The sequence below is a fragment of the Perca fluviatilis genome, chromosome 9, assembly GCF_010015445.1.
Source record: "Perca fluviatilis chromosome 9, GENO_Pfluv_1.0, whole genome shotgun sequence".
In the NCBI taxonomy this organism is placed as follows: Eukaryota; Metazoa; Chordata; class Actinopteri; order Perciformes; family Percidae; genus Perca; species Perca fluviatilis.
Window position 1 is genome coordinate 2,859,885 of NC_053120.1, and position 144,179 is coordinate 3,004,063.

The 144,179-nt window shown below is 42.0% G+C and overlaps 4 protein-coding genes and 1 long non-coding RNA gene across 9 annotated transcripts in view; 1 reads left to right on the top strand and 4 right to left on the bottom strand.

Moving 5' to 3' along the window:
- Positions 1–6,086, bottom strand: part of LOC120565444 — a 6,151-nt gene extending 65 nt beyond the window's left edge. Inside the window, exons 1-3 of the long non-coding RNA XR_005640246.1 lie at positions 5,943–6,086; positions 1,100–1,273; positions 1–126 (exon numbers count right to left, since the gene is read on the bottom strand). The exon at positions 1–126 is cut by the window's left edge and continues 65 nt beyond it. This is a non-coding gene — a long non-coding RNA (uncharacterized LOC120565444). The remainder of the gene's footprint in view (positions 127–1,099; positions 1,274–5,942) is intronic.
- Positions 6,087–34,898: 28,812 nt separating this feature from the next.
- LOC120565592 (caspase recruitment domain-containing protein 8-like) lies at positions 34,899–38,190 on the bottom strand. The gene is made up of 5 exons (XM_039811495.1): positions 38,138–38,190; positions 37,286–37,503; positions 36,706–36,971; positions 36,011–36,152; positions 34,899–35,230 (listed from the first exon to the last, which is right to left on the bottom strand). The coding sequence occupies exons 1-5, from the start codon at positions 38,188–38,190 to the stop codon at positions 34,899–34,901; spliced, it is 1,011 nt and encodes a 336-aa protein (XP_039667429.1).
- A 473-nt stretch (positions 38,191–38,663) lies between these two features.
- On the bottom strand, positions 38,664–93,438 carry LOC120565420 (NACHT, LRR and PYD domains-containing protein 12-like). Of its 3 annotated transcripts, XM_039811221.1 has the most exons (10): positions 93,333–93,438; positions 93,017–93,163; positions 58,504–58,650; positions 58,068–58,165; positions 55,440–57,213; positions 47,364–47,537; positions 43,639–43,812; positions 39,972–40,145; positions 39,108–39,154; positions 38,664–38,806 (listed from the first exon to the last, which is right to left on the bottom strand). In XM_039811221.1, the coding sequence occupies exons 1-10, from the start codon at positions 93,353–93,355 to the stop codon at positions 38,664–38,666; spliced, it is 2,901 nt and encodes a 966-aa protein (XP_039667155.1). In that variant the 5' UTR covers positions 93,356–93,438. The 3 variants fall into 3 exon arrangements, with proteins under 3 accessions (XP_039667155.1, XP_039667156.1, XP_039667157.1); XM_039811222.1 differs by lacking the exons at positions 38,664–38,806; positions 39,108–39,154; positions 39,972–40,145; ... (3 more) ...; positions 58,068–58,165; positions 58,504–58,650 and adding exons at positions 73,242–73,585; positions 74,380–74,553; positions 76,585–76,758; ... (2 more) ...; positions 90,074–91,847; positions 92,082–92,179 and having other exon boundaries at positions 93,333–93,370; XM_039811223.1 differs by lacking the exons at positions 38,664–38,806; positions 39,108–39,154; positions 39,972–40,145; ... (3 more) ...; positions 58,068–58,165; positions 58,504–58,650 and adding exons at positions 73,242–73,585; positions 74,380–74,553; positions 76,585–76,758; ... (1 more) ...; positions 90,074–91,847; positions 92,082–92,179 and having other exon boundaries at positions 93,333–93,370.
- Positions 93,439–106,107: 12,669 nt separating this feature from the next.
- LOC120565433 (survival motor neuron protein-like) lies at positions 106,108–129,296 on the bottom strand. 3 transcript variants are annotated; one of them, XR_005640241.1, is made up of 9 exons: positions 129,152–129,296; positions 128,897–128,965; positions 124,153–124,365; positions 123,596–123,784; positions 119,854–120,039; positions 113,118–113,273; positions 111,460–111,603; positions 108,136–108,236; positions 106,108–106,563 (listed from the first exon to the last, which is right to left on the bottom strand). XR_005640241.1 is itself a non-coding variant. In XM_039811241.1 (9 exons), exons 1-8 carry the CDS (start codon positions 129,197–129,199, stop codon positions 108,201–108,203), a joined length of 1,041 nt encoding a protein of 346 aa, XP_039667175.1. In that variant the 5' UTR covers positions 129,200–129,296; the 3' UTR covers positions 106,108–106,563; position 108,200. The 3 variants fall into 3 exon arrangements, 1 of the variants encoding a protein (XP_039667175.1); XM_039811241.1 differs by having other exon boundaries at positions 108,200–108,236; XR_005640242.1 differs by lacking the exons at positions 128,897–128,965; positions 129,152–129,296 and adding an exon at positions 124,799–124,925.
- Positions 129,297–139,735: 10,439 nt separating this feature from the next.
- LOC120565438 (growth arrest and DNA damage-inducible protein GADD45 beta-like) lies at positions 139,736–142,655 on the top strand. Its single transcript, XM_039811247.1, has 4 exons — positions 139,736–140,035; positions 140,699–140,800; positions 141,085–141,322; positions 141,892–142,655. Exons 1-4 carry the CDS (start codon positions 139,992–139,994, stop codon positions 142,003–142,005), a joined length of 498 nt encoding a protein of 165 aa, XP_039667181.1. The 5' UTR covers positions 139,736–139,991; the 3' UTR covers positions 142,006–142,655.
- The last annotated feature ends 1,524 nt before the right edge of the window (positions 142,656–144,179 follow it).

Here is a 144,179-nt window from a genome sequence, read left to right on the forward strand (position 1 = left end):
AGCAGCAGCAGAGCAGTCCAGATACACTGATGATACTCTGTCAGATCCAGAGGAACACACAGGGATGATGGACTCCACATACTGTCTCAACACATCCTCCTTTCTGATCACTAAGACGACTTCCATCTGGTGAGAGAAGAACAACAGAGGAGATAAATGAGTGTTTCCAGAGACTCTGTTCATCAGCTGTCAGTCAGTGAAGCAGCACATCCAGTATAAAGAGCAGCAGAGACTTCAGTCCTGTTCAGACAACAAGTGGACTGGCTGTGTAGAGCAGCCTGCTTCCTTTCCGCTCTCATGTTAACGTGTTGGAGTGAAGCTCACAGACCTGCAGAGACTTTTGGGCATCAAGTCTGTTGACTGACGATTTCACTGAAGTAAACAGTGGAAATAAACTGCTGAGGTCCTGAACGCATCATTACTGAAAAAACAGAGGCGATCACTGCTCACTTTAATGATGATTTACTGCTGTTGGGTTCAGAGCTGTTAAAAACCATCTGAATGTTTCATCTTTTAAATATTACATGATAAATATGTAAATATGGAGTCAGTTATGAAAATATTCAGACAAAACAAATGATAGGACAGATATATGATGTTAGAGACTGAACAGTAAAACATCAGCTGATTATTGGACTTCAGCAGAGCTTCTGCTCTGTATGAAGCCCACATAGTTACTAAATGTAATGCTGGTTCTATGTAATAAGAGCCAGGGATTTGCAGGCTTCGGTCAGACTGATCTCAGAGCTGTGACAAAGATGAACTGATCAGTTGTTTAGTGTTGAAATGAGAAAACAAACAGATCAGATTTGATGGTTGGACAGTTTGATGTCTCTATGCATGCGGAAATGCCGTCAGCTGTAATCCAGATTTATTTCCTGCAGACATGAACACAACAACAGTGGTCTACAAATCAACTCAAAACACATGGTCACAACAAGCTTCTGTCTCATCTGATTGGCTCTCTGTCCTCTCTTCTCACAGCTTCACTGAGAATGTTGGAGGTTTACAGGAAATACAGGATCTTTGCTTTGATACTAACTGTATTTAGTTCAATACTGCTGAGACCAGCATGGACTGACTCCAACCCTCTACTTACTCCAGAGTCTCCAGTCGATAGTTTTGACTCTTCACAAGATCACACAGATGCTTCTCATCTGAATCTTTCAGGTTGTCTTCCGACAGGTCCAGCTCTCTCAGATGGGAGGGGTTGAAAGTCAGAGCTGAGGCCAGAGAAGCACAGCCAATCTCTGACAAACTGCAGGAGTCCAATCTGAAAATAGAATGATGAAGATCAAAATCAATTTATAATCCAATCAATACTATACATTGAGACTTTAAATAGCTGCTTTCGGAAATATGCTTGTTTTGTTTTCATCTGTGTCTGTTTGTGTGTCAAAGAATTTTTTTCTACTTTAGCAAGTAAACTATCAATTTAAAACCAATATTAGTTCAGATTATCTTCTGTATAAAGATGTGACCATTTACCAACAATTATGAACATTAATTTACTTTAATAATTAACAGTGGATATTTTCTACAGTTTCTTTAGCAAACACTAGTTTTGATGCTGATGGCATTGATAACGGTCAACGGTGCTGTCACTAACGTTACTACAACCTGTTTCTTGCAGATAGTCGAATTACTGAGAATACGGTTTTTAAAAAGTAATATATGAAGTGAAGCAAATGATGACCGCTGCAGGGCAGCTAACAAACTTTAGCTGTCGGCATGAAGGAAACAAGAACGAGCTTACCAATGATAACGTAAGCCTTTTGGCTAGGTGGATGTGGATTTTAAAGTCACATTAAAACTATTTCCCATCCTTCTTCAGATTTCCATCCGCAGCCTGTCACCCCCGTACTAATGTTACTCAGTACATAGCATTAGCTCCTTATCTTAAGGCCTCAGAATGCCTTGTGTTTCTCACTCCCACTACCCACTTCACATGTGGGTAGGTCAAGGTGAGAAGAGGGAGATAAGCCCATGTGAGCACAATACATTAACTGACCTCAGAGTCTCCAGTCTACAGTTAGGACTCTGCAGTCTTGCACACAGACATTCCACTCCTGAATCCTTCAGTTCATTGTAACCCATATCCAGCTCTTTCAGATGGGAGAGGTTAGACTTCAGAAATGAGGCCATGACTTCAGTCAGTCTCATAGAGCATACAGGCAGAAATTCTGTGATGACATAATAAAAAGATTTGAAATATAATCAAATCTGACACGTTTATACTAAAACAGGCTATCATTTTGATCAAAAAGCAAATTCACAAGGGTATGATGTTATGGGATTAGTTTTGTGACTTTAATTCCAAGCAAAACTTCTCAAGTATCAAACAAAAAACACTAACTCAAGCCAAAAAACTGTCACCTCAAAGGTAAAACTTAAAACTTGCAAACAAAACATTTGTGTAGTTGTAAACTATTGGTCTTTTATTTGTTTGATATTATGTCCTTTTGTTTACAGTTCCCTCTGCTTCTTTCTCAATGATCAGTCTTTTGCTCTCTCCATCACGTTTGCAGTCATGCTCTTAGCTTTCTCGTTTGCGCTCCCTGACTTTTTGCTTGCGATTCTGACACAAACATCTCGCGTGGGCGGGTCTTACAGTGGTGCGTCCCCATTGGCTAATGAGAGTTAAGGGGAAAGTTTGAGTGACAGCTCAGCCTCAGTGCAGGTAAACTAACGTTAGAGACTCAGAGTCTGGTCTGGAGGACACACAAGCCACTCCACAGCGGATTCCTACAAGATTAATAAAGTGTAAGTATTATTAATATATATATTATCTGTGATCTACATTGCAAGCATGGTTACTAGACATTTGTTGTTTCGTTGTGTTAAGTGACTAGCTAGCTAGCTAGTAAAGTTCAGAGGATGTTTACATATACTATATGTATACAGATGAGACCATTTAACAACAACAATTATAAACATTAAATTTACTTTAACAACCAACAGTGGACATTTTCTACAGTTTCTTTGACAAAAGTCTTGTGACTGCAGACTAAATTTATTACAAGAAAAATGAAAATATAAACAAAACCAACATTTATAACTTCATGGATTAAGATAGTTTGTACATAAATTAGGTTCAGTTGTTAATTAAATCAGAGCTGAGACTAGAGATGCACAGCTGATATCTGAGTAACTGCAGTTCCACAATCTGAATAAAGAGTAAATGATGTAACCTCAGAAGACCGGTTTGAAATCATCCAAATCAATAATCTGTTCAGAGATGAAGAAGGTTCAGAATGTAGAAGTTCAGAAGATGGAGATTCTAAACACCTGAACCCAACAGGATGACATCTCTTTGTGACAGGACAACACATTCTCACTCCCATCACGTCAACAATAGCCGCTTGGTCAGGTGCCTGGCACTGGTGTCACTATTTGAAGCTCTGGCTTTGGACGTTGTTTAACTGACATGAGGCACAGGAATGGGACAGTTAGGTTTAGGAAAAGATCATGGGTGACCAAGCGTCAGTATTTTATGAGTTGGAAGTGGGAACGGGTTGGACAGGAAGCATCGTACACATGTTAATGTGTCGTTGGTCACAGATCAGACACGACTAAACATACGTTAAACACTTGCATTTGGAAATATGCTTCACGCTCTCCCAGTGGTCCTGTTTGGGAGTTTTAACATTATTATAAATCTATAAGTTCTGTATAATAATAATAATAATAATAATAATAATAATAATAATAATAATAATATAGTGTTTTGAAGGTTTTATATAAAACGACCTTCTTGAAAAGGCCTTGGATGTCTTGAAGATCTTTTAATTATTTATATATAATAGTGTCTCTGTCATGTGTCTCAGTTTGAGTTCAGACTGAATTTGTTCAAACTGTTCAGACTGACACAAACATTCAAAATTTCATTTATTTTTATATTCAAATAATATTTGAATTTTTAATGCTAAAATGCAGCCTGTTATTAATATGCACTACACAGGCTTATGCATAGTCAATGCCACTATTAGCATAATACATAATAATACATTTTATTTGGCGGACGCTTTTCTAAATACACAAGGACATCTTACATGTTAAAGGGCATACAAGAAGGAAATAGATTAAAATACATTAATCCTCATACATTTTACAAAATAGACATCTGAAAATGCTAAAAATGTCAGAAAAACAGTAAAAAAGTGTCAGGAGGGTTTCTATGGCGATTTAGTACTATGAAGATTTAAAGATTAAAAGCTTTCTTAAAAGGGTAGGTCTTTAAAAAAATTGTAAATGAATTTCCTGTGTCTGCCTGTCGAATGTGGGAGGGGAGGGCATTCAGGAGTCTCGGTGCAGAGCAGCTGTAGGCCCTGGCCCCCATCAGGCCCCCATCAGGCCCCCATGGTGGAGAGGCGGAATGTTGGTGACAAGGAGGCCAGTCGAGGAAGAGCGGAGGGAGCGAGCAGGGACATAGCCTGGTAGGAGGTCAGAAATGTAACTAGGTGCGAGATTATGGAGTGCTTTGTAGATGATGAGGAGGGTCTTAAATTCAATACGGAAGTGCAACATGTGGTTGTTGTTACACATTCTGTCCACTAGAGGGACTTCCAAGATCAGCCTGGCTTTGTAGGAAAACTACGTCATGGTGCATTGCTTTTCTGCAAAAGCTTTGTTTACATACATTTTCCACCACGAGTACACAGCTACAAACATCAATCAACAGAAATGTCTATAATGAAACATTATGTAACAAGTGTATTGAAACGGGTCTGTTGTAAAGGCTAACTGTGCTCGATTAGCACAATGACATGTTAGAAAGCACAGTCGAAATGATTTGTCATAAACTAAGTAACAATAGGGTTAATCACAATACTCATGGCATTGATAACGGTCAACGGTGCGGTCCCTAACGTTACTACAACCCGTTTCTTGCAGATTGTCACATTACTGAGAATACAGCTGTTAGATAATATATGAAGTGGAAGCCAACACTGAATGCTGTAGGGCAGCTAACATAAACTTTAGCCGTCTCCCTGAAGGAAACAAGAACAAGCTTACTAATGATAACATAAGCATTTGGCTCGGTAGATGTGGATTTTAAAGTCACTTTAAAACTATTTCTCATCCTTCTTCAGATTTCAAACCACAGCCCATCACTCCCCCCTGTACCAACGTTACTCTGTATGTAACGTTAGCTCCTCAGCTTAAGACCTCACAATAGACTCATTGGAGATGAGCCAGGTCTGCGCAGAATCGATCACCGGCGATCGCCGCCCAATGTATGCCCGTTAGATTTGTGTCCGATTTGATCTGACATCATTCACACATGGGCAACGCTAACCTCATGAGATCAAGGCGGCCGCAGGTTTAAGATGCACACAGCGCAGTTGCTTTTCACCGACTGTAAGACCCAGGGGCATGCTGGGAAACGCCGGCCTCTCAGCTGATCTAACAGCTGATTGGTTCACAATCGACTCAAAATGACATTTTATATAAAGTTTTTATTGATTTTGAAGTGGAGGGATTTGAACTGCTATTTGTCTGATTTAAAAGGTTTATTCTGTACAAACCACACGTGTAGCAGGTAGTTACGTTTAGAAGTCAGAGAGACTAAATCTGTTCAGATTATGTTAATTAAAATCAACAGATCGCATGTAGAGCATTTTGACAGCTATTCTGTCAAAAACTGGAGACCATGTACAAGCTTATATATGGGTCGGATAACATTTTATTTGGGAGCACAGTGTTTGTCACATCCTGTTCAGTCTGAAGGGTGCTGGAAATGGTTGGAAACTGTCCGACTTGACCGCACCTTTTGTCACCGCCCCCTGTTGCTGTTGCCTGCTCTCGTCCACTTTAGAGGCGAGGCGCATTTCATCTTGAATGAGCCTACTGCCTTGTATTTCTCACTCCCACTAAAAATGTGGGTAGGTCAAGGAGAGAAGAGGCAGATAAGCATACGTGAGTACAATACATAAACTGACCTCAGTCTCCAGTCTACAGTTTGGACTCTGCAGTCCAGCACACAGATACTCCACGTCTGAATCCAGCAGGTCGTTGTCACCCAGGTCCAGCTCTCTCAGATGGGAGGGGTTGGACTTCAGAGCTGAGGCCATGACTTCAGTCAGTCTCAGACAGTTCACAACCACAAAGTCTGTGATGGCAGATAATAAAAACATTTAAAATATGATAAAATCTGACACTTTTATCCTAAAAACAGGCAATCACATTTTGATCAAAAAAGCAAATTCACAAGGGTCTGATCTTTGATTCAGAGATGTTGAGGTGAGAGGTCACAGGACCCCTTTCAAAATATCCATGCCATACGGACAGATCTAAAAAAAAAAAAAAAAAAAACATCCCTATTCCTTTACAATAATTTTTTGGTAACTTGTTTCTCTCTTTTTTTAAGCCACCTTTTATTGGCTCGAGCTTAATAGCCTCCAGTCATCCTGGGCAAAAAAAAAAAAAAAAAAAAAAAGGATTGGGGAAAATTGAATTAAGACTCCTGCTTAATTTATAGTATAACTACAATATCACTTCTTCTGATCTTGAGGAAGATAAAATCCCACCACTGAAGTGAACCTACTGAGCTCTCCTTCACTGGCATAATGAACCTGGAGGTCGCCAGCAGCTGACTGATCAGCTGATGTCACAGTAAATCAAGACTAATTTAAAAAAAACAAAAAACAAATGTGGGCTATCATTTTCTCTTCCCATCATATACATACTGCACCCATTATTAAAGTCTCAATGTTTACATCAAGAATTGACCCCAAAGCAGTTACATTAAAGGGTAACCACCGTTTTTTTTTTCAACCTGGTCCAGTTTTGGTCCAGTATTGAATGAGATCGCAATGATGGGCTGGCGCGAATCAAGCTACAATGTAACCTTATGGGGCAATTGTGGAGCCTTGGTTTTTGTTCAATAAAAGTGATTCCAAGTTGTTGAAATCATTTAAATATTGAGCCATTGCTTTGAAAATCTTTTAGATACCAGGAGCCTTTGGTTTCTGTAGCCTACTTCTTAACAAAAGAATATATAATCTATTGATAATCTCTTTGCTGTGCTGCTCTCAACATCCAAACGGTCCAATCCTTCTGGGAGAAACTCGTATGTTCTGACTATCTACAGTCTGGCAGGATTACCTCACACTGGGTCTACTATCGTAGATATTTTATTTCATAAGTTTATCTATGGGTCTACTATGGCAGGAGACCGTAAATAATGGATCTCACGGGGAACCAGATGTAAACTAACTGGAATCATAAGAGATAACAGACGTAATGTGCAAATAATATTTAATGAGTCAATTTTATATTTACAAATATTGTTTTTAAGTGACTCCAAGCTTTGTTGCCTTTAAAAATGAATTAATCTAATCATCTAGTTTCTTTTCTTGCATTCTCTTATATGTATTTATTAATGTATACAGCTATATTTATGTTTTTATATACAGTATTTAATAGTAGTCTGTATCTGTTCACACACGAACCCTTACATATATACACAGATGTGCACTCACCCACCACACCCCATATCTCGCCTTCGCCGCTTTGTACCCCCAGTCAGGCGGGCGGGTCTGTGACCAGCGTCTTGTTCGGCTGCAGGACCAGATGGCTGCTTGCCTGTGCTGGACTACCTTCACCCAAACACTCCACTCCCCCATTGCGTGTCTTGTGTGCTCTTATATTGGTCATGTGCTTATATTGCTGAGGTGTTTTTTTCCTGTTCCCAAACTGTATCCCTATCAGGGGCATAGTCTGGGAGTTGCCTTTTTCTCCTCCCCTATCATCATGTCATGCTGTATTTTCATAATACCCTGTCTTCCTGGCCTGTCTACCCCATTGTCACATTGTATGTTTGTATATGTATGGTCAGGGTGATGGGTTTGTACCTTGTAAAGCGCTTTGTGATTTGTATCTGTGAAATGCGCTCTATAAATACATTTTACTTACTTCCTCTCCTAAAACATGTTTCAGGGTGAATTTTCCACACATGACTCAACATGAGAACACAAATGCACGTGAAGAATCCAATGCATGTAGAAATGATTTACAGTATGGAACTTCATTTTTAAAGATTTTAAAGTTGCTCTATGCCGCCATCTTGTGGTCACATTTGATATTACATCTGCATTACATACTTGAAACTGCAAACTGAATACTGAGTGGTTAAACACATGGATCCACACATTTCATTTACACATCATATAAAACTTTCTGCATATTCAATGAATGAATGAATGAATGAATATTTACCCACCGTGCACCTGTTTTCTTCTGTTTTGCTGTTTACAAAATTTTAATTATCACGTGACATTCTTAGGCAACTTTTTCTAATTTATCACCTCTAGTTTTACATTTTTGGAAATCATGGTCAATAATCCTGATTTCTATGAAATAACACAACATTTGAGTAAAGAAAGCAGTAATACTGAATTATTTTGACAAGGTGACAGAAATCATCAAAAAAAAAAAAAAAAGAATTCCACAGCTTCCAGTCCGACATCCAAACACAACATTCTCCATATTGCACAAAACAAAGAAATAAAACCTACAACCGTGCAACCTATAAACTGTCCAACTAGAGCCAAACATCAAAGTTTCACATCACCTCTCTGGATTGTCAACCCGTTCTCATTCCGAACTCGTAAAATAAGTACGTTTGGTCAGTGTCCTTCAGCGTCTGATGCGACGAAAAAGGCACCCTTCGGCGTATTTGTGTAACGTACTGGGGAGAGCCGCAGTTGGATGAGACTTAGCAAGTGGTATGTAAGGGGAAATTGCTGGGTAAGGGTGGTGGATGGGTAAAACACCGGACTTTCACTCAGGAGACTTGGGTTCGCGCCCCGTGTGTGGCGCTTTGTTTCCCCGTCTCCGGCGTGTGTTTCCCGGCTTTTGAGGCGTCCTTTCCCCGTTGTTTTTCTTTTGTTTCCCCGGTCTATGGTGTTTTGTTTCCCCGTCTACGGCATGTGTTTCCCGGCTTTTGAGGCGTCCTTTCCCCGTTGTTTTTCTCCGAAAAAGGGACGGCAATAGCGGCGACCAAGCACGTTTACATGAGACGCTAAAGGAGACTTTTAACGTCAAATAAGAACGAGAAAGGCTCCTACCGAACGTCCTTATTTTACGAGTTGGGTGTGAGAATGTGTTGGGATTGTAGCCCCCCTCAGACTGACCTCCATGCTTAGGTGGCCAGAGGTTTATATATGTTAAGCCCCTCCCACAAACCACTCTTCATTGCTTCAATTATCTCTCAATTATGTTAACATTTAGACATTTATAATTTCACTGATAGTTTCTACCATAAACACATAACACACTCTTGAACAAATCATTTTCCACTCAACTTTAAAAAAGAAACAAAAACACACATTTCCATCTAGAAAATCTCCCCTCCCCTATGACCCAGATACATGGTATCTCCCACCATCAGCACACCTGAGTGGGACTGCTGTAGGCTGCTCTATATGAAGCAGCACTTTGCTTCAGCGCTGGTTCAGACCCAGGGACTGGAGAGAGCGTTTTAAATAATGGTTAAGTAACATGGTTTGTTGTAAAATACAAATGACTTAAATTAATAAACTGAACTGACTAAACAAATGTAATGTGGTGTTTAGTCCTACAGTGTTTTCCTGAATGATATGTATAAAAGTATGACTTCAAATTAATAGTCTGGGTGCTTGGTGACCTGAGTAGGTTTACCATGTGCCATCCAAAAAGGACAGGGCCTATGTCATGTGTACTTTTTTTTTCAGTTACATTTCCCCTCAACATCTTCGTTACTCATTTGCAATAAAGGTTTCCGTACGTTGGAGTGAAAGATTCCTCCTAAAAAATAAAATGATAATTCTGTTTTGTGTCTTTGTTGATGTCGACTTGGTTTGATGTTTTAAAAAAAAGGTTTAAAACCCTGAAAATTTTCTTAAATTTAAAGGAACAATAAATTTTAAAAAATTCTTAAATTAAGTAAACATCAGATAGAAGACTTTTACTCACGTAATATTGTAAAAGGTGACTTTGACTTTGATCAAAGTCTTTTTCTGGTAACATACTTGTACTTTTAATCAAATATTGCTTTAAAGTACGTTATATGAGATTGCTGACATGCAGAGTTTGATGTTGCAACGTATTTTTCTTTCAGTATTGAGAGCTGAGTCTCGTTTATCTGATTCATCTCCTCATCTTCACTGTTGTTTTTTATCTTTCTGAATTTCCTCAGAAGAGATTAGAAGTGCAGTGAAAGTCTCACATGGAACCAAACCAGCGTCTGTCAGGTCTAGGACCAGCAGGCTCCGACCCAGAAGGTCAGTGTGTGGAGGTGAGGAGGCAGGGAGCAGGTTTACAAGGTTTATTAAAATAAAAAGGCTTACAATGAAAAGTGTCCTGAGGCAGGCAGGCAGGCAAAAGGAAAAAAAAACATCCAAAAACTTCTCGAAAGACTGAAGACTCTGAAAACAAAAGCCTGAGAAGGAAGAGACTCAGGGAACGAGACCTGAGGCCTGTACTACGAAGCAAGATCAACATGGCCTGGATTTCTTTCAGTAATCCGGCTTCACTAACCCTAACAACTGCGGTCCTGGATAACCGGTGTCACAAAGGTGGTTATCAGCTAGTTCAATCAACCCAGGTTTGTCCAATCTAGAGACGCGCACGTTCACATAAAAGAGGCAGTGTTTGCGCACCACAACCAATCGCAAACATCTACCAGAGCCGCATGTTTTATATAAGAAGAGCAAATTATAATTCTCCATAAATATGAAGAACCCAGACACAGTTTTACAGGGAAAACGCAATACAGTCGTTGCTTCCTAAAACAGGAGCTGGCAAAAAAAATATTGCCGACGCTGTAGATGCGTAAATTACTCTTATCAATATCACTTCCCCATCAGTCAGGACCAAGATCTGACCATAATTACACTTGTGCTTTATATGTAATTCTCTCCCATTAAAATATATATATATTTCATAAATATACCCATCAGGGAATGTTAATGGGGTTGTCGGTTTCTAAATGTTTTAAAGGGAAACTTCACAGATTTAGCATTAAGCTTTGTATCAGTAGAAACCTGGTAGTATTTTTGAATGACCGTGCTTCCCTCCCTCATGTCCCCTGTTTGCCTGCACGGAGACCAGCGGTGGTCTCGATGCCTCTGGCCGGTAAAGTGACCTCATCAGCGGGGAGCGTTGAACGAGTGTGCCGGTGGAAAGCTAACGCTAGCCGGCCACCTGTTCACCAATCCTGCTTGCAAGTGTCCGCTCATTAAACAAACTGGACTACATCCAACTTCAACGAAACTCCCAACGTGAGTTCAGAGACTGCTGTGCTGTGTTTTTGTTGTTGTGGAAATATTGCTGTGTACTATATATCTATGGCTGTGGACAATCCAGCCTGCTGCTCTGTCACCAGGTAAGACTACTAGGAGGGTGGCCGTGACGTGCCGACGTGTAAGGTGAGCGTATTGTGTCACTTCCGGTGTTCCCGTGTTACAAACGCTAGTTTGCTGCTCCGGCAAAAACTTACTGAACTCTGCTTCACTGTTTAAATTAGCAGCTATTTGCCTGGATTGCATTTGAATTACAATTGTTTTACTCAAGCACTTATACTTAGCTTCACTTACAGCGACTGACTCGCTGAATTTACAATTGTTAAAACACTGTTAGCTACTTTAGCTTAGCCATTAGCAATGGCTAATTCCTCTCTCTCTCCTGCTCTCTCTTGCTCTGTGTGTCAAATGTTTAGCTATTCCCTGCCTCCTTTAGTGATAACGATACATGTAATAAATGTAGTATATTCGCTGTTTTGGAGGCAAGGCTTAGTGAATTTGAGTCACGGGCTCCGCACCATGGAATCAGGATCGTATGCTTCCGTAGCTAGCCAGCACCATGTAGTTAATGCGGCAAGGCACATACTGTAGCTTCTGTAGCTTCTGCTAGCTGTCCCCCGGCAGACCCCGAACCCGGGCGAAAGTGGGTGACTGTCCGAGGGAAGCGTGGCGTTAGATCTAGACCAGGGAGTGCACATGATGAAGGTCGCTCTAAACGGAGCGTCTTCGCCTCTCTAACAGTTTCTCCCTACTCAGCGATACACCGGGGAAGCCAGTTCTGGTTATTGGGAGCTCTATACTACGCGATATGTTGAAGCCAGCGCCCCGGCGGCAGTAGGCCTACCTACGGTCATATGTGTGCCCCCGGGGCTGGAGCGGGCGAAAAACAGAAACCATCTAAAGCTGCTGGGCAAAAAGAACCGTAAATACAGTAAGATCATACTTCACGTAGGTGGTAATGGTGTAAATCGGAGATCACTAAAATGAATGTTGAGTCACTTTGTGCATACGCAAAGACAATGTCGGACTCAGTAGTTTTCTCTGGACCCCTGCCAAACCTGACCAATGATGAAATGTACAGCCGATGCGTCATCCTTCCCACTGGTTGTCGGGGTGGTGCCCAGCTAATGATGTGGGCTATGTGAATAACTGGAGGGCGTTCTGGGGAAAGCCTGGTCTGATTGAGAGAGACGGCATTCATCCCACCTGGGACGGTGCCGCCTCATATCAAAAATCTGAACGAGTTTATCAGACACAAACCATGACAACCCAAGTTTGATATTAGTAATCAGAGGTGCAGTGCTACGCCCCCCTCTGTGCTTCCGTTGGAGCAGTCGCCCACTCATAGTCTAATAAGCACGGTGTCTGTCCCCCGGCTCAGATCGGTTAAATCAAAGGTAAACGAAAGATGCGCTATACTTAACAACCTAATTGGAATTAAAACTACTGCAATAGAACAAAATAGGAAAATTAGATGTGGACTATTAAATATTAGATCTCTGTCTTCTAAAGCAGTACTGGTAAACGCGAGTTGATATCAGACAATAAAATTGATTTATTTTGTCTTACTGAAACCTGGCTGGGCCATGAAGACTATGTTAGTCTAAATGAAGCCACTCCTCCCAGCCATATTAATACTCAAATTCCTAGAGGCTCCGGCCGAGGAGGGGGAGTTGCAGCCATCTTTGATGCAAGCCTGCTAATTACTCCTAAACCTAAATTACATTATAACTCATTTGAAAGTCTTGTTCTTAATCTTCAACATCCAAAATGGAAAACATTACAGCCAATTATATTCGTTGTTATTTACAGGGCTCCAGGTCCGTATTCTGAATTTTTATCTGAATTCTCAGAGTTTTTATCATGTTTAGTCCTTAAATCAGACCAAGTACTTCTTGTAGGTGATTTTAATATCCATGTGGACGTTGACAATGATAGCCTTAGTACTGCTTTCAACTCATTACTGGATTCAATCGGTTTCAGTCAGAGTGTGCACAAGGCTTACGCACTGTTTTAACCACACCCTCGACCTTGTGCTGGCATATGGTATTGAAATTGAGGATTTAATAATATTTTCGCAGAATTCGGTATTATCAGATCATTCTTTAATCACTTTCAATTCTTACTACCTGATTATATTAAATTAGATAAAAGCTCCTACACCAGATGCTTATCTGACAGTGCTATAGCTAAATTTAAAGAAGATATTCCAACAGCATTCGACTCTATGTCATGCCTTAACATAACAGAGGACCTGTATGTTAACCTCAGTCCCTCTCAAATTGATGCATTTGTAGACGGTGTTACGACATGCCTACGGACGACCTTAGACTCCGTGCCCCCCGAAAAAGAAGATGATGAAGCAAAGGAAACTAGCACCTTGGTATAACTCCCAAACTCGCAATTAAAACAAATCTCGCGAAACCTCGAATCGTAAGTGCGCGTTCCACCAAGGTGGAAGAATCTCGTTTGGATTGGCAAGAAAGTCTCAAAACCTATAGGAAGGCCCTAAGAAAGGCGCAGATCAGACTATTACTCATCACTAATAGAAGAAAACAAGAACAACCCAAGGTTTTTTTTCAGCACTGTCGCCAGGCTGACAGATAGCCACAGCTCTACTGAGCCATCTATTCCTCTAGCTCTGAGTAGTGATGACTTCATGAGCTTCTTCAATGATAAAATTACAACAATTAGAGATAAAATTCATCACCTTTTACACTCAACTTCTAACGGTTCACCTTTAAACGCAGAGTCGTTAGAAATAAAGAATCTAGTCTCGCATATACTTAGACTGCTTTTATCCTATAGATCTTCAACAATTATTGTTAAAGATATCCTCAGCTAGCCATCTACCTGTCTCTTGGACCCCATCCCAACGAGACTACTCAAAGAAGCATTACCTGTGGTTAACACCTCATTACTAGATATGATCAATATGTCTCTATTAACAGGTTATGTACCACAGTCATTTAAAGTAGCTGTGATAAAACCTCTTCTGAAAAAAACCCACCCTGGATCCTGAGGTCTTAGCAAACTATAGACCTATATCTAACCTTCCTTTTCTATCCAAGATCCTTGAGAAGGTGGTTGCTAATCAGTTATGTGATTTTCTACATAGCAACAGTTTATTTGATGACTTTCAATCAGGATTTAGAAAGAATCATAGCACAGAGACGGCACTGGTGAAAATTACTAACGACCTTTTAACTGCTGCAGACAAAGGTCTTGTCTCCATTCTTGTTTTACTAGATCTTAGTGCTGCATTTGACACAATTGACCATTCAATCCTGTTACAGAGATTGGAACACTTGGTTGGCATTAAAGGAATTGCTCTGAGTTGGTTTAGGTCCTATTTCTCTGATCGATCTCAATTTGTGAATGTTAATGATAAATCCTCCGCACGCGCTAAAGTTAGCCATGGGGTTCCTCAAGGCTCAGTGCTTGGACCAATTCTATTCTCCTTATATATGCTTCCTCTAGGCAATATTATTAGAAAACACTCAATTAACTTTCACTGTTATGCGGATGACACCCAATTATACTTGTCAATCAAACCAGACGAAACCAGTCAGCTAGCAAAATTTCAAGAGTGCATTAAGGATATAAAATCCTGGATGACCTATAATTTTCTGATGTTAAACCCTAACAAAACTGAAGTTATTGTGCTGGGCCCTAAACACCTCCGAACTTCATTATCTAGAGATATAGCTACTCTGGATGGTGTTGCCCTGGCCTCCAGCACCACTGTTAGAAATTTAGGAGTTATCTTTGATCAGGATATATCCTTTAATGCCAATCTAAAACAAACCTCCAGAACAGCCTTTTTTCATCTCGTAACATTGCCAAAATTAGGAATATCCTGTCTCAAAACGCCGCTGAAAAACTAGTCCATGCATTTGTTACTTCCAGGCTGGACTATTGTAATTCCCTACTGTCAGGTTGCTCAAATAAGTCTCTTAAGACTCTCCAGCTGATCCAGAATGCTGCAGCCGTGTTCTCACAAGAACTAAGAAAAGAGATCATATTTCTCCTGTATTAGCTTCTCTGCATTGGCTTCCTGTTGAATCCAGGATTGAGTTTAAAGTCCTTCTCTTGACCTACAAAGCTCTAAATGGTCTAGCACCATCATATCTAGAAGAGCTCCTAATACCCTATTGTCCTACTAGAGCACTGCGCTCCCAGAATGCAGAGTTACTGGTGGTACCTAGAGTCTCTAAAAGTAGAATGGGAGCCAGAGCCTTCAGTTATCAGGCTCCTCTCCTATGGAACCAGCTCCCGATCTGGGGGTCGGGGGCAGAAACTGTCACCTCATTCAAGAATGAACTTAAAACTCTCCTATTTGATAAAGCTTATAGTTAGGGAGTGAGGAGTTGCAGTGTTCACCTAACTGGCCCAACTGCTTCTCTTCATAATTGTTAGATTAATAATACATAACAAAGTAGAGGGAGGCAGGCCAGCCAAGCCAGATCCGGCAGGGGGAGAGTTCTAAGCCCGAAAAAGCTACCTCTCCTTATGACCTGTCTCTCTTAGTTACCTGTTATAGTTAGCGCTGTTATAGTCCTAGACTGCCGGGGACTTCCTTCCTTTGACACACTGAGCTGCTCTCTCCTCTCCCCTTTCTATTACTGTTTCTATTACTGTTACTATTACTATTACTATTTGTGTGCAGCCCGTCCCAGAAATGCTTGTTACTAATCCTAGCTTCGGGGAGTTTACTCCCCGGAGTCCTTATGCTTTTTTCCCCAGCGTATTTCCTTGGAGAACGTTGGCACCAAGATCCTGGTTGCAGCTGTCGCCGTGGTCCTGCTGCACTCCTGCTGAGCTCAGCGATGCCCTGCAATGTCATGCTGCGTCCTGCTGAACCCTGCAGCTTCCCGCTACATCCAGTCACTGTTCCATTATTAATGTGACTACTATCGCCACTGTTCATCACACCCCCAACCGGCTCGTCAGACACCGCCTACCAAGAGCCTGGGTCTGTCCGAGGTTTCTTCCCAAGAGGGAGCTTTTCCTCGCCACTGTCGCACTGCTTGCTCTTGAGGGAATTACTGGAATTGTTGGAATTGTTGGGGCTTTGTAAATTATAGAGTGTGGTCTAGACCTACTCTATCTGTAAAGTGTCTCGAGATAACTTATGTTATGATTTGATACTATAAATAAAATTGAATTGAATTGAATTGAATTACTAGTGGAGGTGGGCTGTGTTACCCCGGACTGCCTGTTGCAGAAATGGGGTGATTTGTATCCAACTAACTGCTAACTGCTGGTGGAGTTTGTGACTGTAAAATGCCGACAATTCTAGCTACATCCCACGCAAATGTACGCTGTGTTTATACTCGATGTTTATACCCCAGCCCACCAAGAGCTAATGCTAGTAGCTATGTGTTAGCCTTCTTTTATTACATGGCTTGGTTGAATTCTAATGTAGAATGCGGTCTGTTATTTCTTGATAACAGACCGCTGCTAAGGATAACACACCGTTGCCATGCAAAAGCAGAGCGTTGCCATGGACGCAGTTTTGTTCACTCTGGAGGACAGCTATCAATCAATCCGCTGAAAGAAGTCTGGATAATGTATCAGCTGTGGCCAAAAAAAAGCATGTTTTAAATGTGTAACACCACTTGAGCCACGGTGAAACGTTTTTTCGTGTATATGGTTGAAATGACAATAAAACCCACTTGTTGAGTTGATCGTCTCACTGTCTGTCTGTAAAGGGTAGGCGTGGCTTGGGAGTGGCCTCATACAGCAGCAAAGCAAGTGCATTCTGGGATTTGGTGTCTTTCATCCATATGAGCCAAAAACACATTTTCTGGCTATCTCGGCCTAGAAGGCACCAATTTCAATTTTCTTTTCACATTTTGTGAAAAGAAACATTTAGAAACTACATTAGTGACCCAATTTAAAGATATATTCAGCTTTCCAGCGGTGAAATTTCCCTTTAACTTTTATATGCGCACCCCTCTCTCTCTCTTTCTCTCTCCCGCTCTCTCCGCCAGAGGCCCGTTCCAGAAAGCAGGTTTAGTGAAAACTCTGAGTTGGTTAACCCTGAGATGAGGGAAACTCTGGGTTTTCCGTTCCAGAAAGAGAGGTAACTTAACCTCGGAGTCAGTTACTATGGTAACTGAGTCTGTGAACCTAACCTGGTTGGGAGCAGGTTTTCTTCAAGAAACCTCAAGTTTCTCTCGGTCTCCTCCCTCTCAGAGGAATTAATTTCCTCATTCATTCAGTCTGTATCAGGCGCATTTTAATGCAGTTTGTTATCTGCATGAATAAAAAGACGTAGCCTATTGGTTTATGTTAGGCAGACTATAAAACGTGTCATGTCCTTTTGTTGACGATTCCGTTGATGAAAAAGCTGTATTAATTCACAGAGTTTACATGGGTATTGAGTCCCGACTATAGATGTATTTTCATTTCCACATAACCGATTTGAGTGGTATTTTTTAATCACAGTCCATTAGATATGTAGATACCTTATCTGTCCTCATATCACTAACATCAACCATCGTGGACAGGTCCATTAGATTGTTTTTTGCGATGATACCCGGATCACTTTCTCCAGAGAAGAGTTCTTTAACATCAGGGGAACAACGCCAGAGGATTTATTTCCTACTTTTCTTCTCCCTTCACTGGAAATTTTGGACATTCTAGTCAAAGGTGCGCTCACCTTTGCTCACGCAGCGAAACGCCGGAGGAGAGGGAAACGGGCTGGTGCGCTTGGGCGCGCTCCGCCAGCGAGGGATACGCACACCGTTACCGGGCATATTTCTCTCTAACGTGCGCTCACTGCCCAACAAACTGGAGGAATTACAACTGCTGTTGGTTGGAAACAGGGACTTTTCTTCATCTGCTGTTTTGTGCTTCACGGAGACGTGGCTCTGTGGATTAATACCGGACTCTGCGCTGCAGCTGGCAGGCTTCCAACTCTACAGAGCGGACAGAGACACGGACCTCTCCGGCAAAACTAAAGGTGGAGGAATCTGTTTCTACATCAATAGCGATTGGTGCAACGACATGACAGTGATCCAGCAGTATTGTTCTCCTGACCTGGAATCTTACATCATAAACTGTAAGCCTTTTTATTCACCCCGTGAGTTCCATTCATTCATTCTGGTCGGTGTTTACATCCCGCCGCAGGCCAACGTGCAGGTCGCACAGCGCATGCTTGCCGATCAGATTCTATGTGTGGAGCGGACCAACCCGGACTCCCTAGTTATTGTCCTTGGTGACTTTAACAAAGGAAACCTCACTCATGTACTACCTAAATACAGACAGCATATTAAATGCCCGACCAGAGAGGAGAACATTCTGGATCACTGTTACACCACAGTCAGGGATGCTTATCACGCCGTCCCCCGTGCTGCACTGGGACTCTCTGACCACGTCATGTTTCACTTGATCCCCTCCTACAGGCAGAAACTAAAGCTCTGCAAACCTGTAGTGAGGACATCAAGGAAGTGGACCAGACTAGCTGTGGAGGATCTCCAGACATGCTTGGACTCTACTGACTGGGATATGTTCAGGACTGCTACCAACAGTCTGGATGAGTACACAGAGGCTGTGACGTCATACATCAGCTTCTGTGAGGACTGCTGTGTTCCATCATGCACCAGGGTGAGTTTCAACAATGACAAACCCTGGTTCACAGCCAAACTCAGAAGGCTAAGGTTGGACAAGGCAGAGGCGTTCAGGAGTGGAGAAAAAAACAGACTTAAAGTAGCAAAGTACAAGTTTAGCAAGGCGGTGAAAGAGGCTAAACAACAGTACTCTGAGAAACTCCAAAACCAGTTCTCAGCAAACAACTCTGCTTCTGTCTGGAGAGGGCTAAGCCTAAAGTCTCCCACTCCACCAACGACCGACGCCTAGCCAACGAACTTAATGAGTTCTACTGTCGCTTTGAAGGACAAAGGGTCGGTCCTGTAACCATCCCCCTCAACACCTCCCAACAAAGGGTCTTCCCTGATTCCATCCCCCGCGACACCTCCCAACAGCTACAGCTACAGTGCATCACCTCCACCTCCACCTCCCCCACCTTAGAGGTCTCCCCCTCCACCTCCCCACCCACCTCAGAGATGACTCTCTCCATCAATGAGGAAGACGTCAACAGACTGTTCAGGAGACAGAACCCCAGGAAAGCTGCTGAACCGGATGCTGTCTCCCCATCCAGCTTGAAGCACTGTGCTGACCAGCTGTCTCCAGTGTTCACAGACATTTTAACACCTCACTGGAGACATGCCACGTGCCAGCCTGCTTCAAGTCCTCAACAATCATCCCCATTCCCAAGAAGCCAAGGACCACAGGACTTAATGACTTCAGACCCGTCGCCCTGACATCTGTGGTTATGAAGTCCTTTGAGCGCCTTGTGCTTTCACACCTCAAAGCCATCACCGACCCCCTCCTGGACCCCCTGCAGTTTGCCTACAGAGCCAATAGGTCTGTAGATGATGCAGTAAACCTGGCCCTCCACTACATCCTCCGGCACCTGGACTCCACAGGAAACTACACCAGGATCCTGTTTGTGGACTTCAGCTCTGCCTTTAACACCATCATCCCGGCTCTGCTCCAGGAGAAACTCTCCCCGCTTGGTGTGCCTGACTCCACCTGCAGGTGGATCACTGACTTCCTGTCTGACAGGAAGCAGCATGTGAAGCTGGGGAAAGACATCTCCGACTCACAGACCATCAGCACCGGATCCCCTCAGGGCTGTGTTCTTTCTCCTCTACTCTTCTCCCTGTACACCAACAGCTGCACTTCCAGTCACCAGTCTGTCAAGCTTCTGAAGTTCGCGGACGACACCTCCCTCATCGGACTCATCTCTGATGGTGACGAGTCTGCTTACAGGTCGGAGGCTGACCACCTGGTGACCTGGTGCAAGCAAAACAACCTAGAGCTCAACGCTCTAAAGACAGTGGAGATGGTTGTGGACTTCAGGAAGAATTCAGCCCCACCTGCCCCTATCACACTCAGTGACTCAGTGTCTTTCCACTTCCTGGGTACCACAATCTCCCAGGACCTCAAGTGGGAGCTGAACATCAGCTCCCTCGTCAAGAAAGCACAACAGAGGATGTACTTCCTGCGGCAGCTGAAGAAATTCAACCTGCCAAAGACAATGATGGTGCACTTCTACACAGCCATCATTGAGTCCATCCTCACATCCTCCATCACCATCTGGTTCGCTGCTGCCACTGCCAAGGACAAGGGCAGACTGCAGCGTGTCATTCGGTCTGCTGAGAAGGTGATTGGCTGCAATCTCCCACCGCTCCAGGACCTTTACGCCACCAGGACTCTGAAGCGTGCTGGAAAGATTGTGGCTGACCCCTCCCACCCCGGACACAAACTCTTTGAGCCACTCCCCTCTGGCAGGAGGCTGAGGTCCATCCGGACCAAAACCTCACGTCACAAGGACAGCTTTTTCCCCTCCGCCACTAGCCTTATAAACAAGGCCCGGAAACCACCCTGACTCTCTCCACACTCACCTCTGGCTCTACTTGCCACTGTACTTAATCTGCTCTTTTTATCTTAATTGTTACTCTTATTTTATTACATCCTGTGTGTGTATATATACACATATATTTATACATTTATACTTATATTGTCTGTTCTGTTAACCTGTTTGTTAAACTTATTTTAGATAATGTGTGACATGCACCTACGACACCAAAACAAATTCCTTGTATGTGTAAAATATGTACTTGGCAATAAAGCTTTTCTGATTCTGTTTCTGATTCTGATATGTAGATAACTTATCCGTCCTCATATCACTAACATCAGCCATCGTGGACAGGCTTTAACATCCCAGCAGATTCTTTGTGTCGCATTACGTTTTTTGCAAACGGCAGTTTTCTTTACAACAGTGATGCGGATCATACTGTAATAGTAAAGCCACTGTATGTAGAGCAATCAGAAAAGTGAGACTCACTCTGAAACGTTTTTTAAATGTTTTTGTAGTGTTCCCTGGACACAAACCAGTGAGAGCCATTAAAAAGAAAAATTATTATACTTATAGTTCTGTTAATGATCATGGTGCTGCAGCCTCAGAATGGGATTAGTATAGTTTACTGTTTCGCCCACAGGATTGCACCTGAATGAAATTATAATACAATTCCAGTTTTCACCAGTAATATTATAAGTTTACTGTGATTAAATATGAAATTAATGCGTACGCATTGACTCAAGCAGCAATTTTCTCCCACACAAATTCTCTCTCTTTTGCAGCATTAGCCCATTGACATAGCCACTGTCTTGCTTTTTTAACGAAATACATGTTCAAACTCGCTGTTTGTGCGCATGAGTATTTCCGCTGACCAGTTTGTTTGTGGTTGTTACCATGGTGAATTGTAGAATCATGGCTCCATTCATACTGCCTTTTGTGCACGCGCGTAACCCTGAGTGAACATACTCCGAGTTGATTGAACCAACTCAAATCAGCTGTTCTGGAACCGAAAACTCAGAGTTTCCCATCTCGGGGTAAATCAACTCAGGCATCAGGTTTAGACTCAGAGTTTGTTAAACCTCCTACCTGGAACGGACCCCAGATCTTCTAAAGAACGGTGACGCCGTTATCAATCGAGTATTGATTGGTCAGTAGGCGGTGCTTTTACACCGGTTGATCTCTTATCTCAAACTTAACCTGCTCCCGACCAGGTTAGGTGTTCAACATGAGTTACCATGGCAATTGAACCTGATAACAACTGATCCACATTCGTGATACAGAAAACCCTGGGTAGAACCTTAATTTAGCTCGTTAACGCCAAATCCTGCTTTGTAGTCCAGAGGGGTATTGCACAAAACCAGGATAAGGGATTAAGCTGTGATATTCAGGTTATCCTGGATGAATTTAGCTTTGACTTGGTTGCACAAAAGCAGGTTGAATTAAGCCCAGCCAAGTAACCATGGCGATGTATTCTTTACAGCTAGCCTGGTCCAGAGCAGGCTAACAGCCAGGCTAAGATTAATCCTGGAGTCTGATGTGTTAAATCAGCTGCCGCTCTGATCCGAAATAAACGTGTTTAACAGTTATTCCGTTGTCTTCTGAATGTGTTCTGCTTCATTTTATTAACATGCATTAGGCTACTTGTCACTATTGCTGTCACAAGTTTGATTTAAATCCTACTACTGCAGTTGTTGAGATGGTAATGGTAAAAAGTGGGACGATACGGAGGAAATGGGCTTCCTCCACTGCTGTCCCCGTGAAATGTGCCCCGTGCAACGCGGGGGCAGGGGGATCCTCCCACACCGTGCAGCGGACTCTAAAAGCGGACTTTTAGCATCAATAACGACGACAATGGGACCTGATCAAATGTCCTTTTTACCAGATGGGAGTGAGAATGTGTTGGAACGCCACAAAGCTTCTTAATTATTTTATTTTGGTGGGCTGTCACTCGTCACCTTGGAGCTTGGGAGTGAGAAAAAAAAACATGAATAATAACAGGCTACACTGTTTTACAGATATGCTGCTTGTGTGTGATGTCAAGTACTTTTCTAGTTTTTGTCCAGTCATGCTTGTTCTGTATGAACATAAATTGTAGAAAGATATTTAGAATTAGACATAGCTTATGGAGATCTGTGCATATGGTTGTAAAACATATTCGCGATATGAATAAGCTTTGAAATTAAGCCTAGTCCATTTCCCAGGAACAAGTTTTTTTATATATATAGTGCTTTACAGGCTACCTAAAAGACACTTTACACTAAAACCAGCACATTTAGGCGCATAAAACAGATACAGCAATAAAACCAACACATAAAAACGCATATTAAAGCAATTTAAAACGTGGGAGTAGAGATTTTTTTAATCCATTATTATATATATATATATATATATATATATATATATATATATATATATATATATATATATATTGTTTGCGGGGCTTTTTCCGTTTGAAAACAGCCGTATTTCCCTTTTTGCATATTATATAGTATATATAATATATTATATGTTTCACCTCCTCGTAAATTTCCATTAGAAGCTGCTGCTCAACGGTTGAAACATATGCTGCACACGTCTTTTCCATTTCTGCATCAGTTAATCTGTGATCGATACCGTGGTCTATTTAAGAAAGCCATGAACGTGCACTTATCCCAGCTATGTACACCTGGCTGACATAGCTTCACCTACTTATCCTGGCTCGGCAAACGTGCAACCGATTGAGCCGCGATGAGTGGATCACACTAAGTCAAGCTGCGCTTTTTCATTTATCCTGGATTTCTTTATTCTACTTTTGTGCAATAGGCCCCAGGCCTCAGGAGAAAGGACGATGAACTGTCAACAGACAAAGAAAGCACAGAGACTAAATCCACAAGGTAATGAGGGTAGTAAAGAGAGACAGGTGACATGATGAACAGGTGGAACACATCAGGGCGGGGCAGCCAATCACAGAGGAGGGAAAACACAAGACAGGAAGTAGAACCTCACATGACGAGAGAAACAGACTTTACAAAGTACAACAGGAAACTGAAGAATGAAAACATACACACGAATGGAACAGGGTCAAACACACACAGGGATAGAACAAGAACAAAACAGAGAACAGGGAATGAAATGACCACAATAGAAGAGGAAAAACTACAACTGAGAATTACAAGGTGACAGCGTGCATCAATAAAGAGTTTCCTTTGTGTCGGACAAACAAAGTGTTTAAAATCAGACATTCGGTGAAACTTCAGTTTGGTCTTCAGTTTGTAGAAAGAACTTTTGGTACGAATTATAGGAAAAACTTTACCATATAAAGTCAAATAAAGATGAATTCACAAGTAATTTATTATATGAAACTTTATTATTCTTCACACCAGTAGCGTAGCCAGAAAAAAGACTCTGGCTGTGATTAAAAAAAACTGGCTATGCCACATTGATTGTCAGATTAATGTTCACCTCTACAAATATATTCCAATAGGCCTTCATATTAACTCTCCACTCTGTTCAAATGGAGGAAGTTACATTTTAAAATCAACAACTGCAAGTCAACAACAGTAGCCCAAGCTTAGAAAAACATTTCATATTAAGACTATAAAAAATAATTCCGCATCTATATTTTTACGTGTGCCAACTGCCACTGTGGGTGGCACTGGCACACCTCTTGCTACGCCAATGCTTCACATGTATTCTTGCTGGAAAAAAACTTCCATTTTCTTTCATATATGATGTTCAGCTTTTCACTAACTAAAAGACTCTCAGGTTACTTTCACATATTTTAAGTTTTTAAGTATTATAGGAAAGTATCATAGATCAGAGACTTCAGCGGTAGCAGCTGGTTGGCAGCATGGATGTCCTGGATACAACATTAATGTCCTAGTTTGTTATTGATGAACAAAGCAGGGGTCTGTTTCACGAAACCAAGATAAGGGATTAAGCCGGGATTTCCCAGTTATCCTGGATGAATTAAGCCTTGATTTGGTTTCACAAAAGCGGAGGCACATAAATCACCATGGAGATTTATTCTGTACAGCTAGCCTGCTCCTGACCAGGCTAACAGCCAGGATTTATTTAATCCTGGAGCCTTTTCTGATCACCCAGCACTGGTTTTACCCTATTGTTATTATCAGCCTGGATTAAAATACAACAGGTGCATATTGCTGTTTATTTAAGTACTGTTATTATTTAAAGTTGTGACCATTATTTTTTTATTTATAATTATTCATGTGACAGTCATTGTTACTGTTATATTGCTGTATGAAGACTGCTGTTCATATTGTTGTTAGAAGTTTGATGAATATATTATGGCAGTTGTTGAGATAATTAGAAAAGGCTGATAACATTTCATTTTTAAATGAAGTCTGTAACTAAGGGCAACACATAACATGCTGTACATTTCTGTAGTTGACCAATGCACCTTGAATTATTTTAGTTGATAAATTTTTTTAATTCTTTAACAATAAGGATCATGTTTGTTCTACTTCCATGTGCATTGTATTTGGCATTCTTAGCACACAATTTATGTTGTCCAGTAAACTGGGAATATAATTTGTGAGGATTGTACAATTACAATCCTCCCAAATGATAGTCTTAGTTCACTGGACCAGTAACTATCTAGTGATGTAGGCTACTGTACATTCATGTAACAACAGGGAGAGGACACCTCAATGGTTTTTGACCTTATATTTGGGGGGAAATAACTGATGAATATACTCTGTTACATTCATGTTTACAGTGTGCATGGAATTTATCACTTAATTATCTTCATAGTTTCTAGATTTTAGAGAGATTTTAATTTCTTCAGTGTCTTTATTTTCTATGTCCATATATACAGGGAGCAAGGCATATAATATGTAGAGAAGGAAACTCGGCCTCTATAAAAAAAAAAATGAAACGCGAGAAAAAGCGTGGCAGATAATAACGGACAGACTAAATGATAGTCTAAAAATATGCATTTATGAAATACTGCTCTTAACTGAAACCATTCAATGAGTCACTGTCATTTGCAAAAACGAACAGTTGTACACTTTGCATTAAAAGCGAGTAGTGGAAGTTAATATGACTTAGGAAACTTATATTTTAGCCCATGCGAGAGAGGGAGGAACAGAGTGAAAGAGATATTTACGCATCATATTCTGGCGTTGTAGAAAATTGATCGTCATGGTAAATTCCCTGAGTAACATTATCTTCTGTTTACTTTTAAGGCAAAGAGTACAACTGTTAATTTGTGAAAATGATTAGTAGCCTAATCCTTGAATGGAATGATTATGACGGCTTCAATTCAGAGCAGTGGTCCGTTAATGTATATATTTAGGCTACAATTACGCATTTAGTCGGTCCGTCATCGTCTTCCTCGCTTTCTCTCGCTTTTTCATTACGCGGCTGTGTTTCTTTTCTTTTTATACAAATAATGTGTTTCACGTCGTCATACTTCCACAAGAAGCTGCTGCTCACTCTGTATAAAGTATGTACAATGCATATTCTCCATTGTGGCATCAGTAAATCTGTGATCGACCTTTCGGTCTTTTGAGGAAAGCCGTGGACGCGCATCTATCTGAATTACTGTAGCCTGGCTCGACCTAGTCGCTCCTCCTCAGCCTGGCACGGCCTTCGTGAAACGCACCATGCCAGGATGCACAGATTAGACTAGGTCAAGCCTCGCTTTATCACTTATCCTGGATTTATATATTCTGCTTTTGTGAAACAAGCCCCAGGTAATGAAACAAAAAGGAGGACAAAAACGTTGAAAAGAATTGTGGGAAAAACAATGACACATATACAGAATCTCACAAAAGTGAGTACACCCCTCACATTTTAGTAAATATTTCGTTATATCTTTTGATGGGTCAACACAGAACAAATTACACTTTGCTACAATGTAAAGTATTAAAGGTCCCATAACATGGTGCTCTTTGGATGCTTTTATATAGACCTTAGTGGTCCCCTAATACTGTATCTGAAGTCTTTTTTATATAGACCTTAGTGGTCCCCTAATACTGTATCTGAAGTCTCTTTTATATAGACCTTAGTGGTCCCCTAATACTGTATCTGCAGTCTCTTTTATATAGGTCTTAGTGGTCCCCTAATACTGTATCTGAAGTCTCTTTTATATAGACCTTAGTGGTCCCCTAATACTGTATCTGAAGTCTCTTTTATATAGACCTTAGTGGTCCCCTAATACTGTATCTGAAGTATCTTTTATATAGACCTTAGTGGTCCCCTAATACTGTATCTGAGGTCTCTTTTATATAGACCTTAGTGGTCCCCTAATACTGTATCTGAAGTCTCTTTTATATAGATTTTAGTGGTCCCCTAATACTGTATCTGAAGTCTCTTTTATATAGACCTTAGTGGTCCTCTAATACTGTATCTGAAGTCTCTTTCCCAAAATTCAGCCTTTGTGCAGAATTACAGCCCAGTCCCACAATGAGCTTTCTTTAGGATGTGCCATTTCTGTGTCTGTAGCTATTGAGGAGGAGAGAGGGGGGCAAGGTGGAGGGTGGGGGTGTGGCCTTGACCAACTGCCACTTTGCTCATTTGAAAGCCATGATGTCTCCCTCTCATGGGTGGGCCAAATTCTCTGGGCGGGCAAAGCAGAGAAAGGGGAGGTAACCTTGCTCCTTATGACCTCATAAGGAGAAGATTCCAGATCGGTCCATCTGAGCTTTCATTTTCTCAAAGGCAGAGCAGGATACCCAGGGTTCGGTTTACACCTATCACCATTTCTAGCCACTGGGGGACCATAGGCAGGCTGGGGGGAACTCATATTAATGTTAAAAAACCTCATAAAGTGACATTTTCATGCCATGGGACCTTTAAGTGCACAGCTTGTATAACAGTGTAAATGTGCTGTCCCCTCAAAATAACTCAACATACAGCCATTAATGTCTAAACCGCTGGCAACAAAAGTGAGTACACCCCTATGTTAAATTCCCATAGGGGCAGGCAGATGTTTATTTTATTTTTTCATGGATCCAGGATACTATGCATCCTGATAAAGTTCCCTTGGCCTGTAAAAAAGGCCATGCCTTGAACATGCATTTCTATTATGTATCCATTGTGTCTGATCACGCGCTCTGCATGTGTGCCCAAACTGACGACACCCCCTGAACGCAGCAGTGAGTGAGAAGCACGGAGGAGCAGACATCCACTGGACTTGAGTTTAGACTGCGGCGATTTTTAACGAACAGTTTCTTTCTCGTGTGTGCGTCTATGGAAATGTAAGTTTAATTGTTGTGTTAGGTAACACACAGTCAGTGTTTATTAGCTGTCAATGTATTTAGGTTTCTGTTAGCTTAAAAGAGCTAATAGGTATTATTATTTTCTGTGCTGTGCACTGAATATTTTTGTTGTTTTATTCTGTTTAAATGCTTGTTATAATTCTTATGACTGTCTCTGCATCTCCTTCTATCATACATGGGCTTTGGAATTAAAATAGCCCCACCTCATCACATGCCCTTCACCATACCTAGAGATTGGCATGTGGTACTTTCCATAAAATCATCTCTCAATGCAAATCAAACCAGCTATTAGGCTAACCGACATAAAAACCATGCCAATCTCTAGGTATGGTGAAGGGTATGTGATGATGTGGGGGTATGGTTAAGGGTATGTGATGATGGGGGGCCAAGGGAACTTTATCAGGACTCATAGTATCCTGGATCCATGAAATAACTGGCCTTTAAAAATAAACATCTGCCTGTCTCTATGGGAATTTAACATAGGGGTGGACGGACTTTAGTTGCCAGCGGTTTAGACATTAATGGCTGTGTGTTGAGTTATTTTGAGGGGACAGCACGCTTACACTGTTATACAAGCTGGACACTTAATACTTTACATTGTAGCAAAGTGTAATTTTTTCAGTGTTGTCCCATTAAAATATATAATGAAATATTTACTAAAATGTGAGGGGTGTACTCACTTTTGTGAGATACTATATATAATGACAAAAAACTTGGTAAAACGTGACAAAAGAAATCCATGGAAAGTGATAAAAGTGTTGAAAAAGACTCACAAAACAGTTGGAAAAAAAGTTTTCATTTAAAATAAAATTATTTTGACCAAGAAAAGTAAAAAGTTGCATCGTCGACGGGAAGACAACACAAGGGGTTAATGTCCTAGTTTGTTATTGATGAACAAACCAGGTAAATAAACAAAAAGGAGGAGGAGAAGAAAACAGCGCAGAAGAAGCCAGAGAAGTTAAAGAGCCAAAGAGTCTGGATGACTCCAGACTGGATGATGAAATGGACAGACAGGAAGTAAAGACTAAACGGAGTAACTTCCTGTTTGGGTTCTGGCAGTGTTTAAACACTGCTTCATCTAGAAGGGAATGTCCCGGCTACTCATTTGGTTCAGACTCCTTTGAAAACATATCAATAATAAAATGGCCCAATCCCAAAGTGAGCCCTGAGGACTAAGGACTAAGGACTCACAGACTTAAGTGATCTCAGGTACTAAGTGAGCGAGTGTGTGAGGCCACATGGGCTCGGATAGGTATAAATGGGATTGGGACGGCGCTTCACGAGATCACATGTTACCTTGGCGACGTTTAATAACAAAGATGTTGCTAACACTTGCCGGTTTGGGAATTGTCCTTTTAAGTTTGTTGCTTTTCACACGGCCGAGGCCCAGGAGACGGTTGCCTGAATCCAAACTATTGTTTTACAAGCTGGACAACAGGTTGGTCCGTTCCGTGGTCGCGTGTCGTGCTGTTGTTTACCTTCGTAATTTCCGGATTTCCGTGCTCGTCTCCGCGGTGAACGTCACAACGCTTTGAACTGTGGGTAATTCCCTTTGGTGAAGTCTGCATGGATGCAGACTCACGGAAAGGGCTCGGTAAGTGTGTACTCAAACCCTCACGCCCTTTGAAATTCCACATTGGGACAACCCTAAGCCCTTACGAATTTCGCGAGAACGCGCACTAAAGTCCGTGAGTCTGTGAGTCCGGACTTTGGGATTGGGCCACTGACATTATACTAAACGTGGATAGCTGCGTCCCATACAAACGTTTCAGTGCTGTTGTATATTGTGTCCAAACAGCCTGAAACTGGCCCGGGTCACATGACATGGGTCAGAGCACTGGTTCTCACACTGGTTTCCAGAATTTTCGTCCTTTGAATGGGGTTTTTAAGCAGAGTACAGGAGGGTACTTGGCTTAACCAGCGTCAATCATTTTTTATTTATATAAAGAGGAACATTACAGGGATGTCAGCAATAGATTTACTAAACAACTGCCTGAGAAAATATTTTAATAATAAACAAGGGCGACGAAAACTTGGAGAAAGATGTTAGAAAGAAGGAAGTAAGTAAGGCAACAATAGGTCAACAAAAATGACAAAAACAATTTTAAAAAAGCAACAAAAAGTTTGAAAAAAGAGACAAACATGGAAAAAAAATGACAGTAGAAAAAAGGGAAGGACATACAGCAAGAATAGGTAAAATAGGTGTTATAAACTTATTATATCTTGGTCTATATGATCTATCGTCTGTGTATGTATGTATGTATATATACAGTATATATATAGAGTTAGTTGATCTTTTCTTGATTTTGTTGTGGATGCGTGTATCTGTGTGTGTCTGTGTGTATGTGTGTGTGTGTGTGTTCCAGATGTTTTATTTTAAATCTAAAGATGATGTGATGTTGTATATTATATGTGAATGAATATGAATTGTCTTTAATGCATTTGTAATAGTTGTATCTTGCAGTGTTGTCAGTGTTATAAACTTGTTATTATATCTTGGTCTACATCTATAATCTATCGTCTGTGTAATAAACATTATTAATAAACTATAAAACTTGTTCTGATTGTGATTTCTGATTAATTATTATAAGCAAGATATCTCTGGGTCTGTAAAATGTTTCTTATGTTAACTTTCAGTAAGTAAAGTTTATTTCTACAGCACATTTAAACAAACATTAATCTGACCAAAGTGCTGAATAAAAGAACATCCATCCATCTTCGTCCGCTTATCCGGTGTTGGGTCGTGGGGGGAGCAGATCCAGCAGGGGACCCCAAACTTCCCTTTCCCGAGCCACATTAACCAGCTGCGACTGGGAGTAGTGATGGTCAAATGAAGCTTTGCGAACCAGTGTCTTTACTTTCTGAGCTCACTAGATGGTGTTCTCGGTTCAACAAAGGGTTTGAAAACCCATTGAATTGCTATTCATTTAACCTTTTTCTTTGAACAGAGAGCGCCATCTAGTGAGCTCAGAAAGTAAAGACACTGGTTCGCAAAGCTTCATTTGACCATCACTAACTGGGGGATCCCGAGGTGTTCCCAGGCCAGGTTGGAGATATAATCCCTCCACCTAGTCCTGGGTCTTCCCCGAGGCCTCCTCCCAGCTGGACGTGCCTGGAACACCTCCCTAGGGAGGCACCCAGGGGGCATCCTTACCAGATGCCCGAACCACCTCAACTGGCTCCTCTCGACGCGAAGGAGCAGCAGCTCTACTTTGAGCTCCTCACGGATGACTGAGCTTCTCACCCTATCTCTAAGGGAGACGCCAGCCACCCTCTTTTTGAAAAGGGGAACCATCACCCCAGTCTGCCACTCCTTTGGCACTGTCCCAGACTTCCATGCAATGTTGAAGAGGCGTGTCAACCAGGACAGCCCCTCCATACCCAGAGCCTTGAGCATTTCTGGACGAATCTCATCAATCGCAGGGGCTTTGCCACTGTGGAGTTGTTTGACTACATCAGTGACTTCCACCTGGGAAATTGACAATGATCCCCCATCATCCAGATCTGCCTCTAACATAGAGGGCGTATTAGTCGGATTCAGGAGTTCCTCAAAGTGCTCCTTCCACCGCCCTATTACCTCCTCAGGTGAGGTCAACAGTGTCCCACCCTTACTGTACACAGCTTGGATGGTTCCCCGCTTCCCCCTCCTGAGGTGGCGAACAGTTTTCCAGAAGCACCTTGGTGCCGACCGAAAGTCCTTCTCCTTGTCTTCTCCCACACCCGCTGCTTTGCCTCATTCACGGCAGAGGCTGCACCTTCGGGCCCTTCGCTACCCTGCAACTGCCTCCGGAGTCCTCTGGGATAACATATCTCGGAAGGACTCCTCCTTCAGTCGGACGGCTTCCCTGACCACCGGTGTCCACCACAGTGTTCATGGGTTACCTACCCTTGAGGCACCTAAGACCCTTTGGTGCATATGCACAAACAACAGTCAGAGATTTCCCCCCCACAACCCGTAGGGAGGCGACCCTCTCGTCCACTGAGCTAAACTCCAACGTAGCGGCGCTCAGCCGGGGGCTTGTGAGTATCCCCACACCCGCCCAGCGCCTCACACCCTGGCCAACTCCGGAGAAGAAAAGAGTCCAACCCCTATCCAGGAATATGGTTCCAGAACCGAGACTGTGAGGTAAGCCCCACCAGATCTAATCGGTAGTGCTCCACCTCCCGCACCAGTTCCGGCTCCTTCCCCCACAGAGAGGTGACATTACACGCCCCCAGAGCCAGCGTCTGCTGCCCGGGTCTGGTCCGTCGAGGCCCCTTACCTTCAATGCCACCCATGTGGCAGCGCACCCGACCCCAGCGGTTCCTCCCACAGGTGGTGGGCCCATGGAATGGAGAGATGGGGGCCATGTAGCTTTTTTCAGGCTGTGTCCGGCCGGGCTCCGTGGCAAACCCGGCCACCAGACGCTTGCTGACGAGCCCGCCATCTGGGCCTGGCTCCAGACGGAGGCCCCGGGCTTCCTCCGGGCAGGGTCTCGGTCACTCATAGGGTTTTTGAACCATTCTTTGTCTGGCCCCTCACCTGAGACCACTTTGCCTTGGGAGACCCTACCAGGAGCACAAAGCTCCAGACAACACAGCCCTTAGGTTCACAGAGACACACAAACCTCTCCACCACGATAAGGTGATGGTTCCCGGAGAGGGAATAAAAGAACATTAGAATGTAAATATCATAACCCAAAAAGAAGATCCTAACACCAACAACAAGCAGCAGTTCCCAAACCCAGAATGATAGATATGATGATATTTGTCAGTTTGCAAATGATCTGTATCTTTGTTTTATTATAAAGTTAATGAAATAAAAAGTGTTCTACTTTGTCTCAGCTACAGCTCTGAGTCTCTCCCTCTGCTCCCGTTTACCTCACCACTGAGTCTCACTTTATGTCCCGCCCACAACACTATCTGGTTGGTAGATGTTAGACGGGTAACAGCCAATCAGCACTCACCACTGAGTCTCACTTCATGTCCCGCCCACAACACTATCTGGTTGGAAGATGTTAGACGAGTAACAGCTAATCAACACTCACCATGACATGCAGCAGCCTCAAGCAGAACCGTCTCCCTCTCCGGGGGAGTTGGTCTCTCTCCGGGAGAGTCCCCCTAAATCTAGAGCGCTCTTTTAATGAGTCATTTATGAAACTCTGAAACAATTATTCCTAACCTAAACAAGAAGAAACAGACCATAATAAGTTAAAGTTCAAGTGTAGTGTCATTTACATTTAAAAGTCCAAAGTAAAGAGAGAATGCAATGAAATGTGCATTGCCCTGGCCCTCTCTTCTCATAAAAACTATCAATATAATTTGAATAAAATTTAATAAAATGACCTGAACACACACACACACACACACACACACACACACACACACACACACACTTTATTATCAGGTAGCTTTGTCTCTGTGATGTTTTGCATATAACAAACAGTGCAACAGTAAGGAGACATGATATAAAACATAAAAGAAATATGAAAAGATATATCTGTTTTTAAGTGTAGGAGCTATGTTTGATACAGGATTGTTGGTCCACTGAAACATTCAACATCAAAAACAGCCAATATTTAGTCAACCTGAACAGCTGTTCATTTCCTCTGACCCCCCCTGAAGATTTCTGTCACCAAGAGAAACTTTGGTCCAGAGCCAAAAGTACTCCAGCCTTAAAAAAAGCCACACTGCATTCAGCAGAATTTGTTTCTCTTTTGATTATTTTTCTAAAGTAACGATGACATGAGGCTGTACAAAGGTCAAAGAGATTTAAAGGATGTGACCAATGACCAACCTAGGGCTGGGCGATAAAACGATAACGATATGTATCGCGATAGACACGTAATCAATATCAATAGAAAATGCGTTCGATAAAACGTTCGATAACTTGTTTTTCTTCTTCGGAAGAAACCAGAAGTTGCGAAGCAAGTTTGGTTGCATGAACAAAGGCACTCACTCTCTGGTAACCTAGCAACGTAGGGAGTGACACTCTAACAGCCAATCATGTAACAGTATCAAGTTTGGTTGCGCCACATCGCTGTCTCGTGTTGGATTCTACCATTCTACAATAACAGAACCGGCGGCGTGGAGCGATAAGTGGAAAGTGAGTGCCGCAGCGAGCGAGGAAATTGTTGATAAAACAGGAAAAGTCAGTATGGCAGTTTTGGGGATTTTATAAGTTATTTTATTGTGCTACACCGCACAAGCAGCAGACCGCCATGGAGAGGTACTCTGCATCAGCGCCTTACTAAACGCTACAAAGAAATAACGGAGGCAGACGTGCTGAGCACTGTCCAGAAGCCAGGTTACCAACCTAGCACTAAACCTGCAGAAAATAGTTCTTCTCAGGTTTCAGGTTTCTCTATGTTTATATTTAACACTTTGCACCATTTTATTACACCTTATTAAGCAATTCTTACTTATTCTTTCTTCACTGTGATTTTAGACTTATGTTTACATTTTAATTATTTGAGTGGTTTCCATGGTTGTGTTGACATTTCTGCTTTTATAACTGAGGGGATTATAATCAGAGGAAGGTTAAGTTTAAAATAAAAATGTTTAAATTTAATATATTTTTCTCCTGGTCCTTATTTTAAATAGGTCATAAAAAATATCAATAATTATCGATATCGACCGATATGAAACACTTATATCGTGATACAGTTTTCAGCCATATCGCCCAGCCCTAGACCAACCAGTATTTCTTTAAACAACAGTTCAATATTCACTCAGAAATATTTCTCAGCTGGTTTTCTGATGTTCTGATTCTGCATCTTGTTTGTCCATCAGTGAAGTTCTGTCTCCATCTAGTGGCTGAAACTAAGAACAGAACTCTGCTCTTTACTGGACTCAATCACTTTCAGAGTTAAAGTCCACTTATTAAAAACAGACTTAAATAGCTTTTCATTTAAAAGAAACAATGTGTACCAGTCAGTTATTGTAGAGATCCATCCCAACTCTCCACAGTTTGGTTCTTCACATTAATCTCAGCCCTCTGGAAAGGACTGGATCCACCTCACAGAGAGCAGAGATCAGAACTGAGCTGGCTGCTCTTCCTTTTCTTCTCACCGTGTCCATCACGTCTCGGGCTTTGTCTGCTCTGCCTGTTCTGACTGACTGCATTTCACCATCAGTTATAACACTACGCTCAAGGAGTTGATCCAGAAGCTGGTTCAGAACTGGATCAGACACTCGCTGTACAAACTGTCTCCGAACTAGCAACAGCCTGTCTTCTGGGGGATCACTGTCCTCTGCTGGGACGCTGTCCTCTGCTGGGACATTCCTCTGTGGATTTAGCACAGTTGGACCTGGAAGACAACCAAGGAAAATACTTTGTCAGTTTGTGTTATCATTTAAGAAATAATCTGACATTTATATTTTATATTTCATGTTTTTTTATGATGGCGCCCCTTAGGTTTGTATCAATCCTAATATCAAAAAGTTGATATAGCGTTAGTTCAGATTAACTTAGTCTCGCATTACCAGACCTTCCTCCACAGCTCTGCGGAGGAAGGTCAGGCTAGTCCACACAGCATTCCTGGATGGGAGAACAACGTGCTCTGGTTTATTGGCATTTCTTTAAACCAATCACAATCGTCATGGGCGGAGTTAAGGGCCGGACGGAGCCACGGTGCCTCTGCTAAATAGTCTCAGGAAGGAACTTGTTTTGGTGGAACATGTGGACGTTCAAAAGTAGTTTTAGTCGTGTGACAGAAAACTCTGATTGGACAGATAGTCTAGCTAGCTGTCTGGATTTACCCTGCAGAGATCTGAGGAGCAGTTAACCATAGTCCTCATAAATCCACCGGAGGTTAGAACACCAACACTGAGAAAGAGGAAGGGGACAGACATCCGGCAGAATGTCCAGCGGCACCGGAGCAATACCGGAAGTGGAACGTCGTGGATATAGACTAAGATTAATTTATCATGTGATGCGGAATGTGACGTAGCTCCGTTTGTTTCCTTTTATTATATGGGACATGAACCCCGGTCTCCTGGGTGAAAGTCCTTGACTTTCTTAAATCCAACCCCTCTTAACTGGGACATCCACCAGGTGGAGTGCTGCTGCAGGAGGGTGAAGTCTTTACCTTTCAAAGACACGTCACGTCTCCAGACTTCTCTCCTCTCTCGGTCCTGGACCATCAAAGTCACCTTCTTTGTGATCGTCTCCAGGAAAACTTCAAATGTTGGATGGTAATTTGGTCCATAGTCTGAGCTAAATGTTTCATGCTGAAACCCAGTAGCAACATGTCATTTTTCAAACTGTTACAAATATTTATCTGGCTGATTATGGATATGTTTTCAACATGATAAGTCTGTGTATAACCAGTAGAAGTGATTAAACTCACCTCAGGCTGTATTTTAAAGCCCTCAGGTTCACAGTGGACACTGTAACTTTGATCAATGCTGAGTTGACATTTGGAAGAGATCTTAATGTGTTTAGCACCTCTTTGTTTCTTCTCAACCTTCAGTAACAGCACATTTTTATTAGTTTAGTTTCAGATAGTTATTATAGAGCATGTTTACAAAAAAACTATATAGTTCATGTTGTTTATTACATTTCTATTGGCATTGCAGTAGAAATTGAAAGAGGTCTTTCAAATTAAATACGTGACTTTCAATTTGCACTCATTTCACATCCTCCAACCAACTGAGTTTAGGCAGATGGTGAGCACATATGACAAATAGCTTTACCTCAAGTTCAACTTTATATGTCCCTGAAGCAAGTATAAACACAATAAAGACACATACATACATAAAAGGTATACACACAGTCATCTACCTCATCTAGAAGAACGTTGCGGGGCAGCAGTAAAACATCTAGGACTCGAGGCCCCGTGTCCAGAGGTCGGAGGAACAGCAGAACTTGGGCCTCTATTGCCAGTGAGATGTTCAGAAATCTTCTAACGAAATCCCAGATCAGGCCAAAGGCAGAGAGGTGAGGGACCTTCAAGATCACATGAGTGTCTGTAATCTTCAGCGGCTCCAAGATGCTCATCCCATCATCAGTGATGTGGACGACAGACAACAGGCCATCAACAAGCAGCGCTGGGAAAGAAAAGACCTGTTAAACTTTTGTTTTATTGATAAAAGGTTAATCTACCATTTATTTAGTTATACTTGAGTTCAGAGACTTCAAATTAATCCATAGTCATTAACTCTGGAGCACCCCGAGGATGGGCAAGTTTGATTCTATTCTGTACCTTATTATTTATTTTTTTCCTGTTCCACATGTGATCTGTCTGTCTGGAAGTCTTGTGAATGAACTCCACTACTCCTTTACTTTAAGTACTACACATGAATACACATCTTTGCAGTAGTATTACTTAATTCTTTAACATTGAAGACAGTAATGTCTTTACCATCCTTTGTTTCACAGTGTGGAAGGTGGAGCTGACAGACTGCAGCATTCTCTGAACACTTGATGTCAAACAGCGGCCCTCCAGCCATCCAGCCAGCTGATTGGAGGAGGCTCTCATCCCATTGGACAGTGTTATACAGCAGCTCCGCCTCCTGAGTCGTAACAAACACCAGTCCAGTCAAAGCACACTGGAACACACCTGGACCAGGACACCTGAACCTGTCGGACACAGAAGGGCCAATCACAAACAAGCTCTCCCTCTGTGGGTCAAATGATGTGTTGAGTTAAACCGTGCAGACGCTCTGCGTTTTTATTCATCTTGTACGTCAACTTTAACACATATCAGTCTTCCTTCCTGTGTGGTCACAACCTGCGATCCATCCGACCGTCCGACAGACTGATCATTGATTCTTCAGCTGATTGATCAGCTGTTGTGAACTTCTCACAAAAACCAGTCTATCAGAATTCACCCAGGTTCTAAAATACGTTTGGAGCAACAGATTTGGGGCTAAAGTCAGGCTTAATCTGCCCGGCAACACAAACAAATAACAGATGTGATCACTGCATTGCTCAAAAAGTTGGGGATCAAACTGACTTTCTGGACAAGAGAGTGAAGCAGCAGCTGCAGGAGTAAGAAGTGTATGAGCTTTAAAAGTGAAGAGTAAGCACTGAAAGCAGTTGAAATGACAGGTGAAGTGTGTTTGTGTGTGGTAAGTGGGGTTCTGGAGTACACTGATTCACTAAAAAGAGGTAAACTCAACTGAGAAGGCTGGACATTACATTAAAGTGTAACTGCTGAAAGGAGTTGACTCAGTTTAAGGTTGAAGTATTCTGCATTGTATGATTGGGTTACCTGTATGAAGTCTTTCCAGACTCAGTCAGCAGCTCAGGTGTGAAATGGAACATTTCCTGAAATAATAAAATGAACAAAAAGAGTTGATAAGAAACTGGCCCCCCAACTCTCACAGTTCTGTCTAGGTGACCGGATCTTCACTGCTTCACTTTCTACTCTACGTGCACTATTTACTCTGTATCCATCACTTCACTTTCTACTCTACGTGCACTATTTACTCTGTATCCATCACTTCACTTTCTACTCTACGTGCACTATTTACTTTGTATCCATCACTTCACTTTCTGTCAGAATGACTGAATAATTATTATTAGGTGAAATTATTATGCACAAATGAAGCCTGCAGGACTCTGTTTGACAGCAGCCAGTGGTTGCAGAGATGAGGAAGAAGAAATGCATTTGAATGAGTTCATGATGAAGAGGAAGAGAAGAGAGAGAGGAGAAGGTAGAAGTAAAGGAATATTAAACCCTGGAGGGGTTAAAACTGAGGAACCCCAGTCTGATCACTGACAAATTAATAAAAATGTTAAAGTGAAACACTGACATTTGTATCTGGAGCCTCTCCACACACAAGCTGCTGCTGCTTCAACCTCTCTGGATCATCAGGAGACAGCTGGTCCTCTCTTCTGTCCTCAGACACATCAAGGTTTGTCTTTGATGTAGACGGCTCTGGGGGAGAGAACAAGACACAGCAGATGTCAAACTCACTTTTGGAAATCCTGGTGACCCACATTAATAAACCTCTAACAGCAACGTCCTGTTCAAGGTGATCAGAGCCCTTTGTAGCCATTTTTTAGTTTATACAATAACATTTACACAGACATGACAGATTCCATACAGAGAAGAACAAAACAACAGATCTGCTGTGGTTACTGGATTGAACCAGCGCCTTAAAGCACACAGCAGCTAATCTTCCAGTTATGCTCCTGCTTTAACAGCGTTATTATGTTTCTTTGAGATATTTACTCACCTCCTTCATGTCTGTCAGGTGCAGCCTTGTATACTCTGTTATTCACCCTGAAGGGATAAACATGAATAAAGCAGTTATCTTTAAACTAAATCCTCATCAGATGAACCTTTAACACTCAATGAACTTCAACTGATTTTAACACTACAGTAGAAGTACTAATTTAGCAGAAAATGTGTCTTTCTTCTTGCTTTTCTCTGCTCTGTGAAGTTAAGTTAGGGAGTAATCTAACTGTCGTTAGCCATGGTATGTGCCTCTGTAGCAGCCTACAGTATTTCACTATTTTTAGACACCTTTACTCTCATAGCTGTTTGCAACGTTCATTTTAAAGACAGCGTTACCTGACCTTGAATTTGGTCGGGGTACTTGTGCTTTTTCGGTAATTCCCACATACCTGACTTTGTAATTTCAGACGTGGGGGTAACATTCTGGGATTTCATCTGCAAATACACTGACTGACAGCTCGTAACAACAACCAGAGGGTGAGGGAGGGGGCGTGATTATCTAAGCTGCACACTGGCTGGGACAGGGATTCCTGACCTGCACTTTCTGTCCATGATGACTCATAAAAACTACTCATACCACAGAAACAGTGTGATAGAAAATTGTAGTGGTTTTTAAACTGTGACTTTTTCGTACATTGGTACACCTTAAAACCGGTAACTGGCCCATATCTAGTCCAAAACTGTTAAAGGCCATCTGAATCAGCAGAGCTTCTGCTGAAGTCTGATTGGCTGACTGTCCTCGTTCTCCTCTCACAGCTTCATTGAGAAAGTTTACAGGAAATACTGGATCTTTGCTTTGATAATAACTGTTTAGTTCAATACTGCTGATACCAGCATGGACTGACTCCAACCTTCTACTTACTCCAGAGTCTCCAGTCTACAGTGTGGACTCTCTACAAGATCACACAACAGCTTCACGCCTGAAACCTGCAGCGTGTTGTATCTCAGGTCCAGCTGTTTCAGATGGGAGGGGTTGGACTTCAGAGCTGAGACCAGAGAAGCACAGCTGATTTCTGACAAACTGCAGAACTCCAATCTGAATAAAGAATATATGATGAAAATTAAGATAAAAATGAAGATAAAAATGCATTTCTAATCCAATCAATACTATATTGATCCTTTAAATAGCTGCAATTGAAAATATGCTTTGGTCTCTCTGTGTTCATCTATATTATGGGTCCTTTGTTTTCATTTCAATAATCTGTTCAGAGATGAAGAAAGTTCAGAATGTAGAAGTTCAGAAGATGGAGATTCCAAACACCTGAACCCAACAGGATGACATATCTTTGCGACAGGACAACACATTCTCACTCCCATCACGTCAGAAAGCAACGCTTGGTCAGGTGCCTTTGGTGTTTGTTATTTATGCAAAAAGTCTCCTTTAGTGTCATATTTAGAGATGCTTGGCAGGAACCCTTGGCCTCACTATTTGAAGCTCTGGGTTGGGTCGTACATTTAACTGACATGGGGCACAAGAACGGGACAGTTAGGTTTTGGAAAAGATCATGGGTGACCAAATGTCAGTATTTTGGAGTGACAACTGGTTGGACAGGAAGCATTGTACACATGTTAAAGTGTTGCTGGTCACAGATCAGACACTAATTAACATACTTTAAACACCTGCATTTGGAAATATGCTTCACTCTCTCTTTGGTCCTGTATGGAAGTTTTAAAGTGTCTGTGACAGAGAGACTTCAGTTATTATGAATCTATAAGTTCAGTAAAATACAGTGTTTTGAAGGATTTATATAAAAGACCTTCTTGACAAGGCCCTGGACGTCTTGAAGATATTTTAATAATGTATATCTAGATGTCTCTTGCATGTGTCTCAGTTTGAGTTAAGTTGACAGAAAACAGAAGAGAGTTTAAAGCTTCAACAATTTGCCCAAAATAACTTGGATGCATGAATGTGCTTCACAAGTAAAAGTAATGATTACTTTGATTTAACTTTGGGTGTTTTATTCAATTTTAAATCATTTTAATTCTTTTTTTTAATGGTTTCAAAACAGTTTCCTGACTAAACTTCGACATAAACCAGTTTGTGATCCATTCACCATCGTCTGATCTTAACTGTTAGTCAAAATAATTCACAATTTCTGCTTTTTTAAACAAAAAAATAGTTATGTCATTTAAATTAGGTATTTAGACCATGACTTTTTTTAAGCGTTAAAAACATGACAAAAACTTTGAAAAACAATGGAAAAAGGTTGATCATGGCTGATGGAAAGACAAGACGAGGGATAATAAACATAAATCTTCTGGGACTGAAGATGTACTACAAGAAACATGAACAAAAGAACATTTACAACTTCATAGGTGTAAGTTATGTTTGTACATAAATTAGTGTCAGTTGTTAATTAAACATTTTAGATATATAATAGTAACAGAGCCAGTGAACTGACCTCAGAGTCTCCAGTCTACAGTGTGGACTCTCTAGAAAACCACACAGCAGCTTCACTCCTGAATCCTGAAGGTCGTTTTCACTCAGGTTCAGCTCTCTCAGATGGGAGGGGTTGGACTTCAGAGCTGAGGCCAGAGAAGCACAGCTGATCTCTGACAAACTGCAGCGCACCAATCTGAATGAAGAATAAATGACGATGATAAAAATACATTTTTAATCCAATCAAAACTATATTGATCCATTAAAACAGCTGCATTTGGAAATATGCTTTGGTCTCTTTGTTATCATCTTTGTGTGTGAGTTTGTGTGTGTGTGTGTTTCGTTGTGTGTGTGTGTGTGTGTTTCTCTGTGTCTGTGTCTGTGTGTCTGTGTGTGTGCTGTGAAGTATCAATATCAATGATCACACTTTATTTGTGAAAACACTTTGAAATTAACAGAAACCAAAGAAATATTTCTACTTCACCAAGTAAACTTTATCCAATTAAAACCAATATTAGTTCAGAGGATCTTCTGTGTACAGATGTGACCATTTACCAACAATTCTAAACATTCATTTACTTTAACAGCTAACAGTGGACAGTCTGTTTAACAAACACGAGTCTTTTGTGACTGCAGACAAAATTGAATACAAGGAACATGAAAATATGAAGAAAAAAAACATTTACAAATTCATGGATTAAGTTACGTTTGTACATAAATTAGGTTCAGTTGTTAATTAATCATAGCTGAGACCAGAGAAGCACAGCAGATATCTGACAAACTTCAGTTCCACAATCTCCATCGAGTAAATTATGTAACCTTAGAAGAGAATCCTCCTGTTTGAAATGATCCAAATCAATAATCTGAAGAGATGAAGAAGGTTCAGAATGTAGAAGTTCAGAAGATGGAGTTTCCAAACACCTGAACCAAACAGGATGACATCTCTTTGTGACAGGACAACACATTCTCAATCCCATCACATCAGAAAGAGACGCTTGGTCCTGTGCCTTTGGCATTTGTTATTGATGCAAAAAGTCTTCTTTAGCGTGATATTTTGACACGCTGGCCAGGAACCCTTGGTGTCACTATTTGAAGCTCTGGGTCGGGACGTACCTATCATGGGTGACCAAACGTCACTATTTTACGAGTTGGGAGTGAGAAGGGGTTGGACAGAAGCATCATAGACATGTTAAAGTGACGCTGGTCACAGATCAGACACGACTAAACATACTTTAAACACCTGCATTTGAAAATATGCTTCACTCTCTCTCTCTCTCTCTCTGGTCCTGCATCGGAGTTTGTGTGTCTGTGACAGAGACTTCAGTTATTATAAATCTATAATTTCTGTAAAATCCAGTGTTTCTTATGTAAAAGACTTTCTTGAAAATACCTTGGACTTCTTGAAGATCTTTTAATTATTTATATGTGAATGTCTCTCTCATGTCTCTCAGTTTGAGTTCAGACCAAATTTGTTCAAACTGTTCAGACTGAACCACTTTAAAGTTGTTGTGATTAGTGCTCAGAGAAACCCAGAAAACAAGTGAACTGAAGGGAATTTAAAACTTCAACAAATTGTCCACAAATAACACGGATGCATGAATGTGTTTCACAGGTAAAATGAATAATTACTTTGATTTAACTTTTGGTGTTTTACTCAATTAAAGCATTTGATTTTTTATTTAAATGGTTATAAAACAGTATCCTGACTAAACTTTGACATAAACCATTCTGTGATCCGCTCATCATCCTCTCATATTAACTATTAGTCAAAATAATTCACAATTTCTGTTTTTTCTAAACAAAAAACATAGTTACGTCACATAAATTAGGTATATAGACCATGGCTTTGTTTTTAAACCATTAAAAACTTGACAAAATCCTTCAAAAGCAATGGAAAAAGGGCCAAAAACGTTGAGGAAAATAGCACAAAAAAAAGGTTCATTTTGAATTTTGGTTGATGGGAAGACAACACAAGGGTTAATAAACACTAGTCTTCTTCTGGGACTGCAGACTAAATGTACTACAAGAAACATGAAAATATGAACAATTTACAACTTCATAGATGTAAGTTATATTTGTGAATTAAAGTAGTTTTAGTTGTTAATTAAATCTATTAGATCTTTAATAGTAACACAGTCAGTGAACTGACCTCAGAGTCTCCAGTCTACAGTGTGGACTCTCCAGAAAACCACACAGCAACTTTACTCCTGAATCCTGCAGCTCGTTGTCACTCAGGTTCAGCTCTCTCAGATGGGAGGGGTTGGACTTCAGAGCTGAGGCCAGAGAAGCACAGCTGATCTCTGACAAACGGCAGCGCCCCAATCTGAATGAAGAATTAATTAATTAAAATGATGAAAATCCGTTACTAATTCAATCAATAAGATATTGATCCTTCAAACAGCTGCATTTGGAAATATCCTTTGGTCTCTTTATGTTCATCTACATGAGTGTGTGTATGTTATGTATGTGTGTGTATGTGTGTGTGTGTGTGTTCTGAAGGATATCAATGATCAGACATTTGAAATTAATAGAAACCAAAGAAGTATTTCTACTTCACTAAGTCAAATTTATCCATTTAAAACCAATATTAGTTCAGAGGATCTTCTGTATACAGATGTGACCATTTACCAACAATTCTAAGATCTTTTAATTAATTATATATAGATGTCTCTCTCATGTGTCTCAGTTTGAGTGCAGACTATTTAAAAGTTCTGTTATGGATTTAAATTTGGGAGTTATTACAGCTCTCATTCTTACTCTAATAAAATTCAAATTTCATTTATTTTTATATTCAAATAATATTTGAATATTTAATGCTAAAACACAGCCTGTTATTAATATGTACTACACTACTCAGGCTTATGCATCGTCAATGCCACTATAAGCATGCATTCTGTCCACTAGAGGGACTTCCAACATCAGCCTGTCCTTGAAGGAGACCTAAGTCATGGTGCATTGCTTTTCTGGCATGCTGCTTTGTTCACATTCATTTTCCACCACGAGTACACAGCGACAAACACAAATCAACAGAGAAGTCTGTAATGAAACATTATCTAACAAGTGTATTGAAGAGGCTCTGTTCTAAAGGCTAACAGTGCTTGGTTAGCACAATGACATCATGTTAGAAAGCACAGCTTATACTATTTGTCATAAACTAAGTGACAAGCGTGTTATCAATGCCATTAGCATCGTGGCTAACAGTCAATGGTGCAATCACTAATGATACTACAACCTTTTCTTGCATTGTCATGTTACTGAGAATACAACTGTTAGAAGGTTGTTATGTGGGCAGCTGTTCTCCCCGTTTTCTGTGTGCCTCTCTCCCCTAGTTTTGTCCCCACTTTGTCAGTGGTGTGTGTATTTGTGTTTGTCCCCACTGTGTGTTGGGTGTCTGTATGGTTGTTTGACTACTCTCCTGGAAGTAGGTCAAGGGGCGTGGCTGGGGATCTACCTCTCTGCACAGCTGCTGGCAATCCCACTGACATTTACCTGCACAGCTGCTTCCAATTCCACTCAGCAAACCTGCAGTATATATTCCTGGGCTTGGCTCTCCTCTGCACCAGCTTGTTGCGCCAACCAGTGTGGTAACTAGGCTCCCAAGTTAAAATCAGTCTGCTAGTTTTTGTCTTTGAGTTGTTACTTTGTGTTTGTTTTTTTTTGCTAACGTCCTTTTGTTTGTTCCTGCTCAGAACTACACCGCAAGAACTGCTGCTGTGGTTAGTGGTGGGCAGATCGAGGCTTCGTGAAACAATGAAACAGTTGAAGCAAAAGTGCCATATTGTGTCGAGGCTTCGAAACAATCCGACACCCGTCTCAGTGATGACACCTAGTGGTAACTGGCAGGTGTTGATCTGAAACAACCTTGACAACGAGCCATTAAAAAAAATATGTGAAGCTTGTAGGCTCCTCACTGTGCATAATGTTATTTTGGTCATGAAATTAATGAATTAATAAAAGAAATCAAGCCAAAATGTCTCACTTTTTTATAGCTTTATATTCCAAAATATTAATTTCTCTGCTGTGGAAGGACTTAGCCTAGCCTACTTCTTTTTAACAGATAATGTCTCCAGCCTTTGAAAAAATCCTCTCACAAGGGACACTTGTTGCTGGCATGCAAAGATATTTTTTAGCAGGGACATACAAATGAGAAAAGATTACTGCTCTCTCTTTCCAGTAAGTTAGGGGATCATGAGTTCTGGGCAAAAACGCATAGTTGAGGTATTTTTTCTCTTCCACTGTGGCATCAGCTGTAGCATTGTGTATCATCTTGGTTTCACGGATACGATCACCAAAACGTTCCTATAAACTGTCCTGTGTTTCTGCTGGTGTTGATGTTGATTATGATGGGCCTGATGTTGACATTTGTGGCTCTGAATGAAAATTAAAACGGAGCTTCCATTTTTATCTATCTATCTATCTATCTATCTATCTATCTATCTATCTATCTATCTTAATCTATCTATGTAGCTATATATGTATCTATCTATTAATGTGTCACTGTATGTAGGCTATACTCTGTCTGTCTCTAGCCTATCAGTCAATGTGTAAATTTAAATGTAATCCTAAATATAACTAAACAAATCGCACTATAAATGTCACTATATCACCAAAAATCCGCTATCTCAAAATCAAACTACTCTCACAAAACCCCAAGAGATTGTGTGGTCTGTTCCAGACCCTGTCAATCAAACTCTGATTCGGTGGACCATGCCACCTGTCAAAACACTTGTGAAACACTCCGATGCTTCATTTAGCCGTAGTCACGTGACATGGGTGTTTTGAATCACGCTTCGGATCGTGTTTCGAAACATCTGAGCTTTGGGATCTCAACAAAGCTTCGGAACGTCAGTTTCGCGTCAGCCATCCCTAGCTGTGGTGTGCCTTGCTGCCAGCTCAATCCACTCCTTCACTCCAACCATCTCGTTTGGATTACTGCATGACAGTTGTGGACATTCCTCTGCCTGCCTGCCTGCCTCAGCCTCTATCCAGCCCAGAGCCGACCTACCCTGCATTTGCTTTCCTTGGACACCCAAAGAACTGAATATTCATTAAATATAATTTTTGTTAATCATACTCCTAGTCTGTGTTTGTTTCTCCGTTTGCTGGGTCAGTACCATAGCCTAACAAAGGTAATATATGAAGTGGAAGCTAAAGCTGGTAGCTGTAGGGCAGCTAAGATAAACTTTAGCTGTCTCCCTGAAGGAAACAAGAACGAGCTAACTAATGATAACATAAGCATTTGGCTAAGTGGATGTGGATTTTAAAGTCAGGTTAATACTATTTCCCATCCTTCTTCCGATTTCCAGCTGTCACTCCCCCCTGTACTAACGTAACTCGGTGCGTAGCGTTAGCTACTTATCTTAACGGTGCTCTAAGCGATGTTACGCTAGAACATTTTTTTGTCACATACATCTCCTCACTATCCCCTAGCTGCCTGTCCCTTGAACACACTGTGAAAAAACGCGGTCTCTGTGGACAGCCCAGGCTCCACAAACGCCAACAAAAACAAACTGCGCCAACCTGCACCACCAAACATTACAATCAGTGTTCCAGCCAATAACCAAGAAGAAGGATTTGGGGTTGGGGGTTTAGTGTGCGTGCACATTAAGGGTGGGTGTAGGGAGTGGAGGAGACAGAAGTGTGAAGCCCTCTTCACGCTTCTCTCTCCTCCACTCCCTAGTTAGCTAGAGGACAGTAGTACTAGACAATGACAACAACTAACATTAGAATTATATTCTCTTGAATTTTGATATGGCCGACACATGATCAAAGACACAACATTCTGATGAAGAAATAGAAAAGAAGAGGGAAAAGGAGAATGAATGCGCAAAGTCCGCAAAGATAATCACATGTGAGCACAATACATGAACTGACCTCAGAGTGTCTAGTCTACAGTTTGGACTCTGCAGTCCAGCACACAGATGCTCCATTCCTGAATCCAGCAGGTGTTTCCCATTTAGGTCCAGCTCTCTCAGATGGGAGGGGTTGTTCTTCAGAGCTGAGACCACGACTTCACAGTCACTCTCAGTGAGGTAATAGCCAGAAAATCTGTAATGACATATAATAAAAACATTTAAAATATAATCAAATCAGACACTTTTATCCTGAAATGTGTGACATACACCAACACCACCATAACAAATTTCTTATATATGCAAAAACATACTTGGCAATAAAGCCCTTTCTGATTCAGATTCTAAAAACAGATCACATTTTGATCAAAAAGCACATTCACAAAACTTTGATTCAGATATGTTGAGGTGACAGGTCACGGGACCCCTTTAAAAATGCACATGCAATACACAGAGATCCATCCTAGATTTGTTTAATCGATACTGTATCATTCAAATGAAAAAAAGATCTATTCCCTAACATTAATAATAACATTTATAATAATGTTTTGGTAAGTAGTTTTTCTCCTTTTTAAGCCACTTTTTATTTGCTCAAGCTTAATGGCCTCCAGTCATCCCGGGCCAAAGAAAAAAAAGGATTGGGGACAATGAAATTAAGACTTCTGCTTAATGTATAGTATAACTACAATATAACTTATTCTCTGAGCTTGAGGAAGATAAAATCCCACCACTGAAGTGAACCTGCTGAGCTCTCCTTCACTGGCAGAATGAACCTGGAGGTCGTCTCAGCAGCTGACTGTGTGATCAGCTGATGTCTCAGTAAATCAGGAGATAAATACACACATTCAATGAAAAAACACAGCGCTAATGTGTGCTGCTATTTTCTCTGCCCATCTTGTTTTTAGTGTTACTGAAATGGAAAAGAAACACGTCAGACAGTTTGAATTTTATGGTGACCAGAAATGGGATGAGCTTTAAAAAAAACTTAGTATCTTTGGAATAAACCAGTTATAGACCAGTCCATTCAAACACTACCAGAGAGAGAGAGACCTTCCTTACTGTTTATAAATCAAACTCATCACTTATGCAGAAAAATCATATCAAAAGATGCTTTTGTTGGAAACTACACAATGTAAAGTTGCAGCATTTATATAAGGAGGATGGAGATGTTTTGTTGGCCTCCCATCACATCCTCTCTCAAATCAAACAATAATTATAGATATTAGGGCTGGGTATTGCGGTAGCACTTTACATTACACCACGGTAATGAGATGGTAATAGTGGGGTAACATTGTGATAATAAAGAGGTAATATATAGGTAATAACATGTACTTACCAAACTAATAACTGGGTAATAAATCACAGTAATAACATGTAATACTGGGGTAATAAGGTGATAAGAAGACAGATGTAATAACATGTAACTACCAATGTCATAACTAGGAAAGGGTTCGATGATAACCATATATATCTGGGTAATGGTGATATAGTTATATTAATATTGTAATAACATGATAATAATGGGGTAATATATGTTGATGTTTTCACAGTATTATAGGCTACTATCAGCGTAATACCTTCCAAATTAGATAAAACAAGTCTATTTCATTTCATGGTAATATTAGAATAACAGAGGTGTAGAGATTACCTGGGAATGCTTCTGATAGTTTCTGTGTAACAACCATGAATCAGTGCTGCAAAATGCAAAACTGCCTGTTTCTATTTTATTACATGGTAATTTTAGAATAACAGTGGTGTAGAGATTACCTGGAAATGTTTCTGGTAGTTTCCAGGTAATCTCTGCATCTCTGTTATTCTAATATTACCATGAAATGTGTCTTGTACTGCATGCATGTAACCCTGTGCAATCTGACCAGCAGCTAAACACCTTCCACCATCAAGCACTTGAGACTGGGATCGTCATAACTCAGTTTATTTGAATTAGAAAGGGTGAAACTGGGAACTGAAACACAATTACCAGTTACTTACATATCGATGAGTCACAAACATTATATAATAATAATTGTAAAAATAGTATAACTACACGTCACTGTAATGCGGTAGTATATACAGTAGCTAACATGTAAGCTGAAATAAAGGAAATACGTATTGTTATACAGTGTAAGTAGTATAACATATTGTTTATCTAAATAAACTTAAATATATTTACATGTAGCACAACCCAAGATAATAGTTTGGTTTGTGTTATCATCTCTCCATACAATCCGCTTCAATCCTCGATGTTCCATGCCTTTAGTAGCATTCTTGGTATGTGAAATAGATGCTGACATACGGTTCTGATATCTTTGTTAATTATTGTCGGAAAGTTTTAAGTGCAATATGTATATTTTTGATGATGATTGATAGCTCATATTAGACTGACGGTATGCTTCAGTAAGCTAGTGATGGTCAAATGAAGCTTCGCGAACCAGTGTCTTTACTTTCTGAGCTCACTGGATGGCGCTCTCTGTTCAACAAAGGGTTTGAAAACCCATTGAATTGCTATTCATTTAACCTTTTTCTTTGAACAGAGAGTGCCATCTAGTGAGCTCAGAAAGTAAAGACACTGGTTCGCGAAGCTTCATTTGACCATCACTAGAGTAAGCTAGTTTGCCACTATTATATTGGGTTGTGCTACATTTAAGTATATTTTAGTTTATTTAGATAAACCATTTTCAATGGTGTTTTTTGCCTCCAACTGCGCCTTCCAGGCAGCTAACGCTAAACTTAACCCTAAACATAACCATTGCCGTGATGCCTGGAAGACGCCGTTGGGGGCAAAAAACACCAAACACCATAAAAGATATAGGTTATACTACTTACACTGTATAACAATACATTATGTATTTCCTTTATTTCAGCTTACATGTGAGATACTGTATGTACTACTGCATTACAGTGACGTGTAGTTATATTATTTTTACAATTATCATTGTATAATGTTTGTGACTCATCGATATGTAAGTAACTGGTAATTGTGTTTCATGTCCCAGTTTCACCCTTTCTAAGTCAAATAAACTGAGTTACGATGATCTCAGTCTCCAGTGCTTGATGGTGGAAGGTGTTAAGCTGCTGGTCAGATTGCACAGGGTTATATGCATGCAGTACAAGTTGGTAATATTAGAATAACCGAGATACAGAGATTACCTGGAAACTACCAGAAGCATTTTCAGGTAATCTCTGCAGTTTTGGATGATTTGTTTAATCTAATATTACCATGTAATAAAATAGAAACAGGCAGTTTTGCACCACTGATTCATGGTTGTTACACAAAAACTAACAAACATGTTTCCAGGTAAGAAGTCACAAGATTAAACATATCATTTGTTAAGTATTACCTTGAAACAAAAGGGAAATATTTGGAACTTAAAGGGTGGATGAATTTCAGCATTATAATATGGTAATCACCAATTATAAACTCAAGAAGTTTAATCTAATTTGGAAGGTATTACGCTGATAGTAGCCTATAATACTGAGAAAACATCAACATATATTACCCCATTATTATCAGTTTATTACAATATTAATATAACTATATTACCATTACCCAGATATACATATGGTTACCATTGAAACCTTTCCTAGTTATTACATTGGTAATTGCATGTTATTACATCTGTTACTTTCTTATCACCTTATTACCTCAGTACTACATCTTATTACTGTGATATATTACCCAGTTATTACTTTGGTAATTAACTATACATTACCTCTTTATTATCACATCTGTGCAATAACCGCTGAGATGCTAAAATCAGGCGGTGAAAGTATTGTCGAGTGGCTTACCCACATATTCAATGAGGTGTGGGAGACCGAGAGGCTTCCCAGCGACTGGACCAGAGGAATCATCCTGCCCTTCTGGAAACGTAAGGGTGACAGACTAGTCTTCGGTAACCACAGAGGCATTACCCTACTATCCATCCCTGGCAAGCTCTTTACCAGGATCTTGCTCACTCGTGCTCTTCCAGCCATCAGAAGCAGCCGCCGTCCCCAGCAGGCTGGCTTTATGCCTAACAGATCTACAACAGATCAAATCTCTGCTATTCGATTGCTGATAGAGAAGACCTATGAATTCCGTAAAGATCGTCATCTTTACATCGGGTTCGTAGATCTGAAGGCGGCTTTTGACACCGTCTGCCACACTGCACTGTGGAGTATCCTACACGCCCTTGGAGCACCACCCAAGATCGTTGCCCTGCTCAAGCTGCTTTATAGCAACGCTCAGAGCTGTGTCCGCATCAACGGCAGAGACTCAGACTGGTTTCCCATCTCCAGTGGCGTTCGCCAGGGCTGTGTGGCTGCTCCCGATCTCTTTAACTGCATCATTGACCATCTGATGTCTAGGGTTTGTGAGCAGGTCCCCGGACGGTCCCTCAGCAGTTACCACCTGACTGATCTGGAGTACGCTGACGATACCATCCTGCTCAGCGATGCCTACAGCCAGCTAAGAGACGCTCTGGCCATATACAGCTAAGAGCGGAGAAGCTTGGCCTCCAGGTGAGCTGGACGAAAACCAAGTTCATGTATGTCGGTGACAGTCCACATCCACCATCCATGCGGCTTGGCAATGACATTGTGGAGCCTGTCAAGAACTTTGCGTATCTGGGATCCATAGTGACAGATAACGGGGACCTAACAACAGAGATCACCCCGCAGAAGAGCCCTGGCTGCGTCAGCACACGCGGTCTCTCCGGAAACCACTCTGGCGACACCAGACCATCTCACGCAAGACAAAGCTCCGGATTTACAACTCAGCAGTACTTTCCATCCTGCTTTATGGTTCGGAGACGTGGCCCTTAAATAAGACACTGGCTGCAAGACTATATGGCTTTGATAGCAGGGCTCTCAGAACTCTCGAGAACATCAGGTGGCCCCAGCGGGTTTCCAATCAAGTGCTTAGAGCCCACACGTGCCAGCCCAGAGCATCCTGCCTGGCTGCACAACGTCGCACCCGCTGGTTCGGCCATGTCCTCTGCCTCCCTCCTGACCATCCGACGAGAGTCATTCTCCAATTTGATCCGGGGGCCGCAGGCTGGAGACGACCGCGAGGTAAACCCCGCACACGATGGCTTGACGTCCTTGCGGGTGACCTCCAACAACATGGAGTTGCGGTGGAACATGCGGAGCAGCTGGCACAAGACCGTCAGCTTTGGAAACAACTGGTTCATCTGGTCGGCTCAACGCACAGGGACGGGATACCCCCCCTACCCATCGCAGGAGCCAGATAGGTACCTCATTATTACCATCTTATTACCGTGGTGTAATGTAAAGTGCTACTGGTGTTACCTCTGATTTCCTGATAGATTTGATTCCGATTCAGAAATTCAATGTTGATTTGTGATATTTCAGTTGCAGAACTTATTTAGTTGGATATGAAAGAGATGATGCAGTTGGATTTTCCCTCTAACCTGCTGCATAGAGACAGAGTGCATCACGTCATACTCTGAAAGCCACGCCCAGCAGAGGGGAAAAAACTCTCTGCTCTCCTTTGGCTTGTATTGTGTGAAGGTTTCCTCCTAGTCATTTTCATCTGCTAGCAAATCCCTAAAAGCTGCAGTGTGGTGATGTGACCTACTAACAATGGGCCACATTCACCAACCGTTCTTACGAAGAAATGTGTTCTTAAACCCTTCTTACGCACTTTTTACGAAGATTCTGGCATTCACTAATGTTTTCTTCACTTGGATTTGTTCTTAGCTAAGAACAAAATCTACAAACACTGAAAAGCACTCTTACGCACATTTGAGTGATGACAATTTGCTCCAAATGATTGGTTACTGCATTTTATTCAATTCTACAGTTGTTTACAATGATAGTATTGTACTGTAATGTATTTCTGATCATTTGTTGAAAAAAAAAATCATATTATGCAAAAAAACACTAACACTGCAATTTACATCAGCAATTAAACTGATTAAAATCCTGCGTTATTTGGTGATTGATTGCTATTTATAGGGCCAAAATGCAGTGGTAAAATGTAACAAAGTACAAATTCTTCGTAACTGTACTTAAGTACATTTTTCACATATCTGTACTTTACTTAAGTAGAATCAATAGTGCATAACCTACTTTTGACTTTTACTTTGTTACATTTTGCAGCAATTATCTATACTTTCTACTCCACTACATTTCTACAATGTTCTGTTACATTTTCTGATGAGTTTCCCCCCTGCCCCCCTGCCTGTTTGTCTCACCAGTGAAGTTTGGTTGCCGTAGATACTGTATATATGGGGCACCGCTGATCCAAGCCGGCTCTGGTGCTGCAGAGCCCGGGCGTAGCGCTGCTGACCCTCGGTAATACAGCCCCCGGTAAAAGTGAAAATGAAAACGTTTGTTTTTATTATTCCCGTTTTTAAATCATAGTTGCATCTCTACAGCGTTGTTTACTGGCTGGACCTCTTCACATCTCCCCATTTGCGCTGCTTCACACACTTTATTTGCTTACTTGCATGGTTAAAGAAAATAAAATACATCCATGAATAAAACCAACCGCATTCCGATTCTAACAACATATTTCCGTTTTATGCTGGTTAGGATAGGAACTTCTTTTAAAAGCCAGGCCTTGTTTGTGGTAGTGGAAACCTTATACTTTTACTAAAGTAAATATGTCTCTTGTTATTTGCACTTTTATTTAAGTACTGAGATTCAGTACTTCCTCCACCGCCGCTCCGACAATCTCCGAAAACCTGTCTCCCAGGAGGTGCACAGGAAGTGTCATGTCCTTATATGGGAATTTGCGGGGCGTTTTTTTATGCTAATTAGGAACAACTGGCACGCGCTTTCAGTTACGAAGACGTGGGATTCATCAATCCTAAGAACACAGGTGCGAACAAATCTGCTGTTTAAGAACACGTCATGAATCCGACGTAGACTTTTCTTAGGAACCTTCTTAAGAACATATTTAAGAGAAAACTTAGGAAGATATTGGTGAATGAGGCCCAATGTAAATAACCCAGAACTTTATTACAAGTTAAACATCCAAATGTCAGGCTAACTATATGTCTGTAAGTTAAACTAACACACGTAAAGTCACACATAATGTTAGTTTAGGGTCTCCCCATTCTCTCCGATTATTATTCACGTCTGTATTCACTTTGTAACAGTAAAAGCTAAAAGTTTTGGCTCGGCAGCTTTTAAAAAAAGAAGTTTTGGGATCATTACATTGTTGCTGGTTCATATCAGCACACAGCAGCTTTTAGGAATGTTTCTGTTGTTTTCTAGTAGACAGAATAAAGAGGAGGAAACCTTCACACAATACAAGTCAACGGAGAGCATGTTTTCCCTTTCTGTGGGAGCCAGACTTAAATACCTCTGTCTTCATTATTAAAGGCTCAATGTTTACATTAAAGCAGCTACATTAATGTACTTTTCATTCAACATGAACACAATGAAATGCAGCTCTACAGACTCTACAGGCAGAGTATAGAGACATTTCATTCAGTTTTTTGGAACGTTATCTAACCTTCCCGACAGCTAGAATGACATAGTTGATACCAATGGATTCCTTAGGTCTTCTAGTGTCATATGATACAGACAGAAACCCATTTTGTCTATCGATATTGGATCATTCAAATGAAAATCAATCTAATTGTAAAAATTATTTAAACCAGTCCTGATAGATATTGTATAAAATGTTAAAATTAACAGAAACAACCAAAAAATAAAATAGTTCAGAAACTGCTCATAAAATATGATAAAAATAACTAAATGAAAGTTATTATGAAAAAGCTTAAACTTCATGTGATTTTAGTTCAGCAGATCACAAATAATATATGTCTGTTTGTGTATAAAATAGACCCATTATAGAAACACACTGCTGACTCTGTATACTCTGTAAAAAGGCTGTCTGTTGTGATTAAATGATAACAGAAGATACTTTAGCTACAAACACAAAGATCATCATTGTCTCATTCTCACAGCGTTTGACACAACAATGACATTTGCAGTGTAACATGTAGAAGTTTTTATAATTAGCAGGTTTATCTTTTATAGTGTGTAAGTTTTATATTGTTCATGTGTGTAAAGTCTGTATGTTTACTCTAATACTGATGGCCTCAGCTTGACACTGATTAAAAATGATAATCACATCTGGACTTACCGAGCCTTTCTGCAGTTCCTCACAGCTGGAATCAGTCTCTGTCGTCCCTCCCGTGTTGTGTTGTACTTGTCCAGGTCCAACTCATCCAGAACCTCTTTTGACATCTGCATCATGTAGGCCAGAGCTGAGCAGTGGATCTCAGAGAGTTCCTTTCCTGATCTTTTCTCTGACTTCAGGAACTCTTGGATCTCCTGATGGACTGAGTGGTCGTTCATCTCCATCAGACAGTGGAAGATGTTGATGCTTCTGTCAGGAGAGATCCCATACCGGTTCATCTCCTTCAGGTTGTTGATGGCTCTCTGGATGATTTCTGGACTGTTGTCTGTCTGACCCAGCAGGCCTCCTAAGAGTCTCTGGTTGGACTCCAGAGAGAGGCCATGAAGGAAGCGGACAAACAGGTCCAGGTGGCCATTTTTACTTTTAAGGGATTTCTTCATGGCTCTCTTCAGGAATACATCCAGGGTTGAACTAATGTAGTCTTCTCCCAGGAAGTCCTCCAGTACCTGTGTGATCCTGCTGGTGTAACAGTGGAACAGGTAGACTGCAGCCAGAAACTCCTGAACGCTCAGATGAACGAAGCAGTAGACTGTTTTCTGGAAGATCACACTCTCTCTTTTGAAGATCTCTGTACAAACTCCTGAGTACAGCGAGGCCTCTGTGACATCCAGACCACAGCGCTCCAGGTCTTCTTGGTAGAACAGGATGTTTCCTTTCTCCAGCTGTTCAAACGCCAGCCTCCCCAGCTTCAGAAGAACTTCCCTGTCAGCCTCCGTCAGCTCCTGTGGACTCGTCTCATGTCCCTCAGCATACTTGAGCTTCTTCCTCTTTGTCTGAACTAGCAGGAAGTGTGAGTATATGTCAGTCAGGGTCTTGGGCATCTCTCCTCTCTGGTCTGTAGTCAACATGTGGTCCAGAACTGTAGCAGTGATCCAGCAGAAGACTGGGATCAGACACATGATGTGGAGGCTCCTGGAGGTCTTGATGTGGGAGATGATTCTGCTGGACAGCTCTTCATCACTGACTCTCTTCTTGAAGTACTCCTCCTTCTGGGCATCAGTGAAGCCTTGTACTTCTGTTACCCTGTCAACACACGCAGGAGGGATCTGATTGGCTGCTGCAGGTCGGGAAGTTATCCAGACGAGAGCCGAGGGAAGCAGCTTCCCCACGATGAGGTTTGTCAACAGCACGTTGACTGATGACTTCTGTGTGACATCAGAAACAGACTCATTGTTGTTGAAATCCAGGTAAAGTCTGCTTTCATCCAGGCCGTCAAAGATGAAGAGAACTTTAGAGCCAGCGAGCTGCTCTGCTGGGACCTCCTGTAATGTTGGATGGAAAACACGGAGCAGCTCCAGAAGACTGTACTGCTCATCTTTGATCAAGTTCAGCTCCCTGAAGGAAAGAGGAATCACCAGATCCACATCTTGGTTTTCCAAACCCTCGGCCCAGTCCAGACAGAACTTCTGCACTGAGAAGGTTTTTCCAACGCCAGCAACGCCGATCGTCATAACGACTTTGATGTGTTTCTGTTGGTCAGGTAAGGCTTTAAAGATGTTGCAGCACTTGATTTGAGAGTCCTGGAGGATCTTCTTCTTGGAAGCTGTCTCGAGCTGCCTTACCTCATGTTGGGTATTAACCTCTTCACTCTGTCCATCTATGATGAAGAGGGCAGTGTATATCCTGTTGAGGAGGGTTCTACTTCCTCTTTCAGCTCCTTCAGTCACATGTTCAAATGTCTCCTTCAGCCTGATCTTATGTTTCTGACGACCAACATCTACTAATAAAATGACAAAAGGTGAGAGACAGAACAAGAAAAAGATAACAATCTGGTGATTATTTGTATTACCAATATGAAAACAATCCAGTTAAATTACAGATGGACTTAAACTGTAATATTTATGTTAAACATCTGCGCTAGTGCAGCACAATATATAAGGAGAATACACGATATGTTATAACTTTGTTGAATATTGATATATACGATACATAATCACACAAAGATAAAGTGTTCTCAGTTCTGCTGCTTTCAGTATTCTTCTTAAATACAACACAACCTTGTTGAATTAAAAACAAATGAAAATGATTTCCAACTTTCTTTTATTAAAAAAATTGAATTGAATATAAAAGACAAAAAATTAATGACAGTTTCATTTTAAATGGAATCTTTTTATATAGTGCTTTTTCTAGTCTTAACAACTACTCAAAGCGCTTTTACACAGTACAGGAACCATTCACCACTCACAGACATTCGTACACTGTGGCCGAGGTGCCACCTGCTTATCAGACAAACACTCACACACATTTACACTCCGATGCACAGCATCAGGGGCAACTCGGGGTTCAGTGTCTTGCCCAAGGACACTTCGACATTGGACTGCAGGGCCAGGGATTGAACCACCAACCTTTCCATTGGCAGGCGACGGCTCTACCACTGAGCCACAGTTAGCTAAATATTTCCGTTCAACTAACTCACTTTCTTGATGAGTTGATATCGCTAATCAATGAGAAAAAAACGATATGTTGTGCAGCCCTAGTCTGTGCTGTCTGACTCAACAAATGCCTCAGTATTCCAACAACCAGTGGTGTGTTCAGACATGAAGACATCAGCAGACAGATGGACAGACTTACTTTGTTCAGAGCTGTTCTGATTGGCTGTCTGCAGTCCAGCTCTGGTTCTGGGTGTAGACGACTGCTCCTCCTCAGAAACATCACTCCTCTTCCTCTCTCTGTGAAAACATTTCTTCATCACTAAAATAATTTGTTGATTGTTGTTGAAACATATCAAGATTTGGCCAAACTGTCTAGAGTCAGTTAGTTTTCAACAGAGGTTAGAAGTGGTCTGAATATTGAGGAAGACCAGTATGTAACAGTGGCCTCTCAGGTTCAAGTCCAGACTGTTTCCTTTTTTTAGGATAGGAAAGCTGAAAATATTTGTTCTTGGCCTTCAGGAGAAAATTTATTAAAACTTTAATATACCAACACACAATCATTAGAAAAATCAAAACAAACACGGCAGAGAAAACTGAAAATGAATCATTAAATGAGTTAGTAACAGTTGTCTTACTTTGTGTCTGAAGGTCCAGGTTCATTACTGAAGAATGGAAGATACCCTTTGGCCCAGTCATTCTTCATAGACAGACAGCCAGATACTACAGACTCTGCTCCGTCCTCCTCTTCCTCCAAATCACTCATCTTCTGATCTGAAGTCAGTCTGAGAGGGAAAACAGGAACACTGACTGGGAGCTCACAACATTTAGAGGAAACAAGTTTGTTCAGGGGTCAAAAACAGGGCGCAACAATCAGGAACTAACACATACACATAGGCGCGGGAAGTAGGGGTGCTGGAGGTGCTGCAGCACCCCCTGTTGGTGCAGCAGCACCCCCTGTTGGCAAACTGCGATCAAGCCCAGATTACCCCATCGGCATTAATTATTATGGTGATTATCCAATCAGAATAAAATAAAAGTTGTTTACAAAAAATTAAGTCTCGTGATTGTGTGTTTTATAAGTCAGTATGATGACTGGACAGGTAATGATTGGGAGAAGGCCGCATGCACTGTGTAGATTGGCTAATGATAAAGCTGGGTGGGCATAGAGCAGGTTGTTTACATCGTACTGATTCAAGATCAGCTTTCTAAGAACGAGTTGAGATTGAAAGAGTGGAATTGATTTGTAACTGATCCCCGGTCAGATTGGGGTGTCTAAGCGAGTGAAAGTGTGGAAAAGGAAGAGAAAGAAGCGGCTGCTATAAAAAATGTCCCACGCATACTCAATACTCAAAACATACATATGAATGATGAAGAGGAGGATGTTGAGGAGCTAGCCAGCTTTAGCTTGGAAGAATCGCTGCCTTCTACCAGCTACACTCAGCCACAGCTAACAGTTGCCAACGTTAACTTTAGCAAAGTTTTTGTGGAAAAAGACAGAGATGAGGCCGGCGGTCATTACAGAACAAGGTAATAGCAACTCAGGTACCATCATCTCTGAAGACCCTGCACTACGGGGACCGATTACAGAGACTGTCCGGGAGGAACTTATACCCAGAGGGATATTAGCCTTTCAGAATCGGCGGCTAAATATCCAGCATCTCGGAGGGGGAACGATCAAGGCTGGTGGCAGAAAGACCCGCTCTTTCGAGGCACTGGCCCGACACCTTCACCACGGTGAAACTGTACCACGGGAGTGGATTCTATATTCACTGTCCACCGGAGACATTTATTGCGTTGCCTGTAAAGTGCTACCAACACACAGCAACGCATCTGTAGTAGGGTTTAGCGAGCTGCTGAGGGAGCTGGACTTTGAGGATTTGATCTGTGACTTTGCAAATAAAAAGACAAGAAATTAGAACTTCTAAAGGTAAGAGCTATTTCGCTATCTGTAAATTGAGTAGGCTAATATCTGCTGTGACCGTGTGACCAGATAATGTACATATTTAGTTTAGTTTATTGAAATGCCATGCATATCAGACGTGTATTGCATCATACTTTTGTGATGCTGCTATTGGCCTGTGTGAGACTTAGTTGTCAAGTGCAGTAGCCTATATGTTGGCTTTTGCAGTTTGTGAAGTTGCAGCTGACTTAGTGACTGTTATTTTGCAACCTGCGCTCAACTGTGATGTGTGATGGCATTGTTGTATCTTCAGTCAATCACGTTTCAGAATTACTATTGTGCTTTCTGCTTGGGTGATTAGTGAATACTATATCGCCATAGTCTTGAGCCATACAACGCTTTGGTATGATTTAATTCATTGTAACGTTGTCTTGGGATGTGTGAGTCAGATGGCAGTACTTGGTTTATTGAACTGGAAAGGCATACTTGATGCCTGCTCAGCTGGACTAGTCATTTATCTTCTTTATTTTTTTATTATTTTTTATTCGATAGTGACAGTGGATAGACAGGAAAGGGGGAGAGAAAGAGAGGGAATGACATGCAGCAAAGGGCCGCAGGTCAGATTCAAACCCGGGCCGCTGCAAAGGACTACATAGCCTACATAGGGCACAAGCTCTTACTGGGGGAGTTAGAGGCCACCCCAAGTCATTCATCTTTTGGCCATTAGTGATTTGGCATGTGATTTATTTATGCCTATTATAAAGAAACAAATAGGCTAGTCTGTAACTTTAGAATTTGTCACATACTTCGCTGTTCGATGTTCTGAGTTTACTGTGCAGTACGCACCGTACCGTGTAGCCTACTTCATGGAGGGGGGCGGGAGAGGCAGAGGTAGAGTGGTCTGTGGTAAACTGAACTCTTTCTGTTTCAGGGTGTTCTCCCTTTTCTCATGAGCCTGGGGCTGCGTTACGTGGTTCAAAACCTCTTTCACTTCCTCTCAGCACTTCCCCTCAGCACACACCTGCAGCCATCTTAACTGTCCTTCCAATTGTCTGAAAAACCGAGTGAACTTTGTGAGATCAACCCTTGGAGGGGTATATGCTAGACCAGATCCGCTAGACGTGTCAACATAAAAGGACATCCCTCAGGGCCAGTCTTATTCTGCCTCTGATTGGCTTACCCTGGTATTTTTTACCCGTAATCCTAACCAATCCTCACTCCCTATGCCTAAACCTAACTATGTCAACCATTTGACGTAGATTTAGCATCTACCCCTCAGAGGGCTGAGGGAACGAGTATACAAGGATGGTCACTCCAGAGGTTATCACCCACAACGCATTGCAGTTATGCATTTGGTGCAAGAAAAGCCCTCCATGGTTAGGTGGCAGTGATGTACAACCGGTGAAACTCTGTTGCTGATGTAGGAGCTGTAACTAAGAAGGGACAATGCTTCATACGTACCTGAAGAATGTACTTCTCACATTAAACCTGTCTAAACTGGGACACTTTGCGCGTGACCGTAGTGCTCGTGCACGCACACGCTTTTTAACGTGAACATGTGCCAGCCCAGGTCAGACATAGACTCAGACAGATTAGACATAATTTTCCCAACAGCACACATAGTCCTACTGCGCACAAAATAATGGGGTATCTCAGTGAATATTCATGAATTTTCTTGGTATGTAGCCTACATATCTAAGAAATAATATTAAAAGACATTGCATGAGTTTCGTGGGGGACCAACTTTATTTTTCTGAATTAAAGCTTTCTTTTGGAAAATGTACCCACTGAACTTGTGAAAAGGTATTTTTCATTGCATGGTACTAAACGAATTATTTGGAACTGCTGCCACAGGCTTGAACTAAAGTTATGGTAACACTTTACGGGAAGGGTACATGAATTATGAATTAATGCATGAATTAATTCATGATTTGTGCATTACTTCATTCCTTTATATCTTATGAATCATCAGGAATTGACATGAGTTCAATAACCTGGTTTGCCTTACATCACTTTGATTATTTTGAATGGTTTTGTAAAGAAAACAACTTTGTTCAGGGGTCAAAAACAGGAAGCAACGATCAGGAACTAACACATACACAGAGTATACAGTACGATAAAACCAGCCATCACTCCGTCAGTTGTCATGGAGGGAATCATGAAATCTAGAATTTAAAAAGCTATAAGACAGATTCCATAGAGCCAGTCAGTTCTAAAAGCTAACAGTAAAATAATACATGTTGGATTAACACTCACCTCTCAGCACATACCCGCAGCCATCTTAAGTGTGGTTCCAATTGTCTGAAAAACTGAGTGAACTTGGTGAGATCAACCCTTGGAGGGGTATATGCTAGACCGGATCCGCTAGATATTGTCAACATCAAACGACATGCCTCAGGGCCAGCCTTATTCTGCCTCTGATTGGCTTACCCTGGTATTCTTACCCGTAACCCTAACCAATCATCACTCCCTATGCCTAAACCTAACTATGTCAACCATTTGATGTAGATTAAGCATCTTCTCCTCGGAAGAATGAGGGACAGAACATACAACGATGGTCACTCCAGAGGTTGATATCACCCACAACGCATTGCAGTTATGCATTTGGTGCAAGAAAATTCCTCCATGGTTAGGTGGCAGTGATGTACAACCGGTAAATCTCCTGTTGCTGATGTAGGAGCTGTAAGTAAGAAGGGACAATGCTTCATACCTACCTGAAGAATGACTTCCAATGTTAAACCTGTCTAAACCTATACTTACATTTCCATTGCATATAGTACCTGTTAAACTAAAATTGTTTTGAAATAGCAGTCCTAGTTTGTTACTGTTTACCACAACCACTGCTAGGTATCAGAACAGGTCACAACCACTGCTAGGTATCAGTACAGGTCACAACCACTGCTAGGTATCAGTACAGGTCACAACCACAGCTGTAGTAGGAGGCAGTAGAGAGAGAACACAGGCATTGTGGTTGGTAATGATGGTAACACGGGTGAGAAGAAGAAAAACCAAAAGGTACGCTGTATTCGCTGCAGTGGGTCTAAAAAAAGTGATGAAATAACAAACTGAGTTCACAAGCACCGTTTCACGAGTATGTACATGTGTAATACTGACACCAAGGAGAAGATGAATGAATGACACATTTTGACTTTTTAGCTTCCTCATTGTTTGCTTGATATTGTACTGAAACATGTAATATATCTAATGCCAGTTAATATGTATGTTTAGAAAATAAGATGCATCAAACACACAGCAGTAACATTTTCAGAACATGCACTCACTACCTTATAGGGAAGCCGATGTAAACTAACTGGAATCGTGGTGCAACAAATTGCTGAGAGAGAAACAAACCTAATATGCACTAGCCGTTTTTATTATTAGTACATTTTATATTCACAAATGTCGTTTTTTTAAGATGACTCCAAGATTTGTTGCCTTTAAAAATTATTTTAAAGTGCCCATATTATGAAAAAATCTAATGAAAACTTTTTCTGGGATTTGGGGTGTTATTTTGTGTCTCTGGTGCTTCCACACACATACAGACTTGGAAAAAAAAACAACCGCCGCCGTGTTTGATCCATATGACCAATCAAAAACATGTACAGGTCTACAAAAGCCCCATATTTTACACAATAAGTAATGAAAATAATGATAATCCTATAGAAATAAGAATAGCACAGACACGGTTTTACAGACAAAAAGCAATTCAGTCGCTGCTTCCTAAAACAGGAAGGAAAGCTGGCAAAAAAAACTGCTGACGCTACCAATTATACTTAAATTACAAGACTCATCAATATCACTACCACATGAGTCAGGACCAACATCTGACCATAATTACACTTGTTGCTTTCCATAAACTGTCGTTGCTTTAGCCTGTTATTTCAGTTGCAACCCTGGCAGTGGGAAGCCATCGTGAGAGCAAATAAAAAATATGAAAACATAATTCAATCTGATGTGTCGCATTGGCAACACACAGCTCAAGAAGCTTAAAAAGATGCTTAATTCCCACCACTGAAAATCTATATCATTCATAAAAATACCCATCATGGAATGTTAACGGGTTGTTGGTCTCTAGATGCTTTATCTTATCTGAGCACACCTCTCTCTCTCTGCACCGAGCTCCACCGGATCATCTAAGAACGGTGACGCTGTTATCAACCGAGTATGAATTGGTCAGTAGGCGGTGCTTTTACACTGGTTGATCACTAATCTCCAGCATAACCTGATCCCGAGATTTTGAGGTTAAAATTTAAACCTTTAAAAATATTTTAAACAATATGATTAATTACTTTTTTATACCTTAACCTTTTACATACACATTTATTTAATTGTATTCAGTGTAGGATTTGATTGTATTTTTTAATCTTTATTTTCTTGTTTTTTCATGTGTACTGTATTTTGTATTAATGTCTACAGCTATATTTGTAATGTTTTTATATTTAATAGTAGTCAGTATCTGTTCCTCTCCTAAAACATGTTTCAGGGTGAGTTTTCCACCCATGACTCAGCATGAGAACACTAATGCACGTGAAGAATCCAGGTCATGTAGAAGTGATTTACAGTCTGGAATTTCAGGTGACTCTGATGGGATTTTAAAGTTGCTCTATGCCGCCTTCTTGTGGTCACATGTGATATTACATCTGCATTACATACTTGGAACTGCAGCCTCAATACTGACGGTTTAAACACATGGAAGATAAGACTAACAATAGGTGCAGAACAGTCACAAAGGGATCCAAAAGTACCACGAAAAGACTTAAAATGACTAAAAGTCCTCTTGTTCATGTAGATAGGATGGGGGGCCTCTAACATTTCAGGCCTGGCCTGTAGGGTCCGTGTACTTGGCGGCCAACGGATTTTCGTTTTGAAAGGAAAAAAACAAAAACGAAAAACGGCCAGTTTCCCAATTACCATTAAATAGGAAAACAAAAAACGGAAAACAACCCATTATCCGTTTTTTGTTTTGATATTAAAAAACGGAAAACGAAAAACTATCTCGTTATCCGATTTTCTTTGATGTGTTTGTAGATGGAACTCGGAAATTAAATTGTGTGTATAAATCTTATTCCTCATTCATTTTTTTCGTGACCCGGAAGCGATCGTAGGTAGTAAGCGGCTGCATACCCGGAAATCATTTGGACATCAATGGAGAAGGGTCCAACTGCAGCTTGCAGCAGTCGCTCACGCCACGCCCCCTGCTCACGCCACGCCCGCTCACGCCACGCCCCCGCTGGCACGCAACTTCCGACTTTCAGGGTTATAGTTTACAAGACGCAGTTTGACCATGGATGTATTAAAGCCCATGTTGCAGGTTAACATCCACTGTTGATTCATAGGTACATATAGCACTCAATATATGTATATCATTGTTAAAAATGTCTCCAAATAGTGTTAAAGGTAAACTTAGAAAATACAAAGCATCATGGGCTATGGGCTAACTTGCCAGTCCCACCTGTGAAACCCCCCGACAGTTGTAAACATATTGATTAGATATGTCACGTTTTGATGGTAGCCTACTAGCTCCAGTAACAACATATTTGTCTAGTGTTTATTTATTACTTGGACGGGGATGTTGTTCAGCTTTTCACAAGTTTAGACAGCTAACTAATGCTACGCCGACGTTTCGCTAACGTTAGCGTAAGAACGTTAGCCTAGACGGCTAGCTAGGTAAATATTACGACTGCCTTCGGAGTTTCCTATATCTGCGTCCACGTTGTCAACATAAGACCTGTGGCGTTAGTGCTCCTTTTGAACCATAATGTTATTGAATGAAACGTTAAACTTCGCTCCTACGAGATGGGTGAGTTTTTGTTAGTTACACACAAAGGTAACTGGCTATAGTTAGCCTGTACGTATGTTAGCGGACATTAGCTAAATGTTGCATAGCCAGCCAGCAGCTTCGGCAGTAGTTTCGGCGAGCTAACAACGACAGCTAACACATCCATATGTCTCCATTTCAAACATCCCTGCAGATTGACTGCTTTTAGCAGCAGAGGTTGATTGTGGGCGACATACTGTCGTGGTTAGCTCGCCGAAACTACTGCCGATTGCTGAAGTTGCTGGCTGGCTACGCAACGTTAGCTAATCCCGCTAGCATACGTACAGGCTAACTATAGTCAGTTAGCTTTGTGTGTAATGTTACAAAAACACCTATTTCATAGGAGCGAAGCTTAATATTTCATTCAATAAAAGTATGATACAAAAGGAGCACTAACGCCACATGTCTTATGTTGACAACGTGGACGCAGCTCCGAAGGCAGTTGTAATACCGGTATTTAACTAATGCTGCTGCGCAAACGTCGGCGTAGCGTTAGCTAACTAGCTAAACTTGTGAAAAGCCAACAGCATCCCCGTCCAAGCTGTGTTTCACTTTCCCTCCAATATTATTATACACATAACAAAGACACATTGACTCGGTCGAGACCAAAAGCCATATTTTTCCAGAACAGTGGCAGAAACCGTGACCGGGACAGTGAAAATATTCACTAACGTTAAACATTGTGTTTTCGTTGTTCCTGATCGTTTACATGCTTAGCTAAATAAACGATAGATGTATTTAGCTAGACAACCAAGGAGATTTAATCATTATGTCGTGCTACTAGCTAGCGCTAGCAGTTAGCCTGCTGTTTCGGGAAGAGAGCTCATCCATGTTACAAGCTTTACAGCATACAGCTGTAAAGAAGGGGGCTTTTATTTTGAAGGCAAAGAAAATAGTGAGAGGAGGGCGTGGCGTGAGCAAAGTGAGCGGAGGGCGTGGCGTGAGCAGGGGGCGTGGCGTGAGCGACTGCTGGAAGCTGCAGTTGGACCCTATTGCATCAATGAGACTGTCAGTACCCGATCCGTTCCACCTGCACAATCCGTTCTGCGCATGTGCAAGATGACACGTATGCCATGACGTAGGCGCAGATGATAATGCTGCGTTCATTCCACCACCACCTTGGAATAACGGCACCGCTTCCACCTGCACGATCCGTTCTGCACATGCGCAAGATGTTCACAAGCTAGCCTCCAGCTAACGTTAGTTAGCTAATAGCTAATTCGGCGGACCGCTAGGTGATTATAGCGGTAGCTAACGGTTAATACGGAGCCTCCCCACCGGGAAGCTAACGTTAGTTTAGCTAACGGTTAATTCGGCGGACCGCTAGGTGATTATAGCGGTCTGCCGTTAGCCTCCACCGGGAAGCTAACATTAGTTTAGCTAACGGTTAATTTGGCTAACCGCTAGCTGATTGCAGCGGTCTGCCGTTAGCCTCCACAGTTAAGCTAACGTTAGTTTAGCTAACAGCTAATTCAGCTAACCGCTAGCTGAGACAGCATGTAAACTTTAAAAGACCCTCAAAATAAAACTTGAAAATAAACGTTAACATATATAACAGCTGTTACGTCAGTTCTACTTTACTTGTGCTCATTTAAAATACAATCACTCAATACTTGTCTTTATTGTTATTACTGTAAAGTCTTAATGTAGCTGTAGCTGCTTTTCCCATTAAGTTTGACTTAACGTTATTGTAGACTGAATCTAGCTGCAGAAACAACGTAACCAGTGGGGCGGTGCCTGTTATTTCGAGGTTGCATGAACGCAGCATTATCATCTGCGCCTACGTCATGGCATACGTGTCATCTTGCACATGCGCAGAACGGATTGTGCAGGTGGAACGGATCGGGTACTGACAGAGACCATGGACAGTTAGAAGGATACGGACGTAAACATGTTTTTAGACGAATATGCTAGTTTTATATTAGAAAACCGAAAGAATGGGATGTCTTGTGGGGATGTAGCAGCTGCGCTGGGTTCACAGTTTGGAACGATACGGGGGTTTTCTGAGAGGAGTGTGCGGAGCCGGTGTGCTCAGCTGGGACTTGTGGCGAAACACAAGTTGACTTTTATTATGAAGTGGGCACAGGAGATTAGCGCTGACCGCTCTCATTCATCAAAAATGAGTCTACACAACAAGACAACCATCATAGTCTAATAATAATAATAATAATGAAGCGAAAACATTTTAAAAATTTCTCATTTCCATTGCCATTGCTTTGGCAAATATCTGTCAAACAAACTAAAATCGAAACCATGATTTGGCTTTCCCTTATCAAATCGATCAAGGAAATAGAAAGTGAAGTGAAACAGCTGCTGCAGGCTGAACCAGTCCGTCAGCATCAAAGATGAATAAACTCCAACTCTCATGCTTTGATAGCTTTACTAAAAAGTCCTTTCCTGTCATAATCCTGCAGGACTGGTTTTTGCATTATTAAACATGCTAAATGTTCAATGTTGCATTCACAGTGCGACACGTCCGGAGCAGAGACCTCACTAGGATTTAAAGACAGGAGGTGATTAGCCCCCAGGGTATTTGTAACTTGTGTTTTGCAAAATCTTTGCACTCACTTCTTCTGTTACTTCATTATTGCCACGAAAGGGGATTCCCTGTCTCCCTAACATGGAAGTGACTGCAACAATTCGCCTTAGATACTCTCTTCTCTCCGCTATCTCACTTGCTATCATCTGTGCAATGTCTCCCTGTCCCTCTCATTCATCAAAAATGAGTCTACACAACAAGACAACCATCATAGTCTAATAATAATAATAATAATGTGCGGAGTTGGTGTGCTCAGCAGGGACTTGTCAGGGACTTCTGTCCTGATGGCCAACTTGAAGTTGAAATCGCTGAAGATATTGCTGAGGCAAGTATTTTTTTTTTTTTTTTTAATCAATCGCCGTTTACCGCTTTTGTTAAACATACAAATGAATGCTACTCTTAAAGTAAATAAAAAGCTGACCACAGCTAGGCCGACATGCAGACCAGGGCTAGGTCTATGCAATTTTTAGATTTAAATAAATCAGCAGAAGTGAAAAGAGTAAAAAAATTTTCTACTTAAGTAAAAGTACTGTTACTTTGTTGTTTACTCAAGTACAAGTAAAATTACTAGTAAAAGTAGCTCATTTAAAATGTAGGCCTACTGACTTAGGTAGTTACTTTTTTAACCTCCAAAAATCACATTTATATTGATTTTATATCTTATTTATACTAATTATAGCCCTGTTTGTTTGACATGTATTAAATCGGAGTCTTTTGCAATTTGATAAGGGAAAGCCATATCATGGTTTCGATTTTAGTTTGTTTGACAGATATTTGCCAAAGCAATGGCAATGAAAATGAGAAGTTTTGAAAATGTTTTCGCTTCATTATTATTATTATTAGACTATGATGGTTGTCTTGTTGTGTAGACTCATTTTTGATGAATGAGAGCGGTCAGCGCTAATCTCCTGTGACCACTTCATAATAAAAGTCAACTTGTGTTTCGCCACAAGTCCCTGCTGAGCACACCACCTCCGCACACTCCTCTCAGAAACCCCCGTATCGTTCCAAACTGTGAACCCAACGCAGCTGCTATATCCCCACAAGACATCCCATTCTTTCGGTTTTCTAATATAAAACTAGCATATTCGTCTAAAAACATTTTTACGTCCGTATCATTCTAACTGTCCATGGTCTCATTGATGTCCAAATGATTTCCGGGTATGCAGCCGCTTACTACCTACGATCGCTTCCGGGTCACGAAAAAAATTAATGAGGAATAAGATTTATACACACAATTTAATTTCCGAGTTCCATCTACAAACATATCAAAGAAAGTCGGATAACGAGATAGTTTTTCGTTTTCCGTTTTTTAATATCAAAACAAAAAACAAATAATGGGTTGTTTTCCGTTTTTTGTTTTCCTATTTACTAATGGTAATTGGGAAACTGGCGTTTTTCGTTTTTGTTTTTTTCCTTTCAAAACGAAAATCCGTTGGCCGCCAAGTACACGGACCCTACAGGCCAGGCCTGAAATGTTAGAGGCCCCCCATCCTATCTACATGAACAAGAGGACTTTTAGTCATTTTAAGTCTTTTCGTGGTATTTTTGGATCCCTTTGTGACTGTTCTGCACCTATTGTTAGTCTTATCTTCTTATGTTTCTTTGTAGCATTTTGTGTCTTTGTCATTTTGGGTCATTTTTTAGTTTTTACCTTCTGTCCTTTTTATTGCGTCTCTGACGTTTTTGTGGCTGTTTGTGGTTTTTGACATTTTTTTTTTGAGACTTCCCCATTTTCTGACATTTTAGAGACCAAAAACCTAATCCATTCATCCAGAAAATACTCCACTGATTACTCCACGACAACAGATTCAAACAGAAACATTCAAACGTCTCAAAATAATCACAATCAGACATTTTTGGAAATTTTCCTCATATCGTGCAGAGACAGCTCATGTAGTAAAAGCTCGAAAATAAATATAAAGATTTGTGCAGATTAATTAAAAGCTTCAAAGATTTGCGACGTATTAATATATATGGTCAGAACACATAGATACAGTGCCTTGCGAAAGTATTCGGCCCCCTTGAACGTTTCGACCTTTTGCCACATTTCAGGCCTCAAACATAAAGATATAAAACTGTAATTTTTTGTGAAGAATCAACAACAAGTGGGTCCCAATCATGAAGTGGAACGAAATTCATTGGCTATTTCAAACTTTTTTAACAAATAAAAAACTGAAAAAGTGGCGTGCAAAATTATTCAGCCCCTTTACTTTCAGTGCAGCAAACTCTCTCCAGAAGTTCAGTGAGGATCTCTGAATGATCCAATGTTGACCTAAATGACTAATGATGATAAATAGAATCCAGCTGTGTGTAATCAAGTCTCCGTATAAATGCACCTGCTCTGTGATAGTCTCAGAGGTCCGTGTAAAGCGCAGAGAGCATCATGAAGAACAAGGAAAACACCAGGCAGGTCCGAGATACTGTTGTGGAGAAGTTTATAGCCGGATTTGGATACAAAAAGATTTCCCAAGCTTTAAACATCCCAAGGAGCACTGTGCAAGCGATAATATTGAAATGGAAGGAGTATCAGACCACTACAAATCTACGAAGACCCGGCCGTCCCTCTAAACTTTCAGCTCATACAATGAGAAGACTGATCAGAGATGCAGCCAAGAGGCCCATGAACACTCTGGATGAACTGCAGAGATCTACAGCTGAGGTGGGAGACTCTGTCCATAGGACAACAATCAGTCGTATACTGCACAAATCTGGCCTTTATGGAAGAGTGGCAAGAAGAAAGCCATTTCTTAAAGATATCCATAAAAAGTGTCGTTTAAACCTGGGAGACACCTGGGAGACACACCAAACATGTGGAAGAAGGTGCTGTGGTCAGATGAAACCAAAATCGAACTTTTTGGCAACAATGCAAAACGTTATGTTTGGCGTGAAAGCAACACCGCTCATCACCCTGAACACACCATCCCCACTGTCAAACATGGTGGTGGCAGCATCATGGTTTGGGCCTGCTTTTCTTCAGCAGGGACAGGGAAGATGGTTAAAATTGATGGGAAGATGGATGGAGCCAAATACAGGACCATTCTGGAAGAAAACCTGATGGAGTCTGCAAAAGACCTGAGACTGGCGGCAGATTTGTCTTCCAACAAGACAATGATCCAAAACATAAAGCAAAATCTACAATGGAATGGTTCACAAATAAACATATCCAGGTGTTAGAATGGCCAAGTCAAAGTCCAGACCTGAATCCAATCGAGAATCTGTGGAAAGAACTGAAAACTGCTGTTCACAAACGCTCTCCATCCAACCTCACTGAGCTCGAGCTGTTTTGCAAGGAGGAATGGGCAAAAATGTCAGTCTCTCGATGTGCAAAACTGATAGAGACATACCCCAAGCGACTTACAGCTGTAATCGCGAGCAAAAGGGGGGCGCTACAAAGTATTAACTTAAAAGGGGCTGAATAATTTTGCACGCCCAATATTTCAGTTTTTTATTTGTTTAAAAGGTTTGAAATATCCAATAAATTTCGTTCCACTTCATGATTGTGTCCCACTTGTTGTTGATTCTTCACAAAAAATTACAGTTTTATATCTTTATGTTTGAGGCCTGAAATGTGGCAAAAGGTCGAAAAGTTCAAGGGGGCCGAATACTTTCGCAAGGCACTGTATATAAACGTATTTATATCTATGGTCTAACGAGCGCCCGCACAGTATGTGGTGAAAACGGTTAGGGTTAGGGATGAGGCTCACCCCTAACCCTAACCCTTTTCCCCATGGATATATTTCTTATTATATATTCTAAAATAAAGAGTTAAAAGCCTGGAACCAAGCCAACTAGCTATGATATCATTTGTGACCATAAAGCATTTGATTCAACCCAAAAGAAAAATGTTAAAACTAAAAAAGTCAAAGGAACAAGACTGTAGAGAAAGGACCAGAGACCTGTTATTAGAACTGGATACAGCATAATTAACCGCACTCAGCCAACCCGTTGTCACTCCCAACTCGTACAATAAAATATAATGTGCTGGCTCAGCCTTTCCACTGATTTTGTCCAATGGACACTCACGGTATTGCAGCTAAAAGAGAAACACTATTGGGCAGATTCAGCGGCCGCAGATCACAGAAGGAAACCCGTGAGATTAGTAACTTTTTTAGCATATGCGTCAGTAGAGCAACTCTCATAAGAATGAACAGGGCTAAAATGGTATTTCAATATCAGGATTTTTTATTTTTCTGCAATAATACAAACTGTTACAATTAGGGCTGGTTATTATCGCGTTAACTCATTAATTAATTAACGCCGAAATTATTTTTTATATAATTTTATATATATATACATACATACAGTATGTATAACAAATAGGATAACATGAATGCCCTGGCAGTGGCAATAAGCTTTAATTTTGTATTTGCTTTGATTACATTGTTTAAGTTGAGATTTACACTAAATATTTTATGTAACTGCTACTGTATAAACAAAGTGCTGATGTTAAGTGTTTGCAAAACAAATGTTATGGCAATTTTGTTCATATGGCAGAACATTTCAAATAAAATTTAGCTATACACTACTTTTGAATTCATTATTGGATTTTGCGTAAAAACAATGCAATTAATCGCGATTAATCAGGTAAATCATGCGATTGCCCAGCACTAGTTACAATATGAGATACAAATATGTAATGCAATATAAACAGTATATGACATTTCACTAATAATCATACTAACGTTTAAAGTTGTATTATATTTATTGGCTTATTGATTTAATGTCAAAAGAAAAGAAGTTAATACAACAAGTTATTAAGGTGTTCTGGTTAAAGACAGCACTGTCTTTTCACCAAAATCCAGAGATAGTATAACTGATTATATTATTATATAAGTTTGCTGGTATTCAGTGTTTTTACAAAAAACAAGAGTCAGAATAATGTTTCTATTGGAGCTTGGATTAAATCAAAACCTTCGGTACGAAGTACACACAAAGATACTCTGGTAAGAGCCAATGAGGTTTAACCATGTATCAGCTAATTTAAATAGCTCACGTTACTGTATTGTGTCAACAGTTAACTGCATTTAATATTGTATGTTGAGTTTTCTTTTGCAGGGTGCAAATGTTCCACAAAAACAAGTTCCTTCCTGAGACTATTTAGCAGAGCCACCATCGCTGAGTCTGGAGCTTAGCGCCGACAGAAACCATTGTGATTGGTTTAAAGAAATGCAAACAATCCAGAGAGTTTTTTTTCCTCCAATCCCAGAATGCATCTGTTGTGTAGCCAGACCTGACTCCATAGCTCTGTAGAGATAGAGCTGGACATTAGAGACTAAGTGTGGAGCAGAAGGAGTGGAGGAGTCTCAGTGTGTCTGCAGAGACTGTGTAGAAGGACAGAGCAGCAGCAGAGCAGTCCAGATACACTGATGATACTCTGTCAGATCCAGAGGAACACACAGGGATGATGGAGGACTCCACATACGGTCTCAACACATCCTCCTTTCTGGTCACTCCCATCTGATGAGAGAAGAACAACAGAGGAGATAAATGAGTGTTTCCAGAGACTCTGTTCATCAGCTGTCAGTCAGTGAAGCAGCACATCCAGTATAAAGAGCAGCAGAGACTTCAGTCCTGTTCAGACACCAAGTGGAGCGGCTGTTTAGTGCAGCCTGCTTCCTTTCAGCTCTCATGTTAATGTGTTGCAGTGAAGCTCACAGAGCTGCAGAGACTTTGGGCATCAAGTCTGTTGACTCTGCAGACTTCACTGAAGTAAACAGTGGAAATAAACTGCTGAATGGCATCATTACGGCAGAAACAGAGACGATCACTGCTCACTTAAATGATGATTTACTGCTGTTGCGTTTAGAGCTGTTAAAAACCATCTGAATGTTTCATCTGCTTTTAAATATTACATGATAAATATTAAATATGGAGTCTGTTATGCAAATATTCAGACAAAACAAATGACAGAAGGACAGATATATATGATGTCAAAGAGTGAACAGGAAAACATCTGCTGGAATTACTGGACTTCAGTAGAGCTTCTGCTCTGTATGGAGACCACATGGTTACTAAATGTAATGCTGGTTCTATGAAATAAGAGCCAGTGATTTCCGGCTTCCGTCAGACTGATCTCAGAGCTGTGACAAAGATGACCTGATCAGTTGTTTAGTGTTGTAATGCGAGAACAAACACTTTGAGATCAGATTTGATGGTTGGACAGTTTGATGTCTCTTGTCTTTACTTTAATGCTAAGTGTTTAGTTCAATACTGCTGAAACCAACGTGGACTGACTCCAACCCTCTACTAACCTCAGAGTTTCCAGTCGACAGTTTGGACTTTCCACAAGATCACACAGCAGCTTCACGTCTGAATCCTGCAGCTTGTTGTATCTCAGGTCCAGCTCTCTGAAGTGGGAGGGATTGGACTTCAGAGTTAAGGCCAGAGAAACACAGCTGGTCGCTGACAAACTGCAGTGCTCCAATCTGAAATAAGAATTAATGATGAAGATAAAAATCAATTTCTAATCCAATCAATACTGTATTGATCCTTTAAATAGCTGCATTTGGAAATATGCGTTGGTTCTTTGTTTTCATCGGTGTATGTGTCTGTGTGTATTCTGAAGGATCAATATCAATGATCAGGCATTTGAAATTAACAGAAACCAAAGAAATATTTCTACTTCAGCAAGTAAACTTTATCCATTTAAAACCAATATTAGTTCAGAGGATCTTCTGTGTACAGATGTGACCATTTACCAACAATTCTAAACATTAATTTACTTTAACTAACAGTGGACATTTTCTACAGTTTCTTTAACAGACACAAGTATTTTGTGACTGCAGACTAAATTTCCTGCAAGAAACATGAAAATATGAACAACAACATTTACAACTTGATGGATTGAGTTATGTTTTTACATAAATTAGGTTCAGTCAGAGCTGAGACCTGAGAAGCACTGCTGATATCTGACAAACTTCAGTTCCACAATCTGATTATGTGACCTTAGAAGACAATCCTCCTGTTTGAAATGATCCAAATCAAAAATCTGTTCAGAGATGAAGAAGGTTCAGAATGTAGAAGTTCAGAAGATGGAGATTCTAAACACCTGAACCCAACAGGATGACATCTCTTTGTGAAAGGACGACAGGTTCTCACTCCCATCACGTCAGAAAGAGATGCATGGTCAGGTGCCTTTGGCTTTTTCCAGTACACAGCGATAAACACAAATCAACAGAGATCTCTATAATGAAACATTATGTAACAAGTGTATTAAGCGGCTGTTGTAAAGGCTAATGGTGCTCGGTTAGCACAATGAAATTTTAGAAAGCACAGCCGAAACGATTTGTCATAAACTAAGTAACAAAATTGTTAGCTACGATGCTAATGTCATTGATAATGGTCAATGGTGCTGTCACTAACGTTACTACAACCTGTAGTAACGATTTCCCCCCTTTACTAATGTACTCGGTATGTAGCATTAGCTCCTTATCTTAAAGTGATGGATCGGAGTAATTTCACCCTAGGGTCCTTTGCACCATGACCTCGAGCCAAACACCCCCCTATAAGCTTTTTTCACCTGGGTCTAACATTGGGAGAGTTAGCGTAGAGTAGCGTTATCAGCTGAATAGCTTAGCGCAGGGACTAATGGACCCACGTTTGTATCTCGTAAATGACCCTACTAATAATGCCCGAAATGATACCAAACTTCTACACTACTACAAATAGGTTATGCATTCATAAAACGATGGATTGGAAAGTCTGTAAGTACACCAGAAGTTTATGAACACTTGCCTGCTCTCTTCTCCTAGCTGCTGGTGCTGCTACCTGCAGTTAGACGAGTGCTTAGGGCCGTCTACAAATTACTACACCAAAAAGAGATACAACAAAAATATTTATTAATTTAATGATTAAATAAGGCAATGTCTCCAAACTTACCTCAGTTATTACTTGTCTCCTGTTAGTTATACTACAGCACTTACATAAAAAAAAAGTTAAATTAAAAAATATTTTTGTTGCATCTCTTTTCGGTGTTGTAATTTGTAGACGTCCCTAAGCACTCGTCTTACAGCAGCAACAACAACAGCAGAGAGCAGAAGCCAGCAGGCGTTATTTACATAAACTTCTGGTGTACTTACAAACTTTCCAATCCATCGTTTTATGAGTGCATAACCTATTTGTACTACTGTAGACGTTTGGTATCATTTCGGGCATTATTAGTGGGGTCATTTACAAGATACAAACGTGGGTCCATTAGCCCCTGCACTAAGCTATTCAGCTGATAACGCTACTCTACGCTAACTCTCCCAATGTTCGACCCAGGTGAAAAAAGCTTCTGGGGGGGTGTTTGGCTCGAGGTCGTGGTGCAAAGGACCCTAGGGTGAAATTACTCCGAATCATCACTTTAAGGCCTCACAATGCCTTGTGTTTCTCACTCCCACTACCCACTTCTCATGTGGGTAGGTCAAGGCGAGATGAGGGAAATAAGCACATATGAGCACAATACATGAACTGACCTGAGAGTCTCCAGTCTACAGTTTGGATTCTGTAGTCCAGCACACAGACGTTCCACTCCTGAATCCAGCAGGTCATTGCCACTCAGGTCCAGCCCTCTCAGATGGGAGGGATTGGACTTCAGAACTGAGGCCATGACTTCACAGTCTGTCTCAGAGAGGTCACAGCCCAAAAGTCTGTGATGACAGATAATAAAAACATTTAAAATATAATCAAATCTGACACTTTTTTCCTAAAAACATGCTATCAGATTTTGATCAAAAAGCATATTCACAAGGGTCTGATGTTTGATTCAGATATGTTGAGGTAAGAGGTCAGAGGACCCCTTTAAAAATGCCCATGCTATGCAGACAGAGATCCATTCTGGATTTGTTTAATCAATACTGGATCATTCAAATGAAAAAAAAAATCTGCTGAGCTCTCCTTCACTGGCAGAATGAACCTGGACTCTCTCATGTGTCTCAGTTTGAGTTCAGACTAAATTTGTTCAAACTGTTCAGACTGACACACTTTAAAGTTGTTGTGATTGGTGCTCAGAGAAACGCAGAAAACAAGTGATGTGAAGGGAATTTAAAACTTCAACAAATTGCCCAAAATTAACATGGTTGCATGGGTGTGCTTCACAGTTAAAATGAATTATTACTTTGATTGAACTTTGGGTGTTTTATTCAATTTTTAAGCATTTTAATTTATTTTAAAAATGGTTTCAAAACAGTATCCTGACTAAACTTTGACATAAACCAGTCTGTGATCCACTCAACATCCTCTTGTCTTTACTATTAGTCAAAATAATTCACAATTTCTGCTTTTTTAAACTAAAAATGAGTTCTAATGTCATATAAATTAGGTATATAGACCAAGATAATTTTTTAAAAGCGTAAAAAACATGACAAAAACCTTCAAAAGCAATGGAAAAGGCCAAAAATGATGAGAATAGAACCAAAAAAAGGTTCAGTTTCAATTTTGATCCCAAAGGACAACAAGTTTATGGCCAATGGCCAACAACACAAGGGTAAATAAACACAAGTCTTCTGGGACTGCAGACTAAATGTACTACAAGAAACATGAAAATATAAACAAAACAACATTTACAACTTTATAGATGTAAGTTAAGTTTGTACTTTAATTAGGTTCAGTTGTTAATTAAACATATTAGATCTATAAAAGTAATAGAGACAGTGAACTGACCTCAGAGTCTCCAGTCTACAGTGTGGACTCTCCAGAAAACCACAGAGCAGCTTCATTCCTGAATCCTGCAGGTTGTTGTTACTCAGGTTCAGCTCTCTCATGTGGGAGGGGTTGGACTTCAGAGCTGAGACCAGATCAGCACAGTTGATCTCTGACAAACCGCAGCACACCAATCTGAATAAAGAATAAATGACGATGACAAAAATCAATTTCTGATTATTATTATTATTAGTAGTAGTAGTAGTAGTATTTTTCTGTTTGTGTGTGTGCCTGTGTCTGTGTGTTTCTCTATGTGTGTGTGTGTGTTTGTGTGTGTGTGTGTGTGTGTGTGTGTGTGTGTGTGTGTGCGCGCGCATGCATGTGTGTGTGTGTTTTTGAAGGATCAATATCTATGGTCAGACATTATTTGTGACAACACTTTGAAATTAACAGAACCCAAATAAATATTTCTACTTCAGCTAGTAAACTTCATCCATTTAAAACCAATCTTAGTTCAGAGGATCTTCTGGATACAGATGTAACCATTTACCAACATTTATAAACATTCACTCATTTATACAAATAACAGTGGACATTTTCTAGAGTTTCTTTAACAAACAAGTCTCTACTTTGCTTCCTGCTTCTTACAATGCAGACGCTTTGCTGCTTGCTCCTGCCTCTGCTTGCATATTTCTGCTGAAAATCTTGCTTTTCCTCTGAGAGAAACTATGAGCAGCGGCTCTTGGATACTTATAAATCACTGGACTATACATTTTTTGTAGACATAGTAGGCTATTGCCATATTTCAACATTTTTCTGTGTGAGCGTGGCCTACCGATAGCTCAAGCCTGTCCTACAGTGACTGGAAACGTGGTACTTAGCTAAAGCTAATTAGCAGCAAGATCCCTCCCTTCTCCATGGATGACTACTACAAAGTCCTTCAGAAGATTGCAGTTCTAGAAACCAAAATTCACCGGTTAGAAGTAAACGTGGAAGTGAACAGATCATGTGGGAATGACACCACTTTACCAGTGACCCAAAACAATGGACAAAAGTATGCTAACATATGGCTAATTACCACCAACAAGACTACAAAGAAACAGGAGGGCTGTGGAACGGATAATAAATCAATAAGTGGCAGTCCTCCTTTGAACTCTTTTGGTGCAAAGCCTAAGAGTAAATCATTTTCCTGGGAAATGGGAGGAGGACTAACAGTCAGGGCACAGTGCCCTGAGATTTGTGATATGAATGGCTGGCCTGCATTATCATCATCCAGGCAGAGCGCCTCTTCAACCCCTGTACTTAGTAGGACACAGCCGTGGACAGCTGCAAAAGGAAGAAATATCAACAAAATGCCTCCACAACAATCGATTGTGCAACTGGATAACAGATTTGCTCCACTGCAGCAGGACCCTGGACATCCATCTAATGACCTGGATTGTGTCTCATCGTCACACAGCAGGGTAAGGACTGAGAGCAGTTTAAAAAGTAAAAAGCTACAGGGAAAGCTAACGATTGGGCCTCAAACTCTGATTGTGGGTGACTCTGCTGTAAAAGATGTAAAAAGCAGTAAAAACACCCAAATACTCTGTTTTCACAAAGACATGGTGTCTGACTTGGCCCAAAGAATCCCAGATATCGTGGCAGCACACCCAACTGTGAAGAACATTATACTGCATATAGGGTCACATTATGTTGTAAAGCAAGAGTCTGAAGTGCTTAATCGTGACTTTATGGATGTGCTGAACACAGTCAGCTCCATAAATGCAAAGGTGTTTATCAGTGGCCCTATACCGCCAGTCAGAAGAGGAGCTGAGAGATTCAGCAGACTGTTGGCACTGAACAAATGGCTTTCAACTGCATGTACCAACCATTGTCTGCAGTTCATTGACAATTTTAACATTTTCTGGGACCGCAGACATCTTTTTAAAGCAGACGGACTTTTCCTTAAGAAGCCAGTAGTAAAGCTGCTCACCTCTAGCCTACTTTACTTTCTGCATCACACATCTACTCCCTCGGCTAAGGACATGAGACAGGTCTGTTGTGTAGGACTAGATGTTAATATCCCTAAATTATTCGTACTTGAGGCACCGATGAGACTCCGTGGGATGCTCAATTGAGTGATGGCACCCTTTGGGTTGTCAAGTGGGCGCCCTCCTTCTTAGGTGTTTCGCTGATAGGCCCACGACACCTCCAGAGGGTTCAGCAGTGAGTCCCAGCGTCCCAGGTTCACTCCCTAGATGCCATCAACTCACTTGAAAGCCCAGGCGGAGTCCTTTCTTTTCATCCACAGCCACTGGCTCCCCTTTTCAGCAGCCTTGGAGAGGTCTTTGATTGCCTGTCGATGGGCCTTCCCTCGCACTCCCATCTCCCTGAGTAGCCTAGATGTCGAGGTGGCTACGAACCCTCTGCAACCTACTTCCACTGGGTGTACCTTCGCATTCCAGCCCTGTTGTTGCGCATCGGCTGCAAGTTCTGCGTACCTCAGCCTTTTCCGTTCATAGGCCTCCTCCATTGCACCCTCCCAGGGCACGGTGAGCTCGATGATGTAGACAAGCTTCAACGAGGCTGACCACAGAACAAGGTCAAGGTCAGACAAGATAAATCAAAACAAGAGGAAGACACAACAAAGTGCGGCAGTGATCCACCACAGCCCCCTCCTGAGCAAAGATTTGACCATGGGAGACCACAGAGCAGAGACGAGAAATCTCGACCCCCCTTTTCACCCGTCCAACACTCCTCAGACCCCCTTACCAACCCGACGCCTTTGAGGATCCATTGCTCTCCCCACTCACCTTTTCCTCTCTTTCCCCCTGCCACATGTTAGGGTTCACTGACCGCATGGAGCAGCTGGTAGATGCTGGAACCAAATGTACCCCCCTTCCTCCTCCCATCATTCGCCCCCAGCATCAAACTGATCCTGTTTTGACTCAACCACTGAAAGTAAAACGCCAGGCACCTCTGCCCCCTCAAGGACAGCAGCTAACTCCTCCTCCTAGTGTTAATTTCGTCAGACGAGACGAGACTAAATATGTTCGTCAACGACCTTTTTTTCCATGACTAAGACGAGACGATGACGAGACTGCACCAATGTCCAAAAACGCTGACTAAGACTAAATTAACATGCATTATTGTTGACGAAAAAAGACGAGACTAAAATGTTTTGCATAAAATAAAAACTAAGATAAAATCTCTTTTCATTTTCGTCTACAATCGTCTCTACTTTTTCATCATGAGTCTGTTGTCTGAAAAACATTACATATGTTGCGTTCACTTGAAATACGCCTCGCCAGTTTCGTGCTGCATTTATTTTATTGTAAAATATCCTTTTCCAATGCAGTGGTTGTTTTTGTTGTTTACTGGTGAAATAAGGAAGAGGCTCAATATTTATATAACTTTATATAATTTATTTATTTTTATAACTATTTGACTGAAATGGTTATCAGAAATAATTTATTTAAAAAAACTTGACTAAAATGGCGAGACTTTTAGTCGACTAAAACTCGACTAAGATAGCTTGAGTTCTCTTTTGACTAAAACTAGACTAAAATGACGAGACTTTTAGTCGACTAAAACTTGACTAACAAAAATGTTTGGCACAAGACTAAGACTAAGACTAAATTAAAAATAGGTGATAAAATCAACACTACCTCCTCCCCAGACTGATAAGTATGTGTAACCGCTAGGTTAAGTATATTCTCACGTGAGACATCACGTGAGACACACGGAAATAAATGCCCATCCGGTAAGCTCCGACTTCCCCTTTGTCTGCTGTTGTCGCTGCCTGGTGTGCCCATAGGCGCGGGAAGTAGGGGTGCTGGGGGTGCGGCTGCACCTCTTTTTTTTTTTTTTTGTTTTTGTTTTTTTATTTAACCTTTATTTAACCAGGAAGAAACTCGTTGAGATTAAAAATCTCTTTTGTGTGTGTCCTGGGCAAGGCAGGCAGCAGTACAACCACACATACACGCAAATACAAAATACATAAAAACACTAAGAACATAAAACAACTGAAACAGCAAATCCCTCAGAGTCAACCAGAATACTAAACACATCAGGTAAAACATCTACAGCCAGATGTCATTCCATCCAAGTCAAACAAAATCCTCTTAAAAGCGACCAATGAGACCAGTTCAGTAAGTTTCATGGATTTCTGTAACTTGTTCCAGGCAGAGGGAGCAGCAAACTTAAATGCCTTTTTCCCCAGCTCAGTTCTAACCTTTGGAACAGACATAAGGAAAAGATCCTGGGAACGAAGATTGTAAGTCCCAGTACTGTTTACATTGATATAGGTCAGAAGGTAGGATGGAAGGAGACCTAAAATAGCCTTGTATATGAGAGTATGCCAGTGTTGAAGTCTCCGTGTTGATAAAGAAGGCCATCCAACACGTTCATATAGATCACAGTGGTGAGTGAGGGCTTTCATACCAGTGATGAACCTCAGAGCTCCATGGTGTACAGTGTCAAGTGCATGTAAACTTTTAGACGAAGCATGCATGTATAAAACATCACCATAGTCAAGTACAGACATAAAAGTGGCATTGACCAGCCTCTTTCTAGATTCAAACGAGAGGCAGGATTTGATTCTGAAATAAAACCCTAATTTAAGTTTTAATCTTTTAGCCAGCAGCTCAATATGAAGGGTAAAAGAAATAGATTCATCAATTAAAATACCAAGATATCTGTACTTAGATACACATTCAATTTTTGTACCATGAGAAGTGAGGATTGAGGGCAGATTTGATTTAAATTTTGAATTTGAAAAAAGCATGACTTTAGTTTTATCTGCATTTAAAACAAGTTTTAAATCATAGAGATTATGTTGAAGCGTGTTGAAAGCAAGTTGTAGCTGAGAGAGGGCCTGGTCTGCGGTGGGTGCTGAGCAATACATTACAGTGTCATCAGCATAAAAGTGAAATTTTACGTTAGACACATTATGATCAATATTATTGATGTAGAGGATGAATAACAGTGGCCCCAGGACTGACCCCTGAGGCACACCTTTTGTTATTTTTAGGTAGCGAGAAGTGCTACCCACCGCCTGCACACACTGAGTTCTATCTGTAAGGTAGTTAACAAACCAGCCAACAGTTTGTTCACAAAGCCCAGCCCTATACAGCCTCTGTTTAAGTACTGTGTGGTCCACTGTATCAAATGCCTTCGAAAGGTCAATAAAAAGGGCTGCACAATGCTGCTTGTTGTCCGTAGCTTCAATAAAATCGTTTAAAACCTTAAGAGCTGCTGATGTTGTACTATGCCCTTTTCTAAAACCAGATTGGAAGTCAGATAAAATATTATGACTATTAAAAAAATTCTTTAACTGATCACTGACAAGTGATTCTAGAACCTTGACCAGGACACACAGTTTGGAGATTGGTCTGTAGTTATTTAAGATCGAAGGGTCACCACATTTTAGCATGGGAACCACAAAGGCTGATTTCCAAATGGGAGGGATGTAATTTGTGTTCAAGCACAGATTAAAAATATTGGTTAAGGGCACGGCAATAAAATTCCCTGCCATCTTTAAAAAGTAGGGATCCAGTTTATCAGGACCAGCGGATTTAGTTGTGTCCAAGTGCTTGAGGGCTTTATTTACTTCAATTGTTGGCAAACAAAAATTATCCAATCAGAATAAAATAAAAGTTGTTTACAAAAAAATGAAGTCTCATGATTGTGTGCTTTATAAGTCAGTATGATGACTGGACAGGTAATGATTGGGAGAAGGCCGCATGCACTGTGTAGGTTGGCTAATGATAAAGGTGGGTGGGCATAGAGCAGGTTGTTTACATCGTACTTTTTCAAGATCAGTTTTCTAAGAACGAGTTGAGATTGAAAAAAAAAAAAAAAAAAAAAAAAAAAAAAGGGCGGCCTTCTACCAGCTACACTCAGCCACAGCTAACGGTAGCTAACGTTAACTTTTGCGAAGTTGTTGTTGACAGAGACCGTCCGGGAGGACCTTATACCCAGAGGGATATTAACCTTTCAGAATCGGGCAGCTAAATATCCAGCATCTCGGAGGGGGGACGAGGCTGGCGGCAGAAAGACACACTCTCTCACTAACGAGGCACTGACCCGACACCTTCACAACGTTGAAACTGTACCATGGGAGTGGAGACATTTATTGCGTTGCCTGTAAAGTGCTACCAACACACAGCAACGCATTCGTAGTAGGGTTTAGCGAGCTGCTGAGGGAGCTTGACTTTGAGGATTTGCGACTTTGCAAAGAAAAAGACAAGACATTAGAACTTCTAAAGGTAAGAGCTATTACGCTATCTGTAAATTGAGTAGGCTAATATCTGTTGTGACCGTGTGACCAGATAATGTACATATTTAGTTTAGTTTATTGAAATGCCATGCATATCAGACGTATTGCATCATCATTTTGTGATGCTGCTATAGGCCTGTGTGAGACTTAGTTGTCAAGTGCAGTAGCTATATGTTGGCTTTTGCAGTTTGTGAAGTTGCCAACTGACTAAGTGACCGTTATTTTGCAACCTGCACTCAGCTGTGTTGAGTGATGGCATTGTTGTATCTTCAGTCAATCACGTTTCAGAATTACTATTGTGCTTTCTGCTTGGATGATTTTTAGTGAATACTATATCGCTATATATATTATAATAGTCTTGAGCCATACAATGCTTTGGTATGATTTAATTCATTGTAACGTTGTCTTGTGATGTATGAGTCAGATGGCAGTACTTGGTTTATTGAACTGGAAAGGCCTACTTGATGCCTGCTCAGCTGGACTAGTTATTCATCTTTTTTTTGGATTATTTTTTATTCGATAGTGACAGTGGATAGAAAGGAACAGGGGAGAGAATCATCTTTTGACCAATAGTGATTTGGCATGTGATTTATGTATGCCTATTTAGTTCGCACCGTACCATCTATACTTCATGGAGGGGGGGGAGAGGCAGAGGTAGAGTGCGCACCCCCGCACCCCCGGCAGAAAATGACTTCCCGCGCCTCTGGGTGTGCCTCGTTTGCTGTTCCGTGGTTCAAGATTTATGCCCTGTTGTGTGCGGGTTCGCTGGAGGAGTAACTAAGGTACTTTTACTTTGTTTGTCACTCTTACTGTGTGTTTTTACCATGCCAGGACAGACATTGAACTTTGTTTTCTTGTCCGTGCAGTGCACAGCGCCGCTGCTGTTTTGCCTAGTTTGAGTTTTACACTTACTTACTTAGTTTATCTGTTTTATTACTCTTAACTTTTCTGTATCTTGTTATGAGCGGGTTTATGTTTGTATTGAGGGGAGTTCATTTCGTTTGGCTATTGTGTATTTAGTTACTTTTAATCTGGCCTGAGATTTTAGAAATCTAGTGGTTGCTTGAGTTATTAGTAGAGGTGGTGACGTATAACTGGCTCATTTTATTAGTAACATTGCATGGTTTTAATGAGATTTGGGTTTATTTTGATATTTGCATGTTGTGTTTATTTGCAGTTCTTGTTTCTTTTGTTATATGATCCACCCACGATAACCATTTTAACCACTTAAACAGTTTTCACTTTAGTAGTCTTTATCCGAATGAAATTCCCCTCTCCTACTGTGTTTCGTATTTTTGTTTTGTTTTTGTTGCATTGGTTCTGTTTTTAGCTTATTTTTATAATTATATTTAAATGAGCATTGTCTTTGGGTTTATAATAAATAATTTCAAGTTGCCCAAACCAACCTCGTGTCTGATTATTTATGTGGGCTTGCCTGTGTCATGGGAGTCCCCAGATTGGTACCAACTGATATCAAATTAAATTTTAAACTCTTTGGGTGAAAGTCCCAAGGTGGCATTGTCGACTGTTAAATTGCTAAATTTTGGGCTAAGCCCTCTCCTGGGCCCGGTTACGTGCTTGTGTAAGCTTTAACTGATATGGGCCGGGTCGAGGCTGCACGCCTAATGGCACTCATGACTCTTTCCAGGACAAGCCTGGGCCCTGTGTATTCAATTTTTTCTCAATTTATTTTGTGATAGGTAACAGAAAAAGAATGGTGAATCCGCTAAGTAAGAAAAAGAAGGACTTAACTTCTTTTTTTATCATTTTAATCAATGATTTTATCATTAAGCACAATCTTGATTTTATGTTTTTAACTGAAACCTGGTTGGACCATAATAACAGTGCTGCTGTTCTCATTGAGTCAGCTCCCCCTAACTTCAGTTTTATGAGTGAGCATAAAGTGAATAAGAAAGGAGGTGGAGTCGATTTTGTTTAATGACTCATTCCAATGTACTCAAATATCTTATGGAAAATTTGCTTCTTTTGAATATCTGGCTCTTCAGTTAAGATCCTCCCCTCGAGCTATATTTCTAAATATCTACAGGCCACCTAAATACTGTGCATCCTTCTTTGATGACTTTACTGAACTGCTGTCTATAATCTGTATTAACTTTGACTGTGTAGTTATTACTGGTGATTTCAACATTCATGTTGATAACCCCCAGCATAGAGGGACCAAAGAACTGTGTTGTATTTTTGAGAACTATGGACTGACTCAGCATGTGACAGAGCCAACACACAATAAGGGGCTCACACTGGACTTGATTATCTCCAACGGTCTAAACATTTCCAAGGTTGTGGTGACTGATGTTGCGCTCTCTGATCATTCCTGTGTGTTCTTTAACGGCACTATCTCGGTGCCCAAAAGTGTTCAAACAAAGTTAATAAGAAAATGGTATATCACTGAAAACACCAGTGAAACATTCATTCAGCTTTTCTCCTCCACACCCGCCCTCACTGGGGTCTCAGTCACTGAGATTGAAGACAATTTCAATTGTAAAATTACTAATGTTATTGATGCCATTGCTCCCACTAAGGTCAAAGCTGTCTCTGGTAAGAAAAGATCTCCATGGAGAAATGTCTTACTGGTAAGAACAGAAAAAAAAGAGAGTGTTGAAATGCCTGTCACTCCCCCCTGTACTAACATTACTTGGTACGTAGCGTGAGCTCATTATATTAAGGCCTCACAATGCCTTGTGTTTTTCATTCCCACTTAACATGAGGGTAGGTCAAGGTGAGAAGAGGGAGGTAAGCACATGTGAGCACAATACATGAACTGACCTCAGAGTCTCCAGTCTACAGTTTGGACTCTGAAGTCCAGCACACAGATGCTCCACTCCTGAATCCAGCAGGTATCCACTAAGGTCCAGCTCTCTCAGATGGGAGGGGTTGGATTTCAGAGCTGAGGCCACGGCTTCAAAGTCAGTGTCATAGAGCAAACAGGAAGAAAGTCTGTGATGACAGATAATAAAAACATTTAAAATATAATCAAATCTGACACTTTTATCCTAAAAACAGGCTTCCCATTTTGATCAAAAAGAAAATTCACAAGGGTCTGATGATTGATTCAGATATGTTGAGGTGAGAGGTCATGGGACCCCTTTCAAAATGCCCATGCCATACGGACAGAGATCCATTCTGGATTTGAGTAAACCAGGGGTTCTCAACCTTTTGCAAGCTGGGCCCCCCCAAAGCTGGTCCATTGCAGTTGGGCCCCCCCCCCCCTCCAATTTCTTGGCGAAATGTCTGATAAACATGGCCTCAAATCATCCTCGATTTGTGCACGATTGCGGTATTTCGTTTTGAGTGCAGTCATTTCTGAGAATCCTGCCTCACACAAATATGCCGACGTGAAAGGGAGGAGAATCTCCAAGGTGACGTCACAGAGTTGAGAGTATTCCTGCATCAATGCTGCCCAGAATGACGACAGAGGGCAGGAGGTCAGTGGCGTAACTAGCCAACACCGGGCCCCTATGCAGGATTATCAAGGCGGCCCCCCCTACTACAGCATGTGACGACGGCGCAATGTCCACGAGTAGGCTACCATGAATAGGACAGGAGAGGATCATAGAGACACAGCATACAAGAGATGAGATGACTGACAACATCAGGAGTAGCCTACACGCACCACAACAACAAAAAAACACTGGTGAATGGCATCATAACACATGAAAAAACACACAAGGGCAGTCCCTCCAGGATTTCGTGGCCTTTTTTTGAGATTGTTGCGGCCCAAAATGCCTGATTTCACGAGAGCTTTTGTTAAAAATTGCAATAAAAGTTGTGGTGTCTTTTGTATGTTGCAATTTTTTTTTTACTTTCTTTAGAAATAAAAAGGAAACTTGTTTTGGGGAGAATAATAATTAGTACTATTAATTAATTATTCTGGGCTGAGATTTCCTAGGAACCTTAAAAGGCTCTGGATGCTGCAAATGTTGGTATAATAGGAAAATGGCTGGTGGATTTAAGACAAAAAATAATTTATTGAATGTGAATATGAATCAAATATGAACATAATTGTCGTCTATTTCAGTGGCTTGTTGGTCTTTACATTGTTAGTTAATGTCCAATCCTGGCCAGTGGCCACACACACACACACACATTCATACGGTTTGATAAAGTACTTATTGGACTTTAACTTATCATTGCACTTACAATAACGAGCATAGCTGTCCTCAATTTAGGTCATCTGCGTTTTTTCCTGCATCCACCGTGTGTGATTGTGTGTGTGTGTGTGTGTGTGTGTGTGTGTGTGTGTGTGTGTGTGTGTGTGTGTGTGTGTGTGTGTGTGTGTATATGTGTATGTGTATGTGTGTGTGTATGTGTATGTGTATGTGTGTGTGTGTGTGCGTCCGGTGGCGGGGAAATGGAGCAGCAGCCCCCGCCGCGCAGAGAGCAGACATTACTACGAAACAGCAGCTGCTTCAGTGACTATATAATGAAAAAACGTTACAGCGTACAGTGATGTTAAAATGTACACACGTTGGCAGGACGGTCTGAAATGTTTTGCGCGGTCTTTCGCTGTACGTTTTGTTGGTAAATGTGAGATGTTCGAGTCACACACACGATCGTCTTCATAACAGAAACAAGGAAATTAATTTGACCCGTTCTCACTCCCGCCTGGTCACTGGCTGTTCTCTCATTGCTGACAGGTGCTCAGACGCTGACTGAAATAGAGAGGAGAAGTCGTGTGGCGTGCCTGCATCAGTGATGAAGTCTGCGAGGCTGGGGAACATGTCGCAGTTCCCTCGACTGATGCGGCCATGCTATAGGTCAAGTTTTTGTGTGAAGGCGTCCACTCTGTCTGCAAGGAGCAAAATCAGAGTTTCTATGAGGAGTGGTGTGTGTCTCCTCTCTGCTCTGACTGCAGGCTGGGACTGCTGCGCGAGGCTACCGAGAGACTGACCGCCTGTGAGGGCTTTTGGACGGGGGAGGGGCTCACGGCAGCACCCGCTGCTCGTTGAGCACAGTAGCTGCATAGTGAGACGTGCTTTCGAGTCTCCAGACACCACAAAAGTCTCCAAAATCACCAGTAAAAGTCGCTAGATTAGTTTTTGACAAACAAGTCGCCAGGAGGATGATTGTGTGTTACAGTCCAACCACTTGCATTTCAACATGAGGGAAATTTTTTTTCTGAATTTTTTTTTTTTTCTCCCATCCTGTAGCCTACTCGCGCCCCCCCGGGAGAGTGTCCGCCCCCCCCGGGGGCCCCACCAGTTGAGAACCACTGCCTTACAATAATATAACATTTATAATAATATTTTGGTAAGTAGTTATTTTCTTTTTTAAGCCACTTTTTATTGGCTCAAGCTTAATGACCTCCAGTCAATATTTATATTAAAGCAGTTACATTAATGTACTTTTTATTCAACATGAACTCAATAAAGTAACTTTAGAGCATTATCTAACATTCCTTACAGCTAGCATGACATAGTAGATACCAATGGATTCCTTAGGTCTTCTAGTTTCATATGATACAGACAGAAACCCATTCTGGATTTTATCTATCGATGTTGGATCATTCAAATGTATATCAATTTAAATCAGAAAAATCAATTATTTAAACCAGCCCTGATATATATTGTATACATTGTGAAAATGAACAGAAACATCCTTAAAATGAAATAGTTTAGAGAATAGTTCTACTCATAAAAATATGATTGAAATAACTAAATGAAAGTTATTGTGAATAAGCTTAAACTTCATGTGATGTTAGTTCAGCAGATCACAAATAATAAATGTCTGTTTGTATATAAAATAGACCCATTATAGAAACACACTGCTGACTCTATATACACTGTAAAAAGTGTGTCTGTTGTGATTAAATGATAACAGAAGATACTTTAGCTACAAACACTAAGATCATCATCGTCTCATTCTCACAGCGTTTGAGACGACGACGACATTTGCAGAGTAACATGTAGAATTATTTACAATAAGCAGGTTTATCTTTTAAAGTGTGTAAGTTTTATATTGTTCATGTGTGTAAAGTCTGTATGTTTACTACTGATGGTCTCAGCTTCACACTGATTTAAAATGATAATCACATCTGGACTTACCGAGCCTTTCTGCAGTTCCTCACAGCTGGAATCAGTCTCCGTCGTCCCTCCCGTGATGGGTTGTACTTGTCCAGGTCCAACTCATCCAGAACCTCTTCTGACATCTGCAGCATATAGGACAGAGCTGAGCAGTGGATATCAGAGAGTCTATTGTCTGATCTGTTCTCTGACTTCAGGAACTCTTGGATCTCCTGATGGACTGAGTGGTCGTTCATCTCCGTCAGACAGTGGAAGATGTTGATGCTTCTGTCAGGAGAGATCCCATCACTGTTCATCTCCTTCAGGTTGTTGATGGCTCTCTGAATGATTTCTGGACTGTTGTCTGTCTGACCCAGCAGGCCTCCTAAAAGTCTCTGGTTAGACTCCAGAGAGAGGCCATGAAGGAAGCGGACAAACAGGTCCAGGTGGCCGTTTTCACTTTCAAGGGATTTGTTCATGACTCTCTTCAGGAAGACATCCAGGGTTGAACTAATGTAGTCTTCTCCCAGGAAGTCCTCCAGTACCTGTGTGATCCTGTTGGTGTAACAGTGGAACAGGTAGACTGCAGCCAGAAACTCCTGAACGCTCAGATGAACGAAGCAGTAGACTGTTTTCTGGAAGATCACACTCTCTCTTTTGAAGATCTGTGTACAAACTCCTGAGTACACCAAGGCCTCTGTGACATCCAGACCACAGCGCTCCAGGTCTTCTTGGTAGAACATGATGTTTCCTTTCTCCAGCTGTTCAAACGCCAGCCTCCCCAGCTTCAGAGGAACTTCCCTGTCAGCCTCCGTCAGCTCCTGTGGACTCGTCTCATGTCCCTCAGCATACTTGTGCTTCTTCCTCTTTGTCTGAACCAGCAGGAAGTGAGAGTACATGTCAGTCAGGGTCTTGGGCAGCTCTCCTCTCTGGTCTGTAGTCAACATGTGGTCCAGAACTGTAGCAGTGATCCAGCAGAAGACTGGGATCAGACACATGATGTGGAGGCTCCTGGAGGTCTTGATGTGGGAGATGATTCTGCTGGACAGATCATCACTGACTCTCTTCCTGAAGTACTCCTCCTTCTGGTCGTCAGTGAAGCCTCGTACTTCTGTTACCCTGTCAACACACGCAGGAGGGATCTGATTGGCTGCTGCAGGTCGGGAAGTTATCCAGACGAGAGCCGAGGGAAGCAGCTTCCCCTGGATGAGGTTTGTCAACAGCACTTTGACTGATGACTTCTGTGTGACATCAGAAACAGACTCATTGTTGTTGAAATCCAGGTAAAGTCTGCTTTCATCCAGGCCGTCAAAGATGAAGAGAACTTTAGAGCCAGCGAGCTGCTCTGCTGGGACCTCCTGTAATGTTGGATGGAAAACACGGAGCAGCTCCAGAAGACTGTACTGCTCATCTTTGATCAAGTTCAGCTCCCTGAAGGAAAGAGGAATCACCAGACTGATATCTTGGTTTTCCAAACCCTCGGCCCAGTCCAGACAGAACTTCTGCACTGAGAAGGTTTTTCCAACGCCAGCGACGGCGCTCGTCAGAACCACTCTGATGTGTTTCTGTTGATCAGGTGAGGCTTTAAAGAGGTCACAGCACTTGATTGGAGAGTCCTGGAGGATCTTCTTCTTGGAAGCTGTCTCGAGCTGCCTCATCTCATGTTGGGTATTAACCTCTTCACTCTGTCCATCTATGATGTAGAGGACAGTGTATATCCTGTTGAGGAGGGTTCTACTTCCTGTTTGAGCTCCTTCAGTCACATGTTCAAATGTCTCCTTCAGCCTGATCTTATGTTTCTGACGACCAACATTCACTAAAAAAAGGACAAAGGTGAGAGACAGAACAAGAAAAAGAAAAGTTGACAATCTGGTGATAATTTTCATTACCAATATGAAAACATGCAGTTAAACTTCTGATGGACTTAAACTATAATGATATTTATAATGTTAAATGTCTGTGCTGTCTGACTCAACAAATGTCTCAGTATTCCAACAACCAGTGGTGTGTTCAGACATGAAGACATCAGCATACAGATGGACAGACTTACTTGGATCAGAGCTGCTCTGATTGGCTGTCTGCAGTCCAGATCTGGTTCTGAATCTGGACGGCTGCTCCTCCTCAGAAACATCACTCCGCTTCCTCTCTCTGTGAAAACATTTCTTAATCACTAAAATGATTTGCTGATTGTTGTTGAAACATATCAAGATTTGGCCAAACTGTCTAGAGTCAGTTAGGTTTCAACAGAGGTTAGAAGTGGTCTGAATATAGAGGAAGACCAGCATGTTAACAGTGGTGTCTCAGGATATTTTATATGTATTAAAAACATTAACGTTAGCGAACCCTGCAGTCCCTCAGCCTTTGACTTCCCGCTGCAGGAGAAGTTAATATTCCAGAGACAAGCTGTAAGATTATTAATATTCCTGTTTAAATATTTTTCCAGGTTAGTGGAGATGCATACCATTCAAAACCAACATTTAAAAAAACATAGTAATGTTCCCTCAGCATTGTTTTGTTGCACAACTGTATGTAAAATGAGCTATTGTTTCACATTACGGTATCCTAAGGTACAGTCTATGTCCTGGATTTTTCTATAGCCGTCGTTACCTAGAAATAAACCAATGACGGTATTGTTATTGTTCATATTTTGGCCTGATGTTTAGTAATGACAGTAGTAGTGGTCATAGTAACGGACAATGTGATCTGAGATGCACATTGCAGAATGTATCTGGAATTGTTCATGTATCAGTAGAGGGGAACGGACTCACAGTAGTAAAAGATTTTATTCTGATCCAAAGACTCTTTCTGTGAGAGACAGTAACATTAATCCTGGAATCTTACTGTAAGACCTAAACATGCTTGAGTATTGGACAAGTTATTATTTTTCACATGCAGTCACGCACGTTCCTGTTAAAAACAAAAAAGGAAATTGAAGATTAAGTCATATAAATAAATAAATAAATTACTAAGTAGCAGTTGTCTTACTTTGTGTCTGATGGTCCAGGTTCATTACTGAAGGTCAGAGGCTGCTCTTTGGACCGGTCACTCTTCATAGACAGACAGCCAGATACTCCAGACTCTGCTCCGTCCTCCTCTTCCTCCAAATCACTCATCTTCTGATCTGAAGTCAGTCTGAGAGGGAAAACCGGAACACTGACTGTGAGCTCACAACATTTAAAAGAAACAAGTTTGGACAAGAGTCAATAACAGGAAGCAACAACCAGGAAGTTATGGGAAGAGTGGTGCTGCCCAACTGTGTACTACCCTGCGCTGCACTTTGACTCACTACTATACACCCTACCTCGCGGTTTTGCCTTTCATCATGTGTATGCAGCTTAATATTTCTTTCCTCTACAGTTCACAGGGAGAAAACAGACTCAGAGACTTTGACAGTAAAATAATAAATGTTGGATTAACACTCACCCTGCCTCAGCTTTCAGTTTCCTCCTCCTGCTCTGTTCTGTCCACTCTAAATGGAGTCTCAACTGACTGAACAGTGTTGCTCCTCCCCTCTCCATTTACTGGAAATCACATGACTTCATCTGAGTGGGAGTGTGTTTATATATGTGTGTGTGTGTGTGTGTGTGTGTGTGTCTGTGTGTATGCCTCTGTGTGTGTGTGTGTGTGTGTGTGTTCACACAGATCAGTTGTTAACTCTCCTGCTGCTGGTGAAGCTGCCACCAAACACCAAAGAACTGATCATATTCTGCATTTAGAGACAAAGTTTCTCTTCTTTAAGTTTTCTCTCCATGTTGTGAACTGCAACATGTCCATGGATTTATTTTTGTAAAGTCTGGCTGACTGTGAGGGACCCATCTGCTAGTGATGGGGGTGGGGGGCTGAGACTGAGAGAGATGCATGGAGCTACATGGAAAAATATGCACCAAACAAGCAACTTTGAAATGTTGCTGTTCTCATGAATACAAAAGTTAGGTGACCCTCCCCTCAACAAAAAATAAAAAGACATGACCCTCCCCTATTTTCCTCCGGTGGTCCATTCCATAAATACCGAACGGTCCCTAATGTGCAATAATATTTTCTTATGAGTACATTTTATATCACAAATATCATTTTTTCAAGGTGACTCCAAGCTTTGTTGCTTTTAAAAAGTATTTATTTAAACACATGCATCCACACATAACACATTTCATCTATTCTATTACATACATATATAAATATCTATGCACATATCTACAGGGGGGTTTTGGCGCTTTTTCCAACACTTTCATAGATTTTTTTGGCTCTTTTTTCACTTTTTCCCGACGTTTACTTGTTACTTTTTGGTTTTTGCCGACTTTTTGTGACACTTAAAAAAGTCGCATTTTGAATTAAAAAAAAAAATTGCATGTATGTTTAAATATATACATCTTGTTGAAAAAGTCCCGCACACTGTCATCACGCATGCCAATACTTTATTTCACAACATTTCGATCACACAGACCTTCCTCAGGTGAATTCACTGTAAAGGACAGTGTGTAGGACCGTTTCAAGTAACAAGTAATGCTGGTAACCTTTGCCTTTTTCCGACGCACCTGCCCCAGAAAAGAGGTGTGCAAAAGTGCTTTTGAATCAAATTAAATATATACATCTAAAAGCAAAACTCTTATCTATACCACTTAGTACTTAACGGGATCTCACGGGGAAGCAGATGTAAACAAACTGGCCGTCATAATAGCAGTCCGCCATGAAACAAGCGCGCCTGCTCTTAAAGGGAATGTGAGAAGACGCTCTGATTGGTTTATTGCACGTTACGCCCAAACCACACCTAGCTACTTCAGACCAACCCATTTTAGAGTTGCGTCGAAACTCATTTATCCCGCCAGTATCATAGCAACAGCGTCCGAGATCTGCCCACAAAGCTACTTGCGTTTCGCTTTGATACTTGCGTTTCAGATCGTAAAAATAGGGCCCCTAATGTGCAATAATATATCTACCGTCTCGCAGGATTACATTGATAAACATACATACAGTTGTGTTCAAAATAATAGTGTGATTTAAAAAAGTGAATAATGCTCAAAATCCTTTGCATAGCTTTTGATTCCATAATATCAATGCATTGGGAACACTGCACATTCAATTCTAAATTGATCAATTGATCAAGTTTGTGTTATACCTTTACAGAAAGTGAAGAAAAAGGAATATTAGGCTGTTCAGTATTTGCATTTTTCTTTACAAACTCAAACATTTACTGTATAAACTGAAAAATGTCTGAAGGTTTTGCTTTACTTTGAATCACTGCACTAATATGTAGTTGCATAACCATTATTTCTGAGAAGTGCTTCACATCTGTGTTGCATGGAGTCGACCAACTTCTGGCCCCTGTGAACAGGTATTCCAGGACCATTGCACTGGAATGTCCACCAGGCATGAAAACGGGTCAGGTGTGAAAAAGGTGAGAAGGATATTACCCCTCTAGGGAGGTCCGGGGCATGCTCCCCCGAAGAAAATTTTAAATATTCCATATTTTAAAGCATCAATCTGATGCATTTTGAGATGCATTTTTTTGCCAACCAACAGTGTAATATTTCAATATGCACTCATTAAAGTTAATTTGACTGGCAAAACAGTTAAAGTCCTTCTGACATTACACAATAATAAAAGTCATAATTTTTAAAGACTAAAAAGTTTTGGATCAATTTTTACTTCTTATAACCATATCTTAAATAAAGAGTCAATGTGGATTTACATATTGCAATAACATCATAATCCTACAATGAATCATTGTGAAAACTAAACTTTACTACTTTGGCCAGGTCATCATCAAAAAAGCGAATTAGTATATTCATGATTTTGTCCATGTTGACATTAGCTGCTTTATTTACATTTATTAAAAACTGTTTAAATTGTTTATCTTTTCATATACAGTGGGTACGGAAAGTGTTCAGACCCCTTTAAATTTTTCACTCTTTGTTTCATTGCAGCCATTTGCTAAAATCAAAAAAGTTCATTTTATTTTTATTCTGTTTATTTCTCTCAGAAAAAAAACTAATTTATGCAAATTTATTAAAAAAGAAAAACTGAAATATCACATGGTCATAAGTATTCAGACCCTTTGCTGTGACACTCATATTTAACTCACATGCTGTCCACTTCTTCTGATCCTCCTTGAGATGGTTCTACTCCTTCATTGGAGTCCTGCTGTGTTTAATTAAACTGATTGGACTTGATCAGGAAAGGCACACACCTGTCTATGTAAGACCTTACAGCTCACAGTGCATGTCAGAGCAAATGAGAATCATGAGGTCGAAGGAACTGCCCAAGGAGCTCAGAGACAGAATTGTGGCAAGGCACAGATCTGGCCAAGGTTACAAAAGAATTTCTGCAGGACTCAAGGTTCCTAAGAGCACACTGGCCTCCATAATCCTTAAATGGAAGAAGTTTGGGACGACCAGAACTCTTCCTAGACCTGGCCGTCCAGCCAAACTGAGCAATCGTGGGAGAAGAGCCTTGGTGAGAGAGGTAAAGAAGAACCCAAAGATCACTGTGGCTGAGCTCCAGAGATGCAGTAAGGAGATGGGAGAAAGTTCCACAAAGTCAACTATCACTGCAGCCCTCCACCAGTCGGGGCTTTATGGCAGAGTGGCCCGACGGAAGCCTCTCCTCAGTGCACGACCTATGAAAGCCCGCATAGAGTTTGCCAAAAAACCCATGAAGGACTCCCAGACTATGAGAAATAAGATTCTCTGGTCTGATGAGACCAAGATTGAACTTTTTGGTGTTAATTCTAAGCGGTATGTGTGGAGAAAACCAGGCACTGCTCATCACCTGCCCAATACAATCCCAACAGTGAAACATGGTGTTGGCAGCATCGTGCTTGGGGGTGTTTTTCAGCTGCAGGGACAGGACGACTGGTTGCAATTGAAGGAAAGATGAATGCAGCCAAATAGAGATATCCTGGAAGAAAACCTCATCCAGAGTGCTCAGGACCTCAGACTGGGCCGTAGGTTCACCTTCCAACAAGACAATGACCCTAAGCACACAGCTAAAATAACAAAGGAGTGGCTTCGGAACAGCTCTGTGACCATTCTTGACTGACCCAGCCAGAGCCCTGACCTAAACCCAATTGAGCATCTCTAGAGAGACCTGAAAATGGCTGTCCACCAACGTTCACCATCCAACCTGATAGAACTGGAGCGGATCTGCAAGGAAGAATGGCAGAGGATCCCCAAATCCAGGTGTGAAAAACTTGTTGCATCATTCCCAAGAAGACTCATGGCTGTACTAGCTCAAAAGGGTGCTTCTACTCAATACTGAGCAAAGGGTCTGAATACTTATGACCATGTGATATTTCAGTTTTTCTTTTTTAATAAATTTGCAAAAAATTCTACATTTCTGTTTTTTTTCTGTCAAGATGGGGTGCTGAGTGTACACTAAGGAGAAATAAAAAAATTATTTTAGCAAATGGCTGCAATGAAACAAAGAGTGAAAAATTTAAAGTGGTCTGAATACTTTCTGTACCCACTGTAGCTAGACGCCTAGACTCTGGGACAAGGCTGTTCTGTTTAAATACCTGCCATGCTGATTCCAAACAGACAGCTTTGTCAAGGCAATTTAGGCTTCGGATAGCTTTTACACAGTGGCCATGTTAATGACTACTCATGTTCCGCTATGAGCGTGCACACACGTATTGTTTGCATCACGGTCGGTCAGTAAAGGAATAGTCGCAGTCGTAGCGGTCGATGCCGGTAATGTACTCTTATGACAGAGTACACGGACCGAAGCTTTGTAACTAGCAGCCCTGTCTTACCGCTGCTGCCGTCCAGTGTCTTCCTTCAACATGCGCTGCAGAAGCGCCCGGCTCCCTCAGTTTGAGACCCCGTGCTGAACGGCTTCCCGTCTCCACCCTTTTCCTCTTGTCCTCTTTATGCCCAGCGCCATTAGTTTTTCACTACTTTATCAACTAAAGCTGTATCTACATGTTCCAAGTATGATCAACTTTGCCTCCATTTTTTTTTTTTGCCGCGTTACCACGGAGACCAATAGACAGTATATAATGGACCAACAGAGCCCGTGTCTCTGTACGAGACCAGTGAAGGATATCAGAAGTCTCTTTCCCGGTGCTGGCTGAGCGTTACTGAGCAGCCTCCAACTGAGCTTGAAGACGTAGATGTGACGTGAGCAACCTGTCTGAAAGTGTGAAGTCTTCTGGTAGCTGTGCCGAGAGAAATCTCAATCATTCCCAATCTTACAGAGACGGAGAGCGTAGGTATATGTAAGGAGATAACATAGGCACAGGCTAATTACTGATCACTAACATGCTAGTTAACATTAGTAATTAAACCTAAACAGATAATGGAAGTCCAAACTGCCTGTGAGCTTCTCCTGTACTATACGGTAATTCCTCTACTGTGTGACAGTAAGTCTCGTGGTTATGACCCAATCGTTAGCCTATTGTTATAAAAGCGTCTGCTACGGAGCCATAACGTGAGCTACAAGGTAATGGAGCCTTTTATACATTGTCGTGTTTCTTTAGAAATAAAATACGGACAAATAGAGTCTTTAAACTCTTCAGATGTAAAGTTATTCTCTGTCAAAGTGACGTCAGAATGAATGGGAGTCAATGGGATGCTAACGGGGGGTGATCTCTTTGTAGCATCAAAATGGTGCCATATGAGCTACGCTTTCTGAAGCGAAGCTTACCCCCTTGCGGAGACCACACCGGCACCGCACTCTCACATTTCGACAAAGACCCACCCTACTTTGCATCTGATTGGCTAGAACTCGTTTCATTGGTAGGTGGAAGTTCGATGATTGGTTAAATCCAGCTCGTCAAAGCAAATCACATGTGGACTTTTTAATTTATTTTTCTATAATAGTCATGCCAGAAATCTGGCACCAGGCCCGATTACTTAAACCCCCTCCCCCCCCTTAAACATTTTCTCATTGAATCTACACAATTCAGGGTGCGAACTACAGGGGACCTCGGTATTATGTTTGTGTTGGACTCAATAACCACACCGTGTAGCTCCGTTCATGTTTCGTTTACTGAACTGCCGCCAACCTTACTTTTACGACCCTTGCCGTAAAACACTGCTGTAAGCCTTAAAGGCACAGTAACTTGTCACCTGCCGTGCATAACATAACAGAGTCCAACAGGACACAATACTGAACGTTTTACAGATATAACATTTTCCCCCCACCCCCCTGAAAACAGAAATAACATTTAGCCCACATTCCCCAGTGGCACTATCATCATGTCACATAGTCCCCATGCCAGACAGGCGGGACCCTCATTCTCTGAGGGCGTGCGGACCGTGAAGCTGCGTCGGGCGGTGCTGGTGGATTACCTCCCACCCGGTTAGCTCTTGGCCTGGGCTGCCAACCTAGAGCCGCTGCCGGATACAGAGGTGATGGAGGTACTGTGGGGGCTGCAACTCTGTGCAGGCGGTTTGAGTGCCAACGAGTCCCATTCTCCAGCCTGTAAGTGGCCGGCCCCAACTGCTTAGTCACCCGCAGGGGCTCTGACCAGTATGACTGTAGCTTATTTTGGCGGTGGAGGTGTTTGACCCTGACCCAAACCCCTGCAGAAAGTGAGGGGGTCTGCACTCTGTGCGTGGTATCAAACCTCTCTTTCATCCGAACCTGCGAACCTTTCACCTGAGCTCTTGCTTTCTGGAGACCTGGGCTCCCACGTGCAGGAGCTGGCTCAGCTCTCAAGCAGTCCAGTGGTTGCTTTAGCTCGCGCCCAATCATAAGCAATGCAGGTGACACTCCTGTGGTGGAATGCTTGGATGCCCGGATGGTCAGGAGAGTTTGGTTGAGTGCGTCGCTGAAGGTTTTCCCTTCCTCCAGACAGGCTCGGATTCCGTTCTTGAGCGTTTTATTCAGCCTTTCCACCCCGCCATTACTCTCTGGGTGATACGCTGCCGTCCTGATGTGCTTTATAGACCGCATCGTGAGAAACTCTGTGAACTCTGCCGACACAAATTGGGGCCCATTATCCGTTGTGATGACACCGGGGAGGCCCCAGCGCCCAAATAGGTTGTCCAGACGGTCGATGATTGAGTGTGCAGTGATGGAGCTCAGCTGAAAAACCTCTGGCCACTTAGAATGAAGATCGTGCACAACCAGCAAGTAGCGAGCGTGAGCAGGTGCCCCATGAAGTTCACCACAGAGGTCGACCTGAATATGTTCCCAGGGTGAGGACGGCCAAGGGGTCGGGGTGAGAGGGGCTGTGGCAGGCTGACCAGTTTTCCCACTCAGGAGGCAGCAGGCGCAGTTACGTACCAGCTCCTCAACATCAGAGTCTATGTGGGGCCACCACACTGTGTCACGGCAGCGCTGCTTCACCTTGACCACCCCCAGGTGCCCCTCGTGCGCCATGTGTAGTACTCTGGACCTGAGAATCTCCGGAACGACCGCACGGTGGCCACGGGCTAGGCACACCGCCCCCCAGCAAGAGAGCTCGTTGCGGAAGCGGTAATAGGGCAGCAGCCTGTCGTCCACTTCGGCAGGCCAGCCGTCCTGGACGTAGGTACGGAGAGTTGTGAAGACCTCATCAGCGGCTGAGGCCTGCTGTAGCTCGGGCTACGTACGAACTGAACTGAGGGGCCCATGCAGGATGTGGACCCAGTCTTCGTCGCTCTCTGTGTCTGATGTCACTCCGCCTGCCTCCTTCGTCACTGACACAGCTCTAGACAGGAGGTCGGCCACCGTGTTGGCCCGTCCAGGCATAAACTCCAGACTGAAGTTGTATTGGTTCAGCCTGTCAGCCCACCTCAGCAGTCTCATGGGCCGGTGCCCCGAGCCTTGAGTCGCCAGCAGTGACGTCAGTGCTTGGTGGTCCGTGCGGATGGTGAAAGGCCTCCCGTATAGGTAAACATGCCAGCGTTCGCACGCCCACAGGCAGGCCAGGGCCTCCCTCTCCCCTACCGAATACTTCTGCTCTGCTGGAGTAAGTGCCCGTGAGGCAAAAGCCACCGGGCGTTCCACCCCCTCCTGAGTCTGGGAGAGCACAGCGCCTAGCGCCACCCCGGAAGCGTCACAGGTGACCATGGTGGGTGCGGTCAAGCTGAAATGGGTCAGTGTAGGCGGGGACGTGAGCTGCCGTTTGATGATGCGCACGGCTTCGTGGCAGGCCGGGGTCCATTCCCATGTAACATCCTTCCTGAGCAGCCGGCGCAGGGGGGCCGTTGAGTCAGAGTAGTGTGGCATGAATCTGAGGTAGTAGGCGGCCATCCCCAGGAAGGAAGACAGCTGGGATGGCGCGCCCCGGGTCTGGCAGGGACAGAATGGCCTCGCGTGGGACATAATCGGGCGATGCCCTCCTTTGAGAGCCTGAAGCCCAGGAACTCAACCTCCTCAACCCCGAACATGCATTTCTCAGAGTTCAGTGTGACCCCATGCTGTTCGAACCCGGACGAAGACCTGCTCCAGGCGGCATCACGCGCATGCGGTGGAGGGGGCATGCACCACCACATCATCCAGGTAGATGGAGATGCCCTGGATACCTGCCAGTATGAGTGACATTATCTTCTGAAAACAGCTCGGGGCTGATGAGAGTCCAAATGCCATGCGTTTAAATCTGAAGACCCCCACGCGCGTGACAAACGCTGTTCAGTCCATGCTGGCAGGAGCCAGAGGGACCTGCAGGTAGTCGCGTGCGAAGTCCATCTTACTGAAAACAGTGGAGCCGTGGAAATGGCTAGTGAGCTCCTCAGCCGTAGGTAGGGGGTACTTATCAGGGATGATGGCTTTGTTCACATCCGTGAGGTCGACACAGAGTCGCAGTCCACCGCCCCTTCTCTTGGCTATCACCAGGTTAGACACCCACGGAGAGGCGTTGATGGGCTCTATGACGTCCTCCCTCCACCAGGCGATGCAGCTCTGCTTCCACAGCACATCGGAGAGCCAGGGGAATGCGCCGTAGGGGCTGGATAACAGGGCGGACTGATAGGTCAACAGTAGGCTGGTGTACAAATCCAGTCAGCGCGGCCCAGCCCAGTGAACAGTTGTGGGTAGCGGTCAGGCCAGGAGGCGGCGACCTGCAGGACATGCAGGCCCCTAGCATCACTCACAGTAAAACCCAGAGCAAGGAACAAGTCTAGGCCCATAATGTTGGCTCCCTTCCGGGGTGATGCAGAACTTGGTGGAAGGTGCACATTGTTGATCATATCTGACGGGGAGCGCGAGCCACACCCAGAGTGGAGATGGGGAAATGGCGTCTAGCCTAATAGGGTTTAGCCGCTGCTTCCAAAGGCACGTGACTGGAAAAAGCGGTCATATGTGCATTTGTTCAGGATTGACACTTTTGCTCCTGTGTCCACGAGGAGTGGAATAAGAGCCGTGCCCACACGGCACGTGCAGAGCTTGAACGGGCTGTGAGGTCTGTACAGTGTTTATGGGAACAGCAGCAGTATCATGGCAAGCAGGAGAGGAGCGACAGCAGCGGCAAAATGGTTCAACTTGTTGCAGTTACGACAACGTTTCCCCTGGGCAGGACATGTCTGATCCCTGGTTGTATGTTTAGTGGAGCCACAGTTGCCACAGCTCTTGTGCCCACTCTTCCCGGGGCCCCTGTCCACTCTCTGTACATCCAAACTGTCACTCACCCTGTCAACCGTCTCTGCGGCTCTGTAGGCCGTGCTGAACTGACGGTGGTGGTGATGATGTCACAGGGTCGGTGCACAGCGCGGCCGAACCTCGCGCCTCCATCAGGGCCGTTTCCAACTGTTTTCCAATCACTAAAGCGTCCGCCAGTGTCGTGGAGTCTGGCTCTAGTAAAAGTCTCTCCCTCAGTTGGTTACATGACGTTTTTTCTATTAACTGGTCAACTATAAGTCCATCCTCCAAAGCCCCAAAATCACAGAGTCTAGCCAGCTCACGTAATGCTGATAAATAGTGGGCAACGCTCTCACCCGGCTTTTGGGTTCTCTGACGAAACTCAAAACGGTGCATCCGCCGGCTCCTTCCGGAGCTAAAGTGAGCCTTCAAGGCGGCCGTGGCTGTGACGTACTTATCATCCGCTAAGGTGAGCGTGGCGAAGATTCGCTGTCCCTCCTGCCCGAGACAATGGCGCAGGAGCGCGCACTTCCTCGCCTCCGCTAGGTCCGAGTGTCCCAAAGCCAGCAAATAATCCTCAAACGACGTCAGCCAGCGATCCCAGGGGACAGCGGGATCACCAGGAACAGGCAGGAAAGGTGGCGGTGGTGGTAAGACGAGTTCAGACATCCTCGTTCGCCAAATATTATGTTTGTGTTGGACTCAATAACCACACCGTGTAGCTCCGTTCATGTTTCGTTTACTGAACTGCCGCCAACCTTACTTTTACGACCCTTGCCGTAAAACACTGCTGTAAGCCTTAAAGGCACAGTAACTTGTCACCTGCCGTGCATAACATAACAGAGTCCAACAGGACACAATACTGAACGTTTTACAGATATAACACTCGGCTCCCCTTAATAAGACAGGGGCTCCCCTGAAAACGTGATTTATAAAATTTTGGGGGGTCTCTAAAAATATTAACAGTGTCATTTTGATGTGCAATTTCAGTTTTGTGTAATGTGATCATTGTGGATTATTATGTGCAAAACTGCAAAAATATTCATGCATGATGGCGATTTAAATTTAATTCACTTTAGATCACTATACATGCTATTCTCGTCATGAGCATCAAGGTGTGGTGGCACTGCGGTGCAAATTCAGATATATATTCAAATATATATAAACGCTGGAGGCTATTAATCGCCACGCAAAGTCCTTGAAATCCATTCTGCAGTAAGCATCATATAACCATGGCAAAAAGAAAGTTAATTTAAAAATTTAATTAATTTTGGTTTTACTAAGAAATTGTGTAGCGATGACGTTAATAGCACGACTGATTCACCTGCTGCAAGCCCTGTTGAAGAAATAATGTCCTCTCTGGCTGAAGATGGAGGTCAGAGGCCGGTCCAACCTAACCCTTCTTGATCCTCTTTCCCGTTAAATTGGACAGCAGTGGAGAGACTGGAAGAGCCCATACACATGGCTGTTTGTTAAGGATGGAGGCTTGGGGTGCATCGCTAAGGTCTAATTGAACGGAGTAGTTGTGGTATTCTTCGGTAGCCTGAGTAACTTTAACTGTTGTTCATGTGAAATCTCAAAGACAGCCTGATGCTTTGTTTAGAGACTATTTCTGGCTGGCTGTTTGCTGTTTGATCTATCCCTGTCGATAAAGTATAATAGGGTAAATCCTGTATAGTGCATACACTTGTAGCTGTTATGTATCTTTGTAAGTCGCAAGCGCACGCCCCTCAGACTCGCTGTAATGTAAGGTCACGTTTCTTATCCCTTCACTAAAACTTGCTAACGTTAAAGCTACATTGTGTAAGAATTACTCCCATCTAGCGGTACACATAGCGAGCACATATTTGTGAAAGAACAAAGTTTTTTTTTTGCTAAGAATCAACCCCAAAAATTACACAATGGAGGTTTAATATAGCGAGCAAACTGCGATGTTGACATTCAACTCACTACACATTGGCATAACACGTTTTAGTCATATGGCGTTTAATATGCAACGTGGCATCATGACTTTGCGTAAACATACACGCCACTTTCCTAAAGCCAAATGGCGAGTTATCTGGACGCATTTTCAGCTCTCCACGTGTATGTCTACGCTGTATACAGCAGATGTAAACATACCCGCCACGTTGCGTGTTATTGCGAAAATGCGACGTACTATCGCGAGAACGTCACACGTATGTGAAAAAAAAAATAAAATAAAAAAAATGGTTGGGTTTAGGAAAAGAACACAGGGAAAGGCTTTAGTAACACAAAAAAAGTGACAAAAACACAGAAAATAACGACAAAAACATGCTTAGGAAAACAATAAACGGTTGGGTTTAGGAAAGAAGCATGGGGGGGGGGGGAGGCTTAAAAAAAAAAAGAAAACGGCTGAAAATCACCACACGCAGGACGCGAACCCGGCTTACAGACTTGGAACTGCAGCCTGAATACTGAGGGGTTAAACACACACACACACACACACACACACACACACACACACACACTTTCAAGTTTGTTTAAGACACATTTTTTTCGATGAGTTTGTTTTTTCGCGACTTTTTGTGACGCGACTTAAAAAAGAAAAAAAAAAAACTATTTTTGTCATGTTTTCACGTTTATTAAAATTTTTTGCATGTATGGTTAAATATGTACTCCTAAAAGCAAAACTCTTATGTGTACCACTTACTACGTAACAGGATCCCACGGGGAAGCAGATGTAAACTAACTGGAATCGTGGAACTTGCTGAGAGAGATAACTGACCTAATACATATTAGATAACATATCTACAGTCTCACAGGATTACATTCCCATTTGCCTATACTGGCCCATCATATCTACATGAACAAGAGTCATGTTGTGTCTTATCCTAGTATTTCTGGGTCACGTGTAGTCTGTTCTGTCCTTTTTTTGCATCTTTTTTGAACGTTTTTGTGGCATTTTTACGTGATTTTTGACATTTTTAAACCATAATTTTGCACCAATTTCTGACATTTTAGAGACCAAACAACTAATGAAGCTCAGCGCAAATTCTTTCAGGAAGACGTCATTACCCCAATCACTACTCCATTCTTAAATCAAATCAGCTGTTCAAGAAGTGACGTGTCAGTTAAACCAATCAGACTCGACCACGAGATTCAAGGGCCAATCACAGCCTTACAACTCTGCTTTAAATCTGTTCTCTCCCTGTGCTGTCAGCTGTCGTTTCAGGCAAAGCTCTCGTCCCTCCTCCTCCCCTGCCTCCTCCGGTCGTTGGGTTTCTCCGGCTGACCGCTCCGTTGCCTCTTCGGTCCGGTCTCTGGTCTCTTCGCCGCCGCCACCAGTGTCTGGGCTCCATCGGGGGGTTATGTTCCTGTTCCCTACCCCTTTAAGAAGATTAATTCGATGGGAGTCCTATCTCCAAAAGACTTTGTACATTCAATATCATACAGTTGTATAATAAATATTTTTGCATATCTGCAAACGAAGTCTCTCCTGATTGAAATCCATTCATTCAGAAAATAATCCACGATGAAAATAATCATTCAGTTGCAGCTCTAAACCGAACCTTTAAAATGTAGATCTGAGTTTATAGACGACATGAAGAGGAAGATGCAGATATTCACCTTTGTTTTTAATAACAAAAATACTTTTTCATTTCATTGTCTAACTCGTCAGCGATTCACCGACTGACCAAAGGAACAACAGATTCAAACAGAAAGATTCAAACAGAAAGATTCAAACAGAAAGATTCAAACAGAAAGATTCAAACAGAAAGATTCAAACAGAAAGATTCAAACAGAAAGATTCAAACAGAAAGATTCAAACGTCTCTCTGTGTGTCTGAAAACAAAACGCTCTCTACGTGCTTTACCATCGACAGACTCCAGCAGGAAAAGATTCAACTTACAACTCATAACATCATGTCTGAAAATATACAAATTAAATGTCCAAGTGCTCTTTGGAAGGAAACAAAAGGAGAATCTTCCCGGCTGCATCTCGTCCCATTATTCTCTCGGTCTGTGAAGCAACAAAAATAAAACATAGAAGACGACGGAGGTTTCTTGTTCCTGTGGTGGAGAAAGAAGAGTTTCTTTGTTATTCTTCGGAGTAACTTTACATGCTCAAACCTGTACTTTCTGATCATCTGTCCCTGTTGGAGCGAACCAGACCACGGCCCAGTTTGATCCGGACCATGACCGCCTCTTTTCATTTGACCAAATCTCAGCTGTTTGTAGTTTTAAGTTCGGATCAAAGTGAAAAGTCCAAAGACCAAACGAGGTCGGTGTGAAAGGACCCTCAAGTTCTTCAGTTCGCTCGCACAGTAGCCAAAACTAGTCTCTCATGGCCAGACCTTCCTCCACAGCGCTGCGGAGGAAGGTCTGGCTAGACCACACAGCATTCCTGGATGGGAGAAAAACTTGATCTGGTTTATTGGCATTTCTTTAAACCAATCACAATCGTCGTGGGCGGGGCTAAGCTCCGGACGGAGCCACGGTGCCTCTGCTAAATAGTCTCGGGAAGAAACTGGTTTTGGTGGAACATGTGGACGTTCAGAAGTAGTTTTAGTCGTGCAACAGAAAACTCTAGACAGATAGTCTAGCTAGCTGTTAGACAGACAGACAGACAGACAGACAGACAGTCTAGCTAGCTGTTAGACAGACAGACAGATAGTCTAGCTAGCTGTCTGGATTTCATTCTGTGTCACATGGCCATAAAAGTCTAGACCATATTATGTCTTATATTTGGGCCATTCTGCTAAATCAGCTGTTGTTGAAGTTGAATTTACACATTAAATATATAAATGTACTGTTAATGTAGTATTTAAAAGGAGTATTCCAGTAAGGCTCCATCTCCATCGCCACGTTCTGGTTTTTAAGTGTTTGAGTTTAGAGCCCAAAGTGATCTCGCTGCACCAAGAGTTTTTATCTCCAGTAGAAGAACTGATCTCTGTTTAAACTAACTCGCCCAAACCTCATATCTCATCAACAGGAGGCAGCGGGGAGACTCCGCCCACTGCTGGTAGTTGCCACGGTAACGTTAGTAGCTTTAAGTCTCAGAGAACGAGACGTCGTGACCGATGAGAACCAATCAGGACGGAGAAACGATGGCGTCAGTGTCGGCGTTGCCAAAGGTCTCCGTTTGCGCAACCCTGCAGATTCAGAACCAAAACGGGTCAGAAGTGTTTACTAATGTCTCCGGTTTAGGGGCTCGGAAACACCAGAGCAGGGGGAATGAGAGGGGGAAACACCAGAGCAGGGGGAATGAGAGGGGGAAACACCAGAGCAGGGGGAATGAGAGGGGGGAAACACCAGAGCAGGGGGAATGAGAGGGGGAAACACCAGAGCAGGGGAATGAGAGGGGAAACACCAGCAGGGGGGAATGAGAGGGGGAAACACCAGAGCAGGGGGAATGAGAGGGGGAAACACCAGAGCAGGGGGAATGAGAGGGGGAAACACCAGAGCAGGGGGAAAGAGGGGGGAAACACCAGAGCAGGGGGAATGAGAGGGGGGAAACCCCAGAGCAGGGGGAATGAGAGGGGGAAACACCAGAGCAGGGGGAATGAGAGGGGAAAACGTAGCAGCTTTTTAAACCAAACCAGGTAGTGGTGTAAATGTAGCCTAATTCTGTGTGTCTCTTACACTAAGACAGTTCCATTGTGAGCAGGGGGGGGGAGGTATCCTGACAGGTGGGTTCAGGTCTTACCTCAGTCTTTGGAGCTGGACTGGAAGCCCTGCTGAGCCTGAAACACATCAACACAATTCACTTCAGACTCCCAGAGAAACTCCTCCGCTCAGCAACTAACTACCGTCACGTCAGAAGGTCTAAAATACTTCAGAACTTAAAGGCGCCAAAAACGTCACATAAAGCAATATCAATTTTGAAAAAAAAAAAAGGGACCCAAACGTTGAAAAGAACAAAAAAAAGTAGGAAAAAATCAGCTAAAAGGTTGAGATAGGGACAACAAACTAACCCTAACCCTAACAGGTGTTTGTTTTGTTTTCACGGTTGACAGGAAGACAACACAAGGGTTAAAGTATCGGCACCGTTTTAACCCTTGTGTTTGTTTTTGCTTTTTCCAACGTTTTAAATTGTTACATTTTTCACATTTTCTGCTCTTATTTCTACGTCCCATATTTTCTGATATGAAACTAAAATTGAAAACGGGACCCGAAGTCAACACAAGGGTTAAACGTACTGTTTTAGCATCGGTGTGGGAAAGGAAAGCCACCCCTACTGTTGACTGCTGATGACTGGAGGATGTAAACCTGTTACTGACTGCAGTGACCTCAGTGGCTGAGTTGATTTGGTTTAGACGCATGTAGTAAATGACCAATAACATCATTTATCTCTTAATGTTTGTAACATAACAAAATACAAAAAATACTGAAAACGAGTCTTTCTAAAAACGGCCAGAGCGTTTGCACGTAAACTGAGACAAACGGAGGTTTAGGCAGCCGAGTGAGAGAAAGAGGAAGTGATTGGCTGCTGTTGTTGCTATTTTGGGGATTCTGATTGGCTAACGTGGGCTTGAGCTTCTCATTTACACCGCCACCTACAGATCTGGCGTGCTCTTGAAGGTATTAACGGGATATATATACACGGGTACGTGTAAACGAACGCTTTTCTGTAAACTGACGGCTGTGCACGAGGTTATTTTTGAAAACGGAGAGGTTGAAATGTCCGTTGATGAAAATAGCCGGCCACGTGGAAACGTAGCATTTAACTAACATCATAAAGTATGATCTTTTTTACTTTGAACAATGACAGAGCTATAGTTGACCAATCTTCTGGGGTGTCTTCTTAGCTGCATATTTCTTTCTTTCTTTTGTTTGTAAAGCGTCTTTGAGTTCCATGTATTTGGGCTTCTGGTTTTTTGTACAAAACTGGAATTAGGGTCTGGCTGAAAAGGGCTCGTGAAGGAATAGTGTAACGGAGCTCAATTACTTTAACCATGTTCCTAAAACCTGTGTTTTCCACTACAGAGTAGGGTCTCATATCAGCAGCTATAAATATACCACGGTGATGCTGTTTGAGTCAGATGGAAATTGCTGCTTAAATGCTGCGGGGATAGTTTATAGCGTGTGTGTTGCTTCTTGTTTTAGTGTAGTCCCAGTTATTGACACACTGAGGTGATGTCAGTGTAAATGAGCTGACATGTTTGTAGTATTCCCACTGGTGTAGTCTATTCTCGTGTAGCAGATGCGACATACCGTTGTTGTTTTCATCCACCACTCTCTTGCCATCACCCTCATAACTTACTAATAGTCACATTAACGTTACTAGGCATATTACAACGAGCTAGCTCAGCACAGCATGCCTGACTGGAGTAGAGTGGTTTTATTTGGGAGTGGGAAGGGCAGAGAGCGTTATGTTGTTTGGGCAGCCTTGTTGAGTGCAGCGGCACTGAGAAGATTATATTTCACGCAATTTTATTTCATTTTCTAAATGAAATAGGATTAGTCCAACAAATCGTTCGGTTTGTAATGCGTACTAGGCCTGCACGATTCAGGGAAAAATATGAATCAGGATTTTTTAGCTTTTTAGAATTGGTATCACGATTCTCTGCCACGATTTGTTTCTCACAAAGTGTAATGTTCATTGCACACATGAACCATGAAATAAACAAAACAAATTAGCAGTACCAAACATAAGATTTATTTTGGCACCTAGAGCACATTGGTCATTGATCACCACAAGCCTGTAAACACAGAGGCTTCAATGGATACAGAAAATAAAGTACATACTGGCCATTTAAGTCCAGTAGGCTACCAGAAATAGTGACATATAACACATAGAACTAAATATGGCCCTGATACAGGCTCTTTCTGGACTAAATATGGCCCTGATACAGGCTCTATCTGGACTAAATATGGCCCTGATACAGGCTCTATCTGAACTAAATATGGCCCTGATACAGGCTCTATCTGAACTAAATATGGCCCTGATACAGGCTCTATCTGGACTAAATATGGCCCTGATACAGGCTCTATCTGGATTAAATATGGCCCTGATACAGGCTCAATCTGGACTAAATATGGCCCTGATACAGGCTCTATCTGAACTAAATATGGCCCTGATACAGGCTCTATCTGGACTAAATACGGCCCTGATACAGGCTCTATCTGGACTAAATATGGCCCTGATACAGGCTCTATCTGGACTAAATATGGCCCTGATACAGGCTCTATCTGGACTAAATATGGCCCTGATACAGGCTCTATCTGGACTAAATATGGCCCTGATACAGGCTCTATCTGGACTAAATATGGCTCTATCTGGACTAAATACGGCCCTGATACAGGCTCTATCTGGACTAAATACGGCCCTGATACAGGCTCTATCTGGATTAAATATGGCCCTGATACAGGCTCTATCTGAACTAAATACGGCCCTGATACAGGCTCTATCTGGACTAAATATGGCCCTGATACAGGCTCTATCTGGACTAAATATGGCCCTGATACAGGCTCTATCTGAACTAAATACGGCCCTGATACAGGCTCTATCTGGACTAAATATGGCCCTGATACAGGCTCTGTCTGGACTCCTTAAACATGTCTTTACATCATTAAAACATGTCAATGTCAATAAATTCAATCGTGAACGGGTGAATCGAGATTGCGATTTTATAACGATTTATTGTGCAGGCCTAATGCGTACCTAATAAAAAGACTTGTACCGAACGGTTCAATACGAATACATATATCGTTACACCCTTAAGGAAAACCTAACATGCATCTACCGCACGAGTCTAAAACAAATCAACTATGCAACCGGGGTGGCTCTCTTCTGAATGGCAAAGGGGTCACTACACTAGAGGCAAAAAACTGTCTGCCTCTCCATTCATGCAACAGTTACCTCTTGGTTAGGACACCTGTAGTTGACAGTGAAGCGCTGCCCCGAGTGACGGGAGGTTGAAACCAATCAAAACCAAAACAAACCAAAATGGCTGTAACACTGACCATGTAGCTGCCGGTGTGGAAGCCACACATGTACCACAGCATCAACATGCTGGAGGAGGCGTCCACGGCCGCAGAGCTCGACTCTTTCCCACCAAACACCCACAGAGGAGGAGGAGGAGGAGGAGGGATGAAGGCCACAGCATCCTGGAGAGGGACACACAATCCAAATCAGAAAACATCATTAATCCCCTCAGGGAAACAGTTTAGTTGCAGTTGCTTACAGTCAAATTCAAGGTAAAAGAAGAGTAAGGAAAGAGCGAATCAACCAGTGTGTAAAGTAACATAGCTCCAGTAAGAAATTAAAAGGTTAAGCACAAGTAAAGGGAGATTAGGTTACAAAGATTGTTTCTGAAACAATGGATTGTACAAATTATATTGTAGTGTTGTCAACATAAATAAAGTGCAGTTTCAACATAGAAATAGCAGGAACCTAAAGAAGCAGGGTGCGATTTGCCTGTATTTTAAACTAAGCGAAGCGCTGTAATGTGAACACATAGTGCCATAGAAGGGTCAAATCAGAGCAGCAGTTGCTGGTTGGATTTGGTTGTTCCAGAGCTCCAGGACGCCGGCTACCACCGGCAGTTGTTTAGCCGCCAACAGGTGACTGTGAGCCGTAGAGGTGTTGAAATTAATCAAATAATCAATGCATGGAATCGTGGACATGGACGATGCAGCATCGATAATCGGCCAGCGCTTAATCGATTATTTCTGTTTATAATGTAATGTAGGCCTAACAACATTTCTGTTTACATATTCTGGTATGTGTTTTGCACATTCAGGAGGTGCCATGTCCTCAGTGCTGTATAGTTTTATGTATCCAAGTTATTTAGTATTAGAGCACTGCAGAATGTTTGGTTTTTGAAGCTTGAAAAGCTCTGAATTAAATATCCTACATGGCTTTAATAGAAACAATTATTTGATGCATCGTGATGCATCGAGATATCGAATCGAACTGAATCGCTGACATGATAATCCTAATCGAATCAGGAGATCAGTGAAGATTTACACCTCTAGTGAGCCGGCTACCAGGAGCAGTTGTTTAGCCGCCAATAGGTGACTGTGAACCGGCTCCCCCCGATGACAGTTCTTTCAGGGGTCCTGGTGCTGGAGTTTAGCCAGAACACGTGAGCGTCATGCAGCGAAGACAGTTAAGTTTAGGCACCAAAACAACTGGTTAAGTTTAGGGAAAAAGATCAGATTTGGATTCCAACACTCCCGAGGGTTAGTGAACTCCGCTCCCTGGCTTCAACACGCGGTGTTTGATGTTGACACCACGTTGTGATATTTCATCCTGAGATTCTTTTTCCATTGGATATTGTGCACAAGTGTTTCGGCACGGCTGGCCGAGAGCCTCTATACTGGAAAGGGGATTTAATTCTTGCATGTTTTGTCGTGCATGTTCAGAAAGCTTTCTTCTCAAATCGCTCCCTGGGAATAAGAACCAAAGCAGCAGCAGTGAAGATACTGAACATGCTGCTGATAGATTACTGCGTCAGACTGCATTTTAATCTTTTAGCTGTGGACTCAGGTTTGTTTCCAAACAATGTCTCGTTGCATCTGTGTACAATGACAAATAAAGGATCTTATCTTATCATATCAACAGAGAGATAGACATATCTGTCACAAATAAACACAGAGTCTTAGTTTATCTGTTTTACCCCAGAGGCCAATCGAGGAGATGGAGGAGGAGGAAACGGAGGGAAGAAAGAGAAGCTGTGATTGGCCGGTTTCTCTGCTTCGTCTCTCTGCTGGTTTCCTCTCTTCTTCTCGTCTTCTTTCTCCACTTTCCTCCGATTACTGGCTTTGTCTTTCACCTGCCGACACACAACACACCACACACGTAAAGCCTCGGCTTCGTCCCGATCTCTCAAACAAACGGTGGCCATGCACAGAACAGGCTAGATGCATTCCTAAATTATTCATTTTATAACAGAAATCAAGCAAATACCAAGATGTGTGGGTTCCAGGACAGGAAGCTATCCAATCATAATAAACTGAATATTACTTTTAATTTAAAAAAATTATAATTTGAAATTGTTGTTCAGACAAAATAAGAACTCCTGAAACTTTACTGAAAGCACACTCAATTATTCAAAAGGTAGAGGGTGGATTTTACATTTACAGTATTACAGTTTTTCACGATCGCTATGACAAATATTTCAATACTTTTAACAACTTTCCTAAACTCTTAACGCACCAACACACCTACAACACACGATTGGCAAAACAGTTAATTTCATGCTCAAAATCACACATTGTAAACTAAACTCCAACACTGATTTTCAAAATACAATAATTCACTAACACAATACACTATGTTTACCAAAACAATGCAATCATGTCTCAAAATCAAATACTTCTTCCACAACACTAACACATGTTCTCTCCCAACAGGAACATTTAGTCAATCATAGCACAATGTCATACAAAACACTAACATCCCATGGAATTACAGAAACTGCATTCTTTTATATGTGTCAGTCAGGTCTGCCCTTATACAACAGACAGTAGTGATTGTATTGATCATATTGCACTGCAGTTTCTGTTGAAGCCTCTCTACATTTTTGTTTCTTTTTTGGGCTTTTCTGCCTTTATTTGACAGGACAGCTAGTTGAGAAAGGGGGGGAGAGAGAGAGAGAGAGAGAGAGAGAGAGGGGAAGACATGCAGGAAATCGTCACAAGTTGGATTTGAACTCTGGACCTCTGCGTCGAGGCACAAACCTCCAAGTATATGTGCGCCTGCTCTACCCGCTCACCAATTTGTTTCTTTTGCTGCAGAGATTCAATACAAAAAATGATTGACCCATCTCAGAGTAGCTTTATAGAATGTACGGTTTATGAAAAAAAGGACACAGAGGCAGAATTGTCCTGGTACTCCTCTTCCTCTCCCTTGTGAAGGCATTTTTCTTATTTTCTGTGTTATCTACAGTATATTGATCAAATAGGTCCTCTTTTACTGTACTACCATATGATCATGTGATTGGAAGAACCTCTACACCTGGGTGTGTTTCCTAGAAGGGAATCAGCTGTGATTGATCTATAACTTCAATCAGCTGTTTCTCAATAAATGCATGTATAAAATGCAGGGGATATATTTGTGTTTCAATTTACAATATGATCAGCTGTTCACTTTGACTTTAGCCTCTAAGTTAGGTTTAGAACATGATGTCATCTGTTCTGACATACAGTGTGAAAACATTTGTAAATTTGGCAGTAAAGATCCATTGTTTTGGTTTTGGTGGAGCTTGTGTGTAAAAGAAGTTCAAGCATTTTAAATTTGTGTTAACTGTATGCATTTTGTGTCAAAGCAACAAGAAATGTGTTAATTGTATAGCCTACACAGACTGATGTTGTGCTAACTCTGTTAAGAGTTTAGGAAAGTTGTTAAAAGTATTGAAAAAAGTGTAATAGCGATCGTAAAAAACTGTAATTATATTTGTCTCTAGTAGGACAAATCTTTGTTTTCCAGGATATTAAAAAGGGATTTTAATGGTTTAATGGTTCCCAGGGAGACTGACCTGAGCCCTGAGTGACAGGACCTGTATCTTAAATACATGCAGTGATGGCCTCTGTTTGTGGAAGACTTCTGTATTTTGCGTGTGACTTAGGCCAAATCCAATCCCCCCATACATTCTGTATCTTTGTGGTAGTTTTGCGTCTCTTTTTCATATCATTTTAGGACTCAAGCGAATGCTTCAGTGCTTTTCAACAGCGAATATTAAAAACTTCAGTGGTGGCGCGGGAAACCAACAGTTCCAACCGCACTTGAAGGGATCTTTAGGAAAGAGAGAAAATAAAAGTGGAAGAAGCGAGAGATGAAGCGACTGCTGCGTTTTTGCAGGACACAGTCGCCTGCACACACACACACACACATATACACACAGATATATACACACAGATATACACACACACACACACACACACACATATATACATATATATACACACACACACACACACACACACATACATATATATATATATATATATATATATACACATACATACACACACATATATATACATACATACATACATATATATATATATACATACATATATATACATACATATATATACATACACATATATATATACACACACATATATATACACACATATATACACATATATATATATACACACACACATATATATATATATATATATATACACATATATATATACACATATATATATACACACATATACACATACATACACACACATATATATACATATATATATACATATATACACACAATATATATGCATATATAAAACACATATATATATACATATACACACATATATATACACTACACACACATATATATATACCCTCTACACTCTACCTTCTCTCTCTCTCCTCTCTCTCCTTACCTCTCTCCTACTCACTATACACATATATACCACTATATATACAAAACAAAACACACACACACAAAATACATAACAATATACATATAACCATATACTCTCTCATACATATATAGCACACACACAGAGAGAGAGAGAGACACATATACACATATAAACACAGACATACAACAGAGAGAGGAGAGAGAAAAATTCTCTCTTTATCTATCTATCTATCTATCATATATATATATATCTCTCTTCTCTTGTCTATCTATCTGGAGAGAGAGAGAGAGTATCTCACACATATTCAACACATAAACTGGATCAACAGGAAGCATATTTTAGAGCAAACACGAAAAAAGATCAAGCAGGAAGAAGAGTGGGATTGCAACAAGGCGGGTGCGGAGGAGGAGGAAAGACACAAGAACGAGGGCACGGCGGGGCGCAAAACCGGAAGAGAGGGAGACACGTGTGTGGGAGTGAGGGAGTCACGTGCGGGCCCTGACCACCACCCATATGAAGGAGGGATCAGGTTGTTAAAGACCGACGAAGCGACAGGCGGAAGCAGGCACCCCCCCCCCCCCCACCCCCCCGGCTCCCCCCCCCCCCTCTCCCCCCTTCTCCTCTCCTGTCTCTCTCCTTTCTGTCTTCATCCAGCTGGCTCTCCCTGGGTCCTTTTCCTGGAGGTCCGTCGTTCCTTCTGGTCTCTCTTCCTCTTTCTTCCAGTCGTGGGGCTTCTCTTCCATTCTCACTCCGTTTCCTGGGGTTCTCAGTCTCTCTCCTTGCTGGGGTTTCTGTGTGTTTGGGTCCTGTGCTCTCCTCTCCTTGTCCGTCTCCTCTCCTCGTCTCCTCTCCCCCAGCTCCTCTCCTTCCTCTCGTCCTCCTCTTCCTCTCGTCCTCTCTCCTTCTCCTTCTCCTCTCCCCTCCTCCTTCCTCCTCCTCCTCTCCTTCCTCCCTCTCTCCCTCCTCTCCTCTCCTCTCTCATCTCTCCTTCTCGCTCTCCGCTCTCCTCTCCTTCTCATGTCCTCCTCCTCTCCTGGCTCTCCCCTCCTCCTCCTCCTCCTCTCTCCTCCTTCCTCCTCCTCCTCCTCTTTCGCTCTCCTCTCCTTCCTCCTCCCCTGCTCTCCTCCTCCTTCTCCGCCTCCTCCTCCTCTCTCCTCTCTCCTTCTCTCGTCTTCTCTCTCACCCTGGTTCCTCCTCTCTCCCCCCGGCTCTCATCTCTCCTTCTCTCGCCTCCTCTCTCCTCCTGGCTCTCCTCTCTCCTTCTCTCGCCTCCTCTCTCCCCCTGGCTCTCCTCTTTCTTCCTCATCTTCCAGTCCACTTTGCCGTTGGTTACAATGACCTGCCAGTTGCTGCCCTGCAGGAACAAGAGTTTAAATATAAAGCATCTACTGTAAAAAATAAGACAAAACTTCCGGGTCTAAAACTTATTAACACTGAAGCTCCTTAAAGTTGCATTGCACAACTTTGAAAAAAAGTATCAAAAATGTTAGAAAAAAAAGCACCAAAAACTTCAAAAGAACCATCAAAAACTACACGAATGTTGACACCAAAGCTGAAGCTCCTTAAAGCTGCATTCTGGGTAACGTCCAGCAGGGGGAGACTCCTTAAAGCTGCATTCTGGGTAATGTCCAGCAGGGGGAGACTCCTTAAAGCTGCATTCTGGGTAACGTCCAGCAGGGGGAGACTCCTTAAAGCTGCATTCTGGGTAACGTCCAGCAGGGGGAGACTCCTTAAAGCTGCATTCTGGGTAATGTCCAGCAGGGGGAGACTCCACTGGCTCCAAACATGAGCCCATTTCTCTCTTCATTTATTACCTCAGGAAACATTTTCATAATGAGTTCATGGTCTCAATCTCTAGTTTCTTCAACACACGATTTTTAAACATCACATAAAAGTGAACTTTGTGATGTATAAAAGTAGTAGGGTTGGGTACTGAAATCACACACACACACACACACACACACACACTGACACAAACACACACACACCACGACACACACACACTGACACACACACACACACACCACGTTACACACACACACACACACACACACACACACACACACACACACACACACACACACTGACACACACACCCGAGAGACAAACACCCCGACACACACACACACACACACCCGACAACACACACACACACACACACACACACACACACACACACACACACAGACACAAACACACCACCACACACACACACTGACACACACAAACACCCCAACACACACACACAGACACACCCCGAGAGACAAACACCCCGACACACACACACACACACCCCTGCACACACACACACAGACACACACACACCCGACACACCCCTAACACACACACACACACACCCGACACACACACACCCCGACACACACACACACACACACCCCTACACACACACACACACCCGACAGACAAACACCTCGACAGACCCACACACACACACACACACACACACAGTAGTAGTACGCAGTATAATATAATGGCGATGTAAAAGCGCCCGCGGTGAGGTTCCACTTCCTGTCGGCCCAGCAGCGCCCTGTGTGCCCTGGGGGCCGACTGACAGGCTGAGGTTGGACAGCAGGGTCACTTTAAAGCCCATTTCAGCACCACGGCAATTCAAAGTGCTCTACATTAAACATTAAAGGGCAATTAAAAGAGCAATAGAAACTAAAAACAGGCTACAATAGAATAAGATACAAATACAAGAATAAAAGTTAGTGTGCATTAGGGCTTTAATATATTTTTATATGTTATTTTTACTATTTTGACTGATACTGCGTTTGCGATTTGATTCACCATATTGGAGGGAATGATCATTGTTGTCTTATTATTCTCATTTTCACTGAAAAATATTAAAACGAAAATGATTATAGTGTGATGTCTGCGAGGACCTGTACCAAACAAACATTTATTTATTTTATTTATTTATTTTATATATATAAAATTTTATAATTTTTTGGGGGCTTTTCCCTTCATTCGATAGTGACAGTGGATAGACAGGAATGGAGAGAGAAAGAGAGAGACGGGGGAGGACACGCAGAAAAGGGCCACAGGTCGGATTCAAACCCGCGCCACTGCCAAGGACTCAGCCTACATGGGGTGCACGCTCTGCTGGTTGAGCTAGAGGCCCCCCCACAAAGAGGTTTTTCTGTAGTCTGTAGGATAGGATCTGTAGGCCGGGACATCTCTGCAGCATCACACTACTTCATTCAGAATGGTAAGACACTGATTTTGCCTTAAAAGGTCCCATATTATGAAAATTAAAATCACTTTTTTCTGGTGATTTGGGGTGTTATTTTGTGTCTCTGGTGCTTCCACACACATACGAACTTTGAGTAAATCCATCCATGGTGTTCTGAGTGAGATCTGGTTTCTGAATGTGTCCTGCCTTCAGTCTCCTGGTGAGCTGGTCAACATCTGCACGGCTTTCTACGGCACTGGCCGAGACGTTCAAGCTCGTTCTCAATAGCAAAGCACCGCTACAACACACACTAGGTCACCATAATCTCCAGAAGAACTACTTCCATGAGCTCCCTGGTTTAGAAGAAGTCTCCCAGCTGATCCTGCCTTGGAACTGACTGAAGTCGGAGAAACAGCATTTCTTTTACTGTCTATGGAGCTAGCTGACATGATCCTTAACTAGCTACTGAGCATGTGCGACTACAAACAAAGATGTTACAGAAGAAGAGATGTCTCACTCTGTAGCTAAAACAGAGACCTGAACACAGGGTGAAAAGAGGAGCTGCAGCAATGTGCAAAAATATGGTGTTTTTTGATAATTAAACCATGTAAACCTATTCTGATACAACCTGAAAATACAATTATGAACCTGAAAATGAGCAGAATATGGGCGCTTTAAACAAATATTGCGCCCCCCCTGCGTTTTGAATATTGCACTAGTCCATATTGTGATTTCGATAAAATTGCCCTAGTGTGCATGGTGAGAAATAACAACAAATACAATGTTTTTCTCCATTCCCCTTTAAGCCTAAAGACCAGCGTAGGCAGCGTTTGTACCTTGGCTCTGCTGGGTCCGCGGAGCTCGTCGGGGTTCATCAGGCTGTCGACGTCCACTTCCTCCTCGTTGTTGTAGTCGTTGAAGCGAACGCCGCAGCGCTGACCTTTGACCCACAGAACCACAGCCGGGTAAACCAGACCGTCCTCCACGTACACGGCCCGACAGCGAGCGCCGGGTTTCCAGTCCTGACACACAGACGGCAGCGGGACACTTGAACACAAACTCACAGACACTCGTTCATACGTAGAGGGGTTTTAACGGTTTGAAATGTACCTTAAAATGTAACATGTACCATGAAAAGTATCTCCGAATTTGTACCTTATAGGGTAACTATGTTTTGTTTTTTTTGTTTCCCATGTTTCTGCTGTGTCTAAGTTGTGTCTAAATCTGTAAACTGAATAATAGAGTGTGGGGTTATTTAACTTAGGTATGTTTCACCCTGGACTCTCTGTCTCCATGTTTGTGTGTCTGAGTGTCTGATGGAACAACAATCTCTGAACCTGGGGCCTGTTTCACAAAAGCAGAATATATAAATCCAGGATAACTGATAAAGCGAGGCTTGACCTAGTCTAATCTGTGCATCCTGGCTTGGTGCGTTTCACGAAGGCCGAGCCAGGCTGAGGAGGAGCGACTAGGTCGAGCCAGGCTGAAGTAATTCAGATAGATGCGCGTCCACGGCTTTCCTCAAAAGACCGCGAGGTCGATCACAGATTTACTGATGCCAAAATGGAGAATACGCGTTGTACATACTTTATACAGAGTGAGCAGCAGCTTCTTGTGGAAGTATGATGACGTGAAACACATTATTTGTATAAAAAGAAAAGAAACCGACCGACTGAATGCGTAATTGTAGCCTAAATATATACGTTAACTGACCACTGCTCTGAACTGAAACCGTCATAATCATTCCATTCAAGGATTAGGCTACTAATCATTTTCACAAATTAACAGTTGTACTCTTTGCCTTAAAAGTAAGCAGAAGATAATGTTACTCAGGAAATTTACAATGAAGATCAATTTTCTTCAACGCTAGAATGTGATGCGTAAATATCTCTTTCACTCTGTTCCTCCCTCTCTCGCATGGGCTAAAATATAAGTTTCCTAAGTCATTAACTTCCACTGCTCGCTTTTAATGCAAAGTGTACAACTGTTCGTTTTTGCAAATGACAGTGACTCATTGAATGGTTTCAGTTAAGAGCAGTATTTCATAAATGTATATTTTTAGACTATCATTCAGTCGGTCCGCTATTATCTGCCACGCTTTTTCTCACGTTTCATTTTTTTATTTTTTATAGAGGCAGAGTTTCCTTCTCTACATATTATATGCCTTGCTCCCTGTATATATGGACATAGAAAATAAAGACACTGAAGAAATTGGACTCTAAAATCTAGAAGCTATGAAGATAATTAAGTGATAAATTCCATGCACACTGTAAACATGAATGGAACAGAGTATATTCATCAGTTATTTCCCCCCAAATATAAGGACAAAAACCATTGAGGTGTCCTCTCCCTGTTGTTACATGAATGTACAGTAGCCTACATCACCAGATAGGTACTGGTCCAGTGAACTAAGACTATAATTTAGGAGGATTGTACAATTAGGATATGTTCTTAAATTGTACAATCCTCCCAAATTATATTCCCAGTTTACTGGACAACATAAATTGTGTGCTAAGAATGCCAAATACAATGCACATGAAAGTGGAACAAACATGATGCTTATAGGTTAAAGAATTTAAAAAAAATGAATCAACGAAAATGATTCAAGGTGCATTGGTCAACTATAGAAATGTACAGCATTGTATGTATTGCCCTTAGTAACAGACTTCATTTAAAACACATTTGAAATGTTATCAGCCTTTTCTAATTATCTCAACAACTGCCATAACATATTCATCAAACTTCTAATATGAACAGCAGTCTTCATAACAGTAACAATGACTGTCACATGAATAATTATAAATAAAAAAAATAATGGTCACAACTTTAAATAATAACAGTACTTAAATAAACAGCAATATGCACCTGTTGTATTTTAATCCAGGCTGATAATAACAATAGGGTAAAACCAGTGCTGGGTGATCAGAAAAGGCTCCAGGATTAAATAAATCCTGGCTGTTAGCCTGGTCAGGAGCAGGCTAGCTGTACAGAATAAATCTCCATGGTGATTTATGTGCCTCCGCTTTCGTGAAACCGAATCAAGGCTTAATTCATCCAGGATAACTGGGAAATCCCGGTTTAATCCCTTATCTTGGTTTTGTGAAACAGGCCCCTGGTCCAGTATTAAGCGAGAAACAAGCTGTAATGTCAGTTAATAGGGCAACTGTGCAGCTTGTATTTACGTTCACTAAAAGTTCTGTTTTTGTTCGCTGACAGACTCAGATTACACATAGTTTACAGATTTAAATGTGGAAATATGCCGGTTCTATACACGCTAAAAGTCCTGATTATTTACAAGGAGTCTGGTGGAGATATACCGGTTCTATACACGCTAAAAGTCCTGATTATTTACATGGAGTCTGGTGGAGATATGCTGACTCTATACACGCTAAAAGTCCTGATTATTTACATGGAGTCTGGTGGAGATATGCTGGCTCTATACACTCTAAAAGTCCTGATTATTTACATGGAGTCTGGTGGAGATATGCTGGCTCTATACACGCTAAAAGTCCTGATTATTTACATGGAGTCTGGTGGAGATATGCTGGCTCTATACACGCGCTAAAGTCCTGATTATTTACATGGAGTCTGGTGGAGATATGCTGGCTTACACACGCTAAAGTACTTTGAGGTTGTTTACATGGAGTCTGGTGGAGATATGCTGGCTCTATACACGCTGCTAAAGTCCTGATTATTTACATGGAGTCTGGTGGAGATATGCTGGCTCTATACACGCTAAAAAGTCCTGATTATTTACATGGAGTCTGGTGGAGACATGCTGGCTCTATACACGCTAAAAGTCCTGATTATTTACATGGAGTCTGGTGGAGATATGCTGGCTCTATGCACGCTAAAAGTCCTGATTATTTACATGGAGTCTGGTGGAGATATGCTGACTCTATACACGCTAAAAGTCCTGATTATTTACATGGAGTCTGGTGGAGATATGCTGACTCTATACACACTAAAAGTCCTGATTATTTACATGGAGTCTGGTGGAGATATGCTGGCTCTATACACGCTAAAAGTCCTGATTATTTACATGGAGTCTGGTGGAGATATGCTGGCTCTATACACGCTAAAAGTCCTGATTATTTACATGGAGTCTGGTGGAGATATTATGGCTCTATACACGCTAAAAGTCCTGATTATTTACATGGAGTCTGGTGGAGATATTATGGCTCTATACACGCTAAAAGTCCTGATTATTTACATGGAGTCTGGTGGAGATATGCTGGCTCTATACACGCTAAAAGTCCTGATTATTTACATGGAGTCTGGTGGAGATATGCTGGCTCTATACACGCTAAAAGTCCTGATTATTTACATGGAGTCTGGTGGAGATATGCTGGCTCTATACATGCTAAAAGTCCTGATGTTGTCAGATGCTGAGAATATTAATCTGAGTCTGTCAGCAGCAAAAACAGAACTTTTAGTGGACCAAATTGACGATGCACATTTGCACTATGGGGTTACATTACAGCGTTGAGGCTTAATACTGGACCGATTGTTGCTCCTATCGGTCACTTACACACAAAGACATGGGAAGATAGGGTCCAGGTTGAAAAGAAGTGTTACCTGAGAGTTTTGTCTATGTGTTGGAGGCGCAGCGTCAGGGCGTTTGAGCGCGCTCAGGTCCATGTCCTGCTGGTTTCCGTAGCCGTTGAAACGGACTCTGCAGCGTTCTCCGTCCAGACACAGCACCGTCGCCGGATACAGCCGCCCGTCCTCCGACCACACCGCCCGACACTGAGCACCCACCGCCCACTGACACACACAGAGACACACACAACACACACACACACACACACACACACACAGAGACCCAGACACACACACACACACACACACACACACAGAGAGACAGACACACACACACACACACAGACACACACACACACACACACACAACAAGAGACAGACACACACACAGAGAGACAGACAACCAGAGACACACACACAGACAGACAGACAGACAGAGACATACACACAGAGACAGAGACACACACACACACACACACGGCTGCACAATTAGTCTGGATTAACTGATGTCCTCTCCGTCCTCTCCACCCGACAGACAGACACACACTAACGTTCCTCTAAGCAGGAAACCCCTGAATATCCCCCAGCCCTACCTCAGCTGAGGGTGGAGGGACCGTCTCTCCGTCTCTCTCTCCGTCCTGTTGTCCAGCTCTCTCTCCATTCTTCTGTCCTTCTTGTTGTCTGGTTACTTGTCCATCTCTCTCTCCCTCTCCCTCTCTCTCTCCGTCCTGTGGTCCGTCTCTCTGCTCCGGCTTCTCCCAGCTCTGTGTCTTCTCTGAGGATGCAGATTCTGGCGATTCAGAATCCTGCACACAGTCCACAAGCACACAAATATCACGTTGTCCTCTGTGTCTCCTTGTGTTCAACAACAACAAGGCACACACCAGACTCCATTCACAAATCTGCCAGGTTTGTGCTTCAAGGCATGCGGGCCCTGTTTGGTGGATTAACAAATTTAATTTACACATAATTTAAAACTTAAATGAAGCAAAATATTTTCTGTCACATTAACGTGTAGGCCTACTCTCGAGGACATGTAACGGAGTCAGTAACTGAGTGTGTCTGCCCGTCCCACTCTGTGTGTGTGTGTGTGTGTGTGTGTGTGTGTGTGTGTGTCTCAGTCTGTCTGTGTGTCTGTGTGTCTGTCTGTCTGTCTGTCTCTCTGTCTCTCTCTCTCTCTCTCTCTCTGCCTGATCAGGTATCTCGCTGTAGCTGAGAAGTCCAGAAAGCCAAACTCACCATAACCCTGGCTGGGTTTGATTTTCTTTTAGCACGTGGCTGCGCTGTAGCCTTCCTGTCTGTGATGACTTCCTGTCTGTGATGACTTCCTGTCTGTGATGACTTCCTGTCTGTGATGACTTCCTGTCTGTGATGACCTACTGTCAGTACCCGATCCGTTCCACCGGCACGATCCGTTCTGCGCATGTGCAAGATGACGCGTGTGCCATGACGTAGGCGCAGATGATTATACTGTTTTACGACCTGCCCAATCTGTTCCACGCTAGCCTCCACCGGGATAGCTAACCGCTAATTCGGCTAACCGCTAGCCGACAGCCTTCAGTCTAAAACAACGCATGCGCAGAACGGATCGTGCAGGCAGAACGGACAGCTAGATTCAGTCTACAATAACGTTAAGTCAAACTTAATGGGAGAAGCAGCTACAGCTACATTAAGACTTTACAGTAATAACAATAAAGACCAGTGTTGAGTGATTGTATTTTAAATGAGCACAAGTAGAGCTGATCTAACAGCTGTTATATATGTTAACGTTTATTTTCAAGTTTTATTTTGAGGGTCTTTTAAAGTTTACATGCTGTCTCAGCTAGCGGTTAGCTGAATTAGCTGTTAGCTAAACTAACGTTAGCTGGAGGCTAGCGTGGGAACAGATTGGGTAGTGTTGTAAATCCTCGTACCACAGCGCATGCGCAGAACGGATCGTGCAGGTGGAACGGATCGGGTACTGACACCTACCCTTGCTCCACACCTTGGCTCGCGGCTTGCAGAGGAAACGTAGGAGACGCCAAAAACGATTGCTGTCTGTCGCGCTCGGGCCGGCACCGCGCCTGATCGCAGCCAGCGTGAACTAGTACCGAGTATTGGTTCACGTGCAATCAAACGGTGCCAAGTTTCGGTACCTGAGAGTAGGCGCGAGCTTCTCTGTCCTCTCTGCATGTTGACAGAGAGCAGAGGTCCCACACTAGGGCTGCAGCTATCGATTCTTTTTGTAATCGATTTATCTAGCACTTTATCGATCGATTAATTGATTAATCGGATAATTATTATTATTTTTTTTTTTAAACAACCCAAACTAGGGAAAAATGCAACATTTGTATTGCCTACATTGCTTACAATATCATCTCTCAAAAAACTAAACATATTAAGTGCATTTAAGTGCCATATTACATTGTTTTTAAAGATTTTTTTTTTTCCAAATGATATCAACCTCAAACTAAGGCATACATTAAAATACACAAACATTACATTAAGTTGTGCAACTTAACTTTCAGAACTAACAAGTTTCAACCTGAGACTGATCTGTATATATAGTAGGCCTATATGTAAATATTAGTTATACTCAACCTATTTTCATTTATATATTTGATTATAATGTCACACAGCTGTTACACTTATGCTATTAGATCGTTGATCAGCTGTTTCTCCAGAGAGAGAGGGGGGGGGAGAGAGAGAGAGAGAGAGAGAGAGAGAGAGAGAGAGAGAGAGAGAGAGCTCTTTAGATCAGATCGTGGTCACCACTACCTATTTTCTTGTCTTAGATTTTGGTAGTTGTTGTGTTTGGTGTAGTTTCATCGTTCATACGACTCTGATCTACTTTAGTCGGTCCTCTTCGTGGAACAGATGATTAAGTTAGACTCCGGGTTTTCTGTTGAGATGCTGAAGCTCTGACGTCGTGCTGTTATCGTGCTAAGCTTTGATGTTGCAGTAGACCCACGGTACAGAGTTTTAGTTTTAATTACGTTTGAACTGATTCCAAACTTTGGACACTTTCTGTCATTTTCTCCAGCCTGTCTCTCCTCTCTTAGCCCCTCCCAGCCTGTCTCTCCTCTCTTAGCCCCTCCCAGCCTGTCTCTCCTCTCTTAGCCCCTCCCAGCCTGTCTCTTCTCTTAGCCCCTCCCAGCCTGTCTCTCCTCTCAGCCCCTCCCAGCCTGTCTCTCCTCTCAGCCCCTCCCAGCCTGTCTCTCCTCTCAGCCCCTCCCAGCCTGTCTCTCCTCTTAGCCCCTCCCAGCCTGTCTCTCCTCTCAGCCCCTCCCTCACTGTCTGTCCTCTTAGCCCCTCCCAGCAGTCGCGGTGCTGTTGACGTTACACTTCCTTTGACACGAGCAGGCACAACAAGCTAAAATATAATATACAAATACAACAATAAAAGTTACAGTGAGTAAGAAATGTATAATTATCCAATTTAAGAGGTTGTAGGGACAGGGGTTTTATGTTTTTTATTGTTTATATAACAATTTTCTAAGTAAATAGGTTTGGAATTATATAAAAATATATTTTTTTTGTAATTACAGAGAGAAAGTACCGAAAAAAGTACCGTTGGGTACCGGAACCGAATTCCAGGTACCGGTATCGGTAGTGGTATTGGTTCAGATGCGAAAGGTACCCAACCCTAGGCAAGGCAAGGCAGCTTTATCTGTAGAGCAACAGGGCAATTCAAAGTGCTTTACATAAAACATTAAAGAGCAGTAAGAAAACTATTAAAAAACAAATTAAAAACATTAATAAACTAATTAAAAACATTAAAAGACAAGAATAAAATTGATAGTGCAGTATAAGAATAAAACCCTACTGTGCAATTAATCAAAATTTAAATCGTGATTATGATTTTGGATCCCAATGATCACAAAAACAGAATAATCGAGAAAAACTATTATTTAGCTCATTACGTTTGGCAAGTAAACTCTTATTTTCTCTCGTGTTCTGAATGAAAAAATAAAGTTTTAATAAAAGTATTAAGGCAAATTTCACAGTTGTTGTTGTTTTTACTGTTGATTTATTTAACTTTTTCGCTGTGTTTTTTAAGTTCAATAATTGCAACATCTTTCCAGAAGTCAACGAGTAATCGTGTTAAATTATCTTGATTTCAATATTGACCGAAATAATCGTGATTATATTTTTTTTCCATAATTGAGGAGCCCCGGTCTGAACACACGGATTGGATAGAAATTAAAATAGCTCCGCGCCTATTCGCGGCGCTTTTGGGTTTTCATAGCTGAGCGGATGTGATCTTATCAAATTTAAAACTGTGTTTTTATGAATCTTTACGCTCTCTGGTATAAGTTAGTACATATTTGATAAAAGTAGTTCCTGATCTGGACCAGGACCTTTAATTGAATCCTTATAAATACAATAAAGCTTTCACAGATCTAAAAGTGCGATTCAGAAAATCCTTAATACTTCACCCAAAATGTCACTTTACTGTTGTGAAAACGTGTTAGAGATTTGGGGAAAGAGACAAAGAACACACACACACACACACACACACACACACACACACACACACACACACACACACACACACACACACACACACACACACACACACACACAGCTGGCCCAACCCATAAGCGAACTAGGTAGCCCCGTAGCTACCAGAGGGGCCCCCCAAGAGCGCTTGAAACGTCCCACAATAGATCTCATAACAGAGCCGGTCTATTTAAAGATAGTGTTGCTGCTAACAGGTCTCACATTAGTCTTTACATGGTTATTTGTACATTATGAGTGCTTAAACTAATATTTACAATACACAAGTTGGAGTTACAATGTGGAGAGTCCGCAAACCACATCCTGCTTAGGGCCCCCAAAAGTCTAGGGCCGGCCCTGCATGCGCGCACGCACGCACGGGCACACACACGCACAGACACACTACTATTAGATCGACGCACACACCAACCCACAAGTTTTGACTTCAGGCCACTTTCGTAGCTAAGCTCTGCGTGGAGCCTCCGCAGAACCATAACTCAGATTTAAGAGGTGCAAAAAACGGATAATCTGTCGAATCGGAAGCTAACTTCAGCGTCTTTTATTTTTTTGTTTTAAAAAATACTATAAATTATAGAATAAAAACTTAAAAACAAACTCGTGACATGTCCAAATTGTTTAGAGAAGCTTTTTTAATTGGCGATTATTATTTTGTTTTGATATTATTATTATTATTATTATATATTCAAATTGCCAGAATTTTGAATGTAGTTTGGCGGACTGTCCTCTCGTCGTGTAAAACGTTGAAAATCTACCGTCAAGTTGCAGGAAAAGTGTCACCAAAACCTGTGACTACTTTTTATATTTCTATAAGCGGTGATATAAAACTTTTAAACGAACCTGTGAGATGTCCAAAGAGATTTTAAAAGCCGCTAGCAGCTCGTCTCTAACGGCCGTGCCAGACTCCTCCTGAGAAAACAGAGATTTAAGAGTGAGCAAGTTAGCAAGCTAGCAAAACAAGCTAAACGTAGAATTAGCGGTGGCTAATTTGGCGGTAGCTTAGTTACCTGCTTAACGGAATATAACAGACTAGTTAGCTGCTTGGTTAACGGTCATATTTCCGTTATTAGTGTAAACAATTTAATAAAAACGTACCGGCTCCGCGGGGCCGTTGACGACGGTATTTTTGGTCTCTTCATCCATGGATGTCAAACCCCAAAAAGACGAAAATAACACGTGCAAACTGCGACAATAACAACCGAACTACACACCTGCGTCAAGTTCAGCGGATGTGGCGAGAGAAGAGTTTCCGGCAAAATAATACCTTTCAAAATAAAGGTTTTCCGGAAAAAAAAATATTCATATATAAATATATGAAGAAAAACTCAATATTTACATCAATACATGCATGGAAAAAACACATTATTCATAATAAATACGCTTTTATTTTTCGGGGAATCTTTTAAGAACACATAAAATAATATACACATACACACATTGAAGTTTTTGTGTTTTATGAAATGTGGTTTTTTTACACACACACTCACACAGACACACACAGACACACACACACACACACTCACACAGACACACACACAGACACACACACACACTCACACAGACACACACACAGACACACACACACTCACACAGACACACACACACACAAAAGACACACACACACACACACACACACACACACACACACAAAACACACACACACAAACTCCAGAATGTGTTTTTTTCGTTGAAAAGGTAAAAGAAGTGTTCCTCTGTTTTGTGATGGATTAATGAATGAATTTGAAAATATGTATGTTTTAATTCCTGTTTTAATGTCCAATTAAATATTAAATAAATGCATGCTTAATTCCATGAGCCTTGAGATCCTCCGTGAGAATAATGCTACAACCCAGGACCCACACTGAGAGATCCATAAACACACAGGCTGTGTCTCAAACCGCACACTTCTGTCAGTACACTGCTAATGTGCACTGACCACTTCCTGCCGTAGTGCCCACTTTGGATGGTCAGTGTCGTCCCAAACGGACCACTTATGTTAAAACACTTACCGGAAATGGCGAGCGGAATGAGCGTGACTAGAGTCTCTGAAAATCTGATGAAAATCTTTTAAACTGATCTTTGTCGATCTGAAATGCTCTGTTGTGAAATCCGGGAGAAGCCAGACACCGATGTGACGCGTTCGTCCAATCAGCTGTCCCTGGTCCCGCCCCTTTCCGCTGCGTAGTCCAGATGGCGCCCATTTAGCGCGCGTAGTGTCCATCGTTCCACACTGAACTTTTTGACCGTTTTTAGGGGGGTCATCCTGGTACTTTCAGTGCTCTGATTTTTTGTGTTATCTCCACGATATACAGTACAGGCCAAAAAGTGTTTCTTTATTTTCATGACTATTTCCATTGTAGATTCTCACTGAAGGCATCAAAACTATGAATGAACACATATGGAATTATGTACTTAACAAAAAAGTGTGAAATAACTGAAAACATGTCTTATATTTTAGATTCTTCAGAGTAGCCACCCTTTGCTTTTTTTGATAACTCTGCAAACCCTTGGTGTTCTCTCAATGAGCTTCATGAGGTAGTCACCTGAAATGGTTTTACCTTCAACGGGGGCTTTGTCAGGGGTTCATTACTGGAATTATTTCCCTTATTAATAAAAAGCAAAGGGTGGCTACCTGAAGAATCTAAAATATAAGACATGTTTTCTTTTATTTCACACTTATTAATACCTATAATTCCATAATATATTCATTCATAGTTTTGATGCCTTCAGTGAGAATCTACAATGTAAATAGTCGTGAAAATAAAAAGGAAACACATTGAATGAGAAGGTGTGTCCAAACTTTTGGCCTGTACTGTACTTAAAACTAAGTGCTTGAAGTGTGCCAGTAGGCGCTTTGACACACAGCCACTGTGATGCGCTGCAGATTGTATTGCAATGATTTATTCCCCCACACCTAAAATACAGCACTGCAGCTACCAAATGTAAAGTTACTTTGTGAGTCAGAATAAGTGCGTTCTTAATAAGTGTTCTCTCCCAGGACCCCCCACCCTCTCTGTCAAAGCCCAAAAAACCTCCGCTCAATCTGCCATTAAAGCGCCCACCACCTACAATATAAGTGCACAATATAATAATCAACAAACTACATGAATGAGACTAGGGCTGAGCAATATATGGATATTATATTGATATCGTGATAAGAGACTAGATATACTCTAAGATTTTGGATATTGTAATATCGTGATATGACATAAGTGTCTTTTCCTGGTTTTAAAGGCTGCATTACAGTAAAGTGATGTCATTGTCTGAACTTAGCAGACTGTTGTAGCTGTTCTATTATTCACCTTTACCCACTTAGTCATTATATCCACATTACTGATGATTATTGATCTACACACACACACACACACAGGCACACACACACACATAAAACACAGAGACACATGAGCTGCGTATACGGACACACATACATACACACACACACACACACACACACACACACACACACACACACAGGCACACACGCACACACACACACACACACACAGACACACGTGCACAAACACACACACACACATACACACACACACACACACACAGGCACACACACACACATACACACACACGCACACACACATACACACACACACAGACACACATGCACAAACACACACACACACACATGCATAAACACACACACACACATACACACACGCAGACACACACACACACATGCAGGCACACACCACACACACACACACACACACACACACACACACACACACACACACACACACACACACACACACACACACAGACACACACACACACACACAGACATGTATGCTTGCATGCTTGCACGCTTGCACACATGCATGCACACATACACACACACTCACACACAGACACACACAAAGTGTGAAGGTATTTTGTCAAAGCACCAATTGTCAACCCTAGAATATCGCCGCGATATCCATATTGAGGTACTTGGTCAAGAATATATTGATATATCTGATATTATATATATATATATATATATATATATATATATCCATATCGAGGTATTTGGTCAAGAATATATTGATATATCTGATATTATATATATATATATATATATATATATATATATATATATATATATATATATATATCCATATCGCCATCTAAATGAGACCATGAATAACGTACGATAGGTGGCTCCTACAGGACCTTTGGAGCGTGATTTAGTCACCAGAACCAAATGGATTCATATCTTAGATCTTCTAGTATTAATGTGATTCCAATAGCTTCTTCACCTTCTTTCTAGCTGCTGAAAGACACCAAAATCAGCCTAAAAGATTCTGGGCTTTTAGAAAGCACTGGGCTCTGGTTTACTGCCCAGTTGAACCAGCGGTGTAGTCTACCTGATACACAGGTATATACGCAGTATACCCACTAACAAAGCTCCAGGATTTCCATATACCTTCTTAAAAATCTCCAGTGACACGCAACAACATACTTTCCATTATATTATTGATATATTTTGAATTGTCATCTGTGTTTTGCATCTTCACACAAACTAAATAAAGGGATTTCCACCATAAATTGGTGCCTACAAGTGTATCTGAATAACAGGAAATTAAGTTGTTGATGCTCAAAACTTCCCTGGGGGAGGACACACAGACAGCCCCCACTGTAATATGGCCCCTCCAGTTGTTGGCCAATATACAGCACAGTACACCCACTGCAATACATTAGACTACAGCACTGGGTTGAACCGAACTACTTTGAACCAGAACGCAAAAGTTAACAGTGAGTAGGAACGAGACTCTAATCTGGGGTCTTTGTTGGTGACCTAATGACCACCAGAGTGATCCTCTGTCATCGTCCTCAGGTTTAGTCAAAGCTGAAGTCTTTCCTGCTCCATGAACCCAACGTCCTGCTGAGAAGCCGCTCCAGTCAGACTGCAGGAAGCTCAGGTGAAGAAGCCTTTAATTAAGTGGCAGGGATCAGGAGGAAGGGAGCTGTTAGATATGCAAACCAGCCCTTAATGAAGGAGAAAGATGAGCTGTGTATTCTGGGAAACAACTCACACACACACACACACACACACACACACACACACACACACACACACACACAGACACACAGACACACACACTGGTGACTGTAGGGACTGCAGATGAAAATTAGCCGGTACGGCTAAATCTGGCACATTTCCATGTTGGACATTGTACTCCTGTTGATTAATGTGCACTGTCCCTTTTAAATAAAGAAATCAACAACAACAAAAACACACAGGCACACGCAGACACACACACACACACACACACACACACACACACACACACACACACACACACACACACTCAGGCACACACACAGACACACATTTTACATACTTTCTTTGATTCCACATAACAAGTCAAATTTCATTAGAAGTCAAATGTCCTGAATGAGCCAACAGATTCTAACAGATTAGCACATTGTTAATAATAATAATAATAATAATAATAGGAAACATCGCCTTTTCCTAACAAACATGCTTCCTATAGTTGCTGGGATTGAACAGTACTTTGCCAACTGTTTTAGACAGCCCCCCCCCAATGTAAAGTCCACAGATGGCCAGCCTATGTGCCTGACCTCGACTAGCCAACACTAGCACAGCGAGCTGGCACTAGTACCTGAGGCCCTCACTGGGAGACCAGGACTCATCCTTTAGGTCAGATCCACCAGACGTTCTGAGACCTGGTAACAACATGGTCTATGGTCTGGTTTATTAGCCACTCCTACAGAAGGGTTTGCAGGTCACTTAAACCATTCACACTGTACAGTAGAGACACACAGACACACACACACACAGACGTGCACACATGCACACAAACAAACACACACAGACATGCACGCTTGTAAGATGCATGCACACAACGCACACACACACACACACACACACACACACAGACACACACACACACACAGACACAAACACACACACACACACACACACACACACAGACATGCACGCTTGCACCATGCATGTACACACACCCACACACACAGACACACACAGACACACACAGACATGTATGCTTGCACCTCATGCATGCACGCGTAACACACACACACACACACACACAAACAGACACACACAGACATGTATGCTTGCACGCTTGCACGCATGCATGCACGCGTGCACGATAACCACACACACACACACACACACACACAGAAACAAACACACAGACACACACAGACATGCACGCTTGTAAGATGCATGCACACACACGCACCACACACACACACACACACACACACACACAGACACACACACACACACACACACACACACACACACACACACACACACACACACACACACTTCTTATGTATTGTGAGGAACGACTCAACACCCACCAGACTCCAGAGGAGAAAGGAGCGATTTAAGGAGGTGTCAGATGGAAATGAAGCTGCAGGAACGACTGCAGACTGAAGAGAGAAGAGTGTCGACACACACACACACACACACACACACACACGCTGAAACATCAGAAGTGTGTATTGTATAATTAACGGTTTAATTAGGCCGTTTGTTGATTCTGTTCATTCCGATGAAGAAGTTTGGTTCATTTTAAACTTAAAAAGTCTCTCTGACTTTATCTTAAAGCCTAAACCCATACATGTTACTTTAATGCTTTAAATGGCTCTCAAACTTGACTTTGCTCCGATGAAGAAGTTTGAGTCTCCATATTAAACACACTTTGAACATTAATCTTGAAGCTTTTAAGCCCCATACATGTTGACATAATGTATAAGATTAATGTTGAAGTAATAAGCACGTTCTCTGTGTCGTTGTTTTAATGTCTTCTTCTCATTTCATTCATTCATTAAAGGGATTCAGTCATTTATTGGATCTTTTCACAATAAAAGCACTTTATGAACCTTGTAAAGAAAGACGTTGAACATCCTTTAAAACAACCAAGATACCTTTGACTCTTTCCTCTTTATTGGAAGAATGTTTTCAGGCAGACACTCCAGTTAAAAAACACTTTAAATCACAGATTAAGGAGTTTTTTCAGGCTTAAAATGTAAATGTAAAGGACCTCTATATGACTAAAGCTTAATGCGTTAAATGAAAGGGTTCCCTGGTTTAAAATAAAAGTTGATATGTTATAAAAAGTCTAAATTAAACAGCCCTGAAATCCCGATCACCAAACTCCACCAGACTCCATGTAAATAATCAGGACTTTTAGCGTGTATAGAGCCAGCATATCTCCACCAGACTCCATGTAAATAATCAGGACTTTTAGCGTGTATAGAGCCAGCATATCTCCACCAGACTCCATGTAAATAATCAGGACTTTTAGCGTGTATAGAGCCAGCATATCTCCACCAGACTCCATGTAAATAATCAGGACTTTTAGCGTGTATAGAGCCAGCATATCTCCACCAGACTCCATGTTAATAATCAGGACTTTTAGCGTGTATAGAGCCAGCATATCTCCACCAGACTCCATGTTAATAATCAGGACTTTTAGCGTGTATAGAGCCAGCATATCTCCACCAGACTCCATGTTAATAATCAGGACTTTTAGCGTGTATAGAGCCAGCATATCTCCACCAGACTCCATGTAAATAATCAGGACTTTTAGCGTGTATAGAGCCAGCATATCTCCACCAGACTCCATGTTAATAATCAGGACTTTTAGCGTGTATAGAGCCAGCATATCTCTACCAGACTCCATGTAAATAATCAGGACTTTTAGTGTGTATAGAGCAAGCATATCTCCACATGTAAATGGGTGAATTAAGGGTTTATTTCAACCAAACCAGAGTGGTGATTGTTGGAACAGTGGAAAGATGAACCAAGAAGGCTTTTGATAGTTTTATTTAGTTTCTGTCCACTTTGAATGAAGTGTGATTTAGGATGCTAAAAGTAGTGATTATTTACATGGAGTCTGGTTGCCAGTCTGAACAAAGCCAGTGAGGACCCTTTAATCAGGAATACATGTAAACTGATTTAACAGAAATACATGAAAGGGATGAACGGGAGTGAGTGATGATTGAGCAGGCATCAGAAGTTAATGTGCAGTGTGATGAGGCTCGTTAGCAGCCAATCACAGCGCTGCGTCATCTGATGAAATCAATCAGTGATCCCCATCGATACCTTTTCATGCTTTTATTCTGAAGCTACTGATCACATGATGAAGTGTCGATGGCTGATTAGAGGATTGTTTATTTAATATGATAAGAAAATAGAATTATCAGCTGATGGAAACTGTCATTTAAAGACCAACTTTTTAAAGACCAACTTTTTAAAGACGAAGTCAGCTCCAATAAGCTGTAAACTAATTAATCAAGTTTATAACTTTATGAAACTTAAAGCGACTTAAATAATAATAATAAAAATAATAATAAAGAAGCTAAAAATGGGGTTTAACCCTGGTGTAGTCCTCTGTCTGTTTTGCCTGTCCCTAAAGCATAAAGTATAAATGATAAATGATCACCCAATGCTGTGTTAGATCTCCTTAGCCAACTTCATTTTAAATAATCACCACTATTTATGGAATTCATAGTCAAAAAACCTCATTCTTATTAAATTATACCTCATTTTATATTAAAAAAAACCCAGAAATTATGAATTATTTGGACTAATATTTAAGAGCAGAGAAACCTGTGTTGTTAGGTAATCACAGCCTGTTATGTGTGGAACAATCCGAGTTATTTTTGGGGGAATCTGGTTGAAAGGGTCCCATATTTCTGTAGTAGAGACTTTTGGAAACGGGACCCATTGGACCTGAAGTACAGGATCTGGTAGAACTGGGTCCAGGTTTTAGGATTTATCAGTCTTGGTGTGTTTACAGTAACACTCAGCATGTCTTCCTGTCGACCAATGAGCTACTTTCTCTTTTACTGAGTCAACATTTAACATTTAAAATGTCTCTCCATCTTCTGTATGTGCTGTGTTTTGTTTCAACGTTCTTTTATGTGTGTTTGTGTGTGTGTGTGTGTCTGTGTATGTGTGTGTGTGTGATATATACATTATTTGAATAAATCATCCATATTATTCAGTGCCAGTAGTGAACTGATCTTGGTGTAATGGTCGTAGAGAACCATCCGTGACGTTCTCTAGCGTTAATGGAGCGTTGATGGCTGATCAGCTGATCAGGTTAACAAAAGAAAAGTCATCAGCTGATTTAAAAGCTCGTTAGATTCTCATTTAACACAATACGAGTCCTGAGCTTGAATCAGATGCTCTAAGAGTCTCTCTAACTCGCATTGAATGCCTTTCAAATGGAAGAAAATTAATATCAATGAAACTGAAACCAAACTAAGATAAGAGATCAGTAACTTTGAATCAATCAAACCGAGGTTTTTCCTGCTTTTTATGAACGTTTTTGTCGCATTTTCAACGTTTTTGCCGCTAATTTTGGAGTTTTTGTCGCCTTTTTCAACAAACAAAAAATGAGACAACTTTTTTGACCTTTGTGGAAGGTTTTTAAAAAAAACTTTTTTTCTCAATTCATGCAGACATGTCCCGGGACAGACACAGAGAGAGAGAGAGAGAGAGAGAGAGAGAGAGAGAGAGAGAGAGAGAGAGAGAGAGAGGCTGATGATGATGATGAAGATGAAGATTCATGCATGTTGAACTTCTTTCAGTAAAGAATAACCCTTCAAAAACTTTATTCAAATCACTACACACACCTTTCAGTCTGAAGTAGTTTTAATGCAACTCCTATAAAAACACACAAGTAGTTTCTTCTGCAGTTTCGCTTTTAAAAAATATATATTTTTGTTGCAAACAGCCTGGAACTGTCCCTGACATCTGATCTGGTAATAACTCTGAAACTGTCTCCAGAAACCTGCACAACTCCCCAAACTGCTTCTCCACACACACACACACACACACACACACACACACACACACACACACACACACACACACACACACACACACACACACACACACACACACACACACACACACACACACACACACACACACACACAGACTGCAGAGCCTCTGTATTTCCAGTTTCAGAGTTTCCTCCCGGCTTGTTCCAACATGTCTGCCGCTTTTTCCCAGCTGCAGTCCCTCTGCAGGCCACTGGGGGGCGACACAGGCCGGGGATCACCCTGCACACAGTCTGGGGGGGGGGGGGGGGGTAAACTCGGCCTCAAAATCACCTGATTTCATGCATAACGCTTATTATATCTGACAGATTATAGATTATAGCCGAGCCAGAACCTTTACCTGTTGAACCCTTTCTTTAAGGAGCAACATAAGCCTTGGGGTTTATTTGGGCATGTGTGTGTGTGAGGGGAACATGTGTGTGTGTGAGGGGAACATGTGTGTGTGTGAGGGGAACATGTGTGTGTGTGAGGGGAACATGTGTGTGTGTGAGGGGAACATGTGTGTGTGTTAGCAAGATTATGTAACAGTTACATACCACACAAGCATACTTGAAATGTTTGAAATCGTCAAGGCTTAAAAATAACGTGTGTGTGATGTGTGTGTGTGTTTCTTACTCTTTATTACAGAAGTTCCTACACAAAGGTACAAATACATAGAAACAGAAAGACAAGCGCATGAGGAATGGGTTCTTTTGCATCACATGATCATCATTTAATATCTTAAAGGATGGCATTTTGTTCTTCTAATGTTAAAACGGTGCTATTTGGCTGATATTCTTTACTAATGAAGTGCAGAGAAGTTGCCTTGGATCCTTAACATGTTTGTCATCTGATTATGGAATAGTCTGATTGGATCTATTTCGCACATTATAACAACAATGATACATTTAAGAGATATTAAATATAAAAGACATGCAAAGGAAAGCCTAAAACACTTCTAGTCAACAATATTTGGGTGACATCAACATCATATCTCCACTCAAATACAGCATCACCCCAAACATATCTGTTTCTACATTCATCTTAAGTTTCTGCCTTATAGAGAGCAGTCTGCATCCATGCAGTCCAGTCCTGTTTACACCAGGTTTCATCGGGCTATTTTGAGCCCGGATGTACAACTCCATAAGCAGCAGCAGCGGGCTGCAGAGGGAGACTGGGCTGCAACCACGCAGCAGCAGCAGCAGCAGCATCGGAATATCTCGTGAATATGGCCTCGTGGTTTTATTAGAAGCCGTCCTGTTGCTCACCCTGCAGCCGGGCCTCTGTTACACAATGCATGCCCTGCCATGCTCCCGCGGGCTCGTGCTCTCACACGGGGCCCCGGATCACCTGATCCAGCTTCCCTTGCCCGCTTCTGCACGAACCGGACTCTGTGTTAAAAAAAAAAAAAGAAGACATTAGCCTAATTAAAGACGCATCGCTGCGGTGCGGCTGTATTTGGGTGTTTGTGTGTGTGTGTGTGTGGGGGGGTGCGATGTGGATTCAGTGTCGGGTGGGGGGGTGAGGGGGGTCTGCAATTCCGGAGAATCCCGCAGTTGCAGGAGCAGATTTTTGGGAATCATCGGAGGGAGGCATAGACGTGGAAATTCCTGCACTCCGACAACTCCCAGTAAACAGGCTGGGAGTGTGTGTGTGTGTGTGTTTGTGCGTGTGCGTGTGTGGAGAGAGCGGGGGATTCTCCGAATCCACCCACGTGGGATCTCCGGCGTCAGCGGCGCGCTCCGCCAATGGGCGCAGAGTACGGGGGATCTTTTGACAGCGGCGGACCAATCAGAGGGCGAGCGGCGCGGCGGGGTGACGCCCAGCAGCGGAGAGCGTATAAAGGCTGCGAGTTTCTGCTTTAGTATCAGACATCTCCTTCCTCTCACACTCTCACACACTCTCACACTCTCTCTGCTCTGGACCTGAACCGCTTTAAGGGAGACTGAAGGACTTTCCTCTTTTAACGGACTCTGAAGGGACCTTTTGCGCCGAGCAGGATTACCTCTTGTTGGGACTTTATTCCTGGGATTTAAACAAGCATCCTCTCGCGCTGGGGACCCTCTTTTCTATCCTGGATTTTGTGGATTATTTTACCGACTTCAACATGACTCTGGAAGAGGTCATCGGTTCCAACAGCACCGAGAAAAAGTGAGTTACTGATGCTTGTCTTAGGTGCGTAATTACGCACTGTCTTGGCCGTTTCAAGCCACGTTCTAGACCAGATCATAAACCGGGATCATGTTTTACAAACCGTTAGCCTCATTGTCAAACATTTGCATCATATTCTGACAATATACAACCAGCCCCCAGCCTGTTTACTGCCCACGGACAGATTTCTGCAGCTCGCTCTGCAGGTTGCGTAAGTCACTGACTGTGGTCAGCGATGCGTAACTATACGCACTGTCTGGCACGCTGTATAGCACGAGTTTAAGTCACTTTTTAGACCCCATTTTAACCCTTGTGTTGTCCTTCGGGTCCCGGTGACCCAAAGGACAAAACAAGGGTTAATACAGCACTTTAGTGCGTTTTGTACAGCATTTTATTCAGCTTAAGCTGTGTTTAAATGTGCTCTAGATATAAACTGGATTTACTTACTTTACAAGAGACAGGATTTAGAGAGCAATTCTCAACAAAGTAAATAGAAGTACATAATCCTTGTGTGGTCCTTGGATCAAGTTTTCAAACCTTTCTCTTGATATGTTGAGTATGAGCGGAGTGTGTGGGCAGATTTGTGGGCAGTTTTGCGGGGCTCTCCCTGCTGGTTTCGGCTCAGATGTGTAACCGCGGCTCCGCTGCTGTGTTTCTCTGCAGGATGGAGACGGTGAGTCAGGCCCTGGAGGAGCTGCTGGTCGCGGCTCAGCGGCAGGACTGCCTCACGGTGGGGGTCTACGAGTCCGCCAAACTCATGAATGTGTAAGTTGATGTCTTTGATTTGCGCAATTATAGGCTAAATACAGAATACAGGAAGAAATGGAGGCTAGAATAAGATAAAAGAATGCAACATGCTTATTTTTAGGGCTGCAACTAACGGTTCATATCTCGATTAATCATTAATGTGTTCCAAACTATTTCAAGAAAATCAGATGATTGGCTAATACACATCGCATGCAGACAGACAAGAGGTGCAGATCTAAAGCAAGGAAGCAGTTCTCAACCATTATACATCACCTCTGCTGACATTAACTTTCTCCCTGCAGAGACCCGGACAGCGTCGTCCTGTGCGTCCTCGCCACCGATGAGGAGGATGAAGGCGACATCGCGCTGCAGATCCACTTCACGCTGCTGCAGGCCTTCTGCTGCGACAACGACATCAACATCCTGCGCGTGTCCGGCCTGCGGCGGCTCGCCCCGCTGCTCGGGGGGGAGCCCGACACCGGGGACAGCACCGGCACCGGTGGCACCGAGCCCCGGGACATGCACTGCATCCTGGTCACTGTAAGTCCGCCTTTCCTGCTTCTAAGAGCCTCTCTCGAGATATGCTGAGTCAGCATTATGACCTTCAATAAACACAGATTGTTACATAACGAGTAGATGCATACAGCGTTACGGGAAGCCTCCCCTCGGTGTTGTGCAAATCAACGCCAGAATCCACCCCATGCATAGCCTACTGCGCAGGCGTCAACACCAACACACGGGCATACTGCGCATGCGTCAACCCTAAAAGCTCAAACAGCAGTGTTTATATCTATTATCTCACTTGGTTTCTGGAACATGTCCAGTTGTGTAGTTTTTTTTGGTTCAGAACTGAAACTAGTCTTTTTTTTTCAAATTATTTTCCTCCCAATAACTTTATTAAGAATGTAACTGGTACAAAATCAGACATCATAGATATCACAAAACGACAAACCACACAAATATCTGACTAATAGAAATTAGAACATGGCCAAAAAGTGTGAACAGAAAGGTTAGACAGCTTACTGAAAGTTATACCTTATTACACATGATACCACAGATTATAAATAATGTCTAACCGTGTCCCCCCCCCCACCTCTCTCTCCCCCCAGAACCCTCCGGTGCAGCCGCTGCAGTCCCCGGCGCTGCAGAACATCAGCAGCTTCTGCGAGGAGAGCCGCTGCAGGAACCAGTGGGTGCCCTGGCTGGAGATGCAGGACCGCTGAGCCCGAGACGGGCCGAGCCGAGCCAGACCGCTGTACGCAGCGGTGAGAAAAGAGTGCAAAACAGTCCAAAAACAGCCGCGCTTCTGCTTCTGCCGAAGACCGATAACGGCGTTTGAGTGGACAAGGGGGACCGGAAACCGGGCCTTCCTGCTGCTGCCTGATCGGGGCGGTTGATTGATTTGGGGGGCGGGGGCAAACGGCGTGAGATGCCGGTACCGGGACCGGAACGGGTTCTGCAGGCCGGCGGACAGCGCCGGCGGGAAGCAGAGAGACTTTGTGAATGAACTGCAGGTGATCTGCTCACCTGAGCGACGTCACAGGACGCGCGGCGTCACGGTTTATCGTTTCCTTTCTTCAGCAAGTGGACTCTGCAGATGTTTCTAGACCTCCCGGCGCTGATCCAGGAGGAACTGGTCCTCTGCTCGGGGGTGGAGACGGTTTAACAGTCTGATGAGTTTTTATTTAAAATGTCATGAATTTGTTTTCAAATCTGCGTCCGCGGATAAACGTGTTGTGTTTTAGGGACAACCGAGTTAGGCTACACACTGAAGTGAACAGGGGGGTATTTAAAGGACCAGAGTATTTTTAATATATGAACTGTGAATCTGCCTGTTTTATTTAACCTGATGAATAAATTATTGAAGGAGAAACGATTTCTGAGTGTTTCCTCCAGGACGAATGTGTGTGTGTGAGACTGATCGCTGCAGGTTACATAATCCCACCACATCGTTTCCATGGTGCCCTGTGTGTGTGTGTGTGTGTGCGCGCGTGGGAGTTGAAGTGTTGCTGTTGGAAGGTTGATTTTCTTCTCTTTGGATGAAACTAGGCTTCCAGTCTTTGTGCTAAGCTAGGCTAACCCAATACTGAGGCCTTCCAAAATACAACATACGGTCAGAATTAGAACCAGAAAAGGCTTCATAGCCACAATAATCACACTTATGTTGGTGAAAGGTGCATCCATTAACAAACAAACATATTAAACATTAAGAAATAAGCAATAACACAGAATAACTGGTGCATAAGATAAAAAGATGTGCAATGTGTTGAGTGCAGAATTTGCAAAGACTACATAGTGAGTGCCCTGTGCAGATGTAAAGTCCAGGATGAAGGTAGATGCAAAGTACAGCGACAGTATGAAAGTGTAAAGTATAAAGATCGGTTGATATATTCGGTCGGTGCAGCAGGAAAAGGAAACAAGGTAGCCTACATAAACTAAAATAGAATAAAAAAAGAAAGTAGGCTATATTTGGAGATAAATCAGGTGACTAATGTCACGGTTCCTTTCCTTTATTTGTGTCTTCATGAAGCAATAATTAGCTCTTCCAGCCGGTGTTTCTGGTTCCAGCAGTCCCCCGGGAGGAGAAACTTAAAGAGCAGAGTGAAACTCACTGTGTGTGTATGTGTTTGAGTGGGAAGGGGGGAGGGGGGGGGCGTCCCAACACTATCTACAGTACAGTGTTGACAAAGCTGAAACCTTCACATGAGTCACTTCTCCCGAAGTTTGACTCTGTGTCATTTCTGCAGAAAGTAAATCTTAAGAGTTCTCAGCGGGTCACATGTTTGAGATGAAGCAATCCCACCCAGGACTTTATTGGGACTTCCCACACCTGTGTTTTATCAGGCTCTCAAATACACACAAAGTCTTCAAAACAACATGTTACAAAACCTGAGGAGAAATCTACATCACATGTTCAACGTCCGTCTGCGTCCACTAAAAGTTCTGTTGTTGCTGCTGACAGACTCAGATTATTATTCTAAGTGTCTGACAACATTATGGGATGGATCCCTACAGAGATAGACCTTTTAGTTAAAGAGTAAGATCCTTTTAGTTTAACATGAAACAGCCCCGAAATACCCATCACCAAACTCCACCAGACTCCATGTAAATAATAATGACTTTTAGTGTGTATAGAGCCAGCATATCTCCACCAGACTCCATGTAAATAATCAGGACTTTTAGCGTGTATAGAGCCAGCATATCTCCACCAGACTCCATGTAAATAATCAGGACTTTTAGTGTGTATAGAGCCAGCATATTTCCACCAGACTCCATGTAAATAATCAGGACTTTTAGCGTGTATAGAGCCAGCATATTTCCACCAGACTCCATGTAAATAATCAGGACTTTTAGTGTGTATAGAGCCAGCATATTTCCACCAGACTCCATGTAAATA

Coding starts and splice junctions, on each gene's coding strand:
- LOC120565420 (XM_039811221.1), bottom strand. CDS start 93,355: ATGATGAAAGGCAAAACCGCGAG. Junction 58,651..93,016: donor CCTGGACCATCAGACACAAA/GTAAGACAACTG, acceptor TTTCCCTCTCAG/ACTGACTTCAGATCAGAAGA. Junction 47,538..55,439: donor AGGAACTGCAGAAAGGCTCG/GTAAGTCCAGAT, acceptor ATGTCATTACAG/ATTTTCTGGCTATTACCTCA.
- LOC120565433 (XM_039811241.1), bottom strand. CDS start 129,199: ATGGATGAAGAGACCAAAAATACCGTCGTCAACGGCCCCGCGGAGCCG. Junction 124,366..128,896: donor TCTCTTTGGACATCTCACAG/GTTCGTTTAAAA, acceptor GACTGTGTGCAG/GATTCTGAATCGCCAGAATC. Junction 120,040..123,595: donor CACATAGACAAAACTCTCAG/GTAACACTTCTT, acceptor TCTGTGTGTCAG/GACTGGAAACCCGGCGCTCG.
- LOC120565438 (XM_039811247.1), top strand. CDS start 139,992: ATGACTCTGGAAGAGGTCATCGGTTCCAACAGCACCGAGAAAAA. Junction 140,036..140,698: donor TCCAACAGCACCGAGAAAAA/GTGAGTTACTGA, acceptor GTTTCTCTGCAG/GATGGAGACGGTGAGTCAGG. Junction 140,801..141,084: donor TCCGCCAAACTCATGAATGT/GTAAGTTGATGT, acceptor TTCTCCCTGCAG/AGACCCGGACAGCGTCGTCC.
- LOC120565592 (XM_039811495.1), bottom strand. CDS start 38,190: ATGTTCCATTTCACACCTGAGCTGCTGACTGAGTCTGGAAAGACTTCA. Junction 37,504..38,137: donor TCTGGAAAGACTTCATACAG/GTAACCCAATCA, acceptor TGTGTCCGACAG/GTTCAGGTGTCCTGGTCCAG. Junction 35,231..36,010: donor ACGTGACGTGTCTTTGAAAG/GTAAAGACTTCA, acceptor GTTGTCTTCCAG/GTCCAACTGTGCTAAATCCA.